This window comes from Rhineura floridana, chromosome 1 (genome assembly GCF_030035675.1).
Source record: "Rhineura floridana isolate rRhiFlo1 chromosome 1, rRhiFlo1.hap2, whole genome shotgun sequence".
Classification (NCBI taxonomy): Eukaryota; Metazoa; Chordata; class Lepidosauria; order Squamata; family Rhineuridae; genus Rhineura; species Rhineura floridana.
Window position 1 is genome coordinate 130,452,556 of NC_084480.1, and position 144,179 is coordinate 130,596,734.

General features: G+C 42.2%; 3 protein-coding genes and 1 long non-coding RNA gene across 11 annotated transcripts; 2 read left to right on the forward strand and 2 right to left on the reverse strand.

The window, feature by feature from the left end:
• Positions 1-12,317: 12,317 nt before the first annotated feature.
• LOC133380538 (uncharacterized) lies at positions 12,318-15,785 on the reverse strand. Its single transcript, XR_009761465.1, has 3 exons — positions 15,622-15,785; positions 14,204-14,274; positions 12,318-12,443 (listed from the first exon to the last, which is right to left on the reverse strand). It is a non-coding gene; the product is annotated as an uncharacterized LOC133380538 (long non-coding RNA).
• A 4,900-nt stretch (positions 15,786-20,685) lies between these two features.
• On the reverse strand, positions 20,686-102,526 carry ECPAS (Ecm29 proteasome adaptor and scaffold). Of its 8 annotated transcripts, none has more exons than XM_061632105.1 (51): positions 102,378-102,526; positions 101,749-101,793; positions 96,775-96,905; positions 96,289-96,405; positions 95,097-95,215; positions 94,233-94,382; positions 90,790-90,961; positions 89,951-90,090; positions 87,791-87,872; positions 86,106-86,225; positions 85,524-85,609; positions 84,884-84,962; positions 83,426-83,475; positions 82,364-82,430; positions 82,150-82,272; positions 79,954-80,057; positions 76,273-76,396; positions 74,438-74,518; positions 69,995-70,214; positions 69,148-69,240; positions 67,721-67,812; positions 66,922-67,056; positions 63,968-64,133; positions 61,868-62,040; positions 61,342-61,443; positions 58,710-58,833; positions 56,823-56,968; positions 55,690-55,744; positions 53,147-53,261; positions 52,553-52,621; positions 52,027-52,144; positions 51,392-51,559; positions 51,055-51,134; positions 47,629-47,734; positions 45,912-45,959; positions 45,588-45,709; positions 43,338-43,488; positions 39,585-39,650; positions 36,422-36,511; positions 35,723-35,789; positions 34,732-34,823; positions 34,561-34,627; positions 33,122-33,313; positions 32,190-32,398; positions 29,540-29,583; positions 28,071-28,263; positions 27,217-27,361; positions 25,804-25,909; positions 25,060-25,148; positions 22,644-22,715; positions 20,686-20,970 (listed from the first exon to the last, which is right to left on the reverse strand). In XM_061632105.1, the coding sequence occupies exons 1-51, from the start codon at positions 102,397-102,399 to the stop codon at positions 20,831-20,833; spliced, it is 5,667 nt and encodes a 1,888-aa protein (XP_061488089.1). In that variant the 5' UTR covers positions 102,400-102,526; the 3' UTR covers positions 20,686-20,830. The 8 variants fall into 8 exon arrangements, with proteins under 8 accessions (XP_061488089.1, XP_061488063.1, XP_061488052.1 ...); XM_061632079.1 differs by lacking the exon at positions 102,378-102,526 and adding an exon at positions 102,281-102,371; XM_061632068.1 differs by lacking the exon at positions 102,378-102,526 and adding an exon at positions 102,066-102,096.
• A 7,457-nt stretch (positions 102,527-109,983) lies between these two features.
• DNAJC25 (DnaJ heat shock protein family (Hsp40) member C25) lies at positions 109,984-120,556 on the forward strand. The gene is made up of 4 exons (XM_061632137.1): positions 109,984-110,640; positions 117,536-117,688; positions 118,081-118,551; positions 120,253-120,556. The coding sequence occupies exons 1-4, from the start codon at positions 110,305-110,307 to the stop codon at positions 120,373-120,375; spliced, it is 1,083 nt and encodes a 360-aa protein (XP_061488121.1). The 5' UTR covers positions 109,984-110,304; the 3' UTR covers positions 120,376-120,556.
• A 4,500-nt stretch (positions 120,557-125,056) lies between these two features.
• Positions 125,057-137,388, forward strand: GNG10 (G protein subunit gamma 10). The gene is made up of 3 exons (XM_061632150.1): positions 125,057-125,291; positions 134,861-134,992; positions 136,369-137,388. The coding sequence occupies exons 1-2, from the start codon at positions 125,211-125,213 to the stop codon at positions 134,984-134,986; spliced, it is 207 nt and encodes a 68-aa protein (XP_061488134.1). The 5' UTR covers positions 125,057-125,210; the 3' UTR covers positions 134,987-134,992; positions 136,369-137,388.
• The last annotated feature ends 6,791 nt before the right edge of the window (positions 137,389-144,179 follow it).

A 144,179-nucleotide genomic window follows, 5' to 3' on the forward strand; every position in this document is an offset into this window, starting at 1 on the left:
GTGAAAGAAACAAAGGGGGGGCTCACATACTGCCTAGTTTATGTAGATGACATCCTGTACTTTTCCCATGGGGAGGAAGATGAAAGAGAGTTCCATAATAGTCTGAAACAACATGTGGTAACGAAAAGTTTGGGACCTGTAAGTCATTATTTAGGTACAGAGGTCATACGGGGTTCAGACGGGAGTTTCGTGTTAAAACAGGAAGGAAACATAAAACAAATACTAGCAGAATGTGGGATGTCTGAATGTAAGGCAGTAGGGACTCCCATGACAACATCATTTCAACAAGAAACCACAGAGACAGCTTGTGAAAACCCTGCTAGGTACAGACACATCATAGGACAGTTGCAATATCTTGTTAAGGTAACAAGACCTGACATTTGTAATGCTGTTAGCATCTTAAGTCGAAAAGTAGAACAGCCTACTGAGACAGATTGGCAAGGAATAAAACGAGTCCTGAGGTATTTGCAAGGTACTAGCAGTAAAGGTCTAGTGTTGTCCAGCAGTAAACACGGGAGTATGTGCTGCTATGTAGATGCGGATCATGCTGGCGATCCCAGTAGCCGCAAGTCTACTACTGGTGTTGTCATTCTATTATATGGTTCAGTGATTGATTGGTGCAGTAAGAGGCAAACTATAGTGGCTACATCGAGTTCAGAAGCTGAATATATAGCGTTGTCTCTGGTTTGTAACGGACTTACCTGGTTCGACCATCTACTGTTTGAAATTGGAAAAGGCATAGACAAACCAATCAAAATATATGAGGACAATCAGACCTGCATTAAGCTAGCTCAGTCAGAAGCACACACCAAGAGAACCAAGCGTATCAGCATCAAATATCACCATGTCAGAGAAATGATTAAACAAGGGTTTGTGGAATTAACTTATTGTAACACTGCTGATATGCTGGCTGACGTTATGACAAAACCACTAAGTGAAGACAAGTTCTTAAAACTGATAAATCAAGTAGGTATGACAGCGAAAGTGGGATGATGGGAATCATGAAGAATAATTGCTGTAATAAATGTATGTAATAAAAATGATGCTGAGATTGCAATGGAGTAACTGTATTACAAATGATGCTGATGTAAACTGAAGAAAAGAAATGTATCATGTGGAGAAATGTAATTTCAGTGACTGCAAGAAATGTAACTGTAATTGTGATAACAAAAGTTGGAAGAAACATGAAAGATGTAATGTAAATGATAAAGGTTTATGCTATGGAAAAATAGGTGGGGGGTGTTGGCAAAGAAAGAGTGCCTGAATGTATTTTTCCACAGCAGAGTTACAAGGCCAAGAAGCACAGAGTCCGTGCAGATCTCAAGGACAAGTATCCAAGGCAACCAGCTGGCCTTATCTATAAGACTTAGCAGATCTGGCCAGTCGGTGTGGGGGTCGAGGAGTTTGTACAGAGAGAGAGCTTGTGATATATTCTATTGTCAGTAAAGTGACTCTTAAAACTTATTGCTTGTCCGGCTCATTGCTTCAACTGGCATCTAGCCTGTCACTATACTGCATCCTGGGCATCTGCTTGCGCCAGATACAACATCCAACACTACAACCTACTTAGACTGAATGTGTCCAAATTTTGACAAAAATCTGTCATGAAATATGGAAAACTAAACAAAGAAAACCAAAGACTGGAAGCATTCCATATACATCCCAATTCCAAAGAAAAGGGATCCCAGGGAATGCAGTAATTATCAAACTATTGCCTTAATATCCCATGCAAGTAAAGTAATGCTCAAGATTCTACAACAAAGGCTCTTACCATATATGGAGCGAGAAATGCCAGGTGTCCAAGCTGGATTTAGAAAGGGAAGAGGCACCAGAGATCATATCGCAATCACACGTTGGATAATGGAACGGACCAAGGAATTCAGAAGAAAACCACCCTGTGCTATAGATTACAGCAAAGCCTTTGACTGTGCAGATCATGAAAAACTATGGAATGCTTTAAAAGAAATGGGGGTGCCACAGCATCTGATTGTCCTGATGCGCAACCTATACTCTGCACAAGAGGCTACTCTAAGGACAGAACACAGAGAAGCCAATTGGTTCCCCATCGGAAAGGGTGTGAGACAGGGGTGTATTTTGTCACCCTATTTATTTAATTTATATGCAGAACATATCATACGGAAAGCAGGATTGGACCAAGATGAAGTTGGTGTGAAAATTGGAGGGAGAAATATCAATCATTTAAGATATGCAGACGATACCATACTACTAGCAGAAACCAGTAATGATTTGAAACAAATGCTGATGAAAGTTAAAGAGGAAAGCACAAAAGCAGGACTACAGCTGAACATCAAAAAGACTAAAGTAATGACAACAAAAGATTTATGCAACTTTACAGTTGACAATGAGGACGTTGAACTTGTCAAGGATGATCAATACCTTGGCACAGTCATTAACCAAACTGGAGACAATAGTCAAGAAATCAGAAGAAGGCTAGGACTGGGGAGGGCAGCTGTGAGAGAACTAGAAAAGGTCCTCAAATGTAAAGATGTCTCACTGAACACTAAAGTCAGGATCATTCAGACCATGGTATTCTCTATCTCTATGTATGGATGTGAAAGTTGCACAGTGAAAAAAGCGGATAAGAGAAAAATCAACTCATTTGAAATGTGGTGTTGGAGAAGAGCTTTGCAGATACCATGGACTGCGAAAAAACAAATAATTGGGTGTTAGAACAAATTAAACCAGAACTATCACTAGAAGCTAAAATGATGAAACTGAGGTTATCATACTTTGGACACATCATGAGAAGACATGATTCACTAGAAAAGACAATAATGCTGGGAAAAACAGAAGGGAGTAGAAAAAGAGGAAGGCCAAACAAGAGATGGATTGATTCCATAAAGGAAGCCACAGACCTGAACTTAGAAGATATGAACAGGGTGGTTCATGACAGATGCTCTTGGAGATCACTGATTCATAGGGTCGCCATAAGTCGTAGTCGAGTTGGAGGCACAGAACAATATGGACCATTTTACACTCCCCATTAAACCCCCATACCAATTTAGGCTGCAATCGAATACATGTCTAATCAGTAGTAAGCTCCATTGGGTTCAATGGGACTTATTCCCAGGAAAGTGTTATGGGATTGCAGCCTTGTGCTGATTTATATATTACTTTGAATGTTTAAAATCTTCAGAAAATATTCACTTACTAATTGAATATATTGTGTTTTTAAGAAAGAAGATGTTTTCTCATGAAAAGTCAAAGGATAATTGAATTTATAATTAATTGTAGGTTTCTTTTTAGTATAGAAATTATGTTGTATATTTTGTTTTTGTAACTGAAATGCAAAGGTTCCCTGATGATTCTTACTGTGCCAACCAAATATATTATTTCTTTAAGATAAAATTTAATTAAAATACTAATTGGATGTTATTGTAAAACAACATACCTGGAGAAAACTTGTAGTCCAGAATTTTTTGGCATTACAAAACTTACCGTCCACAGTATATGCTGGTTACTGACCATAACTATATATAACTATAACTATAACTATAACTATATATATATATAAATATATATATAACTATATATATATATACTGTCCACAGTACACAGTAACTATATTTTAATTAAACATAATTTGCCCAGGTTTGGGGATATTGTTTCCAATCTCCAGTGCACATCACTGGCCATGCTGGCTACGCTAATGAGAATTGGACTCCAACAACATCTGGAGGGCCATAAATTCCCTATCCCACTGCTTGAGTAAAAAAAAAAGACAAGCAAAAGAAATGTGCCAAACCCTGCGTTTAAAAAAGAAATACTCTGAGCAGGTCTAATTTCTCATTTTAAAAACTAACTTAAATCATAGCACCATTGTGACTACAGAAATGAAATATTTGCTACTCCTGCCCTCATTTATTTATTTATTACATGTATATACCACCTTTCCTCCATGGAACTCAAAGTGATGTGCGTGGGTTCTTCCCTGTTACCACCTGGACCCTTATCTAATGGATGCACAGGGATGAGGGTTCTACACATTCTTTCTAGGCTTATCCCTACCTAGAGTCTTATATGTCAAACGTTATCCTCACCTAAGTGAGTCCTGTTATCAACAGCAGATGACTAGCTAGGTAACCCTAACAAAAGAAATCCTGCCCAAGTTCCTCTTGGGGCTGAGGATGTATCAGGAAATATAATAGGATTCCACAGTGGAAAATCAAAATATAGTTCTTTATTTCTATATTAAGGTCTTGTTCAGACTAGAAATACAAGTAGCTGGCCTCAGCCATTGCAGAAATTCTACATGTATATTTATAGAAAGAATCTGGCCTTACCCAGTAGCTTAATGGTTAAACATCTATATTGCTGGCCTGGCCATAGCCAGGACATAAGATTCTAATAATCATATACCTGGCTCTATCTGACATCACATCGGTTAGATAGGCACATAGCTGGCTTTATCTTATATCACATGGGTTAGATAGGCACACAGCTGGCTTTAACAAGTTTATAACTATTAATCACTAGTTAGTGCTGATAATTGTGAGGCAATTAAACAGTGCTTTAGGATGGCTGGCAAATAATAGTACACTATATCAGTGACTGGCCTCAAGGCAAATACACAGTGCCTTATGTAGGTAAGCATTTATTAATAACAGCTTTATATGCTTCTTATTTGTACAAACAGCCTTATACATTTCACTTGCTTATAAATAATACTCTCTTCAGCCTTAGCCAAAGGGTCTGAAACTTTACATAATATTTTCTTTTTGGCCTCAGCTAAAGGGTCTGAAAACTGAATCTACACCACACGTGGAGATATACATATTTCTTATAATCTTTGCCATGTTAAATACCTGCCAAAGTACAATACAAATATTTTGCTCCAGGAAAAGGAGTGCTCTCACCCTTGTGCATGGATCTATAAAATGAGGCCATTTGCTGGGTTTCTAAGCAACCATTGTCAATGTCAAGCAGCGTCTTTGAAACAGTCACTAAGACTGTCCTCTTCAGCACAGTCCTGAAGAACTGGCCTCGTCATCTTATCTCCAGCCTCTTGGCAATCATTGCTTCAGCAGTCTTTGGCACAGTCACTAGGACTGGCCACAAACAGCTCCATTCTGTTTCTTTCATAGTGTTACGAGGCAGGGCCATGGAGCCTGCTAAACTACAATTCCCACCCCACACCCCCACCTAATGGTATGGCTGGTTATGCTTTCCTACAAGGTTTTGTGCGAAGAGTAACAAGGGCAGAAATTAAGATACAAAACTGAAGCTATGGCATAAATGTTCTGCATAATTGTTATCTTGTCCTTTGGCAAATTTCCCTCACCCACAGTGAATCCCATTGTTTGTAAGGAGCCTTAGTTTTCAGGGTCAGTTAGAGATACACACACACATACACAACATCACCAGACTTTCATACCCTCCTTGGCAGGAGGGGGAGAGAGGAAAAAAGTATTTTAAAACCGAGGCTTGAAGGTAGAAAAAGAGGAGAGGAAGAAAGAGGAAAGGGGGCTGAGGAACATCAGAGCTCCCACACACATGTACTACGCTCTCAAGGAACGCATCAAGGACTGCAGGGACAGAACTGGGGAGACTCTGGGTCTCGGTGCAAAACCTTGAGACCAAGAGATTCCTTCCTGGTTTTGGATCAGAGCTCTTCCACATAGCTTCAGCTGTATTCAACTGCCCACTCCGGGCATAGGATAGGTAATCTCTCTTACCTTTCACCTCTTATAGTAATAGGGTCCTTTGATTTATTTAGTTTAAAGTTATGAATGGGTTAGGGTATTAATGATTAATGCTACCATGCACCCAAGTAATTCTGTAATGCTTTCCTACTCTTTCTCTCAATAAAATCAAGCTTTGCTTTATTTTGGTTTGGACCTGCATTTCTTGGGTTAAATATATACACCATTTAGGCACATTTCAGGGCAAAGCGCTTGTTTTATCCCTAGCAAAAGATCCCCTCCTCTCAAGGAGGTGTGTTTCATGGGACATGAGGGTGGCAAATGCACACACTCAGGTTCCCAAGAGCACATGTCGTAACAATAGGCAATGCTCAAGGCTGCACACAAAGAGGGGGCTTCCCCAAGGTTTGACAAGGCTGGTTCCTGTCAACATCTAGTGGGCAAATATAGTACAAGTGTGGTGTAGTGGTTAAGGTGTTAGACTACGACCTGGGAGACCAGGGTTGGAATCCCCACACAGCCATGAAGCTCACTGGGTGACCTTGGGCCAGTAACTGCCTCTCAGCCTCAGAGAAAGGCAAAGGTAAACCCTCTCTGAATATACTGCTTACCATGAAAACCCTATTCATAGGGTCACCCATAAGTCGGAATTGACTTGAAGGCTGTCCATTTCATTCATTTCATTGTACACTCCCATAAGCTCAACATTTTACATACCATCCCTCCCTGAAATTTCCACACAAATGTTTGTCTTTCCTCTTGGCTGTCTTCCCAGACTTTCTAGCAGCTGTCCTAGACAGCTGTAGAAACAAGAATGGTGGACAGAGAGGGGGGATATCACCCAGTTTTCAGATAGGGGAGAGGAAAACAAAAGAAACTCAACTCTTACAGTAGCTAGGCAGCTGGTACTCTAGCTGATGTTTTTTCAATACAAAATAAATCTTGTCTCCCAACTTTTATACATGTTATTTAACAATGGAGAACTCAAGAGGGCCAAAAAACAAGAAAAGAAAAGCCTATTACACCCTTCTCCATTTTATCCTCACAACAACCCTGAGAGGTAGGTTAGGTTGAGAGACTCTGACTGGCCCAAGGTCACCCAGTGAGCTTCATGGATGAATGGGGATTCAAAGTCCAACACACTAACCATACAGCACATTGGCAAATGTGTTGAACACATTTATTTGGAAATAACCACCAATTTGTCATAGAAATGTGTGATATATTTTTAACAGTAACATTAATAAAATGAGCATCTGTGATCATGCATGTGCCTTGCCAGTTGCCCTCTGACTATGAGATTTTTTAGAAAATAAGAAATATGAAAAGATGCTGCAGTAACCAGAGATATCCCTGGTGAGTCCCAGCATGCTGACATTGGCAGGGGGCTTGTTTACTGCTGGTTCTGTCATCTGACCTTCTCTAAGCTGTCATTTCCCACACACACAAACTTCAGACTTCAGTACTAGCCCTAACTACACAACTGTTGCATGCACACACACACAAACACACACACACTGATATGTGATATCAGCATCATAGACTCAGCAGTAAGTCCTGCAAAGTTCAAGGGGTTTTACTCAGTATTAAAAAGTAGTTTGTAATGTTTAGCTCTTAGGCCTGTAAGTTTTCCTGACTCATGCTTAGGGACAAGGGATAAATTCAATTAAGTTTGCATTTAAAGGTGAACCTACGAAATCTGCACTTTCCAAAACAAGATGTGAACTGAAACGCAACTATCCTTCAAAACTCACACCCAAATTTTACAAGTGAGTTTTCCAGTCAAGTAATGCGTACAAAAATACATATACTAGGGTAGTGTGCACACAAATGCATATATTAGTGAAAATAACATTAAAATGCATTACATTACAGGAAATTGCTTTATAAAAAAGTGTATATTGGGCAAAATTGCAGACAAAAAAGTGTATATTAGGAGAAACTTGTACTAAAATGCTGATGAATTTTCATGAGGATTTTTCAAATAAAAAACCCACCAGTTTCTGTAGAAATGTGGAGAACTGAAGATTGGAAAAACAAGAAATGGAGAGAACTAAAACTAACAGATCCATCCCTAATCCTGATAATACTAGCTCTGCAAGGAGTGGATTTGTTCTGAGGCATAGGGACAAAGGATTAAAACTCCCTACCATGGGTTACATAAACCTTATTCAGAGGGTGGAAAAAGAGACCAGCTCTACTAATCCCAACCTTGTTGCCATTGATTCCACTTCCACACCATCCTTCATTTTACAAGTCCAGGTCATCTGGGCTCAAGGCCTGGGAAGGTAAGGGCCTATATAAACAGAAAGGTTTCTGTTATGAGCACAGAGCACTTACAGAATTGGAAGCAAGAGCACAGCAGCAAGGTTTGCTGCTGCCCTGGTTACTGTGGAACCAAATCCACTTCATCAAGGCAGTGCAACTAGGGTTGCCAGGTCAGAAACATCCCAAACCCTGAGATTCAAGGGCGGGCAGCCCTAGTGAAGTTATTAAGCATGACACATTACACATCAATCACAGTTGCTTGGCGCATACAATTCAAACAAAAACATTTCTCTGACTGGAAATTAAGATAGAAATCTTAGCTAAAAGATGGAGCCTGGGTAGGGAACATTTAATCTAGCCTACTTGCTTCTGGCAAGAAGGGTTTAAGTGCCCTCAGGCAGACCACTCACTAGAAGGCCATTGTAGGAAGAAAGGAGCCTAGTGTTATGGAGATGTTAGATAGGAGCACTCAGGAATAAAGATGGATGCCCCTGAAGGCTGCAATTCTAAACACACTTACTATGGGACTAAGTCCCATAGAACTCAACAGGACTTACTTCTGAGTAGATATGGTTTGGATTGTGCTGTTGGTAAAGCTTGACTAGGGATCCTCTGCAAAGATACCCATATCCAAGCAGGGTTGGCAACCCCCTGCCTGGAACGCCCTACTCATACCTTTTAACATTGCTGCTCCAAATTTCTTTACAGATTTAACCCTTCACTTCAAAAAGAAGTCTGAGAAATGAGTAAGAGTAAGAAGATTCTCTACCCTTTTCTGTCTACCCTGTGGGTTGCTATAAACTTTCTTTGAAAGCTAACCCAATTCCAGTGAATAATAATTGACAGAGAGAAAACACACATGGTTTGGTCTACCTTCACAGGCAGCAGCTTGGGAACAACAACAATTGCAGCCACACTTCGCAGTATATGAATTCTCTTTTACCACTATTGGGCAAGAAACAAACCATCATGCAACCAACAAGGTGCATCATCAGTAGGTTTAAGGGGGTTGAGCTGAGTGCATGGAACCACTGTTTTTTCTTCTATGGATGTAAGGGAGTGAGGTTAAAGGTACATGAAATGCAAATAGAAAAAGAAAAACAAAAGACAGTGGTGGTTTCCTAAATGCAATACCATATCAACCACAAGATTCCCATGAGTAAGGCAGAAAACCCAGCATCTCACGACCAGTCAGGATTCCTAACCAAAAATCAAAACTAAAAAAATCCTGGCAACCAATTAACCAAGGTCACAGGAATCCCCATACAGCACAACCTGACCCAGGGGCTGCAGTTAGTGCAGAATGCTGTGGCACAACTGCTGACATGAGTAAAACCCTATCAGTGCATAATACCTCTGCTCTGAAATCTGCACTGGTTGCTGATTTGTTACTAGGGCAAGATCAAGGTGTGCCTTCCATGTTATGGGTGCCACATAGTACTTGTCTGCTCTTGTAAGAAATCAGTCCTTTAGTGTGGCAACACCTACGCTTGGGAACTCCCTGCCTATTGACACAAGGAAGATGCCTTCATTGTACTAGTTTCAGCACCTGCTAACAACATTTTTGTTTTGGCAAGCCTACCCAGGCATGTAGAAGCTATGAGGCACACTCCCTCTGAATACCGCTTACCATTGACTTGAAGGCAGTCCATTTCCATTTCAACTCATTGTTGGCTTTATTATTTTGAATGTTTTTAAATACCTGTCTTTAACTGTTTTTGCCAATAATTTTATTGTTTTAATTCCTTCTCTAAACTGCTTTCAGATTTTTTTTTACAATAAAGCAGTATATAAATGTTGTAAATAAAATACATAAATACATTTTAGAGTCACTGTGACCCTTGGATCTCTTTCCACTTTTAGGAACGACGGAATCTGCCTTATACCGACTCAGGCCATTTGGTACCATCTAGCTCAGTACTGATGACATGGACTAGCATTGGCTCTCCAAGATTCCAAGCTATAGTCTTTTCCAGAAATTGAATTTTGAACCTTTGCATGCAAAGCATATGCCCTACCACTGAGCTACAACCTTTCCCCTGATTAAAAAAGTATATTTTAAAATTGTTATTTTCAATTCACTAATGAATGCACATCATACCTAGGGCAGATCCACACCATTAATTTAAAGCACATTCAACACACATTTGAAGCACATGAATCACACCAAAGAATCATGGGAACTACAGTTTGTTAAGGATGGTAGGAACTATAACTGTGAGGGGGAAACTACACTTCCCAGGATTTAAGGAAAGTCATGTCCTTTAAATGCAAGTTGGATGTGCTTTAAACGTATTGTGTGAATCTTTTTCATAAGCTTTGCCTGCATGTAAATAGTTTTAATAATTTTTTTAAAATGGAAATGAGCTTTATCGTTTACTGGGTGACCATGGGCTACTCACTATCTCTCAGCCTAATCTGCCCCTCAGGATGAAAACAACAGAGAGGAACTATGACCACCCCAAGGAAGAAGGGTACACTTAAAATGTAGAGGAAATAATGATGTACGACCATAGTGTAAAATCAGATACTTATCGGAACATAGTATGAAGAAATATTTATATAAGCATGACTGTCAAAGGTGTTTATCATTTACACAACTTGTAAAGATATTTACAAAGCAATCCTGTGTTTGTTTACTCAGAAGCAAGTCCCAGTGTATTCAATGGGGCTTAAACAGGGAAGTGTGCACAAAACTGCAACCTCATGTGACAAGGAACTTCACTCACCCAACCCAAAATTCAGAATTGTGCCACTTTAAGCTGTTTTGCAACTTTTACCTTGTTTTTATGGGATTTTAAATGGATGTATTTCTTATTGTGAGCTGCCTTGGTTTCCAATTGGCACCCTACCTCATAGGGTTGGTGGAAAGACTACACACACACACACACACACACACACACACACACACACACACACACACACACACACACACACAGGAGATGTAAAATAGTTTATTGTCAAAACCAGTTGGTCACTGAAGAACATTTTTTAAAAAATCAGTATTAGTTTCCTACATAATAAAAGCAGTGATAGCTAAGTAAGCCCTGCCTAATTGCTTTAAAAATAGGATTGGTGGGAGAGAGAAAAATTTACAACACAAACACAATTCTTTGCTATGTTAATATGTTATGTTAATATGTTAATATGTTAATGTTTATTTATACCCCGCCTTTCGGCCAAACGGCCCTCACTATGTTCACTCAAAAGTCCCATTAATTTACAGCACAATCCTAACCATGTCTATTCCTGAGTTCAATGGAGTTTACTTCTGGTATGTAAGGATTAGCACTGCAGCTTTACCCCCAGAAAAGCAAGTATGGGGTTAAAGCTTCATATAGTTTTCAAAACACTTCCCTCTTCAACAGCCCAGGAAAAATTAAACTTGTTTGACTTCTGCACACAAGAGAGAAAAAGACTGAAAGCTATATACTTACTCAATTTATGAGATTTTCAGATAAGTAGGGGGGAAAGTTTTCTGGCCTTGCAATGGCGTCTAGCTACTGCCTTGTCAATCACAACCCTGACTTCACTTATTGGCTACAAACCTGAAAGGGCAGGATTAGAGTAGTCAGCTATGAGCTCATTTCACAGAAGTTGCAAGGGGGCTCACATTTTGGTGTATATCGCTTGAACCAGACCACCTAGAAACTTAATTTTGTTTTTAAATGAAAATGGAGAGTCTGGAGGTTAAGGTGACTCACCTGAAGACCCAGAGAAGACCCCCAAAATCCAGACTCTCTGGGCAAAACCTGGAGACCTGGCAACCCTAAGTGCAACCCAGATTTTGACTTTGTGGGAACATCTGCCCTCTGATTCCTCTGGTACTAAAGGGCACACTGTCAAGCCTTAAAGGAGTATGGGAAAGTGATGGCTCTTCCCAAATTGATGATCATGCTTGGAATACTATGCAGTCAAGGCCTCTGTTTAAGACTATATTGGCACAAAGGGGGAAGTGCTTAAATTGGTGCACTGATGGCATTTAAAGATGGAAAATCCGTTGCTCATTTCAAGCACATCTCCTGCTGCTTACTGGCGAGTCTGTCAAGATATAGGTTCTTACCTACATATGTGGTGGGGTTGCCAAAAGGGGCAAACATTTTGGGCTGCTACATTTTCTGAAGTAGAGGCCATCCTGTCAATTGTTATGTCGCCTGAGCTGACCCTATTGAATTTGTTTGATGAACCCAATGAAGCTCTTAAGAGCAAAGAACTTTCCAGTCACCTACTGATAGCAGTAAGGGCTGCCATAGCCTCTGCTTGCAAGATGCTAGATGGAGTTTCCCTGGATAGGTGGTATAAGCAGGTTGACAGATAGCCCTCGTAGAAAAATTGACACATGCTATTAAGGTCACCAAAGGCAAAGTAAACAAGACAGATACAGGGTTGTTCGGCATGGCTTTATTGTTTATACAAAATATAACTGTGGATAACTAGATGAAAGTTGCACCAATAGTTTTCTTAATTTCTTTCTTGCTTCAGGGATAGTTAGATTATACACACCTTTCACACCTACATAAAGTGAGAACACATTGCTGTTACTGGAAATCTGGATGTAAACATTAAATTTAAAATTTTAATTTAACTCTGTCCCTCTGTGTATATTATTATCATTATCATTGCAATTACTATTATTTTCATTTTTATTTTATTTTATTTTCTATTATTTAATTGTAATGCCAAACTCGATAAAAATAATTAAATAAAAATAATAAAAGGACAGTCTCCCATGGTTTAATTTTTTCTTGCGACATCCTCTCTAAATAGCTGAAAATGAAAAAAAAATGGACTGCCTTCAAGTCGATTCCGACTTATGGCGACCCTATCAATAGGGTTTTCATGGTAAGCGGTATTCACAGATGGGTTATCATTGCCTCCCTCTGAGGCTGAGAGGCAGTGACTGGCCTAAGGTCACCCAGTGAGCTTCATGGCTGTGTGGGGATTCGAACCCTGCTTCCTCCTTTCTCCTGCCCCCCTTTGTCTCCTTTCTACCTGCTTGTTTAGAAAGTAGCAGGGAGATTCTTGTTCCTCACTTTCTGCCACCCTCCTCTGCACTTGAACAAAACGTGATCCAAGTGAGGAGGGAGCAAAAGAGGGAGCAGCGAGTAAGAGGTAGCTGTTCCTAGTGCTGAGGAGTCTTCGGAACCCCTATCCAGGCATTGGTACAAGAAGTGCTTAAGCCTTCTATGCACTTTTCTTTTTCTGCTGCCCATTCACACCCTTCCCCCCCTTCAGATGGGTGCTGACCCTCCAATTGTTTTCCCTCATGGCTCTATCCTACCCCGGCCATTCTTCTTTCCCCAGTTCCACAGGCCCCAAGGCCCACCATCTTTATGGGGATATTTGTATCCCTTAGGAGCATCATCTGTCTGCCCACCTTCCTGCCTGCCACCAAACAGAAGATTTGGAAAGGTGAGTATATTCACCTCTTCAATGTCCTCCTTTTTGTGATCCTGAAGTGGAGCCCATGAAGAGGGAAAAGGCCAAGGATAAAGAACAGGCTAGGAGAAGACACTAGATATGACATGGCTCAATTGGGTAGCTGCCTACAACAGTTACATGGGTGTGTGGTTGCAGGCACAGCCCAGCCCAGCTCAGTCACTTGTTAAATTTCAAGACCTGATCATAATTAGGGGTGGTTGGCCTGGCTTTGTTATGATAAACATTTCTGCCAAAGAGTGCCATTGACCTCTCCATGCACTGGGATGTGGAGCATCAAGTTGTGTGGCTCCAATGGATTACTCCTCCCGGCCTTGCTTCAGTGATAGAAAGAGCCCGCTATCAGACCTGTTTCCCAGTGAGACTGCTCTACCCAGCCTTAGGCCTCAGTGGGTTCAACCTCACTAGGTCTACTGGGATTACAATACTGGCAGGTGTTCTCAGGGCCCTTGTAAATTCAGGCATTCCTATTCACTCTGTGGTGGGTCCCATGCAGGTTCTGCCTGCAGCAGAAACCAGTCAGCCAAGCAGCAGAGTGGGGGAACAATCGCTCCCCAGGAAGTCTGGCACTGAGGGTCCTTGGCAGGGGTCCTCGCCCAGTTAAGCTGGCTCCTTTATTGGAGTTATTGCTGCATGAGCCCAATAAGGAGGCGGCTGAGTTTCTGCTGCAGGGATTGTCTCAGGGCTTCAGGATTCCATTTATCGGTTCTTAGCATTCTGTGGATGTCAGGAACCAGTGTTCCATGTCCAGCTCCGAGCATATAGTCCAGGAAAAGCTAGTTCTTTGAATAGTCATGCCCCCAGGGAGAGAGTTCATGTTTGGTTTTGCTTACTGTGGATCCATGTTTATTTGTTGACAAAGCAGTTTCTTTACAATCCCAGGCAGCTGTCCAGTGTCTCATTCCTTGGTGTGGGAGAAAAATGAGCCAGTGAGCTTCCTGTGCAAGTGGGGATTTGAACATGGGTCTCACCATTCCTAGTTCACCACACTAACCTACATTATATTGGCCCTCATGACTTTGTCCCAATGTCCTTCTCCGTCTTGGATTTTCATTTGATCTGGCACAGAAATAAATGCCTCCCTTTCACCTAAATCAGGCTACCCCAACCAAGTGCCCTCCAGATGTTTTGGCCTATAACTTCCATCATTCCCAAGCACTGGTCATACTGTCTGGAGCTGATGGGAGATGGAATCCAAAACACCTGGAGTGCAAGTCTCCAAACAACTCCCCCAGACACTTATCTAGACAGCTCTGGCATTGAGCGGGGAGGGATATTTGGGGTCATTCTTCAAAATTCTGCTCATTTCCCAGGATTGCTAGAAATTAAATCTCCAAGTGACTTCAATCTCTAAGGGCCAAACTGGATATAACATTGTTCAGGCATAAGGGCCTGCTCTAGATTGGGACCCTAAAGTGCTGGTAGGAGGCTTTGATTCTTTCCCTGCCCTGGGGTCCTGATCTGGCCTGGGTCTTACACACCTGCTATTTGTCCTGGAAAAAAGTTCCCATTTCATCAATCAAAGCCCTGATTCAGATAAAGAGAACTTGCTTTTAAAAATGCATTCATGCCATTTCTTTCTATGTGAGCAATGTTGTATCATGGGCAATGGCCCTTCATATGGGAAATGGGGGAACTACCAACATGTCAAAAACCAGGAGGTCAGCCTCAAAGTAGGGCTGTTCCCAAACCCCTCCTCTGGTATCATTTCACTATCCAACTACCACCCAAAGTAGAAGTTATTATTGTTCAATCAGGGCATCCACAGGGATTTTTCAGGAGTGGGGGAGTAAATTGGAGCTATGCATTCAGTATTGTTGGCCCAATTCTGTGGAACTCCCTTCTGGCTGAGATGAGACAGGCCCCCGTCCTTGCTGAACTTTAGGTGCTTGACAAATATACCTTTCTGTAAGTAGGTTTTCTGTTTTTATTAGTTTTGATTGATTTTATCCACTGCATGTTTTTCATGATCTTACTGTGCACCGCTTAGAAATTTCGGTAATTAAACAGTATATAAGCAGCAAAAATAAATTAGTAAATAAATACCCCAAATAAACAAACATGCCTACCTAGAATCTGATTACATGTCTACCATTTCTGCTAGATCTGGTGACTGAGCAGTGGAGAAGCCTGGGCAGATCTGGTCTCTGAGACACTTATATTCCAGATCTATCCCTCAATTGGTTTTCAGGGGGCAGACCTAGTTTCTGTCAATAGGTAGGCCTGGCATCTGGACAATCTTTCCACTCACCTCTGAAATTCTCAGTTCTTTTCCTGTCTCCCTTCACTTCCTCCAGTCTTTAACTGCACTGCTAATAACCATCAATTCCACAGCCTCCTCCCCATTGTATTCCCTTTTCACTTCCCAAGGGAAAAAAACAGTTTAACAACAGTGGACTACACTTCAGGGTTGTCATACACTACCTTATCCCTTCCTTCAGTAAAACGGGTATAACAACTCTGGGCTACTCTAATCTTCTCTTTGCCTAATTGGTTAAATCTGCTTTCCTCAATGCCAGTGATTGCTGTGATTTCATTCACTGACTAAAATAACTCAAAGTGCAGTCAGGCTAGTTTCTCAGAAAAAAACAAATGAGAGCTATGTCTGCACATTTTACCTCTTATCTCAGGTTCTAGAAATGCTAGAAACATACCCTTTAAAAAAATGAAAGCTGGGAATCTGGGGATTATGGCTCATCTAGGGAGCACCTGGCCCCCTTTCCTGTGGACATACATTTCATTTGTTTAATGTGCTCTTGAAATTCTCAATTCATTTTGCAGGTGAGTCTTTGACGTTGTGTCTGGGGGCCTTTTGTCTTCATTCAAAAGCAAAGCACAGGCTCCCCACTGAAAAAATTTTAGGGCATTGTCAGCTGGGCAAACAACAAGCATCCAAGCCTCATAAAAACTAATGTGTTTGAAAAATCCCACACTGCAAATCTCTAAAAATATATATTTTCCCCTCTCTCTGCAGATGTGACCCGATTTTTTTTAAAAAAATTAAAAAACAGGGAAATTGGGCTAGTAAAAACCAGCCTATCAGTCCAGAAGGAATCACCAGCCCTCACAGCCAACTGAAACATGAGGGGGAACTTTCTTCTGAGTAGGCATGCAGAGGATTGCATAGGACTGTTGAGGAGCACATTTCAGCTTGCTCTTATTCTTTGGAACCAACTGGCTGAACTATTTTTGTAAAATTTCTGTACATATGCTCAGAGGCACTGTCCTCATTTCTACACTGTCAGACGATAATGATAATTATATCCCTCCCTTCTTCCCAAAGGATCCCAGTTTAGAATGCTTAGTGCCCCACAGCCTGAACTGACATTGCCTTCACAAACACACAATGTAAGAAAAGCATCGCTTCGGTATGGTTTGCTTTCCCACACCATTCATATAAAGCTCCTTCCTTTATCTGTGCTGCATGAATACAATGTGCCAGGGAGGGAGGAGACTACAGTTGTGGATGGGAAGCAGAAGAGTAGAAATACACTGGAGAAAAAACTCTGCATATGCTCATAGGCACTGATCTCATTTTACCTCTGCTAGGGAATTAAAGAGTACTTGTGCCTCACAGCCTAATTACCATATCACCATTGTCAAGGCTTGCTCAAACTGCATCCTTTCCTAAAGCCCTATATGACTTGGGATGAGGATATCTGAAATATCGTTTCAGCCCTTATACAGCTACTTGTTCAGTGCGGCCAATGAGGGGCTACCCTTGATGTTGTTCCAGAAGCTACAGCTAGTGCAAAATGCAGCAGCTCATCTGTTCACTGGGTCAGCACATCACCACGTTAGAAGAATTGCAATGGCTGCCCATTAGCTACCAGGCTAAGTTCAAAGAGTTAGTTTCGGTATATAAAGCCCAATACAGCTTAGGACCAGGATACCTGAGATACTGTCTCACTTCTTATATACCCACCCAGTTGATCACTTCACTCTGCAGGTGAGGGCCTCTTGCAGACACCATCTGATCTGGAGGTCCATTCTTCACAACATAGAAAGCAGACCTTGTGGCACCTGCCACTTTGGAATTCCCTCCCTTTCTCTTCCAACATGCCTTTTAAGTAGAGCTCTTTATCCCAGTCAGTCAGCATCTGTAGTAGAATTTTTAAATGTTTTGTTCTGCTGCTTGTGTGTTTGGCACCCTGAGATCCTTTGGGAGGAAGGCCAGGACATGTATTTAATAAATAAATAATGATCTTCACTGACACAGAGGCCAGCTCTCTTCTTACACTTATTTCTAAGTGATGGGAACAGAGGGAGAATATGTCTGGCCTGCAGGAAATAGCCAACAATGGCCTTCACGAGGCAAAGCTTCATGTGCTGCTCCATGTCCAGAGCAGGGAGGGCCAAAACTGGAAGAGTTTCATAGCCCTGTCTCGAGAATGAATGGTAAGAGATAACCAATCTGTGGACCATCCTCTACCAACAGAATTACCAGTTATATCAAAGAAGAGGTCATGCTCTTTTATTTAACTTTACCCTTTATGTGGGGAGGTTTCTTTCGGTCAATCCATTTACATACTTGACATCGAGATACAGAAATTCAATGTAGTGAATTTAATGGAGACCTTTCTTGCAACATTAGAAATCTTTCAACACAAAACAATTTGTAAATTCAGCGGGTGCTATAGTGTCAAATTTACACACTTCAATCCAGGTATACAAAGCAGCATTAAACAGCAGCACAAGAGCCCATATTTGGGCAACAGTGTTTTATAGTGCAATTGTTTTCAGAGGAAAACATAACTCTCCAAAGGCCACTTTTTTCCTATTCAAGTCAACAAATTTAAAAGAGGGATGGGCATCTGACCTCTAAGTCAACTTTTTGCAGGTAGGTTTTTCATAGAGGCACATGTTTGTTTGGTAAGTTCAGAATCTAAATTTAGAAGAAAAAAAGATATTCAGAGAAGCTATTCATTGAACTTGCACATTTCAGGTAGTTATTACTCTTGTTCTTATTCTGGAATTTTAAAGTCTTCAGTACAGTTGATATGAATTTCCATTTGGAAATATTTACTACAGCAGCTGCTCCAAACGCAACTTTTTAGATCCCATCTCGAAATACTGAAGCCCTTGCTGAAGAGTCATATCAGAGACCTAGCACATTGAGTATATGGGTGTCACAGGTTCTAATAAAACACTCAAAACTACTGTTGCAAAAAGAAAAAAAGCAACACTTGACATCTCTGCATAATACAAAAAAAGAAAGAAGCTCCTGCGAGACAAAATGGGCTATTTGTTAAAAGTTATGTAAAGATCTTAAGTCTACAAACATTCAGTTTTACAGATGTGCTTGGCAAACTCAAACTAAACGTAAACAAGCAGCTTTCTGTAACACATTAAAATCTTTTAGACTAGCTTACAGCACCTCATGGCACCTCCTTAGCTGTGGGTGCTAGGTAGAAGACAAAGGCTTTTAACCAGCAGACAAGCGTCTGACAACTCACTCGCACAAGCGCACACACACACCAGTCATAAACTTCCAAGTAAAGTTTTAAGGGCTAGATTGTAACACAGGCCAGCAGTCCTGAAAATGGGGGGGGGGGCATCAGGAGCATGCATCCCACCACTGCTGGCATTTTGCATGTATCTCAAGAGACAGCCATGTGTATTATGCCCCACCACATCTTCAGGATTTCTGGATGGCAGTTAAATGCGAAGCAGCCCTGAAATCCCCTTTCCTGTCAAGCCCATTAAACCTTCCTAAAGAGGTGAGAATATCCTGCATGAGCCCATTTATAAAGGCTGGTTCAAACAACTGGTGCCCTGAGACAATTGCCTCAGAAAGTATGCAGGGCTGCTCCAAGTGTATGAAGTATCTCTGCAAGAGTGCCGTTCATGCAGCTGCCAGAATGTGCATGATCAGAACAAATTGGAAAGGGGCTTATTGCAGCAGCTGCATGTATAGTCACCACATGGAAGGATTTATACAAGTAATGTTTCCAGGTGATCCTGGCTGTGCCATGAGCCCGCTGGTAGCCCTTGAGGGGGCTGCAGGCAATTGTGTGGAGGGTGCCAACTCAACAGGAGCAGAGGACAGTTTCGTACATTACAAAAATCCTACGCTGAAGGCACTTCCTATGTAGGAATTAACATGCTACCTGCATATAGATCCTCATGTGGGACAAATCCTACAAACATCTCAAATGCAAGACGATCACACATGACCATCTGCTAGCGGGTAGCACACCGATTCCTACACAGTACCCTGTTCTGTGTTCTGATGATGAATCTTACAAGTCTTGCTTAAAGTCATGGTGGTGAAGTTATATATAAATTAAACATTTAACTTCACCATTAAGAAACCTGTATTAAAATTGGAGCAAATGTTCTTTTTAAAAAAATGCGTTTGTAACTACAGAAAAAAGGGGCAAGGTAACAGGGCTTTTTAATACAATTGCATTTTCACTCCATGTTAAATGGATGTGATTTCAAGCCCGACGGTGCAGTAAAAATACTTCCTGTAAACCAGAAGATGCTGTGCCTGTTAAGGTTGCTATTTAACTGCATAACCTTAATAAGGTTAAAACTCTTTACAGTTTCCCAAAGCAAGAGAGCGGCTACAAACCTGAGGAAGGGAAGCCTACTATGAAATTTCTCAAAAAAAAACTTTTTTAGACATGAGTTGTGCTACTATTGAGTGTCATGCAAAACAACTTTGGGGAAGAGCAGTGCTCTATCTTGTTTGTTTCAAACTAGCCCTGATATTCACCCTTGTTTCCAGGCAGTGAGTTAAAGTGCTTTCCAGTGTGCATTCTTATCCGGGAAGATCTATACCTTTTAACACAGAAAGGCATGGACTTGCCCAATTTTTCATATTTGCTCCATTTTTACATCAGATGAAGTGACAGTATGTGGACCGGAACAACCAGCACACACCAAGGGGATTCCAAAAGGGAGTCAGGTTAAACCAACAGAAAGGCGGACCTCTTCATATTATTATTAGTTCATTTTGTCCTTCTAACAAGACCCAGAGTCCTTCCAAGAAGTAATGACTCCACATGAAAGGTACATGTCAGACTTTAGGGAAGTCTTTGATCTCCAATGCTCCCATGATCCCTTTGTTAATTCTTACAAGTATCATTTTCATCTATACAGTACAGATTTTGGCTGGTCTAACTTACAAATAAGGTGCTTCTTTCCCTCCTTAATTCACATGCAGATCAGAACAATTTCTCAAAAATTCATTACGTAGTTTGGATTGGGGTTGGGTTTTTTTAATACTCTCAAAGCTTTCATACTAGCCAAACTGCTTGAAATGGTTACAAAAAAGTAGGGGGGAGGGAAGAAGAGAATTAATGGGGAACAGAATTCAAGGTGTTCTTTATTTTAGCCAAGGAATGATGCATGCTACAAAGTCGTCTTTACTTTTCCTCTCCTGTATTCAGAGCTCACTGTGCTCTTCTATTTCTCCTTGCTTTGTTTTGCATGGCACTTGGTTGGTTGTCAGTTCATTCAAGATTTTCTAAGGTTTTCTTTAACAAAGTTGCTTTCTCTTGTAGCTCCGGCCTGCTATCCAGCATCAGGGCTGTTAATGAGCCAGTGAGGAGTTCTCTGCTTTCTGCACTCAGGCTTTCCCACTGTTTCGACTCTACAGAGGGAGAGGGAGCAGAAGAACATTTCATTCCATACACTGCCACTTGGTTTTTCAGCCATAAAAAATGACTCAAAGTGGTTTAGTTTCAGCATAAAATTGTCACTTAAAATACAATAAAAAGCATTAATATGTTCTGGATAACAACAAGTGAGGAGAATGCCCTGGAAACCATCCATTGAACTTCAGATGGCGGGAGATCCTGTCACAGAACCCCTCCAGATGATTTCAAGGATAGCACAGAAATAAACATGGACAAATATGAGAGAAGTGCTCCTTCAGCTGTCCAGAGTCCAGATCACTGAGGGCTTTAAAGGTCAGAAACAGCACTCTGAACTGAGCCTGGAAACTAATGTGTAACCAGTGTAGCTTCCTTCAGGACTGGCGTTACATGGTCCCTTGAGCAGGGCTGTGGAGTCGGAGTTGGAGTCGAAGTCGGAAGCAATTTTGGGAGGAGTCGGTAGAAATGTACCGACTCCGACTTCAAAATAAATTTTGATTGACAAATTTTTTAAAATATAAATTCAAAATGTCAAAGAAGCTTCCCATGAAGTCAGCTGTAGTTGAGCATTTCACCATAACTCAAGACGGAAAACATTTTGTGTGTCAGTGTATGACACAGGACCCAGATGAAGACAAATGCTGTGATGCCAAGATCAGCGCATATTCAGGCAGCGATAAAAATGCTCCTATGAGAGCTTCCAATTTAAAAAGACATTTACAGCCCTTTCCAGGGCTGTGGAGTTGGAAGCAATTTTGGGTGGAGTCGGAGTTGGACAGTAGAAAAATAGAGTCGGAGTCGAAGGTTTGGCGTGCCGACTCCACAGCCCTGCCCTTGAGCCAAGTGCTTCAAGTGTGGGGCTGCCTTCGAAAGGTGTTCAGAACCTGCTGACAGTCCTTAATGCTGCCCTGCGCTCCTTTGGGAGGAAGGGCAGGAAACAAATTCAACAAACAAATAATAAATATTGCTGTGGCTAGGCTAACCCAAGGGTAACCAACATGGTAGATTACAACTCCCATCAGCTGCAGCCAGCATGGCCTACGGTGAGGGCTGATGCTCAGCTTGATATTGAAACAGATACATAGACAATCCAAAGTGTCTCAGCCATGCAAGAAACAGAGACTGTAGGAAAAAACAGACACTCAATTGTACTTCCAACCCTTTATCTTCAAAGGTGTTTGCCAACATATCCCAGACATATTTGGGAAGCCATACGGGATAATGGATGGGAAAGAACACAGGAGTCCAGATGGCAGAACATCTGTATCTCAGCTTCCTTTCCAAAACCTTCCGTTATGTTTCCCCCTTCTATTACCTGCCCCCATAATACTCCTTGCTTTAAGAGGGGGAAAAAAATTTACTTTCAAACATTTAAAAAATTGCTATCCTAAAGCAAATAAAAGCAAGTGTATTTATTCCAAACAACTGGTGTCAATTTTATGTAGTTTGTGCAAAGAAACCGGGCTTCCTCAATAGAGAATAGGAACTAACCTGCCCAAAACCATCCTTTAAACAAAAAACAGAGCAGTATACTCACCCCCATAAATCTCTACCTGTTATTGCTTTTAAAAAACCCAGCCTAGACTAGAGCTAAACTGCAGCATTCTTCAACTGTTTGGATTTAAGAGGTAATCTGGTTAATCAACATGTCCAAAACCATGAAACTTACCTTCAAGTTTTGTAAGCAGTAGTTCTATCACTGACAAGGCTTCCGTCCTTATGGAGGTGTAGCTTCTATTCTCTGAGGGAAGAGATGTTATATTCAAGGGTGAATATAACATTTGAGGAAAATGTAGCTTTATGCCAGAGCACATACAGGCCACATATACCTTTTAACCAGCTCTCAGAATTCAAGCAACGTTGGCTGTTAATTTCTTCTAGACCAATTAAGAACATAAGAAGAGCCTGCTGGATCAGGCCAGTGGCCCATCTAGTCCAGCATCCTGTTCTCACAGTGGCCAACCAGGTGCCTGGGGGAAGCCCGCAAGCAGGACCCGAGTGCAAGAACACTCTCCCCTCCTGAGGCTTCCGCCAACTGGTTTTCAGAAGCATGCTGCCTCTGACTAGGGTGGCAGAGCACAGCCATCATGGCTAGTAGCCACTGATAGCCCTGTCCTCCATAAATTTGTCTAATCTTCTTTTAAAGCCATCCAAGCTGGTGGCCATTACTGCACCTTGTGGGAGCAAATTCCATAGTTTAACTATGTGCTGAGTAAAGAAGTACTTCCTTTTGTCTGTCCTGAATTTTCCAACATTCAGCTTCTTTGAATGTCCACGAGTTCTAGTATTATGAGAGAGGGAGAAGAACTTTTCCCTATCCACTTTCTCAATGCCATGCATAATTTTATACACTTCTATCATGTCTCCTCTGACCCGCCTTTTCTCTAAACTAAAAAGCCCCAAATGCTGCAACCTTTCCTCGTAAGGGAGTCACTCCATCCCCTTGATCATTCTGGCTGCCCTCTTCTGAACCTTTTCCAACTCTATAATATCCTTTTTGAGATGAGGCGACCAGAACTGTACACAGTATTCCAAATGCGGCCGCACCATAGATTTATACAATGGCATTATGATATCGGCTGTTTTATTTTCAATACCTTTCCTAATTATCGCTAGCATGGAATTTGCCTTTTTCACAGCTGCCGCACACTGGGTCGACATTTTCATCGTGCTGTCCACTACAACCCCGAGGTCTCTCTCCTGGTCGGTCACCGCCAGTTCAGACCCCATGAGCGTATATGTGAAATTAAGATTTTTTGCTCCAATATGCATAATTTTACACTTGTTTATATTGAATTGCATTTGCCATTTTTCCGCCCATTCACTCAGTTTGGAGAGGTCTTTTTGGAGTTCTTTGCAATCCGTTTTTGTTTTAACAACCCTGAACAATTTAGTGTCGTCAGCAAACTTGGCCACTTCACTGCTCACTCCTAATTCTAGGTCATTAATGAACAAGTTGAAAAGTACAGGTCCCAATACCGATCCTTGAGGGACAATCTCTGACAGAGATGTATTGTTACTATTGAAAATAATAATACCCCAAACAGCAAAAACAATAATAAAATATTTGCCAGAGATTAACTTTATTCTTTATTCTATTTCTATCCCGCCCACCCTCCCAAAGCAGCTCAGACATAGAGGGGTCAGAGGGCAAATAAGAGCCCCCACATTTATTTATGTAATTTCTAAAGTCCAGTTCATAGAATGACACAGCTGAAGCTAGTCATACAGTAATGGAGGAAAGAGTCACATGTGCTCCTTCCCACCACAAATTTAAGAGCTTTGCTTTTTAATATGAAGTGTTCAAAAATGAGTCTGTTCCCTCTTGCCTCATCTGCAATGCTACAGGACAGAATTCTGATCACATCAAGTTTTCTTCTGGCCCTATAATTCCACATGCAAGTAGGATTGTATTAGGGAGAATGTGGGGTGGGTGAAGCAAGCTCCACCTTCTCTGTTCCCATCACACCCCACAAACATCTGAAGCGGGGAGCCTCTTGTACTCATGGAGGATCCTCACACAATTTAGAACCCAGAGCAGGTCTTTGTTGCAGCTGCGCATTTTAGTCACCTACGCTGAATGCACACAATCCTTTCTCCTCATTCAAAAGCAAGGATAGACTGAGCAAAATCAAGCCTTGCCACACCTGATCTTATGGGTGAAGTGCCTGGATCACCAACATGCTTTAAAAATGCAGTGTGGATGAAGACCCGCATGGATACTTCTGCCATGGAACCAATGATAACGCTCAGGCAGTTGCTATATGAATTAACCCTCAACACCCTTTGCTTATTTAAGGAGATAAATTTTGTGGCTGCAAACAAAGCCTTGGATTACGCTGTAGTTTCAAAATGCCTTCAATTACTAAAATCAGTTAATCCTGATAATCTCTGCTGGTGAGACAGAAACATATATTAACCCTGCATCAGGCTAATAGTTCATTCAGCCCACCCATGAATCTCCAAAAGAGGCTCAACACAGATGGATACAAGTAATTCTAAAAGCACGAAGTACTCCATTCTGTTCCTCTAGTCATCTAAGCTTTAAAATGGGTGGCCTCATACACCACCAAAAAGACACTTACCTAGAGAATGGGTAATAGAGGAACAGGTTTCTAACAGTATTCTTGTCAAAGTCTCAGGATCCGAGTGTTCTGCTTCAAGCAACAGCAACCTATCCAAAGGAAGAACAATGACATTACACCTTGTTGATAATATCAGAACAGTAGCTGCCCAGTTTAGGGCTACAGCAGAAAACTGCAGGAAACATTAGAAACCTCTCTGGAAGAGGAAGGAAATATTTCCCTTTTTAACTTCCTGAACCTAGGGTAGTGGTGAAAACTTCACAGCATGCACTGTTTAGTCCTACCTACAGAGGTCAGTTTGAGCTGAAGCTCATGGCACATATAGATTGCAGAAACAAGATGCACTAACATTAATGCATCTGAACCTGGAGAGAAGGACCATTTACAGATGAACATTTGCAAACTGGCAACTGACCATGGTGTTCACCTTCCAACATTTTGGAAACTGATCCTCTGCACTGCCTCACCAAATTTTCTTATTTATTTACACCCCACTTCAGTAGTATGGATAGTTTTCCATCCTTCCACTTCTCCAAAATTTCTGATAAGGTGCAGAAGCTAACATTCTCTTCACCATTGGGGAGACAGTACAGATGCCACTATTCACCAGGAGACAAGACCTTACAAAACAGAGGCACCATGCACTTCGGGGATTTGACTCAACTGCATAAGAATGCACAAAATGGCACAAGAGGGGGGGAAAAGGCACAGAAGCAGCAGCTCCAGCACCTGCAGTAAAATTACCCTTGAAAGTAAGCCTTCATAGCTTGGAGCACTCCAAGCTGTACTTTCCATGTACTGAGTTTCAGCCGCTCACACATTAGTTTGCACAGCTCTTGTTGATAGCAGCCTGAAAAACACATTTTCAAGAGAATAAAGATAAAGGTAAGACAGAAATCAACATTCCCCATTTCATCCTATTCTTGACACATAATCACCAGGGGGTTCAAAAATCCAGGCGCTCGGTGGCATTGACATCTAAAACATGGACGTGCTGAAAAGGGCAGGAAACATGACAGTTCCTCCTCCTGTTTGAATTACTACATGTGGGACCTGGTTGCCTCCTCCTCTCTTACGTCCCCCTTCACTGATAACCAGACACTCAATGAAGGAACAGTTCCCTAAGTGAGATGCCACCATTTCCAGGTAGGCTTCACACCTGGCAACCTCTCAATTATGCAATAACTGGAAGATAATTGGGGGGGGAGGGGAGGGAGAGAGAGAGAGTAGAATACAACAGTCAAGGCCAGATCTAATTTCTTGTCTGAAACACTTCCACTCCCTCCTCTGAAGCTGCCTCCTATTTTCTGCAAAAAACCTTCCACACACACTTTGCCTATCACCATCCTCTTCATTAAATGTAGATGGGGTCTAAGATTACCCTTGCTCAGATGTTTGCCTGAACACACAAGGGTTAAAGATATATAGAGGGCAAGCTCCCACAATGCCTCCATACGTGTGGACCACTCTCAAATGTTTGTGAATCAAAGATAAAGGTCTGATTCTAACTGTATCCAGCTGAATGTGGTTAAACATAATAAACATGTTCAAAAAAAGAGTTGCACCTTTATTATTACAATGAATAAAAATGTATTATGGATTAATTTAATTTCTATCCCACATGATTCCTCCAAGTCAAACTCTTTTTCCTGTCTACTGTTTTATTTAAATATATATTTTACCCCACCTTTCAACTGGTTAACAAAACTGAAAAGAATCACTCAACAAATAAAGCAACAGAGTGGGCATTCAATAGCCCTACTCAGAGTAGACCCATCAAAATAAATGGACATGACTTAGATCCATTAATTTCAGGGGGTCTACCCTGAGTAGAACCTAGTTGTATACAACCCTCTATGACTACAATGAAATCACTAAATATCATAGAAGTCAGCCTTTAAAAAGAAATGACATTGATTAGAATAAAAATACTCTGAAACGTGACTGTCCTTGGCATTCTTCACTTTCTGATTTTTTGGAGACACTTCTTTTTTTTAAAAAAAAGAAGATAAAAATGCCTCTTGAGTTTCCAGGATCAAACCTTTTATTTAATTATTTTTCTTTCACAAGAGCGTCAAATAAATGAATAAATAAGCAAACAAATACACCTCCAAACAGTTTACATAAAATAGAAAATATTTCTAAGGAACAACCTACATTGTGTTTCTGCATTTGTAGGCCATGCTTTGCCCAAACTCTCAAAGGCACAGAGGAGAGATTCCATCTGGAGCTCCTTTTCATATTCATTCTCGTCCTCATCATTGTCCTGGGGTGAACTGGTTCCCATGTTCTCAGGACAATTCTGCAGCAGCACCACAGGATGGGAGGTTTGGAAGAGAAGAACGTGGGTTAAACTTTTGCACTTCTTTACGCAACATTAGGAGAACCTGCCTAACAGTAAGAGGTGGTCAACAGCAGAACAGACTGCCTTGGAAGGTGGTGGGCACTCTTTCACTGGAAGTAATTAAGAAGAGGCTGGACATCCACCTGTCAGGGATGGTGTAGCTGCCTCCAGCAGTCAAATGATCCTGCACTGAGCAAGGGGTTGGAGCCAAGCAGCTCCAAGGCCTCTTCCAACTTTATGATTCTAATAGTTTGGATATCCCAGATCATGTATTAAAATTACTGTTGTTCAATTTAGTTGTCTCACAGAAGGGCAAAAGATTTAAGATCTTTAGAAGGTAAGTATATGCTAGTTTTTCCCTTGGCAAGTGCTAGTGAGAGAAAGCCAACTGTAGAGACGAGAGTTGAACAGCAAACTAGGAAGTCACCAGTTAAAATCCTGGCTCTTTCACAAACTCAGCAGGTTAGACAAGCCACTACTTCTCAGCTTCAGCCCCCACCTGCAATACGGAGGTAACAGCACTGGCCTATCTTATAGAGCAGTTATAAGGATTGCTGAGAATACATGTGAAGCATTTTGAACCATCTGCAGAGCTTTATAAATGGGGGTGAGCAGTAGTATTCATTTTTAGTGGGGTATTCAAAAGCAAGGGGGACTGAAAATTCACCTTCTTTATTATTGGAAATATGATGTCTGTCAGCTCCTGGAACCGATTTTCCTGCGTGGTCTTCAGCACATCTGCCGTGCACCGGAGAGCCACAATCTTGTACCTGAGATTCTCTTTGCGGCATTCCTTAAGCATAGCCTGAAGAATGTCATCCATACTGGGCTGGTTGTGCACTGGCTTGTGCAACTCTGTGCTGAAAACACCAAGATCAAATAGGATTTGGCCACTATTTGCCCACCTTATTAAGCTCACAGCTCAGGCCGCCCTTGGTTTATTTATTCATTTAGGAAACCTATATGCCTCTCTTCAAACAACATTCTCAGAAACCTTGCATACAACAAAACAAAACAATATGAAAAAGTTGTTATGCCCAATGGCCATGCTCCCATTGGTACATTGTTGCCAACCTAACTTCACGAGCAAGCTTTTAGCTTCCACCTCACACTCCCTTTCTATAAGCAACAGTAACAAAATGATAACCTTTGTAGATATTTTATTGCTTATTTTGATCATTGCTTTATTTTGCATGTTCTAAGTCACTTCAGTGTTTTCAGAAAAACAGCATATAAATGCTTAAAATACCATCAATTTTGTTCTCCTTTCATCTGATAAACTTCTAAGGGCTAACACGTGGCCCTCCAGGTGTTGCTGAACTACAACTCTCAGCCTGTCCAGTGGTCAGAGATGATGATGGGAGTTGTAGTTCAGCAACATCTGGAGGTTAGCCACTTCTGCTCTAAGGCTTTGTTGTTTTCTTTCTTCCCCTCCCTTACACATCAGAAATATATCCACTAATTTCCAACATCTATTCTTGCCTTCTTTGCCAGACCCCTTTCTAACTCCTCACACTTCAAGTATACCAATAGCAAGCTCGTTCTCCAGCTGCCAGTCCTTGTGTAACCAAAAGTGGCATCGTCCACATGGAAGAGGGAGATGTCACTGGGCTTGGGGGATGCCCAAGCTGCAAAAGTACAAAAAAGCCCCCAAATACCACACTTAATTTTGTTGCAAGTCCCACTCATTAAATTTTAATTTTCAAAAGCGTAAAATGATCCCAAGACTTGCCGCACCAACATTTACATGCTTGGGAGAAGCTGTACCTCCAGCTTCAGCAGCAACATTTTACAAACACATAAAACACATACCCTTACATATCTCTTTTTTGGTCTCTCTTCTCTACTTACTACATCTAACCCATTCATCCCTCTTATAAAACAAATCTTGCTATCTTTACCCCCACCCCTTCTACCTAATCCTTGTTTTGTTCCTGCAAGCAGGAACTAGAAATCTCCTAGTTCATCTCCACAAAAAAAGTTCTTGCAATAGACCTAGGCTGAATAGACCCCAGATAACAACTCTTCTGATCCTCTCTATACACAGAGAGGTAGTTTCACCCATTTCAGTATAGGAATAGCACCATTTGCACAATAAAAAAGTTTCAGAACCAGTAAAATGATGGACTTTTTTACCTGCATGAACAGGCGACACTGGCAATAGCTTTCAATAACTCCTCCTACAAGTGTCATCAGAAAACAAGAAAAGAAAAGTATTTTAGCAGGGGATATCTACAGTGTATGTGCGAGGGGAAAATCTTTAAATTCTTAACAAATCTGAGTATTGCAGAAATTGCAGTATCTTTCAAATGTCATGGATCCATGCAACAGCAACATAGATTCCAACACAACTCCAGGCACCAAATCATACAACTAAAAACATGTAAAAGAAAAGCTACTGGCTGCCTCTAGCCTTAAGATTTTTATTTGTCAATGGTTCTTATGAAAATCATATGACTTTTAATATGTCGTTAAACCCTTTTTTAAGATGTCTTGAAAGCTCTTAAAAATGTTTTTAAAGGTGTTTTGTTTTAATGTATTTTAAAGTCTGTTTTTATGATGTTTTTAAGTTTTTTTAGTGCTTTTGTTTGCCACCCTGGGCTCCTGCTGGGAGGAAGGGTGGGATAGAAATCAAATAATAAATAAATAAATAATATGATATGGTTCTATAAGCAAATACAGGACCCAGGGACCATTGTTTTTGAAACAATGTTATAAGTAGGGAAACAACAAAACATATAAAAACATTTAGAAATACATATTTTCAGATAAAATATGTTTAGAAATATGTACTTAAATACATATTTAAATGCAACTTTTCATGTGGATTTTTTAAAGTTGCAGATTAATATGGAAATGGGTCATAATGGACTTACACAGGCAAACACCATGCAAAAGTGACAAAGCCCACAAATACTGATTTGTTCATCCCTAGCTACAAAGTATTTTAAAAGCCTCTACCTTGCATTATCCAATCATTGGCCTTTATACAATTTTGGACAGCCAATCAGATTTGTATGTTTCATACACTAGCATCTTATGGTGAAGAGCAGCAGCAAAAAGCAGGTGGGGGGACAGATTTACCAAAGCAAAATTTAGGTGTAACAATATTTTTAATTTATTTATTTATTTCATTTTTAAACCGCCCATAGCGAATAGCTCTCTGGGCGGTGAACAAAACAAGATTAAAATACAATATTACAATAAAATTACAATAAAATCAGCAACAAGTTAAACGGAAAAAAAAAATTAAATGAAACACATTGAACATTAAAATGCCTGGGAGTATAGCCAGGTCTTAACCTGGCGCCTGAAAGAAAGTACCGAAGGCGCCAGGCGTATCTCCACAGGTAGGCTGTTCCACAGTTCGGGGGCCACCACAGAAAAGGCCCTAGATCTAATAACAATCCTCCGGGCATCCTGATGAGTTGGTACCCGGAGGAGGGCCTTGGATATTGAACGAAGTGAACGGGTAGGTTCATAGCGGGAGAGGCGTTCCACAAGGTATTGTGGTCCCACACCGTGTAAGGCTTTATAGGTCAAAACCAGCACCTTGAATCTGGCTCGGAAACAAATAGGCAGCCAGTGCAGGCGGGCCAAGACAGGTGTTATATGCGCAGACCAGCGGGTCCTCGTTAACAACCTGGCTGCCGCATTTTGCACTAGCTGAAGTTTCCGAACGGTCTTCAAGGGCAGCCCTACGTAGAGCGCATTACAGTAGTCCAGTCTAGAGGTTACCAGAGCGTGAACAACTGAGGCGAGATCGTCACTGTCCAGATAGGGGCGTAGTTGGGCTACTAAGCGAAGATGGTAAAACGCATTCCGTGCCACCGAGGCCACTTGAGCCTCAAGCGACAAGGAAGGGTCAAAAAGGACCCCCAAGCTACGAACCTGTTCCTTCAAGGGGAGTGTAACCCCATCTAGAACAGGATGAACATCCACCATCTGGGCAGGTAAAGAGCTCACCAACAGTGTCTCAGTCTTGTCTGGATTAAGTTTCAGTTTATTAGCTCTCATCCAGTCCATTATCGCGGTTAGGCAACGGTTCAGCACATCAACAGCCTCACCTGAAGAAGGTGAAAAGGAGAAGTAGAGTTGCATGTCATCAGCGTACTGATGGCAACGCACTCCAAAACTCCTGATGACCGCACCCAGAGGCTGCATGTAGATGTTAAAGAGCATGGGGGACAAGACCGACCCCTGAGGGACTCCACAATGGAGAGTCCAGGGTGTCGAGCAATGTTCCCCAAGCACTACCTTCTGGCGACGATCCGCTAAGTAGGAGCAGAGCCACTGCCAAGCAGTGCCCCCAACTCCCAACTCCGCGAGCCTCCCCAGAAGGATACCATGGTCGATGGTCTCAAACGCCGCTGAGAGATCAAGGAGAATCAACAGGGTCACACTCCCCCTGTCCCTCTCCCGACAAAAGTCATCATACAGGGCGACCAAGGCTGTTTCAGTGCCAAAATTTGTCTTTATATGCACTCTTGTTCATTAAATATAATCTTTTTTATTCCCTCATGTTCAATTTTTTTTTAAGCAGTAGGCCCTGCATGGTTTCAATTTAACCCAAACAAACTTACTGACATAGGAATGATGGTACAAAAAAACATCCATTAGATTTGGATGTATGTTGTCCAGCATGAATCAGAATTTCTTTTTGCAATATCCAAATCAAAGACATCATGCAAAAGAATGGATGAAATACAAGTGTTTTGTGATATATTTTCATGCCATTTCTCAACTATGGGACTAACTACCTTCCCCATAGTAATGATGTCTTTACCTTTCCTGTCCATGTTCTCCCAGACAGGCCTTGCAACAGAGCAGTGAGCACCATGCCCAAGTGGGGAGGGACCAAGGAGCCAGTTTGTTTTGCTATAGACGCCATGGCAGCTGCTCCCTGAGCTTTCATCTTCCAAGACTGGGACTGCAAAGCTTTCTGAGTGATTCCTATCAATTCCTCCATATAGAGCCTTATGCCACCATAGGTACCTAGGTTTCAAAACACACAAGATCAGGAAAAAGCAACAAAAGCAAGTTGATGTTAAAATATAGTTTCATGAGAACTCCTTTAATCTTTACTGAGAGATCATCTGGGGAAGCATAGATAATCAAGAGCTCTATTTCAGAGTTCAGAAGGCAAGAACAAGAAACAATACTTTTTTTCAACAGATACATAAAAAACATGATTTTTCTTTCTAATTTCATGGCTAATAAATGATATATGAAATAGTCCCTCTTGAGAACATTTAGTTTGAACCAAGGATTCCCAAAGTGTGGTCCATAATCTTTGTTCAGGTGGTCTCCGGAAGACAGAACTTTGTTCAACACAACAGGCACATGGATTGAATTAAAATATTCATAATGATTTTTAACTTTATTTTATAGCTTCATTTATTTCTCATTGTATTTTACTGTTAGAATGTAAAAAAATACTTTAGGATCTAGCACAGAGCATTACAATTGCTAAACAACAGGCAGAAAAACCATTAAGTGCAAATATCCTTGGGGGAAAAACTAGTATGTTTTTTTAAAAAAGGGTTCTTGCAGACATTGTGGCTTATGAATTCTCCAAGACCAAACAGAGGGCTGAATCCACCTAGCTCACTATTTAATTTATTTACTTTAGGATTTGTATCCTGCCTTTCTATTTCATAATTTAAAAAGTCTCAAGTGGGCTAAAGTAATCAATTATAATTCACTAGATCAACTTACCGGGCACATTTTCCTGCCAGACTTCAGTCCACAGGTTGCCATCCTCCTTCTCTTCTTTTTCTTCTTCAGGAAGCTCATGCATGCCCAGGAAGGCCAGGGGCAAGACATGCTTGGCTTGATTCTTTAGTACATCTGGGCTGTAGCGCCCAATAGCATGGACAGTTAATGCACAGGCCATTTTATAGACTTGTTCTGAAGGAGAAGAACAAAAGTACAGATGTGGCCACCTGCAGCACTTTTTTCTTTCCACTATAGCACTAGTACAAGCCAGGCTCAGTATCGCTGAATCCGCATGTCCAAAGGCCACATACCATGGGGATATAATCTGCCTTCTAATATACTGCAGTGCATTATTCAGTGAATATCCTAAACACCTCATTTAGGAGGCATCAGACATTGAGTTTAAAGTCTGTAAATAAAGAAAAATCCACACCGTACTGGGTTTGTTCCAACAGCCAAAGATCATCTTCACCTTGCTTTTGAGTTGCTAAACAGATTGTGCTGTACAGAAGCAGCCATGATTACTATTGTTTAACTATATAGCAGTTTTCCATCTGCCAAATGATTTATGATCTCCGTTCTCATAAAGAGCTCAGCTCAGGCCATGCAGTAAGTTTACAGCTAAGTAAAGAAACTTCTGAACCCTGGTCTTCCAGGTTCATATCCAAAACCCAATCCAAATTGGTTCTTAAAAAAGGATTTTTAAGTGCAAATATACCAATTCACACAAGAGGTCTGCTCTCAGGGGCACTTCTGAATATAGATGCATGGTGCCAGCAGCAGTTGGCAGGACAGGGTTGCGCCTGGTTTCCCAATGCCAGGCATAGCTGCCACTTACCAAGAGGGGGAGGGGCAAGGAGCTCAGTGCAGTATGGACACAGCAGCCCCAGTCCAACACTCCTGCTGCCGTGCCCACACTACGCTGAGCATCCTGTGCCTTGACCTTACCCCACTTAGTAAGCGGCAGCAACACTCAGCATTGGGAAGCCAGGTGTGCAATATCATCCTGACTGTGCCACCCTGTTGACCACTGCTGCATGCCACTTTTATAGTTACTTTTTTTCAAAAACTCTATCAGAGGAGAAATGAAGAGATAAACAACTTGTGGATGCTGTTTATGAATTTACAACTCCGTCAGAAAAAGGTGCATCTTAATGCAACCATGTTTCTTTTTAAGATGATTTGGGGGCATAGATCAAAAGTAATAGCAGTATCTTATTTGGGTTATATAACAGCCATATGGAAAGCAGCCATGATTTTTTAAAACATGTAATACAAGCTATTCATTCATTGTATTTCACAGAGTATTACAAGATAAGCAATTGCATTCAATCATTCATCACTGTTTTCCCTGTCTTGTGGTATTTATCATTTCATGAACCGTTTAAAACACACACATATATACATATACACCTATCTATCTATTACAAAGCACATACCTTCTTTCTCCATGTACCAGCTGTTCAGCTTCTGTAGCAATTTGTCAGTGCTGCTATCCCGTGAGGTCTTTAGAAAAACAATGAGAAAGGCTTGAATAATTTTGGAACACCTGAACACATAAAACTAGATGTAATAAATATCAAACTGAGGAAGAACCAAACTCCACTCACCCGAACTAGATGTCCCATCGCAAATGCAAAAGTTTTTTGCACCACAGTGTTGCGATCAGTTAGGCCACTCAGCAAAGCACTCATGAGCTTGCCTGTGTAAAAAAAAAAAAAAAAAAACAGGCCAGAATTTATGCTTTGCCAACCAATTCTAATTCTTTATTTGGACAAGGGGCAAACTGAGTTCTGGAACCTTAAACACAGTTCTATTCTTTGTGGGCTAACTCCTTTCCTGGTTAAAATTACCTTTATTTCCACATATGTTATAACTCTTTATGGCAACCCACAGAGCACTTATCTTCTCACTAGTTTCTATTTAAAAGACTTCAGTGCAAAACAGAAATTTCTGACTAGTGCTATATTATAATCCTTTTTCCCAATCACACTTATACATTACTAGTTTGCAACCAATTTTAAATTGGGGAAATTTTATCCACAGAGCAAGGGCTGAAAGACCAGGATAACTCCAGCCACTGAGCCTATTCTACGTAAACCTTTTCCTGTGTTTCAGCCTCTTTAACTCCCTCTCTTGCAAAGCAAATAACAACACAGGCTTAAGCAGATCCCTTCCTTTGGGAGTCTCAGCTGCTCACCGCCATTTCTTTGTCCCTTGGCTCATGCCCCGGGCCGAGCACCTGAAATACATAATAAGGAGGAGGGCTCTGACAAAGCCTCTCTTGCTATTAATGCTGCTGGAAGGAGGACAGATTAAAGACCACAAACTTTGACATTTACATAGCCCAGGAACCCTAAAACAGTCAGGCACCTGATCAGTGTGATACCCAGGCTACCATGCATTTAAAGTAGGAATAGAAATCTCAGAGTTACCAACTATCTAAATCTAAAGTGCCATCTTTGTTAGTTAGTCAAAAGGCTTATTTGAGCACAGACAGCTCGTGTGTATAAAATTAGGAAAAATGCTTCTCACTAAGAGACAAGGAATACAAAACCAACCAGTACTTAAAAGAGAAAAACACGCACATCAAAATCTTACCTGAATATGGTGTCAGGTCTTGGGGACACTGTGTGGTTAGTGATACAATTACACTAGCACAACCACCCTGAGAAGATTGAAAAGTGAAATCCAGTTATGAACTTACTCTACTAGATGAGATTCAGGCTGAATTCACTGGTACTTACTTTGAAGTAAGTATGCATAGGAATGTCATTCATTCTGACAGTTTGTCTTAGTACAGGATCTGCAAGTAACAGCCAGTCCCACACTGCCATTCATTATGATAACAGCATATACAGTTCGACATTTGCCCTACATAGCTGAAACTGTGGAGAATCTATACACAGTGAAAGAGCTGCATTGCACCAATTTCTCTCTCTCAGACTCACTACACACACACACACCCCTTAGAGCAGCCTTTCCCAACCAGTGTGCCTCCAGATGTTGTTGGACCACATTTCCCATCTTTCCTGACCATTGGCAATGCTGGTTGAGGCTGATGGGAGTTGTGGTCCAACAACATCTGGAGGCACACTGGTTGGGAAAGGCTGCCTTACAGCCTGCCTCATATCCACAGATCTTGCCCCACCTGCAGACTCAGGTCATAATCACACTCACTTTTAAGATCACGCAGACAGGCCTATATGCAGATACAATATGTATTTTGTTGGCAATTTAGTTTGTACTTGCCATCTCTGTCCTCCTTGGAAAACACCCTCCCTGAAAGAACAATCATACCTTAGTGCCGATGCCTACTCCACTCCTAGTCAGCTCGCACAGCCTAGGAACCAGTTCACCCAGAACAGAAACATCCAAATACTGTAGGCACTACAGAAAGAAAAAAAGAGGCAAATGACAAAAGACAGAGAAGACTGATACTGTAATAAAAATGCTGTTCGCAATCTGCTTGCTAGCGCATCACTCACTGGAAGACTTAGCTACAAATTAGTAATTCTGCAGTAGACCTGGGTCTGGGAACCTGGATCATTCCTGATGAATTGCAGAACTGTGGAGGAACAGGGGAATTTGTAGGGAAGGAGTAGATGGAAGGTGCTTAAATGTATATTTAGAATCCTAACTAGGGGAAAAGCGGTCCAGGAAAGGGGACTGCAGGGGAAAACGAGCAGGCGGGAGAAGGGTTAAGCACACATGTGCATGTGCACAGAACTACAAATGTACCTTACTCCTGCCACTTTACAGATATGAGGCTCTCCCCCACCCGCAGCTCTGCTCTGCACCTCAAGTGTTTTTGCCTAGCTAGAATCTTTCCTTGAACTTTGTTGCCTCTTGCTTGTTTAGGTGGAGGATAGAAAAGAATGTGCAAGTGTGTGTAGAAACTAGACTACTGTACAAAGGTAAAAGTTACATTTGTTGCTCTACCCACTTTTACTTCTGGTCCCACCTATCCCTGGCATGTGACCACTGGAAGGTTGCCCAGAAGCTAATGTGGCCCTCATTGTGGCTGAAAAAGGTTCCCCACCCCTTCTCTATGCCAAGTGATCAGAATCCCTTAATAGATCATTGCAAGTAAAACTTTATATTACGGAGTGTATCACTTCAAGCTGAATGTATTTCTGAAGGTCAGTCATCTAGAATACCCCTCAAGAGGACAGTAAAGTGCTATAGGCTCTCAAAAATCAGGGTGGAACAAAATCAATGATTTTTTTAACAAAACCAAAACACCCAGATGTTAAAATTTAAATCAGATTTCAAAATGTTCTTAAAACAATTAGTAAAAAAGAGCCTAAGTCAAAGATATTATTATGACTATTCTAATTATATTCTATAAATATGTTAACAGCAGTTTATGGAGATGGGAGATAACATGGACAGTTATTCTGCAGGTGGTGTACATGAAGGGCTTGCACCTCTCTCTCTCTCTCAAAAGACCTTGCCTTTCTCTAAGTGCAAAGACAGAGAAGGTCGATGAACAGAGAATTTGGGGAGATGGAGCAGATCTGCAAAAGGAGATCACTCAGGTGCTAATCCAGCTCTTAATGGCAGTAGCCTCTTCTGCAAGTGTACAGGAGACTTTCTTCCTTTGGACTAATTCATTCTAAATTGAGAAATAGATTGGGAACTGAAAAAGCCGGAAAACCTGTATTCCAGACAATGAATAAGGAAGACAAAGGTGAAGAAGAAGAAAAAGTCTAAGTTAACTGTACCACCCAATATCTCCTCATACTGATTTGGATGAAATTGCCTAAATTTTATTTTTTTTAAAGAACTTCTTACATTTATCTAAAAACTGAAATAGTTAACTATTCAAAAATCCATGTGCATGTTTTGTAAATGTTGTTTGTTGAAGAAGAAAACTAAAGAGAAGAATAAACAATCTTAGTACAATTTAAAAGCCTGCTTGGTGGTGGCAATTCTGGCACATCATGACAAAAATCTCATGATTAATTGAACAGCTGGAGCTGGTTCATCTCCTAATGACTTCACAAGTTAATTCTGCTTTAGTACTGAAATGACTAAATTATCATCCCATTTTTTGATGAAAATTAATCTGAAAACAATTCAGAATAATTGCTTAGGGTATACCTACTTTCTAATGAAACCTACATCTCTGAATATGTATTAAGGTTGTATTAAACAATAATGTACTTCTACCAAAAACTGATGATTAAATAGAATCTTCCTCACTAGTAATTTAAAATATGATTTAAATCATTAAAATTGTGTCCTTCAGAGAAGCAATTTAAATCATCATTTAAATTGATATGATTTAAATCAAATCAACCCTGTCAAAAATCATGGGATGCTCTTTAAGTCTCTCTTATGCCCATGATCATAAACTGAGAGTCCATATCTGAATGACAGCACACATTATTTGCATGCATAAGGTCCCAATTCAGTTCTCTCCATGTCCAGTTTTTTAAAAAACAAACCCCCTCAGCTTGGAAGACTGCAAAAGACCTCTGCCTACAGAGAGCGCTGCTAACTGCAGTAGACAATACTGGTCTAGAGTGAATGGTGTGGGATCATATAACACAGCTTCATACATTCAAAGAGCATTTGCACAAAAAGGGTATGGCATGAATGTTCACATGCCCTCAACAGGCTTTAATAGGGAAAAGACAGCAGCAGCTGCTAGAATGGTAGTAGTTTATCACATCCACTTTTATACAGTGCTTTCTCATTTAGAAATGCTTCATATGCTATTTATATCTACTGATCCATCCATCTATCAAAATGCAGCTGTCACATGCATAGAACAAACATTCAGTTGCCTCCTGTAAGAGCTAGCATCATATGATGATAGACAAGGAAGCATAGCTCAAACACTCCTTTTAAACTCCGCATTCATTCCTATTTGTGCAATTCAACGTATTTAAGTTTGAGCCAGGTCCTCAGCCCTTTGTGACAAAGTCACAATGGCCTTGCTAAGCAAGACTTGGGCCCATGCACTCTAGGGAGGTCCTGGCTGCTGCCATAACTGCAACAACTGTTTCAGCTGTCTGGAAGGTGAAATGGTCCTTCCAGCACTGGGAGCACAGTCAGATGGAAGTTCAATTTTACTGGGTTGAACCAGCAGAGAAAAGCATCTGTACAACACAGATCCACTGGCTCCTCTGAGCAGACCTTGCCCAGCAGAACAGAGACATGGAGAGAAAGAATAGCCACTGTACAGAAGCTCTGCATACTGTCAAAGGGAAGAAGGCCAACAGGGGTTCAATATGTGGTTTTCAGCCCTATCTACCTGACTGCTGAAGTGAGAGCCTATAACAGCAGCTTCAGCTTCCCAAAATGAAATATATATTCATCCCATATTCTGGTATGTCAGAATCAGAAGACTTCCCTTCTATTTTCCGTCCTGACAGTGTTCCCCTTTTCATAACTTTACATGAAGAAGAACTGAGACCTCCTCCCTCTTTGTAAGTGAATGCAAGTTACCTACCATATTGATAGTTTCCATCATGGGGGAGGATTTAGCAGCACTGAGTCTTGCACTATCCATCGCAGCCTGAAGGACACAGAGAAAAACAAAGATGGATACAATCAGAAGCTGGCGTTAGAAAGGCACCAAGAGAAAACAGAAAGTGTAGACAAACAACAGCAAGTCAGAAGGGTTATATTAAAAGTGCCTGGAGAATCAGATGAACAAACATCCTATAAATAGGGGGAGTAAGGAAAAATCAATGGGACTTATATCCCCCGTGTGTGTGTGTGTGTGGTGTGTGTTCACTAAAAGGCAAAAAACCTTGTGGTTTAAGAACATACCTATAGCCCACAGCTATTCTATCAAACTTTACAAAGCAGGGAAATTGGGCAGCTACAGTGAATGCACCAGGGGAGCAGGAGACCTGAACTCCTCTCTGAGATATTGTACTACCCTACAAACCGGTCAAAATGCAAACACCATTTGGGTTGGTCTTTCACAGTCCAATCCACTTCCTGTGTAGCTTGGAAGAATTTGGTAACATGTGCCTCTGAGCATATGGTGAGTGGTGGGAACACTTGCCATCTCCAAAGATAGAGAATTATATTTTTGTATGGTTGCTGGTGTTCTTCTTACTTTGCTTCTTTCCTGTGTTATTAATGTTGCTACAGAGAATCTACACTAGAAAATTTTATTTCCCTCATTATTCATCCCAGAAATCTGTGTCAAATTTATTTTTATTAATTTCAAAGCCTTTTTATTGGTCAGTGTCATATGATGGTGAAGACAGCCTTTTGTGTTTCAAATTGGAGGTTATGTTCTATTTCTATTTTGGGTGCATTAACAGTGGAATTTGGACCTGCAGTTTGATGAAAAATCAGACTGATTCCAATATGTTGCTACTTCAGCAATGACTCTAGCTGCTGGAAAAAAAGAGGATGCATATTTTCAGCCTGCTATGTTTAAACCACTTCATTTAAGGCAAGGTGGGCACAGTTAATTAAAAACATAGAGCACACCTAGCATTTTGCTAGAATATATCTCACCTCCCACTGTTTTATCTTGTGCAAATTGAGACACTCCTGATGTCCACTGGAGACTATTCTGCAGAATAGTCCGTGCCATTATTCCACAATTATGTTTGGAGTTTTTTTAGTGTAAATTTTGCGAAGTGTTGCTGTACACATATTCACAGAAACAGAAACAAAAGAAAATGATTTCCTATAGGAAACGTCACTAAAATTGCAAAGGAAATCAGACATATTTAAAGTGACCATCTGAACTATATCAACTGTCTTAATAATGTTGCTTCCTCCTCCTAAAACAAGATCAGCACAGCACATGTCTTCTTTCTATTATTTGGGCTGATTGCAGGTGTTGCCACCACTCACCATATGCTCGGAGGCACATGTTACCAAATTCTTCCAAGCTACACAGGAAGTGGATTGGACTGTGAAAGACCAACCCAAATGGTGTTTGCATTTTGACCAATTTGTAAGGCAGTACAATATCTCAGAGAGGAGTTCAGGTCTCCTGCTCCCCTGGTGCATTCACTATAGCTACCCAATTTCCCTGATTTTTAAAGTCTGATGGAATAGCTGTGGGCTATAGGTATGTTCTTAAACCGCAAGGTTTTTTTGCCTATTAGTGAATTTCCCTGCTTTTTAATCTGGGGGGTAAGAAATGGGATCCTGTCCAAGTTTGCTGAGAATGGATGGATCCTTCGCATGCTTATTGAGTTCAATGGGATTTACTCCCCTGCAATCATGCTTAGGATAGGTGAAACGGACCACAGAGGATGGGGAGGGGAGGAGGAGGAGGAGGAAGGGGAGGAAATGCAGAGGGGAGGACTAGGAGGGGAGGAGGCAGGATGGAGGGGGAGGAGAAGGACAGGTTTGATCATTTGCATGTTTATTAAATTCAGTGCGATTTACTGCCGTGTAATCATGCTTAGGATAGGTAAAACTGACCAGGGGAGGGAGGGAGGGCTGGAGTGGGCAGGGGAGGAGGAAGGGAGAGGAGAGGAGAGGGGAAAAGCAGGCCTGATCATTTGCATGCTTATTTTCAATGGGATTTACTCCTATGCAATCTTGGTTAGGATAGGAAACACTGACGAGGGGGAGTGGGAAGGAGCATATTGGAGGGGGGCAAAGGAAGGTGGAGGGGAGAGCAGGTTTGATCATTTGCATGCTTATAGAGTTCAATGGTATTTACTTCCGTGCAATCATGTTTAAGATAGGTAAAACTGACCATGGGGAGGAGGAAGGGGAGGAGGGGGAAGGGGAAAGAGGGGATTGGAAGGGGATGGGGGGTGAGGGGCAAAGGAAGGGGATGGGGAGTGAGGGGCAAAGGAAGGGGATGGGGAGTGAGGGGCAAAGGAAGGGGATGGGGAGTGAGGGGCAAAGGAAGGGGGAGGGAAGGGGCAAGAGGAGGGGATAGGAGGAAAGAGAAGGGAGGGTGGGTTTGATCATTTGCATATTTTTTTGAGTTCAGTGGGATTTATTTCTATGCAATCATGTTTGAAAATGAAAATGGACTGCCTTCAAGTCAATCCCCACCTATTGCGACCCTTTGAATAGGGTTTTCATTGTAAACGGTATTCAGAGGTGATTTCATCATTGCCTTCCTCTGAGGCTAAGAGGCAGTGACTGGCCCAAGGTCACCCAGTCAGCTTCATGGCTGTGTGGGGATTCAAACCCTGGTCTCCCAGGTCGTAGTCCAACACTGACCCAGAGAAGGGGCAGGGAGTGGGAGGGGAGGAGATTGGGTGGGTGGGCACCGGGCAGAAGGGAAGCCCCTTTCCTTTCCAAAAGGAAAACATTGTAAACAGAATCATTCTTTTTCAGGCTTTCCCCCACCTTTTTATTCTACAGCAGACACATGTAGCCTCCCACCCAAATTTAAACCAAAGCTTTCCCTGGCCACATCCACACCAGGCCTTTATTTCACTTTGGACAATCATGGCTTCTCTCAAAGAATCCTGGGAAGTGTAGTTAGTGAAGGCTGCTGAGAGTTGCTAGGAGATGCCCTGTTCCCCTCACAGACCTTCAATCAGAGTGGCTGACTGTTAAACCATTGTCTCAGGGGAATAGGAGTCTCTTAGCACCCTTCACAAACTACACTTCCCAGGATTGTTTGAGGGAAGCCATGACTGTCTCATATGAAATCAAAGTCTGGTGTGGGTGTGGCCCCCTGATTAGCTACGCTCAGCAGCTGTGAGGCTTTTAGAACACTGACAGTTGGTTCTTACTGAGCATGCTCCACGTTATCATTGGGTCCCAGCCAAAATTTATTAAATTAATTAAAAATCAGCCAGGCATTTTTTAAACTTTTAAACTGCAGGAGATGAAGGTCAGAGTATGGGGCAACGTCAGTGTTAGGATTACAGGTACTCTGTGAACATGGCTGATTTTTAATGAATTTCAACAGATTATGAGAACAGAGAAAAAAGTCCAAAAGGGCTCTGAGGTTTTTCTCTCTCTTTTTACACTTTGAACTGTCGATTCTCTCTGACTGTTTTGTGTATCGCCATGAAAATTGACAGGGTTGTTAAGCAAGCGTTTCTGAGTTCAGGACTATAAGTTAAGGTTTTGTTTTGAAATGAGCTTATGGGAAGCATCAGAATGGCATGGAGGAGTAATTTCAATTTAACATTGCGGAATGTGAAAAATCCCCGCTGGCTATAGTATACAGCCACTCTCGTGGCTGTATAATATATATATGTATGAGAAACTATAAAGCTTCATCATGCTTCTCAGCAGCTGCACTTACCTTCTCCTGTTCCGTAGCGCGTAGACTCAAGTAATTGAGTACCTGGGGCTCCAGCACACTCAGAGACTCTAACAAAGCTGGGATGAGTTTGGGTGCATGTGGTTTGAGCATGGCCCCAGCACTTTTACTGATCTTCACCAGAGTGTTAATGCTATAGCAAAGGGCACAGGAAATAAGGAAGTTAAGAACTCAGGTGCAACTTGACTCCTTCAGCAGATCTGAATTACAGTAGGGCCTTGCTTCTCGGCGCCCCGCTTTTCAGCAGCCCGCTAATACGTTGCCAGCAGGGCGATCAGCTGGAGCGGGGGCTGGAGCTCTCCGCACTCCAGCTGATCTTGCCGGAAGAGGGGAAGATCAGCTGCAGCACACTCCAGCTGATCTTCTCTTCCGGAGCGATCAGACTCCCACGCTCCAGCACTGATCTCACCGTAGGAGGGGAAGATCAGCTGTAGCACGCTACAGCCGATCATCTTCTCTTCCTGTGTGATCAGACCCCCATGCTACAGCTGATCTTCTCCTCCTCTGGCGCGATCATCGGGTTAAGTTCCAGACTCATGCGCTACAGCTGATCTTCTCCTCCTCCAGGGCGATCAGACCCCAGTGCTACAGCTGATCTTCTCCTCCTCCAGGGCGATCAGACCCCAGTTCTACAGCTGATCTTCTCCTCCTCCAGGGCGATCAGACCCCAGTGCTACAGCTGATCTTCTCCTCCTCCAGGGCGATCAGACCCCAGTGCTACAGCTGATCTTCTCCTCCTCCGGCGCAATCAGCGGGTTAGGTTCCAGACCCCTGCGCTCTAGCTGATCCGCTTTTTGCGGGGGTCTGGAACCTAACCTGCCGTATGAGTGGGGCCCTATTGTATCTTTAAAGAGTTCCAAAAATAAAAATCTCTGCACAAGCAAGAATACCCCAGCTGCATAAGCAATATTGTTCAAGAGTTATGAGACAATATAATATACTGATTAGCCCTTGCTATCTAAAAGGAAACTGTCTAACACAGAAGTAGAATGTTGTCCCAGGAAGCATGTGGACCTTTATTCATCGGCCAGAAGCAGCCAGGTGACTGTAATACCCAGAAGGTGATATTTAATGCTACCCTTACTCACAGGAGACCCACTGAAGTTAATGGATATAACTAACAGAGCAATCCAAATGGTGGGAAGCCATTGGAAAGCCCCGCGGCATCCACTTCCCACTCAGGAGCCACTAGCCCAGCGAATGGGAAGGAAGAAGCCAGCTCCCACAAATTGGCTTCCCAGGGAGTAAGCACTCCCCACAGATGGCCACTGCAATTTTGTTTTGTTTTTTACTGTGTCAGCCTTTTGACTGGTGGAGTCTCTGGGCAGCTCAGGACCCAGGGGAAGGCTCCAAATGCCAGGAGGATCTCGTGCAAGTCCCTCCCATCTCTCTGCCCCCACCATGCCCTGGCAGCTGGAGGCGGCGGGAGCCTGCCAGTGCAGCCAGGGGTGTGTAGCATCCAATCCCCCCCCCAGCCCTGCGGAAAGGTGAGCTGGATTGCACTCTAAGATTCATTAATTTTAATGGGTCTACTCCAAGTAGGACTTTGTTGAATGCCACCCAGAAGTTCTAACTACTCCTACAGACCTCAAGAGAGCCCCTTTCCAACCCTCTCTCAATGCTGCCACTGCCTGCCCACTCACACACACACACTCTCTCTCTCTCCCTCTGACAGCATCAGACTTCTTCTTGGAGGAACAATGCTCCCTGCGGCAGTGATTAAAGAGGAATGGAAGGAAGGGGCTTCTGAGCAGATGGTGCAGCAGCTATTTGAACTCTTACTTAGCAGAGCCACCCAGAGGTTTTTCACCACATACATGGCCTCCTGAACCAACCGGCTGTATAAGCTGTGCTTTGTTAGCTTTGTAATTTATTGAAACAGAGACCCTTAATTTGCATTCCTTTAAGATGCCAGGTAAACCCCCACCTTTTTCACCAGCTTTTAAATGGCTGGTAAGTTACATCCTTTTTATGGTGTTTTTAATTACGCTAGTTATGTAATTTATGAGAATTATTTTAATGTTTTTGTTTATCACACATTGTCTTTATATTATCTTGTTTTGTATGAACCATCCACAGAAATAGACTGGATTGTTTATTGAATCTCAGCTAAGAACATATGGAGGCCGTAAGAAAGGAAGGAATTCTTTGGATGAATATACTCCAAAATATTCAACTGAAAAGGCTTGGTGGGGGGAGAGAGAGGGGAGAATGGGACAACAGGGAACACACCTGAGGGTTCGCACTTCAGTCACTGTATTCATCATTCCTTTATCAAGAAGGCATGGCAACAGTACAGCTATTGTTCTCTGGCCTGCTGCTCCTTTTGAAGGGTCACACATCTTCACACACACCTCAAAACACAAAGAAAGACACTCAGATGTGACCCTCTGTGAGTCCTACTCCTTGAAAGAAAATGCATGCCACTGCAGGGAACGTAAGAAACTCTTTAAACCAAAAACGCACTTGGTCAGACCAAGCGATGTGTTGGGAGGGAAGCATCTGCTGGTCGTCAGTGGAATGACTTTGGTTCATGGAAATGCAATGAAAATTTACCTTACTTAATGTTTTAAGGGCTAACTCTGCTGCCTTTCGTACAGATTCCTGAAAAAGAAAAAAAGGGGAGGGGAGAAAGAGAATTTTGTTTAAGCTTTTCTACGTAACTTAAGACACTATCAATTGTTGTAAACCACCCAGAGAGCTTCGGCTATGGGGCGGTATATAAATGTAATAACTAAATAAAAATAAATATCAGCAACAAAGTAGAAGGATTTCATCCTGATGTTTTGTTCTAACCTCTGTTGCTTGTTTTGGGAGCCAAAATGAACTCCAAAAGCCCACATTATCTGAATCAATATTAGGGATGCCCCATAGAGCAGAAATAAGGAGCTGCATGTAGAGTACACGTTTCACAACCCTGCTCTGCAAAGCATAGACAGATACAGACACACTGCAGCATCAAGCTCACCAAACAACTGTTGAATAGGCAAAAAAATTTTTCACATTCTGTCGGGTAAGAGCAAAGAACCTTTTTTTGCCTGAGTGCCACATTTCCTATTGGCCAACTCTTTGAGAGCCACATGTCAATAGGAGGAATGGCCAAGAAAAAGTGGGTGTGGTCACATACAGCATGTATACATGCATCCACGCACATACACACACACATGCTCCTCCTGCCCCCTCCAGCAATTAGGCTTGGAAAATGATTTTAGCTGCTTTCAGGCCTAATTGCCAAGGGGGGATAATCTTCCTAGAGACTGCAGCTGGAAAAGGAGACTTGACTCTTCCCTCTCTGCAAATGTTACAGTGCCCTCTGAGCAACAATTAGTCGATATAGGGCATTATTGGCCTGGGAGAGGAGGGGTTACAGCACATGGTGAGTAAAGTTACCCCCACATAGCTCCAGCCACCATCACAATTAGATTTAAAAAGAGACTTCCACTGCCTCCAATAGATGTCCCTTTACAAGTCTAATTACAGTGGGAAGGGCAAGAAGGGGATGCTGCAGTCCAGATTGTGAAGCCTCAGGGGCCACATGTGGCCTGCTGGCTAGCAGTTCCCAACCCGATATAGGGTCTGTACCAATATAGGTTTTGAACATTGGTGCCTAAGACTATGTGCTTAATTGCCTCTACCATCTGGTAAGTTTTCCATCCCTCAAAAATGGCAAAACATAATGCTCAGTTTGATGGCTTATTTAGCATACTAGGGTGCTGAATGCCAAAACTGTACCCTAGTCAGGAAATCCACAGCTGGCTCTCCCAAGTTTTTATTTTATTTTTGTACTAAGGAACTGTCTCTAAATCAGACAGTGAAGAACCACTGGGAGAAGGATCTAACCATTCCCTCACCTACAATTTCCCCAATCAAAAGCACACAGTTGCTGTTAGCTTCACAGTGGAAAAATTACAGGTCTCCGTTTTCCCCAGTGGCTCTAACAGCAGCTTGTGTTTAGGGGGATTTAGACCAGGGCAGAAAGTTTTAAGCCCCTCCCTGGTATATTACCCCCGCTGATCAAATTTGATAAACCCCAACCCAATTAAAACATTAAAACATTGAGAGTTCAAATCACAGATCTTCTTACATAATCTATCTGGGATAGTTTGACCCTGGCTTTACCAAACATGTAAAGAATTTTTTAAAAACGCGAGTCAAGGAGCAGGAGGCGAACTGCATTTACTGAAACTACAAAGGAGCTTCAAAAATTAGCCAATTTTCATCTCTTGTTGAGACGGTGGGCAATTTTTACTAGACATGTAAAAAGCTTTAGTACCTTTATGTCATCTTGTACTCTAAAGAGAGTTTCCCATATTTCTGGAAGCTTATGAATAATGTCGTCCAAGGGTCTTCCTCTTAGCAGGTCATTCAGTGCTAGACAGCTATGGCAAGAACTTTATTATACTTCAGTAACACAAAGTTTTGCGAAATCAAAAAATAAAAATAAATTCAGTATCTCAAAACCTATAGATTCCCCCCCCCCAAAAAAAAACTTTCCAGGCAGTAAGACCTACGAGGGCAAGACCTCTAATTTAAGTGGAAAATTGTAATTTAGCCCCCAGATCTCTTCAGATATAATTCTTTCTCGTTTTAGAGCTCCCTTCTCTCTGCACAAGGAGGCTTGAGGATAATTGATGCTTATGACATTATTTTCTTGTTCTGGAACTGAGGTGTTCATCTATGACTGGTGAAATTTAACAGTGTATTGCCCTCCTCCTGCTGCCTCAATTATTGCTAAGGTATATGTTGGCACCAATGTTAACCACAGTTAGGCTAAATCCGGTTCCCCTCTTAACCATGATTTGAAAAGGGCTGAAGTTGATTAGCAAAACCTGGCTAAGTGGGAACCTGGCTAGCTTTAATTGCAGTTAATGTCTGTCCAAGCATATCCTGTAACGCAGAAAGGAAGAAAGGAAGAATTCATTACGAGGAAGAAAAATACAATCTTGTTGTCCATGCCTGTTCTCTTAGCTATGGGTAAGAAATTGGGGATGTCTGCAACAACTCTAATGAGGTGCCATCAATATGAAGATGACACTCAGTTCTACTTCTCTATTCCATCTGAATCAAGAGAGGCAGTTGAGGTGTTGAACCGCTGCTTGGAGGCACTGATGGACTGGATATGGGTCAATATATTGAGGCTGAATCTTAAAAAGATAGAGCTGTTATGTGTTTGAAGTTCTCATGTTCAGGAGGTGGGAAGACGGCCTGCTCTGGATGGGGTTGCTCTTTTCTTGAAGGAGCAGGCCTGGGGCTACTGACTCCTTGATCCAACACTGTCACAGGAGGCTCAGGTGGCCTCAGTGGCTAGGAGTGCCTTTTTCCTGCTTTGGCTGGTTAGCCAGCTTCAGCCCCTTTTTGACAAGAGAAGACTTGGCCACAGTACTCTATGCTCTGGTAACTTCCAGACTGGATTATTGCAATGTGCAATACATGGGGCTGCCCTTGAAGAAGACTCTGAAACTTCATCTGTCCAAAATGCAGCAGCCAGATTACTGGCTGGGGTTCCTTTTAGAACTCATGTAACCCATTTTAAAACAGATGCATTGGTTGCCAGTTGGTTCCCAGGCCCAGTTCAAGGTGCTTATGCTAGTGTTTAAAGTCCTAAATGACTTAGGTCCCAAGTATTTGAAAGACTGCTTTCATTCCTACAGACGTTCTCAGATGTTGAGATTAGAAGAGGGGGTGGCAGCCCAGGAGAGGGCATTCTCTGTGGCAGCCCCAAAGCTGTTGAACTACCTCCCCACCAAGGTGCATCTGGCAACTTCATTGTGCAACTTTCGGCAAATGCTGAAGATCCACTTCTTTACCCTGGCCTTCAACACCAAAGATATATATTTTTAGGATCCACCCTATTTTCTGTGATGTTGTTTAGGTTGTTTTTAAGTGCTTTAATTATGTGTTTTAAAATTGTTGTAATCCACCCTGCGGCCTCTGGGTGAAGGGCAGGGAATTAATAATAATAATAATAATAATAATGGCTATGCTATTTGTCAATTAAAAAACCCTAGACTGGGCTTCTCTAACCTGGTGCTCTACAGATCTTATTGGACTCCCAACTCCCACCAACCCTAACCACTGGCCTTCCTGGCTTGGACTGATAGGAGTTACAGTCCAATAAGATCTGTAGAGCACCAGGTTGGGGAAGGCTACCTAAGACACACAGGTATTTTAGGCACTTTATAGCATCTTAAATTATTTGGCAAAGAACCAGGGATCACTGTGGGTACAATAAGCACCTTTGCACTTTTTTTTCTGACTGCAGCTCCTTACACAGTATCAAATCATACTATTGAGGACATTCCCCAACTTTTGTGAGTGGATTTCTGGCAGCATGCAGGAAGTGGTGTCTGGTGCCCATTTGGACAGGGCAGAAGGCAGGGAGATCAACAGTAGATGGAGCCAGAGTCAGTGACAGACAGAAGCAACTAATTCCAGTTTTGCCCCCCATCCTCCTCCCTGCTGATTTCTACAAGGCCAACACTGAGACTAAGGAGGAAAAAGTTGAATGGCAGTGCCATCCTCCTTGTTTGGGTGCATGTAAGGCAGGCAGGCGGGCAGGGCTGGCTGAGGGCAGTAGGACATTGCCCTGTTTGCCAATAGACCAGCCTCCATTGAATGCAGAGCTGCAGTAGAGACGGAAGCTTCAGAAATCCCAGTGTGACTACTGAAGCCCAAGTGTGGCCCTTACACAAATGTGTGTGTCAGGTGTCTAACTGCATGACATAACATCTTTATTTCATGTTTCACGCAGACAAGGTGGTCATTGGGACAAATCCATCATATATTCCTAGAGTGAATATACCATATAACAAACAAGAGTTGAAACTGCCCACATTTCGTGCCTCCCCTTCACACCCATTAGAGAAAGCATGGCACTTATTAGATGCAAGGAGAGCTCTTAAAGTGTACATCAATAGAACGAACATACTGAGGCAAACAGAGTCTTATTTATTTCTTTTCATTCTAACACCTCAGGAGAAAAAGTAACAGATTCAACATTAGGTAGATGGTAACAGACAAAGAAGACCTGAGTTTTCCATCTTTGGGCACAAGAGGGCAGCATAACCCACCATGCCTCATGTTCATCAGCACTACAGAATCTTGATTTTTTGTATAGTTAAATGGAATAACTAGTCCAGTGTTTCTCAACCGGTGTGCCTCCAGATGTTGTTGGACCACAACTCCCATCAGCCTCAGCCAGCATTGCCAATGGTCAGGAAAGATGGGAATTGCAACAACATCTGGAGGCACACCGGTTGAGAAACACTGAACTAGTCTGTGACATAGGCAAACCCAGTTGATGCTGCTACTCACCCTGAAAATTGTATTTGGAAAGGTCAAAGAGCATACAGCTGGAGTGCCAAGAGAAGAACAAACCTCTTGGGAAGAAAGCAAAAAGGTTTAAGCCCCCTCTCCCCCACATGTGTGGCTCATGAAACTTATGAGAATCCTAACATCTCAGTCTGAAATATGTTTATTCAGAAGTAAGTTTCCCTGATTTCACTTGGGCTTACTTCCAACTATGTTGTGCATGCTTGCTCAAGACTCTCAGCATTTTTTTTAAATCTCTCCCTCATAATTTTCAAGCATAAATAAATGTATATTGAAAATCTAATGCTGGAAAACGCAGGGAGCTCTGCACCTCCCAAAACACCAAACCTTTATTTAAATCATAAAAGACAGTTACAGAAATACATACCTGGACTCTCGGATCCGCCACATGCTGCTGGTCAGGTTGCTTAATAAATCATCAAGGATTTCTTTCATATATTTGTCCACCTGATCGAATGGAAACCAACTGTAAACATTAACAGCCTCCCTGCATCCAAAATTGCTGTGTATAGTACAGGGCAAAGTATGTGCAGGTGTGTGCACCCATTACTTTTAGCAAAATGTTTATTATTTGACTCTCACAAGCCATTTCCTAGGGGATTTCCCCCCCATTTAATAGAATCTCCAGCGATCTAAAACTTGTCACATGTGATTAGCTGTCAGAAGCATCACAATGTGACAGAGAGAAACTTCTGTTCACTTACTGCAGATTTGTCTGTCGCTAGCGCATTCCAAATGCTGGTCATAGCCTGCCGAATCCCAAGATTGGGGTCAAACTGGTATCGATAGAGACGAGGAAGCAGCTGAGGAAGAAAAGGAGCCAGCTGCTCTCCAGCTTTGGTAGCAATCACATTAAAACCAAAAGCTGCTCCCTGAGAAAACAAAGAATAAAAATATTGTTAAAGCTAACTACTTGGGAAGCCCATTTATGTTCATTCATTTCCATAATGGTAGTTAGAAAATATTCAACACTAGCAAAATGTTCATCGTTATTTATTTGGTAAATGTATAAGCCAATCTTTAGTATAAGACTTCCAGGGTGGCTGGAGTGTGGAGTGTGAAAGAGAGAAGGCCTGTGTAGTGCAAGGGATATGGCGCTAAGATGCAGCACATATGCACTCATGAATCTGGATTGCATAGTTTAATCCACTGGGACTGGTGGGCTACCTTGCAACAAGGATGGAACACCTTTTGATCCCTTCTAATTCTACAATCCTGGGCTTCAGATCACAATTCAAAAAGAGGGGACCAAATTCCTTCAAAGTGACCCTGAATGCACACACTATGATGGGTCTGTGTTGTTCTTTCATTCATGCTGCAGTAACCACAAATGAATTACCTTCCGAGAGTTCCACATTGCATGATGATTGGCCAAATTCATGAACTTGTACACCAAGTCTGGCTGATTGAGGTCACTAGCAAGCGAACAAAGCTCCTGGTAAGTAGAAAGACCCTGGCTTGGGAAAACAGAAATGAAAAATTAATGCCACTCTTTAAAATTCTCACAGAAATTATCACAAAATGTGGATGGTGTCAACGCAGCATCCTGGACATTTATTTAAATAACAGCTGTAAAGTTAGGTCAGATCTACAGCAGAGTACTTTTTCAAAACTTTTAATTGGCAAAAATTCCCAGTAAAACTGAACAAACAACCCAAAGTCTTCGGAATTAGTGCATTCATGATTCTAGAAGGAGAAAGAAAGAAAGAAAGAAAGAAAGAAAGAAAGAAAGAAAGAAAGAAAGAAAGAAAGAAAGAAAGAAAGAAAGAAAGAAAGAAAGAAAGAAAGAAAGAAAGAAAGAAAGAAAGATTTTCCAAATGTAAATGCTAGTTAGTCGAAACACTGCAATTAGTCAGTGAACTTACCCATCTGGAGTCTTGCCAAGGCCTGATCCCTGGAACATCACTGTTTCCCCAGTCACTTCATGCTTAACTCTGGAAAGAAAAGTATGCGTTTATAGACAAAACCAAGAACAACTGTAGTGCTAATTGGTATTTCAAAATCTCTCATGTGATATGGGGGGGAAGAGGAAGGAAGGAGAGCACTAGTCCCCCCCACCCCCACATTCCCATCACCCTCAATAAATTGAAGGTGTTAACTTTGCCAGTGGGAAGCCTTTTCTATTCATGCAAGCTTCCCACACAACTGAGATCCTGGTTTTCCAAGTTCTAAATTGCACTGGAAGCATAAGTAGTAAAAATTCCGATTCAGCAGTTATCCCTCCTATGTGTGGAGGTGATGAAGACAAGGGGAAGGATTTAAAAAGCCTACTCACTGGGTGACTGTTGGTGCCAGCAAATAGTTACCCAGATGTGGGCAGAGGGGCTTCAGGCCTTCCTTCCAGAAGTATCACTAAACAACCTATCTTTATGTTTAAGTCATTTATTTTCAAAGTGTCATGTTTTAAACCAGACTACCCTCCCCTACACACATTCCACATATAAGGGGTGCCAAAATACCTTTTCCCGGTCATAAGAGCTTCAACAAGAGTAGTAACCAGCTCCTGTTGATCTTGTTCACTACCAAGTTCGTATATCAAACCAAGGCCTTTAGAAGCAACATCTTGACTGAGTTCTACAAGAAACACAAAACAAATTCATACTAAGAGGGAATAACAATATAATAATAATAATATTAAGAATAAGAATAATATGAATATGTAATGTGCTTATAACCATAAAAATCAGGGCTCTAACACAATAACGAAGTTATAATAAAAGAAGTTTCAAACACATAAAAAGTACAGAACCTATAAAACCAAACAAGAGTTACAAACACCACAACTTTGAACTAGCAGAGACATTCAGGCTGTCAACATGATCCAGGAAATCACATGGGACAATCTAAAGTCTTGCATGGCTTCCTCTTCTTTCCTATGAAATAGAAACATAGCAACTCCCCATTGTGCTTCTGGAGCATTCCACTTTTCATAGAAGATTATGGGAAAGTTTTTGCACATTTGGACTGCATGCAGTCCTAAACTGCCACAGTGCAGGCTGTGCAACAGTTGCATGCACATCATAAGGTCTGGGAAGTTTGTACTGGAGATGACAACACATTAACATCTGGACTGCTAAACACAGAAAAGCAGGGATTATGGGAATGCTGACTCTCCATTTTATTGTGACTGTCTGTTCAGCAGGCCCGGCACCAGCAGACAGCCCTTCTTAGGTTGGGAGGGTGAAGCTCCTTCTCTATGATCCACATCAGCATCTGATCGCAGGGCCCAGCAATCAGACACTGCTGTGGATCATGAAGCAGGAGCTCCACCCTCCCAGGAAACCGTCCCCATGCAGGAAGCATGGGCTTAAATAGGCCTGCCCACTCCACCTATATCACATTCTAGTGAGCTGCACACACATGCCTACCATCACATCCAAGATGGGGGCAGGGCCATCCTTAAGAGGTTGGCACCCCTGCTGCCATCTTGGGTGATGGCAGACATGCATGCACAGTGTGCTAGCATGCTAATTCAGCAACATGGGAGGAATTTCAGCCCGCACTGCCTGCATTGGGAGGGGGTGTTGGGGAGCATGACAACACAGACCCGGGGCAGTCTGGTGCCCAAAGGCCCACTCATGCCTTGTGCTGGCCCTGCTATTCAGCAAGGTATAATCAATGCTAGTAAAAACTTTCATCGCATTTTTGGCTGTGCACATGCTTTGCTCCCTGCCCATCCCACAGTTAACTAGAATTGGTCTTGGTGGTCTGTTAAGGTCTCTGTTTCACACATTGATCCAACAGAAAAGTGTCACCTTATCTATTCCATGGCATTTATTTTCTGAAACCAACATGTCAATAACTGTCTATATTTTTCCTCCTCATAAACTAAAAACAGAGAATTTTGGAAATCGAATAGGTCATCTGATGTGGGGGGGGGGGAGAGAGAAAAACACTATTTAGGATGGCGTTACTTTCTCCATTAACATTCAACAGCTGTTTTACTTCACTGCATTGCTGAATGATAAACATATGTTATTTTTACATGTGACTGAAATAAATATATAGCGCAGAGTTTAAAAATAGCAATTCAAATGATGCTGTACTTGGATCAATATTTGGACCCCCCAAAATATCAAAATTAGAGGATATAACATGAATGTGAATTCCAGTAAAGCTATGCTTTTTAACATCTAATTTCAATATCACACTTTATTTTTTGAACTTATTTTTAAAATTGTGAAGTCATTAACACATCAACTGTATACATGTCTACTCAGAAGTAGTTCTATGGAATACACTCCCAGGTAAATGTGTATACAATTGCAGCCTAATTGCATTATGTCAGCTTTTCTCCATTTACAGTGCCTGATAATGACTTCAGTTTCTGATAAAGTACTGCAAGTTTTTAATTAAATGGCAAAATTGTATAAGAATTAGAATGCCCTCCCCAGGGAGGCCCATCTGGAGCACTCATTACTTTCATTTAGTAAGATTTTTTTTCACAGGTTTTACATGTTTAAAGAGAACTACTAATGTTCACATTATTGTTACTGAAACCATCATGGGCATTACAAAATGCCTATTTCACAGGACTAAGACTGATGATGCTCAGACTCACTCTCTCTCTAAAACAGGCAAAACATCCACAAATACAAAAGCCAACAGGCAAAAACAAGGCAAACAAAACAGACACACCCTACAAAACAAAACTGAGGAGAAAAAGAATAGCAAAACACTCCTTACAAAAAGCAGGCAAAAAAACCCAAAACACCACAGCCAGCCTAGGGCTAACAAGGTTAAAAACAAAACACCAACAAAACAAAAAATGGGTGGGACAGAGCACGGGGGGGCAGCACCAGGGGGGATGCGTGTGTGTGGGGGGCACTGTGATGATGTGGGCACCATGCTGGGGACCCTAGTGTTTAGTCTTCATGCTTTATTTTACAGGGTTTTTTTTTACAAGTGTTATTCTTACAACCTTGTTAGCCACTTTGGGAACATATCATTTGTGTTGAAAGTGTGAGATATAAAATGTAAAAGAAAGAAAAATTCTACTTACCATCACTGTCGGACAGAATGGATACAAATGAAGTTTGTATTTCTTTGAGATGAGACTACAAAAGAAGAGGAGGAAAAAAGAGGAGTTTTATGTTAGACTTATCCTACTACAAGGTCTGAAAAAGCCTTCCCACAAAACAAAATACAAATCTGTGTCCAAAAACCTATCTCCAGATTGAAGAAGGGAAACATATCACAGGGCAGGGAATTCATACACACTTATGAAGTGGTTTATCAGTTACCTTCTTTGCACAGTCAGGGTCTGGGAGAAAGTACACAGGAAACCAAGATTCATTCTCTATGTTACTGTGTTGCCTTCTTGCAAAGTGACAGCTGACCGGGCCCAAAGAGAATACTACCTCAAAGTCAATTTCTATGCTACTGAACGAAAGGAAAATAAACAAACCCCATGAAATGTGAACATGTAAGTGTGAATGTGTACATTTTCCAGTGTAACACATCCATTGTTCACCACTTTGCCAACACAAATCTTCAGTGTTTTAATGATAATGGCTATCAATTTCAATAAGGACCCCAACAAGTAGCCCTTGTATATTCTCAGGAGCTTTGGAAAAGTTACCTATCCATGAAAGCCAAAGGTTGGTATTGCTTATCCTCTTTTGTCCATCCAGGAATTGCACAAGAACAAGCAGAAAACCAGAAGACAGAAAAAGAGGCAAAAGACCCAGCCTGATTCTCATGTCATGCCAAACCATGGCTTAGCACAAACACGTAAGTTATGTGGACTCCCAGAAAAGAGGCCCCAGCCACTTTGCTTCTCCTTGGTAATTCTGCTGCTGTGCCAAGCTAAGCCATAGTTTGGATTAGCATGTCGTTCAAACCCAGGCTCGTGGTTTAGCTCTCTCCAGCCAAACCAAGATTTATCATATGATTTACAGTTTGTGGTTCAGATCACACTAAGCCAAACCATGGCTAAGCTCAGTGTGTAGCACAGCAGAGAATGACGAGGGAGGAGTTAGGTGGCCACAATCTTCTCTCCTGCAAACCACACCATGGCTTGGCTTAGCATGATGCAAGTCAGGCCAATGAGAAAGAACAAATAGAAAGCATGACAAGGGTACAAACTATTAACAAAACAGAGAGAGAGAGAGAGAGACTGATTTCTCTTCGTACCTTAATTTCTTTGTGGGTGCTGAGCTTCTTCACCAGTGACAAAAGCCAGATGCAGGATGCTTGCCTTACATGAGGATTGGGGCTGACAATGTGTTTATGCAAAATGACATCCAAGACCCAGGGGACCACATCATTAACTTTCACATCTATTGTAATTAAACAAATGTAGAGGGGGAGGAAAGATTATTACAAACAAAATAATTTGAAAAACTGAGGTTTGGGCCAGCACATATTGTTTTCAAGTTAGACATTCAGCATTCTGGCCCTTACTGGAGATTTGCCCCAATTCAGATGTCTTCCTGTAAGCTTGTGCTTAGGAAATGCTGCAGCACAGACTTTGAGTACTATAATGGGATCTAAATCATGGCTATGGTGGCTTTCCCCCCACTCAAGCTTCATTGTAAAAAAAATCCCCAAAACAATTACTTGGTTTTTGCCTACACAAATCTTGCAGTGTACAGAAATCAAGAACAAAAATATGTATAAGATTTATCCAATTTTTCTATAATCCAAACTAATTTTTTTCCTAAAAGCTAAATCCAGCATATCTGTGTGCAAGCAGCTGTAGCAACAAGGGGATACAGCTCTTACTGGATTGCTTGAATTCATTTAACTGCAGGGCTGCAGCTCAGTGGTAGAGCATCTGCCTTGCATGCAGAAGGGCTCAGGATCAATACCTGGCATCTCCAGGCAGGGCTGAGACAGATTCCCTGCCTGAAACCCTGGAGAGCCACTGCCAGTCAGTGTAGACAATACTGAGCTAGATGGACCAATAGTATGATTTGGCGGTATATGGCAGTTTCCTTGGTTCCAAAAGCTGTGAGGGAGCATGAGAGGGCCAGGGAGATGGGCATTCTGTGGCCTGCCCACCTTGCCCTTTCCTTACCTTGGGATATTTCCCAGCATGTAAACACCCTCCCCGCAACTGCAACCACGCTCTGCCTGAACCATCCAGGCAGAAGGGCCAGGCATTCTTGAGGTTTGTATGGCCCAGATGGCTGAAGACCCCGCTGGAAGGGCAGAGTGCTTTTGATTATAGCACTGGAATCTGCTACACACGTCACATCTAGCATATCAATGACATGAGCTTCCAGCATGCATAAGCCCTTTTTGAATAAAATCATCTTCTGTTGCCACTTTAAAAAGTATGAATTTTTAACTTGAGCTTTATTTTCATATTTTTGTAAACTGCTTTGAAAGGTTACTAATACCTGAAAGCAGTGTACAAATGTTTGAAATAAATAACCAACCAACCACCCGAGGAATGCTGGGGGAGGGAGGGTAACATGTATGCTTGCCCCCGGGTCTGTGCACTTAAGATAACTTTGCACACTGCCTTACAGGGACAAGGGATGGATTAGATTTTGCCTAGATTTGCAGCTTAAATCTGAAGTTTGGTCAAAAGAGAATTACTCATAAATTTAAACCCAAGCTTAGGTTTAAAACCTTGCTGAGTAAGTTTCAGAATCATATGAAGCAAACTCAGAATAATATGCAGACAAAGGCTAAGTATAATTTTGGAAATCTAGGTATGTTCAGCTGCACATGCTTTCCTCCTGTCAGTCCCATTCAAATACTTGCTTCATGCTCAGATGCTTAAAACTCACCTGGGATTAGGTGAAAAAAGGCCTGTATCCAGCCCTTTACCCTTGTATTATGATGTAATCAAAAAACTCTATAGGGTAGGATACAGGCCTAATCCCAGGTGACTATTACACATCTGAGCATGAATCAAGTATTTGAATGGGATGGGGAGATAAAAGAAACACAGGCAATTAGTTCCCACTGATACTGGTCTGGTACCGAACTCACAAAAAAGTGAAAAAGCACCGTATACACAACTGGTCACTGAAAGATTTTGTAGGTAATCCCCATACCCAAGCCTACCAGCAGGAGGAGTGTACTCTTCTTCAGTTACCATCCATGCATCACGCGCTGCTACAGAGCTGGTTCCTATTGCAGCACTAGTAATAGCTTCACCAACAGTAAACTGCAGTTCAATTTGCTTGGCCTGAGAGACACAACAGGAAGACACTTTCAACTTGGTCATTTGCAAGCCTATCAATTCTCCCTTGGCAAGATACCAATTCTGGCTATTATAGAGAGCAAAGGGAGATATGCACTCTTTGCTTAACTTCATGGATCAGATTTTCAAAACTGCTTTGAGTCATCTCCTCAGCTCATTCCTGTGTTTGGATGTTGACTCCAATAAAACTTAAAATGTTTGTATCATCTGTGAAAAAAATGTCCTGCAAACAGAAAGTTTTCCACCTAGCTAGATTTGCCAAGCAACATCACCCTAGAAAAGGCTTGAATCATTTAAACAAAGACAGAGCAGAGATGAACTGGCTGGCAAAGCTCACTTTTGGTTCCAATGGGAATGGGGAAATAAGAACAGTCATATGGAAGCAAAAATTAACCTGCTGCAAAAAGGAGGAAATTGGTCCCTAGCACCAGTCAGCCAATTTAAGTGAAGTAAGTGACATATTACTCCTGTTACAGGGGACTGGCTTGCAAGAGTACAGGGGAGGATATTACTTCCTTGCTGTTGTTATGTGCCTTCAAGTCAATTAGGACTTATGGCGACCCTATAAATCAGTGACCTCCAAGAGCATCTGTCATGAACCACCCTGTTCAGATCTTGTAAGTTCAGGTCTGTGGCTTCCTTTATGGAATCAATCCATCTCTTGTTTGGCCTTCCTCTTCTTCTACCCACTTCTGTTTTTCCCAGCATTATTGTCTTTTCTAGTGAATCATGTCTTCTCATGATGTGTCCAAAGTATGATAACCTCAGTTTCATCATTTTAGCTTCTAGTGATAGTTCTAGTTTAATTTGTTCTAACACCCAATTATTTGTCTTTTTCACAGTCCATGGTATGTGCAAAGTTCTCCAACACCACATTTCAAATGAGTTGATTTTTCTCTTATCCGCTTTTTTCTAATCTGATCCAAACACATGAAACTAGGCGTAGGAGGAAGGGACTCAGTAAAGTGTTTCCTTTCCAGGGAGGCTCTGCTTCATACTTTCAGGACATGTTTTCAGCAGCCTTGTAAATAAGACCACAAAAGTTACTAGCCTGTAAAAAAAATCTATACTAGCCTGCTTTTCATTCATAAGAGGGGCTGGCAGAGAAGCCTTTGCTTCATGACTAATCCAGCTGAGGAAGTGTGCTGGTGACAGAGGGACAGATTGATCCACACCTTTGCCACCAGCCTACTTGGTTTCTGTGTAGGCCCACAGAAAGGGGGATTGCCTCCTGTGCACCCCCCATCAAAGTGCAACAGGCTGCCAGAAGAGCAATAGAAAGGTCCAGGTCCTCCTGTGCCATCCGGCTTGGCTGGTTCCTATGCTGGGCACAGGACAAGGGGAAGACCTTCCTCTATGCCATGGACACAAAAACACGGGGGGGGGGGGTTAGCACACGCACAGATCGCTCCGCCCCTTCTCTGGCAGCCCACTCACTCACCTGGATACAATTTCGTATTACCCATGATGATCGGGTGAGTGCTTAAACTAAGGCTGGCTACAAAAAAACTGCCCTTATGTAACAGAACAAATCTTCAAAGAAAAAAGAAAAAGAACTACTGGTCCCTCTTAAAACAAGATCACAGATAATTCAGCCACTTGTATCCTTTTCAATGGTCAACTCTAGAGTAATGGGAGTAATATCATAAGAGACCAGGAGCAGACTGTGTGCTTGCGTGCTTCCTCCCCTCACCCTCTTTCCCAATGTTATTTCCATTTGCTATCTTTCACCAAGGCTGAGCATTATAACCACCATCAACCACAGTTAAAGCCAACCAAGATTCTTAATCAGCTTAAAGCCCTACTTGGCCTGGTTGTACTTAATTACTGTTAATGCTGCAGCCGATGAAAGGCTGAACTGTGGGTGGAAGGGAATTCACACTAGAGATGGGGGAATGAAATGCAGTTTGCAGCCTGCTCCTAGTCTGTTAACTCACAATTAAGAGACTGTTCATGTTAAGTCTCCACTGGAAAGGCTATTTTCTAAATGTGGACGGCTGCTCAAATTTAAGCTGACTTTTTGAGAGTTCCTTAGCATTTCCAGAAAGAATGCTCCATTGAAGAACAGCCAATAAGGATAGCAGGTAGAATTACAAATATTTTCTGACATGTTAACACTCTTGAAAGATATAATTTTGTTTACCATATTAAGGTAAACAGAAAGAAAAAGGTAGCAGGCAACAAGGTCAATAAAGAATATTCACAGTCAGAATGACAAGCCATCACATGACCCCAATTTGACAAGCACAAACACTCAATAAGGATGCAGAGATACTGAACACAGTGAGAACTGCTTCCACATCAATATCCACAATCTAAATAGCAGATGTTATTTCATATAAAAAAATTTACATTCAAAATTCACATATATGAAGGCTGGTATGTTACATCAACTTTGAAAAAATGGAACAGAACTGAAGATACTTGGCAAGTTACTAAACACCAATTTTAGCCAATTATTTTCATATTTAAAGAGTAATATTAGAGCATTACCTCTACGGAATCCATTAATCCTTGTAAGAGTAGCTTCTGGTGGGGGAAGTTTCCATCTCCTACTGGAAAGTAACCTAGTGTTTGTGTAGCTCGTTCTTTCATCTAAAAGAAACGAAAAGGAATTTTTAAAAAATGTCTGCCCATGTATAGGTGGGAAAACAAATCTCCTAACCTAAGTAATACATCAAGCTTATAGCACTAGCTGAAAGATCACAAGTTTGGCATAGCACACTGAGTCCAATATGTGCTGTGCCCATACTGTAAAAGGCATGAACCACTAACAGAAATGTGTGTCTGCCACAAGCTGTAGGATTTCCCTATACTACAAGCTTACCGTGAGTGCTCATCTGATCTGCTTCAATTAAAAAATTTAACACAACTTTCCACCCCTTTTCTTTACTGATAATCAGTTTTATAAACTTCAGTCTTTTACCCATAGGGAGAATTGTTTTTTTTCATCTACTTCACATGAGGAAACCTAGAAACAAATATGCATAAAGAAATAATGAACCATTACAAAAATTACCTTATTGGTTTCCTTGCCTGAAGGGATTCTGGCTAGTAAACTTTCAACAAGATGGAGTTTTGTAAATCCAGTGCCTTCATTGGGGATGGGGAGAGGGGCATTCCTCCCTATTTCCCCCAGTGCTGTACAAGCTGCTACTGCCAAAAGTGGGGAGGTACTATCCAAAAAGGAACCTAAGATAAAAACAAACAGGATGACTTTGAATTTCTCCTTTAAAAAAAACCAATTATTCAAAATTTACGGCACCCCAGAAGACAGCAAGACTGCCACTCTTCTGCAATAGGTATCATCAGGAACAAGTCAAAATATTATGCTGGAATAATGCCATATCCATAAAAAGAGTATTACTTCTACTGTGACAGAATCTCTTCTTTATCTAGTATCTTATATCAAAGACGGTCAATTTCCTTATTCTTAGGGGCCACTCCATTCTACAGACAGTGGTCTAGGGTGCACGGGGGCATATTTTGTAACATAAATTAGCTGCCCCAAGGAAGGGAGGCTTCATAACAATACTGGTATTATCTAAAAAGTAAGGGCTATGCAAGTTATGGAACAATGTGCTTGAAAAAAGCTGAGGCATTACATACAAAATCTCAAAGACGAAGTTTCACAGAAGAACTCTTTGATCATTAAAAAAAATCCCTAGCAATGAGAAAACATTATACTATTAAAATTTGATGGAGTAACTAGGGACCAATAAAAATATCCACCACTCAGTTAGCTATGCCAGCCATAAATAATAACCATCATCATACTCTCATATTCAGAAAGGTAACATTACTACATAAAAACAATAAAATTTCATTTTTCAGAATTCTACCAGCTGGAATTGTTTTATGTGAAGTACAGGCATACCCCGCTTAACGTTCGCGCGCTTCGCAGTAACATACTTTTATTGGCATGACGCTGCTGCCATCTAGTGGTGATTGTGTGCAGTACATGTGAAGACAATTGCTTCACTTAAAGTAGATTTTCACTTAAAGTATACTCTCCGGTCCCATTGCGAACGTTAAAGTGGGGTATGCCTGTATATTGGCCTGCTTGCCACCTTATCCTAAGCCAACCCATGGCTTAGCATAGACATGCAAATATGTGGCTTCGGGAGAGACTGCAGTCTCTTTACTTCCCCACAGTTGTGCCTCACTGAACAAAGTCATAGTTTGGCTTAGCATGCCATCTGAAATCAGGCTCATAGTTTAGCTCCAGGAGCCATAAGCCACAGGACAACCATGAACCGTAAACCGCAGGATAAACCTTGCTTACAGGTCATGGTTAATCTGGACAGCAGTAAACCACAAACACGGATTCAGACAACATACTCAGCCAAACCATGGCTTATTTCAGCGCAGCAGCAAAATGACTGGGGAGGAATGAAGTGCCCACAAGCTCCCATATTCATGTTATACCATTGTTTGCCTTAACATAATGTGCAAACCAGGCCCTTGTATAACAAGCTACACAAACTTAGTTTCATATTATGAACTGGTGCCAAAGCACCAAATAACAGTTGTGATTACCAAGTGATGGGTTTCAGATTACTACTGTGCTTTAATAGCTTTGTGGCAAAGCTCCTAGTTTGTTCACACAGCGTGGAATAGGGAGAACACAATGGACTGCCTTCAAGTTGATCCCGACTTATGGTGACCCTATGAATAGGGTTTTCATGGTAAGCGGTATTCAGAGGGGATTTACCATTGCCTCCCTCTGATGCTAGTCCTCTCCAGCTGGCAAGGGCCTGCTCAGCTTGCCACAGCTGCACAAGCCAGCCCCTTCCTTGTCCGCAACTGCCAGCTGGGGGACAACTGGGCTCCTTGAGACTATGTAGCTTGCCCACGGCTACACAGGTGGCAGGGCACGTAACCCCTGAGCCACTCACTGTGGGGGTGATCTTTAGCTGGCCCTTGACACCCAGGAGACACGAGCAGGGGGTTGAGCTCACACACTCTGGACTCCCAGCCAGGCTCTCCTCCCCACTGTGCTATACCAGCTATCCGGGAGAACACAATACAACGAGCTGAGAGAAGTTTCTTTTTCAGATCCAGAAATGGAACCAAATGGATCAAGAGAATAGTCAAAGTATGAAAGGTGTGGACTGACCTATAGTTTCCGTTGTTGACTTTATCAACTGGTCTTGTTCTGGAGCAACAATCGTATTTGGATCTCCTAAGTTATGCAGTTCTACCATCCTAGTTTTTCTCTTTGACAAATACCGTCCTACTGTGAATCCTAGAGCCATCAATGATCCATGTTGCATTTCCAGATTCTGTAGATATAAAGCAACAATCTCAAATGGAAATGCAAATCACTAAAGCAGAGGTTGTCAACCTTCCTGGACCAGAGGGCACATTTCAAATTTTAAGAAAGTACTGGGGGCACCAGTTACGAAATGGCTGCCATAGAGCCATGGCATAACACAAAATTAGAGAGTTGTCATGGAGAAGTTCAGGCCTGGCACCAACAGGCAGCCAGGTTAGGCACTGGCTGAGACCCCTGGCACTGGTGCTGGGCAGCTGTAGCTGCCACTCCACAATCCACGCTAGCATTGGGTGTGCATCCACAACCCGATGCTGACACAGATCACAGAGTGCTAAACACCCTCCCGGGAAACATATCGCCCCCCACCGGCACTGGCTGGCTGTGCAACTTCCTGTGGCGGCACATCAGTGCATACATACTTCCATCACCCAAGGTTGTGGTGGCAGGGGCATCAACACCCCCCCTCCCATTTTGCATGATGGTAGGCGTGCACACACATCATGCTAATCTGCTCACAGGACCGGGCGTATTTAAGGTCCCGGCAGCGGCAGCAGTGTTGCCACCAAGGACCCCTGAAGTCTGATTCCCAAGGACCCGCTGCAATCTGGTGCTGGCTCTGGAGGAGCTTTTCCCTTAATTGTATCATCATACTAGAAAAGGCTTGACCTGCTGAATTTCTGCCTGCCATACAGCTGTTGAAGGAACAAGAACCCTGTGTTTCCCCAATGCCAACCCTAAAACAAAGCCTGGGCTGCCATCCTATACCCACTTACCTGAATGTAAGTCTCATTTAACACAAAAAGACTTACTTCTGAGTAGACATGCATACCATTGTAGTGTTACATTAACTATACAGTGAATGCTTAATTAAGCCCTGGTCTTTAGCTTCTGCAAAGCAGGAAACATGCCAAAGCCACTTTGCAAAGTTTTCACATTTGCCTTTTAAGGGGAGGGGGATTCTTTAACATTCACACATACATATTGTGTAGTGGTATTTGCAGAAAATAACGTCTTCTAGACTCTAGGCCAGTGTTTCTCAACCTTTTTTTATTTTTTTTGTTGCTGGACTACAGTTCCCATAATTCCTGACCATTGGCCATGCTGACTGGGGCTGATGGGAGTTGTAGTCCAGCAACAAAAAAATAAAAAAAAGGTTGAGAAACACTGCTCTAGACACTATCTGATCTCAGGTCAAGCCAGCACCGAAAGATGCATCCTGGTTGACAGAGAAAAAGGAAGGGGAAACTATGAAGATTCCAAGGACGAGAAAAAAAAGACAGAAGCAGGAAAAGTGCACTAAAAGGGAAGGAAAAAACAACAGCTCCTTAGGACCCCAGGGATTCCTATTACCTGGAGTCCAAACAACTCACTTATCAATCACAGCTCTGACTTCACTCATTAGCTAATAACAATGACAGGCAGAAGCAACCAGGCTGGCTCATGTCACATAAATCACTTAGATGGGTACCTGCCTATTTTGTTCCATACCATTCTTTCTAGGAGGGCTAGAGACTCACTTAAGCAAGCAAGCTCAGTTTCTGGGCTACCTGCTGCGAGTGATGGGTTGGTGACCACTGCACTAAAGGATACATACCAGGATTTACAGCACCTTTGCCTTATAAGCATTTTTGCATACAATTAAGTCTATGACCTTCAATAGGTTATCTTACTCATCTAAAATGACATCCCGATTAATTCAACAGCGCTTAAATCTGCATGTATATACACACACGTTTCTGAAAACTGCAGACGGCAGACATTTTAGAAAAGGCACTTCACTCTTACACAAGAAAGAATGCATATTCTAAGATGGAGCCTGATGCAAAACCCACTTCAACTTGGCAAATTAAAAGCCTGCCAAAATAAAACAGCTTCACAAGCTGTCAGAAGGCATAAGAGAGGACATAATCCATACCTCATGGGACTAGCTGATCCATAATATTGGTGTGGCCACTGAAAAAGCCCTATCCCTTGTCCCAACCGACTGTGCTTCCACCAAATATACTCAGATGAAAACTAATTTATCACGTAAGATTTTCTTTCAAATCACATGGCAACCCTAGCTAGGACTGTAACTCTGGTCCTATCTCTAATATTGGAATGGTTAACATTCCAACTAACCTCAACATGGCTAAGAATTCTTCTCCTCTTATTCAAGTTGAAAGGCTTTGGGTGGCATCACAGAAAGTCATTCCGTTAGTGCAAGGACATCTGCCTGTGTAGCAAGGCTTTCTCTCCTCTCCCTGGAGAGTGAGGGAGCATCCAGAACAAATTTGGGAGATTGTGGGGGAATAAGTCCCATTGAGCTCAGTGGGACTTACTTCTGAGTAGAAATCCACAGGATTGCACTGCAAGTATGATTTCAATGGGGTCCATGATAAGTCTATGTATGGAGAACTATGGCTCCAAAATCCTCTTCTGTTTGATTTATACAGGATTTGTCAAAGTTAAAGAAAAAAAGGTCATACAGAAAAATACCTCAAAAATATTCCCTATTTCAAACACAGAACTATAAAGATATTTTACGATATCTGGTATGTAATTAAACAAATGTTAAGAAGGAAGGGTCAGGATGCCTCCTGTTTCTCCAATCACAGCCTGCCCAGTTTCCCCCACCCATGTTTTTTTTCAGATTCTTTTTGCTATTTTAATTATAGACAAACCATTGTTTTCCAAAATATTGATTAATTCAACTTTTTTAGATAAAAAAATCATTTGGGATGTACAGTAGCATTACTGTATTTCACAGTCATTAAAAGTTACAAAGAACAAGAAGGAAGGGCAACTGTGCTTACGTGATTGTCTTTTGCTGTTTTTATCAGGTGCTGAACAGAAGTTTTAAATTCATTTTCTGACACTGTTGACAACACTACTGAATAAAACAAAGCAGCCAGCTCCCGCATTTCTTCCTTATTAGTATTCATAAGGCTCTGAAAAGGTTAAAGGGAATAAAGGGCACATATCAAATATGTACAAAAATTAAATGTTAAATACACTTAACATTTTAATAGCATTTTAGCAGCAAAAACGATGATTCAGTGAGCCAAAGGTTCCATTGAGGGCACTTCTGAATGGCACTTTCCCCAAGTTGTAACTGTAGAAGCGAGCCTGAAAGAACCTCGCACCAACACAATTTCTGCAGGTAAGTTGACCATATCTGCTATGTTATTCCAATACAATGCAGACAGACACAGCGTGGAAAACAGAAGTAATCAGTACAGAACCAAGCCCCAAGAAGCCCTATTCCAATGTTTTAGTTGCTGCAATACTGTCGTACTAACACTGGATCCTTTTGCCTTTGAAAGTCATTTTCTAATACAAACAGCCTAAAAAGAAATTTTCATTTTTTTCATAACCCCTTTTCATTTTCATGCCATACCAATATCCCAATGGCTGACCTTTAAAACGAATCCCCAAGTGATTTACATAGAAGCCTCACCATGAACATATACTGGGCTAGTACAGGTGTGACACAGGCTACATGTTTGCCATTGCCAACAAATCAGAAGGCAAGCTTAGGGAGTGATATTACTGGAGTAAAATGCAACATTTACTGGAAAAAAAACTTGTAATTTCCAGAGGATTTTAACATACCTTTATCCAATCCATTTTGTCTACAAATCTTGCAGCTAATTTTTCAGGATAGACTGAAACCACCTCCAACAGACAGTACATGACTGGCAAACCTACACAGTATTATTTTTTTTTTTAAAAAAAGATATCACATTGATGTTATTCAAGGTCTGAAAATATGCAGAATTGTTTTTGGTATGCTCTTTCCTTTGTTGCCCATAAACAAACATGCCAATAATATTTCAAACTAATTTATAAAGCAACACTAAGATTGTGATTTTCTTTTATAATAGGACTAGGTATATTTTGCAAGTCAAACCATATGGCCAAAGAATATTATCTGACACTGAAGATGTATGCCATCGCATTTGCAAGCATGAGTTTTTAACAATGAGAATTAGTAATTTAGGGCGGAATCCAACTAATGCATCCCATCAGCGCAAGGACATCACTACCAAAAGTAATCCCCCCCCTTCCCCAAGTGTGCCCTCCACAAATCTGCTCCGGAAGATTGCAGGAACCTCTAGAACATGTTGGGGGGCGTGAAGGGGTAGGAATCTAGCAGGAATCTTTGCAGTGACAGGGCCATGACTTTGCCCTACACTGGAATCAGCCTTCACTTAAAAAAAAAAATCAAGGATTTTCAGGATGCAAAATTAAGAGCCAATTACGTTGCCATCCTAGCCCCTTCTGATCTGGGATTAAGACCCACTGCATCCAAAAGGACTTATACTTCCAAGTAAACATGGCTATGGCACTATTAGTCTCCTAAAACTGAGAGCCAAAATTGCCCAACTATGCCATATAACGATATGTCGTCCTGGGCTCTAACTGGGAGTAGGAGTAGGATATAAATCAATCAATCAATCAATAATAACAACTGGCAGAAAGATCAGGTGTGACACAACACATGCACAGCATTTCACCAACAGGACGAAATCCAACATCAGGATGCTCCAAAAACACTTAAGTCATTCTGCCCAATAGCAACACCCCCAGGGGCCCAGCATACTCATCACCAACATTTCACATGCGCTGACAAGTCACTTCTGGTGCTCCTAAATGCTCCAGAAACCTGAAGCAAGCTGCTGAAGCCAAGCCAAATGCTATCACTCATGACATACGCCTCACCCCAGACCAAGCCAAGAGAGGGAAATGCAATCCATGGGCTAAACCAGATTACCAATCTTTGAAGCCCAGAAAATATTGTCATCTCAAGGTCAAACTTCATTTGACTTTGAGGTACCCGTTTTGGAATAAGCAATTGTAACAGCTGAAACTAGTAGACACTTATAGCCAGATAATTCATAAAAATATTGTAAATCATTGGAGAAAATAAAAACAAAACTGATTGGATCTCTTTTACCTCCCTTAAAATAAGACAGAAATCTGAATGCAGCTCTCAAAACTGCATGACAGTTTGGGAAGCGAAACCAACAAGGACTCACCCACACCGAACCCGAAAGGAGGAAAGATGGAAGAATGAGCGGTGCAGCTGCCGAAATCCTGCAATACTGGAAGTGATGCCACTTCCGGTGTCGCTGTGATGAGAGGAAGTGATGTAAGAGGGGGATGGGGAAAGCCCAGAATGCTGGAGGCAATGGAAGGCATGATGAACAGTGAAAATACAAGGAGTCACCACTTGTATGGTTGCGAAGGCATGATTAGAAAATGTTAAAAAAAAAATATGAAGCAGCATGTGCAAGTTGACTCGTGAAAAGAAGTTAGCCACCCCTAGCTCTTTTTCTCTAGGAGTCATTCTCCCCACCCAGCCTATATCTAGCTTAAGGTGACACAACTGTCCTCAAGACACCCTGTGTCCCCAGTAATTTAAAACAAGTTAGGGAAATTAAAGTTATGAATTCCGTAATACATGATGTTGACCAGAACCACAAATGTCTTTTTTAAAGGATGGGGCTGGGTGGAAGCAGAACCATGGAGGATTGGTCTGTAAGTGACTGTTTGCCTTGATAGCTTCCATATACAAAGGTGGTATACCTCTGAATACCAAATCACAGGGACAAGCAACTGGGAAATCCCACCACTTGCATGTCCTACTTATGAGTACCCCAGCTGGCCAACGGAATGCCAGACCACAAGAACATTGTTCTGACAAATGAAAACAATTCGTATGTTCTTAGGAAGTGAATTTCATCATACATGACAAAGTGACTCTCATAAGTCACTGCAGGCATCTTTCGAATGAGCACATTACATGATCATTCATGAGCCTTTTTATCAAGTCAATAACAAGAAGAGCTTTTTCTTTCAGCTCTGCAGACCACTGTTTCTCACCTCCAACACCAGAGAGCAGCTGCTGAAGAAGACTTATGTAGATCTGCACAGGGTTGCTTTCACCACCCTTTGACGAAGAGGATGTTATAACATGTCCAGACAGGAGGTTTCTTATGTAACGGCCAATTGCTGGAGCATGATCTTGCATTTCGGCTAAGCTCTGAGAGGTGGGCACCACACCAGCACTGTGAGCAAGACACATACGAAGGTACAGGACTATCTGAGCAAAAGAAGAAACAAGACAAACAGTTAGAAAGACAGGCCATTAGTCACAAGAAACAACAATCACTATCAGTCAGAAAGTGTTTGATTTCACTTACTCCGCCATGATTCCCAATTTAATAATACGAACTAACATTTCTATAGCGCTTTAAAAAGTTCAAAGCGTTCCACATATATTATCCCAGCCTTGTAAGGCAGGACAGTATAATTATCTCAGGGTTGCAGATCGAGTCTGAGGCTGGCAATGTGGCCTCCCTAAGACCACCTTCTGAGTCCTTAGCTTGAGTCAAGATTTGAATGGTGACTTCCTATCCTTAATTCGGTCTTTTTGCCATCACACTATATCAGCTCTCAAATTTAGGCTAATTTAAACAAAAAAAAAAAAAAAACATGTCAACCTTTGTATTTCAGGAAGAACTGCAACATGCCTAAAAGCTAACTGCTGCAAAATACGGTAAACAGCCTGCAGATCTGTTACAATAAATATGATTCAGGCAAAGTATGTGTACTACTTCCTTCTGCAACAATATGTTAAAGAATGAGCTTAACTACCCAGCTGAATCAATATGATGTGCTTAATTTGGGCTGGATCATGCCCACAGCTGTAGTTTAGGATTTTACACAAACACCGGGGGGGGCAGGGAGACAACAAGGAATGCAGTATTGGGCGCAGAATCCAGCTTCCTAACAATCTCAGCTTTCTTTTCTTTGTTTAAAAAAAGTTAGTTTCTAGTCCCTATGGTTGTAAAATATGTGAGCAATGCCTGAGGAAATCTCAGAACCCAGAAGTGCAGTTATAGAGCTTTTTGCTTCTCCCTATAACTAGTATAAGCCGAATTGTGCAAAATAGTAAAAATAGCAAAAGTTTGGGAAAAGAGAAACATTATGCAAATTTACACAGATAACTTAAGTTGAGCTACAAACTCTTTTTTGCTAACAGAGTTTAGATTATTGTGGTACAGATTTTTCTCCCCTTGATCTTGCCCAATATTTGTAATGACTGCTCTCAGAACTAGATAGAAATCTGTACCACAATAATCTAAACTCTGTTAGCAAAAAAGAGTTTGTAGCTCAACGTTACGTTATATATATTAAACAACCTTTATTTGAAATATCATACATTACAAACCAAGAAAAGGAATAGAAGCAACATCTAAAAATAACATGGCTCTTAACCGGATGGATGAAACGGAATAGAAATACTACTACTAACAATACGAGGAAGGGACTGGATTATAAACAAGAAACATTAAAAAGACCTGGGGGGGGGGTAGAAGGTAAGGGAAAACCGAGTATGTTATATATAAAGGGGAAGTGACAGATACAGATCATGAGAACCAAATAAAGGTATATTTTGTTGGAACTGCCCATCCATGCATTTGCCTATAGGTCATAAAAAGCCACCAGATGGCAGCAAAGTCCATTGGGTCCGCTAAACCTTTAAGCTCCTTAAGGTGATATGTCAGTTTTTCAGAAACAGCAAGGAAAAGAGTCTTTTGGAACCAAGTGTCCAATGAAACAGATGAGACATCTTTCTAACCCTGAGCCACAGTAAATCATGTGACAAAAATGGAAATGAACTACCTTCAAGTCATTCCCGACTTATGGCGACCCCCTATGAAGAGGGTTTTCATGAGGCTGAGAGGCAGTGACTGGCCCAAGGTCACCCAGTGAGCTTCATGGCTATGTGGGGATTCGAACCCTGGTCTCCCAGGTCACCTTAACCACTACACCACACTGGCTCTCATGTAAATCATGTAGCGATTAAGAAATAAACAATTATAAGGTAACTCCAAATTAGAGTCGACAAAAATAATGTAGGTTCCAAAGTGACTTCCCGTCCAATAATTAGACTAATTTCTCTAGTTACCGTACACCAAAATTCAAGAATATATTGACAACTCCAAATCATACGATAATAACTACCCCAGTCCTCACATCCCTGCCAACACAGGGGAGAACCTGATCAAGTAATATGGGTCAATCTCACTGGGGTTAAAAACCACCAGTGAGTGACTTTTAACATGTTCTCCTATACGATGGTGGAGACCAAGCAGAGGGGATGTGAAGACCACATCCTATTCCACCGAGAAGGGTCAATGATCTGCCCCACATCTAACCCCCTAGGCAGCATGAAGAGTTTCAAAGGGAGATAATTGTACATTTACCCAGTCAGGAATAAAACCTGGAAACGATCCCCCTACATGAACACATAAATTCATGTAACAGTTTTTCAAATAGTGTGAGAGGCCTGGAGCCCCATGTCCTAACCTTAGGACATGAATAAAAGAGCTAATTTGGCACGCACATAGCCAATTAATTCTAAATCCCTGCAATCGTTCTATTAGCTGCAGCTCCGAAAGACAGGGGCCCATGAAAAAAGGCCACACAATTGGGATAGGCCAACTTGAGCAAGCAAATCTGAAAGGGCGTCCCTGTCCAAGTCCTGAAAAGTAGAGTAATGAAGTCAAAGGAGGTTGTAAAGAAAGACGTTTACATTGCCATTTACTCCAGAGTCCCAGGGAGCATTTTGTAAATGGCTAGGCAGGCAGCTCCAGGAAGTCCTCAATGTGGGGGAAAGGGGCAAAATATTCAATGGATGGGGGAGGGAATCTCAAGCTAGAGAGTTTTTGAAGTTTCTCTCAGTGCAAAGTGAAAAGATATTGGTAAAACTCAGCTAGTGAATGTAAATACTACTACCCTTCCCATATAAGTCATAAAAGACCACCAGATGGCAGCAAAGTCCATTGGGTCCGCTCTTTACTTTTATTACCTTTGGTATCATAAATAATATTGAAAATATTTGCAGGCTGCTTTCCTACCTAAAAGTAACACAAAGGTGCTTACAAACAACATTAAAACAGTATGAACAAATAATAATAATAATAATAAACTTTATTTCTACCCCGCCCTTTTTCCAATGGGACTCAGAGCGGCTTACAACTAAAAACAACACCTTTAAAACAAACAGAAGTATACAATTAAAAAAGAATTAAACTATGAGAAAAATTAAAACCATAAAACATATGTTAAAAACAGCAGACAATTTAAAATAATAAAATATTAAAATATTTAAAATAATAAAACCATATAATATAGTCACCAATCCTATGACACTTAATCCTGGTCGTTCTCTATCCCAAATGCCGGTTGAAATAAAACAGTCTACTTGTCGCCAGAAGGACAGCAAGGAGGGAGCTAATCGCACCTCACTCGGGAGTTCCACAACCTAGGGGCGGCCACCAAAAAGGCCCTATCTCGTGTCTGCATCATATGTACTTGCGAAGGTGTGGGGTGCACAAGAAGGGCCTCACCTGAAGATCTCAAATCCCGGACAGATTCATGTAGGGAGATACGATCTGTCAAATAACCTGGACCTGAGCCGTATAGGGCTTTGTAGGTCAAAACCAGCACTTTGAATTGTGACCGGAAACAAATTGGCAGCCAGTGGAGCTGTTGTAACAGGGGGGTTGTATGGTCCCTGTAACCAGCCCCGGTTAGCACTCTGGCTGCAGCTCTTTGTACCAATTTAAGTTTCTGAACAGTCCTCAAAGTGATTAAAACTTAATAGAGAGGATCAATAAAATTAATAAAATCAATAAAGCAGCAACAGTAACAGATCACTAAACATCACTAAACAGCCTTGGAGAACTGGAAGGTCTATGTTAAATTTGATATTTACAAAATTAATTTTAAGAAGAAAAAAAAGGAAGATAAAAAAGGAAATAGAAACAAAACACAATGACAAAAACACTGTCAGCTCACATTAAGGATACAATAACCACCAGGATTTCCACCTAAAATTAAACAGTTAAGTCGATATAAGCCCTCCAGATGTCCAAATAGGCATCCACATGAGATTGGAGTTTACAGAAAATATGTTCAAATGTGAAAAAGGCAGCGAGGTCCTCAGACAGTGTGTATATGATCCTTCCAACCTCAGAACAGGAAGGTCTTAACTTGTCTTCTTAAGGATAGAATCAGTCTCTTCCCTCACTCACTGGGAAGGGCATTTGGCAAACAGGATGCCATCACCCAGCTAACAACTCAGTGGGTGAACCCAGAGGAGGCTTCTGATGCAGATCTTAAATTTCAGGCAGGTTCATATGGGAGAAGGCTATAAATTTAGGGCTGTCAGAATGGACACAGAATGTTATTGTAAAGGGTTTTGATGCTAGGAAAAAATAATCAGGTATGAGTTCCTCTACGTGATACACATACCTCTCCAAAAGTAGCTGGGTTGAAAGGCATAACTGTAGTTCCAGTCATATATTTAGCAGGAGTTTTCATTCTGTGAGAAGCCTAAGAGAGAAAAACACAACATATCTGAGAGGAGCTTTATTCAACAACAGTGTACAAATACACCCTAATTGTAGTGCAATTAAAATTAATTGTCTACACTATTTGAGACTGGCATGGATGAAAAACCAGAATCATACCATTTTGGCATGTTTAGTAGTATATAAATTAATTGAAAAATAATCATAATCAATTTAACCTTTCCACTTCTAAGGCTGCTAGAAGCTTTCATTATCCTCAAGATATTCGGTGAAACAGAGAAGCATTAGCCATATGTATAGCAATCCTAGCAAACAGAAGACTTCAGTTCAACATCCTTCACATACTGAAGTCCCACTCAGGTAGATGGCTTCTAGGACTGTTCCAAAGCACTTTGCTTTAAGATGATACATTCACTAACAGGCAAAAAAAGCCTTGCAGTTTAAGAACGTACCTATAGCCAACAGATATTTCTATCAAACTTTAAAAAGCAGGGAAATTGGGCAGCTCTAATGAATACACCAGGGGAGCAGGAGACCTGACCTCCTCTCTGAGATACGTTACTGCCCTACAAATTTGTCAAAATGCAAACATAATTTGGGTTGATCTTTCACAGTCCAATCCACTTCCTGTGTAGCTTGGCAGAATTTGGTAACAGGTGCCTCTGAGCATATGGTGAGTGGTCTTTCTACTGAAGTGCCCCTCCCACAAAGAAACATAAAAATTATGTGTATGTTTGTTTTGATTTGTATACCACTCTTTCATCACAATGGTTTCTAGCAAAGTTCACAACAGAACAATTATAAAATCCATCATCACAGTAAAAGAAAAGCAAACATTTAAAATATTTTGCCTCAGGTGCTCTGTCAAGAGTACCTGCACCAATAAAGCAAGAGTACAGAAAGCATTCTGATAAGCAAAGCCAGACCATTATTCCACAGGCCATTCACATTAAGTCACTGTCCCATATTAGAGCATGATATGAGAGGGAAACATGAATTTATTTATTTTTAAAAAAAGGTAGCAGGGACTGCAACTTTAGGGTGGCTAACATCTACCCCTTGACAACAGAGACAAAAGTTGGAGAGCATAAATGAGACCTGGACTGGAAGGGAATGGATAAGGGCGCACACAGAAATATTGGCAGAACAAAGGCTTAATCCAGGACCAGTCCATGACTAGGCAATTTATATCATTTATGTATTCATTCCACTTTTATACAATCCTTAAACATAATTATAACTATTTATTGCCCACCCTTCACCGATAAAGGTCAGGGTGAGTTACAAAATCTAAAATACAATATTAAAAAGAGCTTAAACAATTTCAATCATAATAGGGTGGGTTCTGAAAACATACATCTCAGGAGCCGAAGGTCAGGGTAAAGAGGTATGTCTTTAGCATCTGCTGAAAATTATATAGCAAAGGGACCAGACGCATCTTTGTAGGTAGGAAGTTCCAACAACTTAGGTGCTGCCACAGAGAAAGCTCTCTCCTGGGCCACCATCCCCTGAACTTCTGAGGGTAATGGAACTACCAAGAAGGCCTCTTCTTTACCCCCTAAAGGCCTTCCCACTGTGGTTCATAGCAATAAGACACAATAAGACACATGGCTAAAGAATCAAAGGCATAAAACTGGTTTTAAAATCAGTCATTAGAAAGGCTTGGATTTGTTTTCTACATGCTTTGGGTGGGAGCAGGGGTGTAGCATTATTATCATTAGACTCTGTACAAATTCTCCCAATGTAATCAGTAAGATTTAAACTGAAGTTCTGTACCTTTTCTTGAATATACTGGACCATTTCTGGGAAGGAAGGCATTTGTTTATCACCACTTTCCTTTTCATTTTTACCAGGAAACATTCTAAGCACCCGTTGTGCTTCTCCATGTACTTCTTCCCGTCTTTCAAAAATTAAGAAAAAAATAGTTTGCACACATATACAGAATTCTCCCATACAGATACTCCTATTTAGCTGAGTTAGACTAGTGGGCATTAGAGACAGGACTTTTTCAGTGGTAGCCCCAAATCTGTGGAAGTCTCCCACAAAGAAAGCATGGATTGCCATGTCGCTTCTGACCTTCAAAAAGGCTTTGAAGACCAAGAAGACTGCTGCTGTCTTTTACACTACTTTATTATTATTATTATTATTATTATTATTATTATTATTATTGTTGTTGTTGTTGTTGTTGATGTTGTTGTTGTTGTTGTTGTTATTATTGATGGCTTTCAAATGCATTGGCATGTCTTTTAAAGGATTTGTTCACTGAAGGTATGTCTGTTTTCTCTTGCAATTTTGATATCTGTTGTTTTCTACTGAGCTGGATTATTGCAATTATTTTTAGGGTGTGCTATGTTCTGTATGGAACCTTGAGGACTCTCTCCTGAAAGGCAACCTAAAAATAAAATACATTTTTTAGGTAAACCAATACAAGTGCAACCGTAAGCTACACCTATTTTGCCAGATCAGAAATGCTCTAACAGGGCAATGTAAGACAAAGGGTAGTATTCAACTGAACAACAGCAATAGTGCAAGGTGCTAACAGGATTCCCCCTGCTCTCTTCCCCCCACATCAACCCCATATCTGCCCTGGAGGATCGGGGAAACCCCCAGAACAGATTAGGGAGTGTACCGGGTGAGGAGAGAGGGAGAATGTCCCATTGCACAAGCAGAAATCCTTGCACTGATGGAATGTTTGCCTTAGCACAATGCTGAACACAACTCAAATTCTCTGAAACCATACCAACTATAAGCCATTGGTTAACCCCCTCATATCAAAAGCCACAACAAAGCACAGCTACATTTTGTTGCCATCCTCTCTTCTTACACTTGCCTATCCCATCCCTTCTCTTTTTATCTCTCCACTGTCAACGTTTAAATGTAAAGCTCCTAGGGGCAGTAGACATTTGTTTTTAGGTTGGCTCTGCATGTCAAGACATGGAAATATATTCAGATTATCTGGTAACACACTTGGATTTTGATGTCGCATAAGCAAGTAAGTACTGAACATGACACACATTTGTCTATGCCAGCTGTGGTGCAAACCATTACAGGACATTGTTGCTTTAGGGAATTCACTGGTACCAGTATATAAGACACAGTAACTCAAGGTTTAGAAGAATTCATTTCTTCCTCTACCTACATTCACTTGTACCCTTCTGTATCCTCAAGTAGTCTTAAAACACAACACTGGTCACTTACCATGAGTAAGTTCCTTCTGGCGTGGGAGACATCCAGAAAACAGACAGTTAAGTCCCTTGTTGCCTAAGACAGGCAGGGCCCTATGACAAAAGTTTTGTATAGATTAACCAGCTCCTGTATCTCTGCCCCAGTTCTGACTGTGTCTGAGCAAGAGACAGAGGAGGCAATAATAGAGAGAAAAAGAAAACACAGCCTCAGGACACTAATAGAATTGCCTCTAAGCAGAGATGATCTTAGTAAATGTTGTTGAGCATGAAGCCAGGCCAAATGGTAGGCTGGTAATGTCACCCCAGTATATGAAGCAGAGAAATTGCCAGTGGGTAAAGGCTATCAAAATGGATCAGCGAGGTCCTTTGCTTGAAAATGGACCATTGTATGTATCAACAGTCTTTGTACACTGCCACGTAGGGGCAGAATGCACAGTTCAGGCAGTTTGGTGGAGAATCAGCAGCCTGTATACGTTTATGATAGTGCAGAGTAGATAACGTTGCAAGAGCCAGCAGCAGTATTGGAGTCAATAGATTACACTGTGAGGGCTGATTAACAGGTTTGGTGTGGTCAGCTACGGCCCTGGTAATAGAAACCCCCCCCCTTTGGCACTGTAACTGACTAGACAGTAAAAACAGGAAGGGAGAGGCAAACAAAATGGCGCCCGCAGAAAGGGCGGGAAAATAAGCCAATCAGAAAAACTGGGGGCGATAAAGGAGCAATGGCGGCACTTAAGAAAAAGCCTCAAAGGCGAACTCTGGGACCGCGAGGGCGAGAGATTCTGATAGCGGCACAGCAAACGAGGTGAAAAAGAGCCACAGCCGCAGGCTCTAGATCTGCCGTGAAAAAAGTAAGGGGCGGCGATACTGCGGGCAGCAGCCGCAAGCTCTCAGTTAATTCTAGGTGGCTTGCTGAGGGAGGGAGAACCGCAGCCGCGGTCTCCCGTAACGTCACTGAGCTTCAGGAGGCAAAAGGAATCCATAGGCACAGGCTCCGTATGTAGGCAAGCCAAAAAAGTCAGGAACAAATGCGGCGGAGTGGGCCAGGAAGCCACGATCGCAAGCTCCTGATTAGAGCTGCGTCAGCCGCCAGAGAGCAAAAGGAGCTGCAGCCGCGGTCTCCCTGAGAGCCGTTAGGCAATTTACTGGGGGAAAAACGAAAGGAGCCGCAGCCGCGGTCTCCCTGAGAGCCGTTAGGCAATTTACTGGGGAAAAAACGAAAGGAGCCGCAGCCGCGGTCTCCCTGAGAGCCGTTAGGCAATTTACTGGGGGAAAAAAAAGAAACGAAAGGAGCCGCAGCTGCGTTCTCCCTGAGAGCCGTTAGGCAATTTACTGGGGAAAAAACGAGGTAAGGGGAAACCCCCCCCTGGACGAAAATCAAATACGAGGAAACAAAACAGTTGAGACAGAGCAGAGGGAAGAGAAGGTACAGACTAGACACACGAACCTCCCACTCCGTCACAAAAATACAGAAAAAACTTATCTAAAGCTACGCTGTCAAGAATTACAAACTTGTTCGATACGAAGGCAAGAATGAACTGGAGAGTGGGAGGGGCCTGATGCCCCTAGTCTTGACTTCAAAAAACATTCTTGCCTTCGGACGACAGGTGGAGCTACAACTGCATTGATGGCCGGCCTCATATGGAAAAAGGTTAGCTATCCCCGGTCTAGGATCTGATTGACAAACAAATCCTAGATGAAGCATGAGAAAGACAGAGGCTGTGAAGACTGCACTCAGAGAGAGGGCCTCAGCTTCATCAGCTTTTTTGAGGGCTGAATCTAAGCACCTCTCTCCCAAATCTTTAACCTCTAACCTTAGGGGCCCAGACACAAGAGCCATCACTGGGGTGTCCACTAGTGAAACCTTGAAGAGATCTGATGGATGTGTAAAAACCTTTGTGCCACTCCTGTAATCTTCTTACCATGAAGATGGGCGACCTGTTCTGCTTTAATAACATATTTAAAAGAACACAGGAACAAGGCTATAGAAAATTTCAGAAATACAAAAGCTAGAAAACTGATCGAAACAGAAGAACTAAAGCAACTGTTCTGTTCCTAGGTGAGGCAGAGAAGGAACTGGTTGGGGACACAGCAGCTGGTCAATCTTTACAAACCATTGTTGTGTGATCCTGCTTGTCCTAGGATGTTTTCTAGATGCCTCCTGCATGCCAACCAAAAAAGATGATTATGCCCTGGAAGCATCCCACTTACTGCAACAGTAAATGTCTATGCCATGTTATAGATCTGACCCACAATGCAACATTAAACTTACGGGTCTCCTGCAGCTAAAAGCAGTAAATATCTTGAAGGAATGTGATCTGAAGGGAACACTGTGCTGGCAAACTTTACAGCCACCTGGCGTACTTGGACTTGAGGCTAAAAAAAAGAAAGATCAAAGTTGTTTTAAAACACAGGCACTTATATGAAATAAAAAAAACTGAAACAGAAAGGCAACAATAGGAAAAACACCCCGGGGAAGCAGAGTTACGTGCATTCCCAATATTTAAAGATGCCACAAACTGCCATTTCTTCAGCTCCTAATTTCCTTTTGCCCAGTAAATTTTTTAGCAGCCAGCAAACAAAGTATGTATCACCAAAGGTGGTGGAATAAAATGTGTAGCACAGGAAAGCATCTCGTGTCTAGGATAAAGATAGATAAATTGTATGGTCTTGTGATTACTTCCAATCTTTATGATTCTATACAAATTTCCATATTTTATATCCAGTTCTTTGGAATACATGGAACCACACTGACACCTACAGTACACTGAGTTTATTTCTCATGCATAGTCAAGTCTAAATAATTCAGCTTGTACAAGAAAGTTAAAACCCCTAAATTTCTGTCACGGTTACTTATTGTTGTGTTCAGTTTTGAAGGGGAAACATAAATAGTTAAAAATGTTAAGGCCCCGTTCAAAGTAATGGTAATGAGGATTATTAACAGGCAAACCTTGTAATTACTCTGCAGCCTTCACCTGCCTCAGAACTGGATTTGAAAACTTTCTCACAAATGTTACAACAAATAAAGATTTTGGACATTTCTAAACACACTACAGGCAACTCTAGAGGCCACCCCTCTCGTCCTCAAATCTGCTCTGAAGGGTTTGGGGAATCCCCAGAACAGATTTTGGGGGCACACAGGGGGAGAACATTCTGAACATTCACTTTAGTATTTCACTAAATACAACCCTATTTAAAATCTATGTGCAGCCTTCCTCACCTGTGCAGTTCCTGGCCTTGTGCATCTCTCTCTCTCTTTCTCTCTCACACACAATCTTCCTCTCCTTCTTACACACGTACTTCTCATACCTATGGGGATTCTCTCTTACAACCTTTTGTTCCAAAGCCGACTTCCTCTATCCTTCCTTTTCTAATGTACAGACAAGATCAATCAATGATAGCCTGTGCTCCCTATCATATCAACAACTCACTCAGTGACATTCAAGAGGCCTTCTGATCACGTAGCTCCTCTAGGACAGGCAGGCAGCCAAGATCACCACAAAATATTTTAGTGGTTTGTAATATAAATGCTTGTTGGTGCTTCATTTCTAACACTTTAAAAAAAACATACTATAGAATTATCTGCAAATTAGTCCATTTTGGCAAGAGGTGCTAAGCCTAATTTATCTTTTTATGTGACACCTTCTACCAGCCCCCCCCCCAAACTCATGGTAGCTTGTTCCAGTGCTGGTCCCCAAGTCATTTGCAGACCTGAACGACACCATTCCTCTGAGGCCGGCAGCAAAACTGCTGTCCCTACAGCTCCAGAGAGGAGGGTGGAAACACCAGCTGGGCAGACAGGTCCATCACCTTGGATAGTTTTTGCACCCTAGCCTTTCCATTAGTAGAGTGGGCTGCAAAGGGGGGACTGGGTGCCCTCAAGGGAATTCGAGATTAGGCTGGACACACTCTCCCAGGATCCTCTCTGAAAGGATCTCTCTCTCCTTCACTACAAGCAAAACTATGTAAGGCCTCTCCTAGGCGCAGGAGACAGAGTCTACAAGATGACCGGCAGAGGGAGCTAGGCAGGAAGGAAATGGGTGGGTTCACCCTCCCACATGCTAGTATACGAGTAGCTTAATTTGCATAGTCCTGTATAGTGAAACAACTGGGAGGGACAACCCATCTGCGGATCCCCTCCTCTGCAGGAAACTATGGTTATTTAGGTCAGACGTTTAGCAAACGCTCAAACCTATATGATCACCTGTTTAACAGAACAACAGGAGCAATCACTCATACACGCCTATATCAGATTGGAGAATATAACTTTGGAGATAAAACCAAAAACCGGTAATGGGGATTCCTTCTATATTTCTTATTTTAAATATTTCATCAAGCAGAAAACATTACACTTTATTAGAAAGACAAGAGAATGAGTTCCATGAACGTAAGTCTTGCCAAGTACAACGGATTTGTGTGTAAAAACTTCAACCCTTCATAGGACATCTCTCTCACTTTGTTAACGTACCTTAATTAGGTTTGAGGCCACAAGCGCCTCCATAAGAGTACGTGGGGCTCCTTCTAAACTGGTGTATGCTCCAACCATCATGGACAAGGCCTCTTGAATAGCAAGCCTGGTATCAGGATCTTCCTGAAATAAGATACATCCTTTAGTAACTAGCATGCACCCCACAAACAAGGAGCATTTTCTGGAAACTTATTTCCATGCATGTATTACTAACCTTAGAAAGAGCTTCAAAAAACTGTTGGACTAATGCCAGGTCCTTGGTGAACAGCTGAGGTATTCGGCTGAAATAGAATGTCAATATTTTAAAAGATCCATTTTTGAGAGTAGAATAAAATATATACATGCCAGTTAAAATCTCTATAAAATTAGGTTACACTGTTCTTTAACCTTGGGTCCCCAGATGTTTTTGGACTACAACTCCCATCATCTTTGGCCATTGGCTAAGCTGGCTGGGATTGATGGGAGTTGTAGTCCAATAACATCTGGGGACCCAAGGTTGAAGAACAGTGCTTTAAAATGTTCAAATCACTTCATGTACACTGCCTCAGTAATTTGTATGAACAATCTTTAAGGCAGCTTGATGTTACTACCCTGTATGACAAATGGAAGCCTGACAAGTGCATCCTATACAAGTGTACTAAAATAAAAGGCACACTGTGTTCAATATAGCTTACTCCCTAGTAATTGTGTTTAGGATTGCAGCATAAAGGCATCTACTGACATAATTCATGTAAGATATGAATCAAAAAAATTCTTGGTTCACACTGCTATGCAACACTAGCTATTAAACAAAGCAGTTAATTTCTGGCATCAATAATCAGAGGCTAAGTCCAAATTGCTTGCCTCTCCTAGCAGAAGTTTATTTTATCTAATAACCACCAGAGATCATCAAAAAGCAGGACTTTATACAAAGAGGTCAATTTTGACAAGATTTTTGAAGGTTAATTTCTATACACACAATTTATTAAGCATGCCATTGCTGGCTTTGCTCTACGATTACTTATTTGGCACAGTTTTAAACTACACAGAGAACAAACTGTCAATTTTATGCCTGTTTTTAAAACAATGGATTATCCCTAATATCCAAGAAGCATCCTCCACACAAATTTACTTTAACAGCTCCAGAGCAGCGAGAAGATCATACCTATTCCAAATTCTACACACCATTACAAATTGCCATGTAGTGTGCTAAGTTAACTTGGTTGCCTACTGGCAGAGTAACAAATTGCTTTGGAAAAATCAACTGACATCTCGTGTTTAAGTGTGTTTCTGTTACCTGGAGAGTTTTCCAACAGCTGAATAGGCCACTGACAACAATTTGGGGTCCTTGAATTATATATAAAAAAAGTCAGTCAGCAGAAAAGTGAGAGTAACAATATACATTCAGGTTTCCATTGTCATTTTCCCCAAATTATTACATTTCATTCTACATCTTCCTTCCCATATTTTTTCTAATTAGACAAAGTTTCAGAGATACAAAAGCTTCAAAAATGCAATAATCATCGAAAGCAAGCCATTTTAGGAGTGCAGATGGGATTGTGTTCTGCACGAAGAGATGAAAAATCACAGCATATGGCAATAAAACTACCTCTAGTTCTTTAATTTGATTTGTCATGAGGAAGAAAAGGAGACTTGGCACATGCAGAACTGCAGATATAATAAGATGCTCTATGACAAGACCTTGAAACAACATGTAGGTTTGAGCAATGTAATTCCAGATACAATCCAGGAATCATTTGCATAATTTGGTCCTATATAAGATAAAGCAAACTTTATTCAAATGTTACAGCCACTTGTAGATCTCTGGTGGTCTCCGAGATAGGAGAAGCAGAGCAGGTAGGTGTAATATATTTCCCTGACTGTGCATAGGAAACTGGGTAGAGTATCAATGTGTTCTGGGGCCTGCACACACACCAAGACATATAATATGGGCTATATACCATATAACAGCTATTAGTGCCAAACCTTTTTGTGGCTTGGAGATTTTGCATCTGCTTTGTCCAGCTCTGAAACTCTCCTGGACAGGAAATTACTACAAAGTATGCCTTGGCTTTGCTGGGACACTCTCATTTGCGCTGATGCATGAATGAGGAGGGTCCGGCCCCCATAGCTGAACACACACTGCGCATTGCAACCACATGGTATTACACATGGGCTAAAATCATGAAGATTTACATTAGTGTAAAGCACATTTATTTTTGCAGTGGAACTGAGTGCACCAAACCATATACAGAGTTGCAGTCAAGTTGTCCTTATCAGTCTATTTGGAAAGTCTAGGAGACAACACCACACCTAATTTCAGGCATATTACTCCCTCTAATAGCAAATTCAGGTGGCGAGTGCCAAAAGAAATGGAGCCAATATGGAGAGAAACAAGAGGGAAATATGACCCTCCTTTAAAATAAACAGCCCAATGAGGACTGAGCATGCTCAGAAGCTGCAGAATGCTTGAATGCCAGAAAACAAACATGGTGTGGTATGGAAAACCAGATTGTCCTATTCTGAGGGAATGCATGGTATAGAACCCTGACCAGGAGCATTCCTATTAGGCAGGAAATACATTGTAACATTGCACTGCAGGTCCCACTTGTTTTCGTTATCCGTGCTAGCTATTGTATGTTTACTATTTCTTTTGAAGCAAATATCAAGTAATTCCCCAGATATTAAAAAATAATGTGCATGTTGACAAATTCCACAACAAATTTTACTCTCTAGAAAGATCTTTTGAACTCACCTCTTTATATTCGTTAATCAGTTTTGTCAGTCCATTCAGAAGCATTGGGCCTAGTGGCTTTATCTTACTGTCGGGGCAACTAAATTCAACACATGAAAGAATAAGGATTTGATGTATTTTTAAAAAATCATTCTTAGCAAGAGATTTCCTTGATATAAAAGAAAATATTGGGCAACTCCTTCCCAAAGGAAGGCTTATCACGTTTTGATGGCCAGTGAAAATCTGGCTATCCAAGAACATTTTTAGATGATAATGCTGTGCTAATGTGGCAGTTTTGGTATCTTTCTGTCACTTTCATTCACTTTTATGATTTAGTGTTCTATATTGTTTTGCTGTGCTTTGGTTTTAGGGTTTCATCCAACTAAACTTTATTCTCCAATTAAATAGTCATAATTTTAATCCAACTATTTCTCTCTCTGTTGTTTTCTTATTGTTATTAAATAAGAAATATTAAAATGGTAATAATAAATCTTTCCTGATGGTATAACACCATTTTGTTCCTCAAGTGAACAAAAACCATGCACGCATAAACCTCCAGCTTACCACTAATTCACCATTCACCATTCATAATTTAACCACAGCTTGCCAACCAAGCTTATGTTTGTGCATATGATGTCATGACTAGTATTAAATTACTTACATTACACAAATATGATGCACAAATTGAAGAGACAAGGTTCTCAGTTTTGCATTGGTATTTGCACCAAAAAGTCCATCATAGACCACCTAGCAGAAAAAAGAGCTCATTAAAAACAATATTGTTTCTAATTCTTTTCTGTAGGCACCATCATTTTTACAAAAGGAGGTATAATTAGGAAGCACATGTTGATGGGACTACATTAAAAAATTCCTCTCACAGTTTTTTGTATCCCACTGAAATTTCACAGCCCATCAAATTTACTGTAATTGTCAATAAAAGTTCATGAAAAACAGGCTCTAAGATAAATTACACTTAAGAACGGTATTCCATATGCTATGCTTCACTGCATCAAGACTTGTTTAGCATAGACATGTTCTCAGTCTGGCATGTGCGCTATAGTGGAAGTACAGAAAACAGCACATCCAGTGCCTTAAAAGGTATAGCATTAGTCTAACTAGCACACTCCATGATGATTCAATAATTGCCACAGCACATGACACAGAGGGACAGTCATAGGCCAAGGGCTTAGAATTGGGTTCTGAGAGGTTGAGAACTAGATTACTGTGAGAGTGAAAACATTACCTGAATATTTGCAGGAAACGTTTCTGCAGCTTGCCTAGAGCGCAGAAGATGAGGGATTATCTTTAATTTAACCCGTGTGCTGACTGGATCACGTTTTAATTCTGGCTTCAGAACTGCTCCCTGTTATAAACAAATATGGGAATAATTAATGCAAATTACATAAAGCAAAAGTGTGAGATACGAATGCAATAAAACTGAGGAATAAAACAATTACTATTTCAAAGGCCTGGACAAATTCTTCACAGATTTTAGTAAAAATCTAAAGAAAATAATTAAGTAAGCGATCCTGGGCATGTTTACTCAGAAGTAATCTGCACAGAGTTAAACAGGACTTACTTCCTAGTAAGCATGTTTAGGATTGCAGCAAAATACCTAAATGGATTTCTAATTATAATAGTTTAAACACTCGTAAGTCTCAATACGAGAAGCTACCATGAAGAATCCTGCTTACAGTAGGGCCCCGCTTCACAGCGCTTTGCTTTACAACGTTCCACTAATATAGCGGTTGTGAATTGTAGAAAGGCCCCGCTTTACAGCACTTGTTCCGCTTTTATGGTGGTTTTTTGCTGCTGGGCGCCATTTTGGTCCATATAAGTCAATGGGATCCGCTTTACAGCGGTTTTCGCTTTACAGCGGGGGTCCAGAATGTAACCCACTGTATGAGCGGGGCCCTACTGTACTTATTAAGCAGACATCTTGTGAACAAACCAATGGACACTACACCAGGGTGATGGAGCTAAAAAGTAAGTATACCGGAGCCCTCCTGGATCAGACCAAAGGGCCATCTAGTCCAGCATTCTGTTTTTTACAGTAGGCGCAGAGAAGCCCACAAGAAGGTTGTGAAGGCAACAGTCCTCCCCACTGTTGCCCCCCCAACTGAAATTCAGTGGCATGCCAACTCTGAACCTGGAAGTTCCATTTAGCTATTGTGGCCAGCAGCTGCTGCTACTTATCTTCCATTAGTTTGTCAAATCCTCTCTGAACCCCACTGAAGTGAAAGGGCAGAATTCCATAAATTAATGATGCCTTGTGTGAAAAAGTATTTTCTATTTCTTGTGTACTGAATATCAAATCCTTTTAAAAGGTCTAAAGTGCAAAATGATCTCATGAGTTCTGACCTTTCCTGAATGAGAATGATGATGTGACAAATACTTTTTTTTTTAAAGGCTATTAATCTTCTTCATGTGACAATGGATGTGGGTTACATAGCACTTCATGTATTTGTATTTGTCTCCGTCCATATGCATACCCTCCTTATGCATACTTCATTAATTAAGTCATCTTTAATGACTTAATTTTGTATCTAGGCAGATACTAACATCTTTTAAAACTCATTTCTCCATTTTGAGGAAAACAAAAGGTACAATTAGATAGCAATTCACTTAAAATGGCTACCCATGGAAGGTTATTAAATGAAAGCAACATTTGCACCCAATTGCAGCTGGCTGCTATAGGCAGAAACAGCCCCCTTGGCATGTTAAATTCTTTCTTCTTCACTGCCAGGTTAGTGAAAGAGAAGAACAGCAGGAACATCAGATAACCCTGAATACCAAAACTGGGCCTGACTCACTATTTCAACAAATAAAAGAACCAAAACTGCACATCTAAAGAGAAAATTATCTTTAGAATAAAAGCAGAATTCACTGAAATAAAAAAAGAACATAGATCCAGGAGAGCAGTCTTACCTCCTTGGTTTTCAGTGGTATGTCCCCAAGGTACACTTTATATAGCTTGTTGATGATGACTGGATTGTTCCAGTCTATTAAACTAAAAGATGTTAAAAAGGATACATATTTGTTAAAGTAGCAGAAGTAATTATGTTTACATTATTCCAAGTGAAATTTGTTAGTTGCCAGAAAAGCATCGCTTTATCTCCCATGCTATATATTTTCAGTATTTTTTTTCTCCATTTCCCCCTCCCCCAGGCCTTCACATCTCTAGTCCCCACCAGGAAAGCAGCAGCTAAATGCATCTCAAGACTATGGCCAGGATCCAAAACTTATTCATTTGGTTTCACATAGATAAGACTTTAGGCTTCTGTTTCTAGAAGATCAGCTCCTAGTGCCATATAGCAAGCCACTTTTGAATCTGAAGGGACCATCAGAGGGGGGGGGAGGGAGAGGGAGAGAAAGAAGCAGCCCCACTCCTGAACCAAGTATGAAATAGGGGTAAGCTACACCAGCATTAATTACCCTGGTGTAAATTATACTAGCTTCCTACAATTTGCATTGCTCTGTTAGTAATTATTTTGTATTTATTTTTAATTCCTCCCATTCCCTCTCCCTCCATTCCTTAGTATGTCTTATTCTGTAACATCCCCAGTAAAAGTTGGTTAGCCCAAAGTAGGACTCTGGATCCTAGAATACACATTTTGATTTGATATAGTAATTGTTCATTAATATATTTTATTTATAACATTTATATTTTTCCTATTGTAACTTTTCAAATGAGTTATAGCATTACCCTCACTACCCCAGTTATCAATTTACAATATTTTAAGTGCGAGAGCATAGGATCCCCTTATCATATGAAGAGAGGTTGTGTTGGAACAATTTAAGCCCTAAAGTCTTTCAAATGCAAAGCTGTGGCCTGCACACAGAGGGAGAGATCCAACCCAGCACAAGCGTGTGTTCATGTGTGCAACAGGGCTTCTCCTTCCTTTCCTCCCCACTGCAGCCCCCTGTGCACCCAAAGTATCTGCTCTCAAGGACTGGGACCCTCTGGAGCAGATTTGGTGGTGCAGGGCATGCTGCACAGAGGGAGAACAGAAACCACAAGTAACATTACCAAACTGATTTCTGTAAAACAAGCAGGCAAGACATTGTTGGATGTTTCCCTGAGAAATTAATTTCTTTTCAGATATGTGCTTTTCCAACCTGTGACAACCAAGAAATACTCTCAAATTCCAACAGCAAAGTGAAAGGAACACCATTACTGAAATGACAGCAAAGTCATAACAGATGCATAATCAATAAGACAGTGGTAAATCTGGGCATTGCACATTTACTTCCAAAAGAAATGACATGATAAAATTCCAGAAACAGTCTTAAATATCAGAAATTGCTATGAGCATTCTTTCCTATGTCAGATGGGTTCTAAAGAGGCTGTGACACTGTTGGCTTAGAGGAGGAAAGGCAATCCTCATCACCTATATATGCAAGGATTTGCTTGGTGCAGAACTATTATATCCATATTCTCCAAGGATGGATAACAAATTTTACATTCCTAGGTGCCAGCATCAAATAACTGCAAGGCTGCCCAGGTTTTAAGAACCTTAGGAGAGACCCTTCTTTTCATCCCACCAACATGTGCAGCACATTTGGCAGAAACTGCAGAAAAAGTGCTCCAGGCTCTAGAACTCCTTAAAAGACACTTGGCTAGCCCCATCTCTGATTACCATCTGCCAGTAGATAAAAACATTTTTAGTTAGGCAGACCCTTGGCTCAGAAGCTGACATGTAAATGTATGGTAACTTGTTTTTTATTGATGTCTTACCTGCCTGGCTTTTAAGATTGTACTTTGTTGCATCTTTTATTGCTGTTGGCTGCCTTGAGCACCATTAGGTGGAAAAGAGAAATACAAGAGAAGGAGCTAAAAGAAGCTCTCATAGTCATATGCCTGGAATTTGTCTAGCCTTATTCTCTTCAAAAAGATAAAAACTGCCCACCTAGAAACAAGGGAGAGGGGTCCTACAATATGACAGCATCAAAAAGTTAGTAAACACCATTGTCTATGCCACTGTAATAAGCAAGATTTTCTAATCAGCAAATGGAAGGATTTTTAATATTTAAGCTTCACTTTCTATTTAAAAAACAATTCTAAGTTTTAAAATTACAAGTCATTACCTTTGCTTGCTTTTGAGTTCAAGATCTGCTGCAGTGGCTACACTGTGACGTGTGTCGCTGGAAGCAATGACCAGGTGTATTACAGCTTCAAGTTCAGGCACCTGCTCAGCTTCAATAAATTTCACAATGCCCAATTTACACTGCCCAGCAATGCCAGGGGTGGGGGGAAAAGAAGGAAAATCAATTAGTCTGATCAGGCACATGGTCCACAAGCGACACTAACTAGGACTGAGATTTTATTTTATTATAACCACAGGATGGTAGAAGCAGATAAAAATTGGCAGCCAGTTCATCATAGGCTATACTATAAGAGCGTTAATGGGGCAAATACCTCACACACACACACACAATAAAATATCCCCAGCCACCATAAAGTATTACTGTTGGCACTGGCAAGGTAGCTGGGACTGGATTTGCAACAGCCAGATGAGTAACAAGGCTTTCTGCAATTCTCATAATAATGCATGTATGGAAGATAGCACTTGACCACTACAAATCTACACTATCCTATATTTGGCCTTCCTATATTTGGACTACATCCAACTAAATTATACTCAAAGGAGACCCATTGATATTTAGTTAGTTCTGTCCCTTAATTTCAATGGGTCTGCTCTGAGTAGGATACAATCTTTTGCATTTTATATTTTATATTGCCACCAGATCACAAGTGGGTCAGGCCTCAAATGTGCATCCCCTTCTATGTCTAAATGTTATAGGAGAGAGTGGGAAGCATGCAATCATATATTTGGCTCCCTTAGCAGCTGAGTTAACATGCATACATTTGGCAACTTTTGCACCACTCTCAGACATACCCTCCCACTGCAATGTGTTTGCTTTACCTGTTCCAACTGTTCAGGTGTCCATGGACTGTCTCCAATTACCCGCCTGGCTGCATAAAAGCTCATCCCTGGAGGAGGCTGAGGGATCCCAGAACCTCCAGAACTACTTGATGAAGAGGAGCCCTGTCCTGTTGGTGTACTCTGGCGACTCTGGGATTCATTCAATACATATCTAGAGGAAGAAAAAGGTCAGGGTGAGCTAGTGGGTGGATCATATGAAGGACAGTACAGACTATGCCAGTAACAAGTTGCTCAGACTGAAGAACCTAGCCAGAGTCAGCAACTTTGTAAGACCTGGGGGAACCCTAGCAGCTCTCTGTGTAACATGATCACTAAACAGCAATCTCTCTAAAGATCTCATCTCAGTAGCCAGTTTTTGCTCTCTTATTTAAACAAAGAGACTTCTTATGGGTAACATAAAATGTTTATTCTGTTACCATATGACCCCACTGCTAATTAGCTCAAAAGCAAGTACAACAAATATAAAAATACAGCAATTCTGTGAAAAATAAATATCACTGTTTTAAATACAACAACAAAGCTTTACTGCATATAGCCATAGGCCTTTGCAAAATACAAAAGGGTTTTACAATAAAAGCAGGGTTAAAACATCAGATAGGTTAAAATAGGCCGGAGTTTAAAAGATGTTATAGGTCTTAATGTGGCTCGCTCGCAGCTTTTTGGCGGCCAGCACAAAATTAGCCACGGAAAGTATTACTTGTTTAGCATTATCACCTAGGAGCTCCACTATCAACGCCCGGGAGCAATTGCCTGGGCGCAAGTGAATATATTGGGCCAAGAATTTCCTTCTGGGATCCTCATATAGCGGGCAGTGTAGCAGGTAGTGTAGCAGGTAATGGGACATGTCTTCTATACAGTTACACCCATAAATGCATCTCCGTTCCTTGGTTGGAATCCCCAAGTATCTCTCATCGAGGAAGGCTGAGGGCATCATTTGGAACCTAAGTTCCGTGAAAGCCCTATGAAGGGCGGCGTATGACAAAACCTCAAAGTAGCGTGATCTGGCGTGATTAACTTTGAATAGGGGGTACCAAGGGGAAAAGGGGGCAACAGCAATAGTTTCCCGATCTTGGCACGCATCATAATCGAAGATCCACTTCCTAAGGCCATGTGGACTAAGGCTTAGGAATTCCCTCATGGATAGATTGTACATCTCCAACTTTACCTGGCACCGGAGGGCCCACCCCCCGTTCTTAAGCTGCTCCGACCAACAAAGTTTACTGAGAGAATGCTCATCCATCCTATATATTCTGAGCCAGTATCTAAAGTAAGCTAGATCGATTCTGGCTGCAAGTGAAGGGAGACCAAGCTCCGCTCTAAGGTGAGCTGCAGGGGCCCCAAGAGGGAGTCCCAATATCTGTCTCATGAACTTATTTTGCAGGGCTTCTATCTTGTGTTTGACAGTTTCCCCCCACAGTTCTGCCCCGTAAAGCATGTGAGCTAAAGTTTTGGCAGCAAAGACCTTAAGCATGGGATTAACAAATTGGCCCCCTCTTGTGTAGAAAAACCTTCTGAGCTGACATAACTATCTGTTGCCTGAGAGTGTAATTGCCTTCATGTGCGGCTTTCATGAGAGTTTCTCACTGAAACACAGTCCCAGGTATTTGAATAGGTGGGCCTGTTCCAATTGGTGCCCGTTAAGGACCCAGTTGGAATTGGGCTTCCTCTTACCAAACACCATAATCTTGGTTTTGGAATGATTGACTGATGCTGCTCCTTGCAGAAAGTGCTGAGCTGGGCTAGCATCCTTTTAAGTCCGATTTTATTCAGGGATAGTAAAACCAGGTCGTCAGCATAAAGCAATAATGGGATCTTACGGTTGCCAGCTGATGGAGGGAAAAAAGAAGGGGAGGCCATCCCAGGAATGGTATCATTAATGTAGAAGTTAAATAAGGGGCCAAAATGCATCCTTGCTTTACTCCTCTCTCCACCTGAATGGCACAAGATAAGGTTTTAAATAAAGCAAGTTAAAAGTTTTCAGACATCAGTGTTTTATTTCAATCAAGGGAAGACTGAGGGAATATTCAGTATGAAAAACAGCAGAGTCAATCAACAAGAGACCAGCAAACCCTTGTTATAAAAGGTATCAGATTCTCTTTAAATATTGTATAATATTTAATCATACACACGTATAACAGAATCTTCCATTTCTCAGGAACCACTTAATATGACAGGTTTTCACTAAAATGGTAACCTGATATTTATTTATTAAATTTCTATCCCACCCTTCCTTCTAAAAGGAGCCCTTATCAGTGTAAATTAAATCTGTATAAATTTACAAATGAATAAAGCAATCATTATGAAGGAAAGCATTTTTGTTCTTAGATTATGTACATGTGTGTCATAGAAGGAACCAACTTGTGCATTACAACTTCCATGGCCTAGCTTATTATTATTGTTGTTGTTGTTTATTAATTATAATTATTATCAACATCACCACCACCCGCCCTTCACCCAGAGGTTTCAGGACGGGTTACAACAATTTTAACATACATCATTAAAAGCAATTAAAACAACCTAAAATCACAGCATCACAAAAAATAGGATGGGTCCTACAAATGTACATCTCAGGTGACAAAGGCCAGGTAGAGAGGAGCAAAGATGTTATGTTCCCAATTGCTTAATTGTGGTGAATGCAATTGTGTGATCCACCATCATCGAGAGCACACATTCCCACCCCTGAAATTAACCACTGTTAACTATTACAGTAAGACAGACAGTGGTTACATTTTGGACTTACCAATACACAATGGTTCAGTGCTACATGAATGAGCCTAGTCTAGCCTCCTCCCAGGCTCACATGCTCCACCCTCTATTAGGAAGTTTTGTTTTCACTTTCCCTTAAATGCAGCTCATATTTTCTTCTAAACTGGGGATGGAAGATTGTGGTCTCACGCTAAATAGTGTCAACAAGCCAGCTTCATAAACCATGGTTTGAAGTTAGCATTTTAAAAAATGGGGAGGAGACTAGGCTCATTCACATAGCTCTAAACCATGATTTAGCATTACATCCAAATGTGGCCACTATCTCTGGTTAGCACTAAACAGGATTCCCCTTAACCCAGGATCAGAAACTATGTCTGAATCAGGCCCAAATACACGCAGTAATTATTTCGTGAGCTTCCGTGAGATGAATGATCTTAAGAATCAGCAGCAACTGATTTGCCCAGCAGTTTATAATTGATGTGAGGTAGAAAATGGGGTCTCAGACATGTTTCAGGCTTTGATCTGGCTCAATATAAGTTATAAAGCCTAGGATGCTTGCTAAGGGTTTTGAGCAGCTAAACCTTCAAGAGAGCAACACTTTAAAAATGAGAGCATTCCTACCCCTCCCTCAAACCCAGGGCCTTTAACAATTTTAACAATACTGGCCACACGCTTCAATGGGAACACAAACATTCCCAACTGCTTACATTACTTACCCATATGGCATAAGGAGAACATCCAGCATAAAATCCAAGAGCAGCTGCACAGTCTTTGGTTTTTCAGCAAGATTAAATGGAGAAGCTGCTTTCAGAGGTTCAACAGGATATTTCATGTGAAAAAGGGTTGGTATTAGAAGGTGCATTAGGCTGAAAAACAATTATATTTACTGCAACTGTGAAACAAGACATCATGAATTATTAGTTTTCACTTGATATCTATGAAACCTATCATTGAGAGGGAAAGCACATTCATGTTCACAAGAAGCAAATGCTGGTAACATTAAGTCTACTTAAAAATTCATCTTTATTTTGGGTTATACGTATCCCAATTGAACATCTTCAAAATTACACCAAAATGAACTAAACCTCATGGTGATTATACCCAAGATTATACTCAGTAGATTATACCCAAGATTATGATTCATCCATATGCGGTAGGAATGTTGCTTGACAAACAAAGCAAGATATTTAAAGTACTGTAAAAGTTCTAGCGCTGGACAGACAGGCTCATTGATCTTGTGATAAGTCGAGTGTGCCTCAGTTAAAGCAAACACCCAAAACTCCCTATCTGTTAAAAGCAATCACATCAAGGAAATAATTCTAGATTAGCCTTCCTAACATATTAGTTTTCTGCAGATAAGATTTTCACACTGGGAAACAGTCAAACCATGTGATGTTCCCTTCTCCAGTGTCTAATCTTGAAGTGGGAAGAAAGGTTGTACCACCTGATTTTCTTCTGAACATGAACTTGCAGCCTTAAATACAATCAGGTCCATTAAAGGACATCCAAGATTTTTTTTTTTAAATGGGCAATTAAAATTCAGACAAGCCAAAAGAAGTTGTATGTTCAGGCCATTATACCTGTCTTGTTGGGGTTGAGGTTTTCCTTCCATTGCAGTAAGGAGAGTGGGAGCCAGCTCACATTGCTTTTCCACAGGTAAACGAGGGTAACCCATTTTAACATATATTATTGTAAAATTCTGCAAGAAGTACAAGATAAATCTTCACAGCACCATTGCAAGGAAATAGCAACATAAGGTATCTTTGTACAGCAATAAGAAACCTGAACAGAAGAATCCCCTTCTTGGCAAATGTCACCAAAATTCCCATATTTGTCAACTAGCCAAGTTCACCAGAAGTTCTACAACCTCATTCACCTTGAGTGAGATTATTAAAATGCATTTTAAATAGGTCTGAATGCAGAAGCCCATTTCCTAACTAAAGTAAGTTGCCAGGAAGACATTACACCAGTGCTCCAGGTACAAGTTAAGGTGCTGGATTTGCTGTTCAAGCCCTTAACGGATAGTGCCTAATATACACAGGAAATTATGTCCTTCCACAATAAACTAGAAAACACCTATGAGCAAGTGTTTTTAAAGAGCAAACACACACACTTGGGAGGCTATCTAATCATTTTCAACTACCCTACTGACTTGTCAAAGCTTAAGCCTCACCCTGAAAATCTTTTTTTAATGTGAGATTAACTTTAGCGATGGAATGGGACAAGCTATAAAAAGAAATGAAAACAGGCAATCATCCAATTATCCAAAATTCTGACAAAAAAAGTTAAGCAAGTCTACAAACATGTAGATATTGTTTAGAAATTTAGGTTATCTAGCTCTTATTAGATACTCTTATATCTCCTATGTCAACAAGAAGGGCTGTAGCTCAGTGGTACAGCACATGCTTTGCATTTAGAATGTCCCCGGTTCAATCCCCAGCATTTCCAGATAGGACTGGGAAAGGCTCCCATCTGATCCCTGAAAGAGCCACTGCTAATCAGTGTAGACAATACTGGACTAGACAGACCAATGGTCTGGCTTGGTTTAAAGCAGCTTCCTAACAAGACTGGGCCCTTCTAATATGTTAAAAGCCATGCATGAAAAACCCTAATAATCTTCATTCAATACATGTTTTTCCCATCAATTCCAATGACATAACTATCTAAGGTTTAAAATGGCAAAATTATATTTATGAGACAACTGGATGCAAATTCTAACTGCGATGAGCCCTCATTTTTCAACAGCTGACATATTTTTAAGAAACCACTTACTGTGACAAAGGACACTGCAGCAGGATCTTGGTACTGAACTAGTAAAGTCTCCACCGGCAGTTGGATTTTGGGACGACTTTTGATACGTTTGTTCAGGTGAACTAACAATTCCATAACCTGAAAGGGGAAAAATAATCCTCCTTGATTTGACCAAACTGGATTTGAATTCCAACATTACAAGTCCAAAATATAATGCGCTGATCTAGACTACCAAGTGAAAATCTATCAAATATGCTATTTACTTCTCATGTAAACCCAAACCCAAAAAATGAACCAAGCCTTTATATTTTCCTGAACTAGAACAGAGCCCTGAACAATATTCAGGTTACCCGCTGAAAATAAAAAGTTTTACTTAAAGAAAAAATCTGACGGTACACTAACTGGCTCCAAGCAGAATAAGTTACAAGTATATAAAACTGACACACAGGAAGATTTTTAATCATTTTGTCTTTGTCTGTCTTCTGTACCCAGACAGCCCATACATACCTTTTTTCGTACTCCTTCCTGCGTACTGGAAAGTTTCAGAAGAACAGGAGGTAGGAATTTGGATATAATATTCTGCAATTGCTCATCTGTTTCTGCATGGCCAAGACGTAAGAAGACACGTTCAAGCTGATCTATGATAAAAAGATGAGAAACAAAGACTAATTCAGAACTAAAAAAAATCTACAACGAACAGCAAGATAGTTACAACCCAACATTACTTATTCACCAATACATTGCCAAGATTGGATTTACTTCAGCAAAACATCTCATACAAACTGGAGGCTTGTATTAAGATATCAACAGTTCTACTGCACCGCTTGTATGGCCATCTTAAAGGGTCACCCACGGTTTTTTAATTATTTGATTTACTTTGTAGCCATCCAGATCTCAAGAGGTCAATGTGATTAACAAAATGTTAAACAAACTTTACTTACACACATCATGGCCTAGTCATACTTATCCACAGATATCAAAAGTTGTAATGAAGAAAAATGTCTTACACTATTTCCAGAAGGCAGGTTTATGTGTATGCATGCACCAGCTGTTTTGAAAAGGCTCACTTACCAGTGGCCCACAGCAGATAGAATACTAGCTTCTTCCAGAACATTGTTTTGGAGCCAGTTTCATCTACAGACATACTCTCATCTTCTTCAGAGTAAGTTCCCTGTTCCCGTCCCTCTATTCACCAGGTTTGTGTGATAGATTTGCTCTGATGGAAGTCACAGTTAAAGTCAAGAAATGGAGAAGTGCATTGCACTAAATAGGAGAAAATGGAGCAAGCATTCATGAGGCTGGCTGCCAGCTTGGTAACTATGGTTTGCTTATTGTTTGTTTGTCTATTTCATTAAATTTATATCCTGTGCTTCCTCCCAAAGGAGCCCAAGGTGGCAAACATATCAGTGATAAAATAAAGAATGGTTTGCAGGGCACCAGTCTCAAGACCTTCTGGTCTTCAGAAAGTAGCCTATATGTTATATAGCTACTATGTCAGCAAACGTGTGTTTAGATATGGAGAAACAAGACAAGGACCAGCCTGGGAGAAAGGGACCCCATATTCCTGGACTGGATTATACTCAGGCAAAAATCTTAAAGGCAAGTAAGAAGGTCCAGGTTTCTAATGCTGCAGCTATTTCCCATTCTCGCTTTCAGCCCCTTAAACTACTGTAACTCCTCTTTCAATAGTTTAAAATAAATGCTCTTCAGATAGGGCAGCCATACAGTACTAGCACAGGATCAATTTTTGCCAACAAATCCATATGACTGGGCTACTCATCACTTTAAAAGATACACCAGTGATTGATGCAAGCCCCCTATACCTTTTCCAAAAACAATAAATTCATATTTTCAGACATGAACTCCAATTTCATTCCTTTTTCAAAATAGCCTGTTCCACTTAGTATGTATATGCACACGTGTGCAGATGTTAGTACGTATCACTTTCTCCAACTCTTTCCAGATTGAGAAGGGGCACCCACATACCAAGAATAATGGTGTAAAAATGCTCAGAGAGATTGTTTTCATGGTAGAATGCCCACATAGTTTCACTATATCATATTCATACACTGAATGCAGAATGGACAGAGCAGTGTGCCTGAGACATGTCAGACCAGATGAATTTCATGACAGATCTAGTCACTGCAAGATTAATCAAGGAATGTTGCCACAAAGAACAGGCCTTTTTCATAACAATTAAAACTAAAGGGCTTGCAACACTAATGCTCTGCAAGATGGACTGGGAAAATGTCTTTCACCCAAAAGTGAGGGCATCTATTTGCAAGAGCAGTATAGATTTTAAACACTCTGATCATAAGTGAGAGTCCACTTTTAAAATACAGCTTATTTTAAAATGCTTCAGGGAGTACTGCGTACTTATCCTTAAAACTTTCCCCTCAAAACCTTGTTAGAAAAGCATGGTTGTCAGCATGGCAAAGCTGAATTTAGTCACCCCTGTCTGTATTATTATTATTTCTACCTAGCTTCTCTGTTTAAAAACACACTGTATTTGAGTGAAGGAGAGAAATGCATGCAGAAGAAGAGGTGACAGGGCTTATTTTGGGGTAATGGACTAGGAACTGTAGCGACTAGAATACAAAGGATGCCTGAATGCTTACTTACAATTTAAGGCCAAAAGAAAGGGATAAAGTAAGGTTCAAGCATGTATTGTATATCCATTTTTCTATCCTGCCATGCAGCCCCACCTGATCCACAGTGGAACATGACATCATTTAAACAAAAGCAATAATAAAACCACATCAACACAGAAAACAACTTCTTCACAATCAAACTGTCGAAAAGCTTGAAAGGCACCAGTGGGAGGCAGGGCTGGCTCTACTATTAGCACGCTTAAGCAGCCCCCACCATGAAAACAACAGTTTTAGGATGCCATTAAAATTATATGTTATTTAGTATACTGTTATATTTTTATCACCAAAGAGGGGTACTGTTTGGATTTTCTGCCTCCAGCACCAAAACATCTTTGAAGCAAGGAAGAGGAGAGTAGCCCCAGGCAACGCAGAATAATATATGGCTGTGGTGGTCTAGAGAAGCCTTTGTGGAAGAAGTGGGTTTTCACAAGGGAAAAAAGTGGGAAGCTGGCTTGACAAGTAAGAGAAAGGAAACCTATTCTAAACATAAGTAACACGGCAAAAAACAAAAAGCCAGGTGTTCGGGTACGACAATGTGGATCAAGAGCAAATGAGCTTCCTGGGACAAATGACCCCTTCTGAGGTTACCTTGGTGAAGGCTGCTTCCAGTGCATGCCTCATTCTTTGTTAAGTTTGAGACTTAATAAATAAATTTTGAAATCTCAGTCACAGATTCATTAGGGCTACAAGCCTAAGCAAACTTAATAGAAAGTAATTTCCAAACGTAATAGGTCTTCCTTCTAAGTAAACACGCTTTGGATCACACTGCATGTGGCCTCAAGCAAGCCATCATCTCTCAAACTAAGCCAATCCATGGTTTAATGTCAACAAGCAAGCATAAATACTTAGAGCAAAAACTACAGTTACTTTGCTCATCCCCTGGTTTTGCTGCTACATTACCTGGAGCTAAGTCAAGGTTTAGGTCAGTGGTATGTGCAAACCAAGGCTCATGGTTTGTCTCCCCCAAACAAATCATGAACAGTCAGCCTACAGCCTATGGCTTGTTTGGAACAAGTCAAACCACGAGCCCAGGTTCACATGTAACACTAAGCCAAACCTGGGCATAGCTCCAGGTAGCATACCAGTGGCAGGACTGGAAGAGGAGCAAAGCAGCCAAAATGTTTGCTCCAAGCACCCACATGGCTTAGTGCTAATGGGCCTCTTCAGTTAGATGCAAACCAGTCCATAGGCTTGTAAAGATCATTGAGATGTGAAATACATGTGTATCAATTACTTTAAGCATTTTAAATGTACAAATAATTTTTGAACAGTCAGTTTCCAAAATCAAGTATTGGCCAAGATAGTTTAAAAAAAATGTTGAAGGTAAACTATAAGACTGAGAAAGTTTACTTATGTCTTCCCAATTGTTCTAGGGAACAGCATAAAAGAAACTGAATACTTCATATTCTAAGCATTTGTATGTGTCATTTTATGTTTCAGCCTTCTGATGTAAGTAGAGCCAAATCATGTAACTTTGAACAAAAGAAAACTGAGGTATGGGGGCAAGGAGGAGACTTACTCAAGATCAGACAGTATGACTTATCCTGAAGGAGGAACTTGAAATCAAGCTTTATTTAGGGAGTGTCCCATCCAAGAACCACAGAAGTTACAGCCCAAACTTATGCATCTTTACTCAGAATTAAGCTATTCCAACTAGTTTAATGGGACTTTCTCCAAAGTCCCATCGCAGCTTCACTAGCACATGTTCCGCAGGAATGAAGTAGGAACATGTGAAAATTGTGGAAGAATAATTTTAATAAGACAAAAAAATGCATTTCCCATCTTGCCCCAGTGCAATAAACTGCAGACATTTCCTGTCACAAAGAATTACTTCCCTTGTATGCCACGCCCCAGCAGAGGCAAGGCCTCAGTCCCTTTAACATGGGGGGGGGCAGACTAAATTTGGAAGGTAATGGGGCGAAGGGAGGGAAAACCAGGCAACACACTTTGGGGCGGAACAAGCTTCCCATACGCAGCGTCTTCTTCCTTCCCAAAGATGTCCACGTCTGAAGGGGGGGAGGGTGAATCTTAGTAGATTATACCCCCCCCAAAAAACCCCTCCACTTCTAGAACGATCTAAGAAATTCATGGAACCGGACGCGAACCCGGAAAAGCAAAGTCATTATTGCCGCTCGGCCTGCACTTTACATAGCAATAGACTAAGGGAAGGAAGAATTAGCTCAGAACCCCCCTACATCCCTACAGCAGCAAGGGAGCTTTGGATTCAACGCTGCCCCACAAGAGCATGTCAGACGATAGCAAACATCCCTCGTTTTTTCGTTCTTACAAAGATTTAAACACCGTTCACAGAAATCTTAAAAATAACCGCAGAGCTTTTAAAAACAGGGAGGAAGAAGAGGCAATGGGTGTCAGGGCATCAGGGCTGAGGAGGCCTCGCTTCGAAAGGAGGACAGCCCGCCCTCTCCGGTCCTGAAGCATTACTTTCAATTTCCTAATATGACTTTGCACAACAGAGGCCTAGACGCCTGGCTCCTCCTCACAACCCCACCACCGCTCATATCCTTTCAGGGCAAAATCCTTTCGCCTTCCCGCCCCTCTTCTCTGCAAAATAACAATCCTCCTCAAAGTGTTCTCAAAAATGAGCAGCGTTTACTCTCTCAAGGCCCACAGCCTCCCTACAGACGTGCCCCTAAAGAAGAGAGGGCCGGACCACTCCCCTAAAGCAGAAAGCCAAGCTTTAGAAGAGAACCCCTGAAAGTAAGGGAGCAGCAGCAGGAGGAATAAAAGCTGTCAACCTTTCCCCTCCCCCCCCCAAAAAAGCCTGCTCCCTATGCCAACAAAAACCCCACAAGCGCAAAGGCTCACTTACTCAGTTCATCCTGGGCAGCATTGGCGGCCGCAGCCATGTTGTCAGCTGGGGAAAGAAGGAGAATGAATCTTAGCCAGTAGCCTCCTCGCTCAGGGGCTGCTGCGTAATAGGGGGGGAGGACGGGGGGTTCGTTCTCCTTTTCCTTAACCCCCTTTTCCTTTTCCTGTTCTCCAGAGAGTGAGCTGCAGGGTGTCGGGGGGGGGTTGGTGGCTGCTATTCTCCTCCCTTCCGTGACTCTCCCCTAAAACACCAACCACCGTGAAGAGACAGCGACTCACTCTCGCTGCGTTGTGCGTCTACTTCACACACATACACACCCTTCTCCCGATCCATCCTCTCTGGCGTTACTTTAGTTTTATATTTAGAAAAAGCTGAGCCATCGTCTCCCCTCCCCCTACTATCTGTTTTCCCCCACATTTTCCTTTGCTGCCTTCAGCCGCTCCACTCCCTGATCCAAGGGAAACTAAGCCAAGAGCTCCACACACAGATAGACTCGGGGTATCAAAATTAAAAGTAGTTAGGCGCAAAACACCTTTCGGGTTTCTATTGTGCGAAATCTTTTCCCCATTCGGATCTTTTCCCATATGCATGCTCGCAAGACGGGAAAGGAAAGCGCTGAAGGAACTGACCTGGCTCCATGCTGACCTCCATGACTGGTGATGTATACTTCCCCTCCCCCCCAAAAAAAATGGGGTGGTGGAGAAAAACGGGTCAGCACTTTAAAAAAAATGAAGAGTTTCTCCCCCTATCTGCGGAAGGTGATTGTAGCAGTCTGAATCATTGCTGCCTCAAGAGGTGTTTGAGTGACGTGTTTCATTGTTTGAGAAAGTGTGAAGGAGCACACACAAGATCCCTAAACACAGATTTGCTTAGCTATTAACCATGTTGTAATACCTGCAGTCAGGATAGTGAACGACTGCTCAAACGAAAGGAGGGATTATTTCCCCACATTTTCAAGACATGTGAATGAATGAAACGGAGTGTGCCTATGAAACTACAGAGTGCAAATTATTCTGTAGTCCTAAAATCTGATTAATAATTATTACTGATATGTATGTGGAGAAAGGTCTTGTATATTTCAAGAAACTCCTGGCTGGTACACAGTGTAGGTCTATGCACTCTGCTTGCTAAAACACATTGTGCAATGCATGCGTGCACCTGCAGGATCTCAGTGATGTCCAGCCAGTTACCCCTCACAAATACAGTTTTACTCTCGCCATAAGGCCACATCCACACCATACATTTAAAGCATTCTTCTTCCACTTTATGAGTCATGGCTCCTCCCCAAGAATCTTTGGGACTGTAATTTGTTAAGGGTCCTAACAACTCACAGCTCCCTTAACAAACTACAGTTCCCAGGATTCTTTGGGGAAAGCCAGAACTCTTAAAGTATGACAGCTATTTATTTGTATGGAAGAAAGTAAAGAGATGTATTCAGAGATCCCATTATGGTGAAATCTAAATCTGTCTACTGCCTGTTGGTGACTCTAGTCACTGAGAATTAATCCTGATCCTGTCACCATAGTCTCTTCAGCTGTCTCTCTAGCCCCATTTTATAATCTGTCCCAATGTCTGCATTTTTGTTTAATTCACTTCTATACACTTTCTGAAAACTTTCTAACCAGAACCAGGGATTAAATAGCTCAAGAGCTACATGACTGTTTAAGACTGTGCTGGTTCACCACAGCTTTAATTAAGTGTCCTGCAACCCTCCTGTTTGTTTCAAAACAGGAACGATGTCTCCCAGGAAAATTCAGCACAGACTTCTCCTTTGACTGTACAGAAACTACTGAATCGGAGATAACTAACAGTGTAAACAGGAACAGAATGCCTACACAGAACAGTGGTGAGTACATGAGTCAGTTGTACAGCCATTCTCATGCAATGTTCTACCAGCACAGATATACTAATACAGACTCAATTCTGAGAGCATAAGAACTGCATGTTCACTATTTCACTGAATAAAAAGTTGTAACTGTTAGCAGGTCATAGACAAAAGTGTCAAGAGTTCCAGAAATGTTAAAACCACAGGAAATTAAAATTGGGGAAAATTGGGGGAGATTAAAAATAGAAAAACATCAAATCTTTGCAATGTTTACTTCATGACAGAATTGTAGGATTTTAGGCATTCAGTATAGCAATACAAAAATAAATCTTTTAATAAGGAATTGAGTGTTCAAGTACAATACCAAACTAATATCATTGGAGCTTTGAGTAATATTATTTCATGATGCATGTTCTTCATCAAGCAGTGGGAAATTCAGCTCCGCTTTTATACTGTATGGGTCCTTTGCAAGAAAGAGCACTGACAATATAACTTCTCATTCGCCTCATATGCCTGGTGGTCAGTTTTGATGGTTGTCTCAGCTAGCAAACTCAGATTCAGTCTTAGCAGACCGTGTTATTCTGGCATGCCAGTTGCTTCTTCACTCTTCATCACTTAATCTAGTCCTGCCCTTCTTGACATAACTGCAGGGGTCAGGAAACGCTCAAGAGGCAGACCTCTACTGCGTATATGAAAATCAAGATAGGTGGGCTTGTATGTCTCAGGAGCTATTGTTTAAATATAATAGTTTTGCACATGTTTTAACCCTGTTATTTACTATTACTCAGTAAAGAGTCTTGTAGCACCTTAAAGACTAACAAATTTATTGTGGCATGCATTTTTGTTGACTACCGTACACTTCATCAGATTCATGAAGTGTTATTCTGAGTTTGCAAGTGTGTCCCATGGCAGGGTGGTGGTGTGGTGTGTAAATAGTGAGATCAGAAGGAAATAAAATGCAGGAAATTACAGACAATGATAATTATGTGATTAATTAATTTGGTGGCCATTCACAACAATAGTTGTCAATAACACAGAGATCCTGGCATTGGTAAGCCAATTAAAACATTTAGTGTGATAAAAAAAATTGCACCTATTGATCCACATCAATATAGTTATATACTCTGTAACTATAAGGGCCCAAAATGTGTCCTAGTCCAGGAATCGGAAACCTGCGGACTACAGATCCCATCATCCCTGGCTGTTGGCCATGCTGGAAGGGACTGCTGGGAGTTGGAGTCTAACAAGATCTAGAGAGCCACATCTCCTATCCTAGCCACAACAGCACTGCTATATTTTGACCTCACTTACTTTGCCCATAATTTTAAATTTTCCCTCTGTTAGCACTCAGACAGCCCCCTTATATCTCTTGCACTACAAATTACTTATGCTATGCCCAGCTGTATCTTCATGTTAGTACAACTAGGGAATCTGAATGTCACGATACCACGGAGCATGCATGATTCACAGGTCCTGGAGGCCTCCAGCATGCTGCACCTGCTGGAGAGCGATGGGTCATGGGTGGCTCCTGAGGAATTGGGGGTTCAAAGGATATGTGGGATAGAGCTGGAAGGGCATAAAGGGTAATTGACAGTTGTGCTCTCTTCTCCACAGCTGGCTGTGAGTACCCACTGAGGCACATTGTATCCCATGGATGTGCCAGGCCACATGGCACACTATAACCCGTCATGCTGTTCCACCTGCATGGTGATCAAATGGGTATTCAGGATGCCCAGATGCAGCCCAGTGCCTCCATCACGTGGGTGGGCGGATGACCTGCTCCTCTGTGCAGGTGGAGAAAGTGGTGGTCCCCAACATGGTGCTGCAGCAGCAGTTGCCCATGGCTGTGGACATTGCACTGTGACAAGACCCAGACCTCCATGGGTCCATGCTGCCATGGAGTTCTTTGGACCCTGATGCTGCTGCCCACTCCTGTTTGCCTCCGTAGCCCCCTCCCATGTCTCCAGTTCCCCTTCCATGCCCCTGCCCATCACACATGTGGTAGCCTGTTGTCCCCAGCCAACGCTGTACCTTACCCACACAGGTCCTCACTACTGCCATGGCTTTCCACTGCTGCCCTTCACTCCCCATCCATACATGCCATAATGGATCCCTTTCCTGGACCACTACAGTGTTTGAACCTCCCCTCGTACTCACTCCTATGCACGGGGCCCCCCCTGTGCACCCCCCATAGTGTTGAACTCCCACTTGTTTGCTGTCTGGTTCCCCCGTCTTGCCCCCCTCCTGGTTGGGGTACCTTGCCAGCAGCGTTGTGTCTGGAAGCCTATCCCAGCCCCCAAATTAGGGTTTCCCGCCTCTCTGCCCATGATCTCCCCTATATGCTCAGCTGGGGGTCTCCTTGCCCTGTGCTGAGCCTGTCTCTTGCAGTGGCCATTTGACTCCAAGTCCGGAGACTGCATTTCTCATCGTGCTGGGTACTGTGCTTTTGCAGAAGGGAATGCTGGGAGTCATGGTCCAACAATGTCTGTTGTGGTTGCTGTGGGAATGCTGCAAGGGGACCCCTAGTGGTAGGAAAGTGTATTCCCACTCTGATCTTGCCTAAAGATACACAAGATGGTTTCAACGGTTCAAGATTTGGTTTTGGTTTTTTAACGGAATACAATTTGTGGCATGCCACGGCTTCTCCGTGGAGGGTGGTGGTGGTCGGGGGTCTCTATCCCAGTGGTGCTATGTCAGAGAGCAGCATGGCCACACTGGTACGTAAGGCAGTGGATTCTTGGCCGCCAGGGGCAGCGGGAGGCACTCACAGCCTGCGAATGTGGCCAGTGGAGATGCAACCTCATCATGGTGACCACTGTGTCCCTTGCAAATGCGCCCAGGGACAGCAAGGGTGCAACTGTTGGTACCGGGAGTGAAGGTAGAGGGTGGTGGTTCCTGAGTGCTGGCACAGCAGCCGAATGTGGATCTCTCCTTCCACCCAGGAGTGGCTCTGTGTCATCTGGCGGTTGTAAGGGCTGTGGTGGCCTGTGTGCCTTTGATCCTGCAAAGCAACAAACCCTGGGGAGAGCTAGTCGTCATGAGTGGAGCGTTCAGTGATTGACATACAAATGTTTTGCTTGTTGGAGCTGCAGCATGTCCCTGCATGCCCCATGAGCCGAGTGTCAGCAATGTGGCCTGGTACTGGGCAGGTGAGGACCAGACCAGCATCAGGAAAGTTTACCACTGCCCTTAGAGCTACATGTGAGGGGATGCAGGTTGTCTCTGTGGTTCTGCAGCTCCCCCCGCCCCTTTCCTGGATGGACCTTCTGGGCGGGCTACATGCCAGCCATGGTTGTTCTGCAGGAATGTTTGGAGGTGTTAGTTGTTGTCTGAATGACTACTATCAGGTGCTTGTTTGAGAGTGAAGCTTAAGAGAGAGGTGTTAGTGATCCCTCCCCTGTGCTGGGAAGATGAACTTTGGTCGAAGTGTCGCCAAGTGCTCAGTGTTTGTGCTCATTCCCTGCAGCCTCTCCACTCAAAAGTTCCTGCATAAGAAGTAGTGAGGAATAGCCCACACTGCGACAGCCATCATGTGAATTGTGTTTAGTGTATGTGGGTTTTATATTTTCCCAGTGTTGTGCGTTTATTTATTTATTTATTGCACTTGTATACCGCCCCATAGCAGAAGCTCTCTGGGCGGTTTACAGCAATCAAAAACATTAAAACAAATATACAATTTAAAACACATATTTTAAAAATAATTTAAAACACAATTTTAAAATTTAAAACAATATAAAAACAATTTATATTGTGCGTTGATTGGCTACAAGGCTCCACTGCCTCCTGAGCACACCCATGCCATGGTGGTGGTGGTCAAAGAGAGTTGGACCATTATTCCCAGATTGAGCCAACCCTATTGTTTCCTATAGGACATGTCTGCTTTGCGCCAGCCCTTGGCAAAGGATCCACCCAGTTTGTGAGGGGGTGAGTTTTAAATGTGGTGAACAGATGTCCCACCACCATGCCCCTTCATCACCCCCAGCATGTTCCTTTATGGAGGGCAGTCTGCCACTGCAGATTGGCAGTGGACAAAATGTCTACTTACCTGGCTGCCCTAGGGCAGATGGATCAGTTTCTGCTAGCATGCGGAGGGGGAAATGTTCAGCAGGCGTGAGCTCCCATTCACTGGCTGGGTGGGCAGTTCCTCTATTCTAACCCCCTACGTCCCAGCAGATCTGGGGTCTGGATTGTACAGTTAGGCTCATTGGACTTAATAGGGCTTACTTCTGGCGTAGACATGCACAGGACCAAACTGTTCCTTTCACCTTCGGATCTAAGATACAATGCAAGCTAATGTACAATGGAGAAGTTATCCACAGCCCACAAAAATAAAACACACACAACTAAAACAAACCTACTTGCTCTGTTCTTTAATGCCATTATGCCTCTGCCCCTACTGATCACACAGAAGTCAGAATTCCTTATTTTCAGTGACTGGAGTGGCAATTTTAAAAAATGCCGTCTCATCATTGAAGTTCATAAAGAAAAATCAGATGTCTACAGTATGCAGTTAAAAAATAAAGGGTCTTCTATTTTTTTGCCCATGTTTACTACCTGACAAGCAATAATCCCCCTCTGCTGAAATTCCGCTGTTTGAAATTAATAGATGGTATCAGATATCAGAAACAATTTATCCACATGCAACTTGCTATATTTTCAGTGCTACAGAGAATGGAAAGATAGGCAGTAATTCCCCCCTCCCCCAAAAGAATTTGTCAGGATGTTTTATAATATAGTCAGTTGTGAAAAATGCCGATTGAGCAGCAAACAATCATTTTGGGCATGGTCCTCCAAATACTGTCCATTTGAAAAAGGGTCTTCTACTCATCTTTCAACTTTTTTAACAGTGGCCTTCCCCCCCCCCATCTCTGCCATTTCAAGCCACCCCGTCATGGTCTTCCACTACAGTATCCTTCACCAAATGGCTAAATGACTGATTCCACTATGCAAAGATGTTTTGTAATCCGGTTAGTGTCCTCTATTTGGCTTCACCATTTTTGCACATCAATCCTCCTTATCGTCACCCATACACTTCAACATTTCACAGATGACAGGCTTTGTAGAATGTAATTGGTATATGATTCTTGTACTAAGGATCACTTTCCAAATCATGCTCTTAACCTCTCGCTACTACAGTACTGGAGGCTCTGCCTTCTATATACCAGGGGTAAAGTTGTCCAGAGGCATGGCTAATAGCACAGTGGGGAGGAGAGCCTGGCTGGGAGTCCAGAGTCTGTGAGAGCAAATCCCCACTCGTGTCTCCTGGGTGTCAAGGGCCAGCTAAAGATCACCCCCACAGTGAGTAGCTCAGGGGTTACGTGCCCTGCCACCTGTGCAGCTGTGAGCAAGCTGCATAGTCCCAAGGAGCCCAGTTGCCCCCCAGCTGGCAGTTGCGGATAAGGAAGGGGCTGGCTTGTGCAGCTGTGGCAAGCTGAGCAGGCCCTCGCCAGCTGGGGAGGACTAGCTCAGAGGCAGGCAATGGTAAACCCGCTCTGAATACCACTTACCATGAAAACCCTGTTCATAGGGTAGCCATAAGTCGGGATCGATTTGAAGGCAGTCCATTTCCATAGTTGTCCAGGGTCGCGGGGGGGGGGGGGGAGCAGGGTCTCAGCAGGGTCCCTATGTCTCCAGAATTCTAACAGCCAATGAGCATGAAAGGGAGTTTGTTAGCCACTGAGAAGAGTCTACTAACATGCTTCCTTGTCATTTCCTGTGGATTGGAGCCAATCAGACTGAAAGGTGAGTCAGCCAGTCTTTTCAGTAGCTATCGCTCTCCCTTTTCATGCTGATTGGTTCCTAGGGTCATCTGTTGTTGTGGGAGAAGGCATTATCATGAAGGGACCCCACACTTCTGAACTTGCCACTACATTACTGCTGAATACTGTAACCGTTCACACTGGAATAGTCTGTCTTCCCCTGGCTTCCATAACTACCTACTGTCAACTCAGATACAATGGTGGAGATAAAGGGAGCAAACATTTGGGCAAGAGTCGTCAAGCGATCATACCGAACGTGTGAAGCAGCCCAAATTGATCCGGAGAACAATCCGCAGAATTATTATAGATTAATTAGTTAGGAGTAACTCTAAGCCAACTCCCCCTCCCCCCCGGCACTGCACACTGAAACCTATTAAGAAGTGAGATAGCGGCAGCCACATCATTTTGTACACGCGTCCTTGACTCTTTCACGGTCGCCCGCAGCCCACTTGGAACCTTTCCGTCTGCCCTCCCCTCGCTTGCCTTAAAATGTTGTCATGTTTCGGCTCACATCTACTCAGGATAAATCCCACCCATTCATCTTCTTCATTGGTCCTTTCTGTTGCCATGCGCCCCCCCCCCGTCCTTACGTAGCCGCGCCTCGTTTTTCGTTCTCTCCTCCCACCTGGCCCTTTACGCGCTGCTTCACGCACTGGCAAACCCACGCGTTCCCCGCTTATTGATTGGCCACTCCTATTCCAATTCTGCCCATTCCTATTCGTCTCCCTCTCTTTCTCTCCCTGACGTTCCACGGCTTGGCAACTTATGCTTCCCAGCCAGCCAGCCAGCCCTCTTGCTTTGTCCACGTCCATGTGTTCTAGCCCCGCCTTGTCTCGTCCCAAGCTCGCGCGAGCAGCAAGTTCGGAGTGGCAAGGATAGCAAGGAGGCGGCAGCGGCGACGTTGTCGTCGTCGTCGTCCGCGTGAGGCCCGCCGGTGGCCCCTCCCGTGAGCGGTGGCCCTGGGCTACGGCCATGGCGTGGGCGAGGCTAGTGCCTGGGGCTACAGACAGTTTGCGATGGCGGGCTGGGAGCTGGCGAAAGCAGTTACTGCTGCTATGGGGCGCCCTATGCTTTTGCCCGCGGCCGGCGGAGGCCCTGGTGGAGGGCTTGTATTGCGGGAAGCTGGTGTGCTACGACGTCCTCGGCGTGAGCCGCGATGCTAGCAAGGCTGAAATCGCCCGCGCGTACCGGCAGTTGGCCCTGCGCTACCACCCAGACCGGCTGCGGGACCCGGACCCGGACGGTAGAGGAGCCGAGAGCGCTCAGGAGAAATTCCTGCTCATCGCCACCGCCTACGAGACCCTCAAGGTGAGAGAGCGGGGCCGGGACCGCCCCCTCCCTCCTCCCGCCCCGACCGGATCCTTCCGGTAAGACATGCACACACACCCTCTTCCCTGTTACCTTTCTCCCAATAATACCGATCTCTTTACGCCTGCCGCCGCCTTGGGAGGATGAAGCAGCTGCCGTGAGGAGGCTTGATAGGAGTGGCTCGCGCCAGAAAGGTTCCGAATAAGAGGGTCCTTCGTGGTGGTTGCTGTGGCCTTCTTAAAAGGGAGAGGGTAATATAAGGAGAACTTTTCTGGATCAGAGCAAAGGTCCATCTAGTCCAGCATCCTACCAGATGCCTCTGGGAAACGCACACATAAAGGCAAAGGTCTTCTCTCGCTGTCACTTCCTGCCTTGCTTCTGGGGCTTGTAGAAACAAAGTTCCTGGGTGACCACTTTTAAGGACTATTAGTCTAGATTGTTTGTCCCCCACCATTTGGTGATAATACTGCCTCCACACAGCAGTTCTATTTAGCTACCAGACTTTCCCAACCTCTGGGTCACTAGATGTTGCTGGACTACAATTCCCATCATTCCTAACCATTGGCCATAATGGCTGGGGCTTGTAGTTCAGCAGTGTCTGGGGACGCAAAAGTTGGGAAGGCTGGTAGCTAAACAAAACTGTGTGTGGAGGTAGTATATCACTAGATGGTGGGGGACAAACAATGGGTGGGTGCTGTTTTCATCATGCTTTTCTTGTGGGCTTCCTACAGGCATTTGGCTGGCCACTGCAGGAAACAGCATGGTCTAATCCAGCAGGGGGGTGTCAAAAGATGTTTGAACAAAAGAGTTAGTCTTGATTTTCTGTGCCTTCAGTATATGACATTGCAGTGTTATGGTCAGAGATAAGTGACAGTCTTGCTGATGATGCATGCTGCCTTTACTGTACCTGCACATACCATCGCTGTAAAGCTGGTCACCATTGCTGTCTTGATATTCCCAACAGGAGATTGAAAATGAGAGAAAAGGGCCTTGCCTGGAGAGATTTCCTGGTAATGAAAAAGAATGTGAAAATTGGAGGTACCTTAAATGGACTCCTTGGCTAATCTATTAAAAGTGTGAGGTGTACATACCCCGTACACTGTTTATACTCCGCCAGTGGACTATTATGCCATCTTGTTTACTGGCTTCAAGCAGTAGTGCTCAGTGATTAGAGAAGTAACCATGGAATTGGAGAAGAACTGTAGCTCAGTGGTAGAACATTTGCCTTGCACGTGGAAAGTCTGAGGCATCTCCAGGTAGATGTGGGAATGTTCCCCCATCTGAGCGATGCTGCTGTTCAGAGTAGACAGTGCTGAGCTAAATGAACCAATGGTCGCATTCAGGCATAAGAATGATTGGATCCAAGGAACCAAATTCCCAAAGTGGCTTTAGACTGTTTTTTCCTCAAACAGACCCTTCAGTTGTATGACAATAGTACTTTGGATTGCAGGAAATATATAGAATGTTCTCTGTATTTCTGAGCTTCAAGGAATACAGCCAATCATCTGTGACATTAGGTGTCTCCTGTTAGTTGGCAGACACATTTTAAAAGCCAAAATTCTGACTTGTTGGCATTTGGATTATGAAGAAATGACTAAGGGTCATGGGAGTGACCCTTAGTTATTTCTTCTATGTGGGTAACATCAGGCTTTGCTGTTCTTTTAAAAATATATATACTGGGGCTTCTGATGGAATGCTGAAGTAAAGACATGTGTATACACAGTTTCTCTAGAGCAGTGATGGGGAACCTGTGACCTTCCAGATGTTGTTGGACCTCAAATCTCATCACCCGTAGCCAACATAGCCAATGATAAGGTCACAGATGCTCCACCTCTGTCCTAGAATGAGATGTTAGAGATGCCCTTCTTCAACAAACTTCTTGTGCTAGTGGAAGCCAGCACAAGGATTCCCACTAGAGCAATGGGACTTCCCCCCCTCCTTCCCACATGCCCTCCCCAAGTCTACTCTAGATGGTTGAGAGAACCCCCAGAACAATGCAGGGGAAGGAAAGGGGAGATTGTTCCATCAGGCAAGCATGATGGAACAATCTCCTTAGCACTACATTGAATGAAAAGTTGGGTTAGGAGCGTTGTTTTCAGAGCCTGGAGGAGCCAGGAACTGATACCATGTTGGTAGTAGCTGAAATATGTTTGTCTGCTACCTTGGGCTTCTGTAGTTTGTGACAAACTGCATTTTGGTAGAACCAGTCTTTGTAAAGAGGTTGAACTCCAGATAGAGCTAGGAGCTTCTCTTCTTGGACTTTTATTTACTTAGATTTATAGCTTGTCCCATTCCAAAGATTTAGTTGAGGGGATGGAGGGATAGCTACAAGTCATGAAGAAATTGTAAGATATATAATAGATTGGATGTAAGTCATAATGGAATTACTAATCTTAATTCGTGTCTGATTTTCTGGACAACAGAAATGTAGATCTCATTGATTTGGATTTTGGTGAGTCATATGAAATAGCTGCACATAGGAAGTACTGTAAAATTAATGTCCACACATGCCTTTTATAAGCCAGAAATAAGTTTAAAAGGAAGAACTCATACACCACACATTACTTTTGAAATGAATATACTAATGACTGGCCAGTCTAAACAATATGTCAGGGATAGGGAACCTTTTTTTTTTGCCCAAGGGCCTTTTGCCTCTGGGCAACCTTCTGGGGACCACATCCCAGTAGTGGACAGGGACAGAGGCAAAAGTGGGTGGGATGACTAATATGAATTTTACCTTTGTACAGTAGGCTAGTTTCTGCTCACACCTCTCTTATCTCCATTCAGACAAGCAAGAGGCATTATCAGAATTCAAGGACACATTCCAGCCAGGAAAAAGCACGCAAGAAGGGTATAAAGCAGGGCTGGTGAGGGATGTTACCTAGGAATGGGATGTGGCCTGCAGGGAGTTGCAAGGGCCAGATAAAGAGGCCTGGAGGGCCATATTCAGCTCCCGGGTCTGAAGTTCTCCATTCTTGTACTAGAGACTGGACTTTCAGATTGGTTGTGGGAGGATAGCCTTGCTTTTTTCACTAGTACCTTGAGTGGTGGTGGATGGGGCAGCAGCTTGGTTGAAGGTTCCAAGATGTTATCCTTTCACATCCATGCTCATTATGCAAGTCATCGTTGCCATAATATGTACAAGCTGGAATAGAGCTTGGCCACATCCCTCATTTGCAATAGGATGGATGCAGAATGACTTGATTCAGAAGACAGATGGGAAGCTGGGACAAGGCACTCAGTGGAGTTGATAGGGAATGATTAGCAGAAGCCAGGTAACTAAAGGAGGCAAGGGGGTTTAAAGTGCCTAAGCCAAAGCTAACTGGACTTAAAAACACCATCCCTCCACTTCCTTATGTCAGTGCACCCTTACACCCACCCAGGTATGGGAGAGGTAAAAACCCTGAGTTGGCAACCTGCTCTCAACATATAAATATGTCAAATTTATTTAACATAACACTAAAAGAGACAACAAGAAGCAGAACATAACATAAAACAGACTCCAATTAGCTGATGCATCTATTGCTGACTTCCCCCATCAGGGAAGAGGAAAGGAACAGCCAACCTACAACTTCCACCCTCCTTTTAAAGGGTCCTCCCTCCCACACTCTCCCAGGCATCTTCTCTCTGAGCCTAATTAAGGCTGCCGACACACCTTGCAAGTAACGAAGAATTGGAGTCACAGCTGTCCTTCAACTGACTAATCAGTTTTACCACTAGCACAAGCTATATAGCCTTTGGGGAAAAGGGAGGGGAAGATCAGAACCCCCCAAACAGTTTAAACCACATGAAAAGGCAAAAGATATTTTTTTCTTTTCCACAGCCCACAGATGTTGAATGTTATGGGTGTCAGAGCATGGGCACAATGAGTTCAGTACAGCCAAGAAGCAGAAATGCTATCACACGTACAGGATATTGGGCCAAAACACCCATCATTATGATAAGTGGGAAGGGAGCTCAATGTTATTGGAAAAGTGGCATACAAATTTTTTTTAAAAAAAAAAACTCCTGTAGGGAAAAGAACAGAACTGCACTTTGGAATGGAACTTGAATTTGGCTCGAGCTGTTGAGAATCCCATCATATTATCGCTGCCTAGCCGCGATAATGGACTGGATGAGAGCTAATAAACTGAGCCTCAATCCTGACAAGACCGAGACGCTGTTGGTGAGCGCCTTCTCTGACCAGATGGTGGATGTTCAACCTGTTCTAGATGGGGTTACACTCCCCCTGAAGGAACTGGTTTGTAGCTTGGGGGTTCTTTTCGATCCACTCCTGTCTCTCGAGGCGCAGGTGGCCTCGGTGGCACGGAATGCGTTCTACCACCTTCGGTTGGTAGCCCAACTACGTCCCTATCTGGAAAGCGACAACCTCGCTTCAGTTGTGCATGCTCTGGTAACCTCTAGATTGGATTACTGCAATGCGCTCTACGTGGGGCTGCCTTTGAAGACAGTTCGGAAACTACAGCTAGTGCAAAATGCAACTGCTAGACTGCTGACGAGGACTAGGCGGTCTGCACATATAACACCTGTTCTGGCTTGTTTGCACTGGCTACCTATTTGTTTCCGGGCTAAATTCAAAGTGCTAGTTTTGACTTATAAAGCCTTACACGGTGCGGGACCACAATACCTGGCGGAACGCCTCTCCCAATATGAACCTACCTGCTCACTACGTTCAACATCTAAGGCCCTCCTCCGAGCTCTGACTCACAGGGAAGCTCGAGGATAGTAACAAGATCTAGGGCCTTTTCAGTGGCTGCCCCCGAATTATGGAACAGTCTTTCTGATGAGGTGCGCCTGGCGCCTACACTTTTATCTTTTATGCGCCAGGTTAAAACCTTTTTATTCTCCCAGGCATTTTAACCTATTTGTGTTTTTAATCTATCTTGGTTATTTACTTGTTTAATACTGTATATTTTACTGTTTTTGTGGTTTTATTGTTTTTTATCCATGTTGTGCACCGCCCTGAGAGCCTTCGGGCTGTGGGCGGTATATAAATCAAACAAAATAAATAATAAATAAATAAATAAATATGCAGCTTTCAGCCTTTTCAGCTGAACAGTGCTATCCTGGGTTCTGCTTCCTGGTTGTGCTGTGACAGAATGCTGGACACTGGCTTTATACATGGCTAGCAAAATATCCATCAGGCAATCTGTAGAAGATAGGTTATGCAAAGTCCCCTGACTGTGTGCTCTTTACACAGACATGTATTACACCTTCCCTATTTATTTAATAAATTTGTGTACCACTTTTCAAGTGAAATTCTTTCCAAACTGGTGTACACGCGTCAGACATACAATAAAAATATCATTATAGATCATATGAAGTATCATGGGATGTCTGTTAGTATCAGTAGGTTTCAAACTGGTTTCTGTGGAATGAGAAGATTATCAATAATCACTAGAGCAGTGATTCCCATACTTTTTGCCCCACAGACCACTTGGTGGACTACTTTACCATTTTTCTGGCCTGTTGTAGCAAATTTAATGCTCTATGTTAGATGTTGTGTGGTTTTTAATTGTGTTTTTATTGCTTCTTGTATTTCTTATATTTTATTGTGGTACAATTTGAATTCTATAGCATAAAATAGAAACAATGAAAACACAATTGAAAATCAATATGACTATCTAATGCGAGTTCCCCATGGACCACCTGAATGAAGCTTGTGGACCACTGGCAGCTCCAGGACCACAGTTTGGGAACCCTTGTATTAAAGTTCACTAACAATGACACCATTATCAGTCTTCCCATGTCTTGCAGTAAGCAGAGTTAAAACAAGCAACTCAAGTCTGCTTCATAAAGTGAAACACAAGAATGAGCTCCTAGCTGTACCTGCACACACGCAGTATGACATACAGGGTTTGGACTTCATATGCTTACATTCATATATTGTGCAGTAAACTATTTATTTATTTATTTTATTCGATTTCTATACCGCCCACAGCCAAAAGGCTCTCAGGGCGGTGCACAACAGGGAATAAAATACAATAGAATCACAAGAAACAGTAAAAACATACATATTAAACAATTAAACAACCTGGTATACAATAAGAGCTAAAAATAGATTAAAATAATAGATTAAAATGCCTGGGAGAATAAAAAGGTTTTAACCTGGCACCGAAAGGATAGAAGTGTAGGCGCCAGGCGCACCTCATCAGGAAGACTGTTCCATAATTCGGGGGCAGCCACTGAAAAGGCCCTAGATCTTGTAACGACCCTCCAAGCTTCTCTGTGGGTCGGAACTCGGAGGAGGGCCTTTGATGTTGAACGTAGTGACCGGGTAGGTTCATATCGGGAGAGGCGTTCCACTAGGTATTGTGGTCCTGCGCCGTGTAAGGCTTTATAAGTCAAAACTAGCACTTTGAATTTAGCCCGGAAACAAATAGGTAGCCAGTACAAACGAGCCAGAACAGGTGTTATATGTGCGGACCGCCTGGTCCTTGTTAACAGTCTAGCTGCTGCGTTTTGCACTATGCATTGTATGTGTGTGTATATCAAGAGAGAGAAGAAATTGGTCCTTACTGTAAAAGAGCAAGTATACCTTGCCTAAGAAGCTTCAATAAATAGTATAGTGTGTTTGCTTATAACTGCTTTGAAAAGAATAGCTTGTCAGTGGTAGTGTGTGTTTCTCCAGAAGCGTGTAACACAGTTTCTTCTGTCTTTGAAGGTAATTTATATAACCAAGTAAAAGCATATTTTTTGCTACTTTTTGTCCTGTTGTATAAATAGTGTTTATCATTTTATGTTTAGGCGTTTAACTTAAAAGTAGCATTGAGCTGGAGATAATTGGCTTAAGTGCATTCAAAAGCAATTGTTTAAAACTGATGTGGTTGTGTTTTTTTAATTCATTGTCATATGGGATATTTCTAAACAAAAGCCTGCCAATCATTGTTTTCAGGATGAAGAAACTCGTAAGGATTATGATTATATGTTGGATCATCCTGAGGAGTATTACAGCCATTACTATCACTATTATAGTAGAAGATTGGCACCCAAGGTAGATGTTAGAATCGTGATTCTAGTCACTGTCTGTGCCATCTCTGTTTTTCAGGTAACTATCTTTGTCTCCTAACTGTTCTGTTATTACCTTCTGACTTTGAAAATACTAAAAGATGAGATATACTGTAGATGGTTTCTTAGAAATGTTTTCCTTTTGTGTAAAAGGCATAGGATCCAGTGCTGTCAGCTCACCATAGTATGTCTGTAAAGAAGATGGCTGGCCTTAATTGCTTTACCTGAACTTATTACCAGCAAAATAAGGGACATATGAAAGGGAAATTTTAAAAAGGAAATAACAATGAATGCACAGCTATGCAAACTGAGAAAACAATAGGACAAGGTTGATATAGTGCATCCTATATATAGCCTGAGTAGCATAGGAAGAGTAAATTTGTTTATGTAGTATTCTCTAAGGCTAATATTGGTTACCATTTTATATTTTAGTTCTTCAGCTGGTGGAGTAGCTACAACGAAGCGATCAACTACCTAGCAACAGTGCCAAAATACCGTATACAAGCCACTGAGATTGCCAGGCAACAAGGGCTACTGAACAGAGCCAAAGAAAAGGGCAAAAACAGGCGGTCCAAGGAAGAAATACGCAAGGAAGATGAGGAAATAATCAAAGATGTAATAAAAAACAAAATTGATATCAAGGGTGGTTATCAGAAACCCCAAATATATGACATTCTCTTATTTCAAATCCTTTTAACACCTTTTTATCTGTGCAAGTACATCGGATGGTATTGTTGGTGGATTTATTGTTTCAATATCAAAGGACAAGAGTATGGTGAAGAAGAGAAGTTGTATATCATACGCAAATACATGAAAATGTCCCAGTCCCAGTTTGACAGTTTGGAAGATCACCAGAAAGAGACTTTCCTTGAACGACAGCTCTGGATAAGAGAGAACTATGAGGTGAGCAATGCTGGTACACAGGAAGTAAAAAGGAACCTATTATATTCTGACTTACTAAATCATGTTTATATAGCTCCTAGGCCAGCCTTTCCCAAGTAGTGGGCCACCAGATGTTGTTGGACCACAACTCCCATCAGTCTCAGCCAGCATTGCCAATGGTCAGGAAAGATGGGAATTGCGGTCCAACAACATCTGGTGGCCCACTAGTTGGGAAAGGCTGCACTAGGCTAAGATGTTTGCTTGTGCAATTCCATATATAGTGTTGGTTCATGCATTATAAGGACACTGCTCGGGATTGTAAGGAGTGATCAGTGTCGCTTACCCAGCTCAGAGACATCAGATTTTTCATATAGAAATTGTCCAAACTTACCCACTAATCGTCTTTCCTTAATGTCTTTGTAGCCCTTCACCAACTTTTATTTATAGCTTGGACTATTGCATAATTACCAGTAAGTATGTCCTATATGTTCATCTCAGTGAACTTCCTCATTATTGCAAAGATACAGGCTGTTACAGGCTGGATGACTTTGTTGTTATTTCTCACTTTTCTAAAAGTGTTTTACTCAAATCAGTTTATAGTACAGATCAATAAAGCAGCCCAGCAAGTGCTAACACACAAAAGCAAAACACATGACAATAAACTACAAAGTTGACAGGAATGTCATCAAAAAACCTGTTCAGTTCAGTCCATCAACAGGTGTTGTACACTACACAAAACAAGGACAAATTAATTTTTCTGAATCTCAGAGGGCCAGAAGTGAAGTTCCCTAGATAGGATGTTACAAACACAGGGCAGCGAGATGGAAAAGACCCTGCTACAGCCAGTTACAGAATACTCTTCTGTAATTTTCTGGAATGGTGTAGCAGAGCCTTGGCAAAAGTGAGTTCATTGTGTGCTCTTAGAGAGCCTTATGCTAGCCTTCAAGCATGAAACCCAACAGTAACTCAGCATAGAAGTTCTGCTGAAGGTGCAGCCAGTTTTAAAGAGCAGTTTTATCTTCCATAATACAGCAATTACCTGTGTTTACATGTCAATCGCAGTTGTTCTTACTATTTTAAAAAACAAATCTACTAGCAATAAACATTTTGATTCAGGATGACATTGACAGTCTCCAGGGAACCAACACCAGCCTCATTCCTTTCAATACCTTCCAAATAGCATTGGGTTGTATCCAAAGTTAGTCTTCCTCATAATAGACTAATTGAAATTAATGGGCACAACTAATTTTAATGGTTGAGTGGAACATAGTTGCGAACAACTCATATGCTGTGTAGAGAACAGCAGGGGCAAACACTGGCTTCACTCTGCAGAGCATGTGAAGGTTTGTAAATATAATCCCAATTTGAATATATTCCAGAATTAGCATATCACTTTAACTATTAGGTAATATATTTTCAAAATACTGAGAGTCAAGGTGACTGTTGAAGTCCACTAAGCTGTATTTCCCCCCACTTACACAGTATCATAGCACTGTAACTTATTCTAGCACACTAGCAGTGCATCCCCCCAACATTCTGATTTTAGAACTCGTTTTTAAACTTATCATGCAGTCCAGAGTTGTTTCATTTGAATGTTGGGCAAGGGAATCTGCATTTTGAGACTGGCCTATCTGCACCAAACCTTAGAATCTCTTTGTGCTTGTTACAACTCAATGAAGACCAACATAGTTGCTTTCAGTTAAATCTTTCCTTCTCTTTTAGCTTTACAAACTAGAGCAAGAGGAAGAGCTGAAGAAAAAGATGGCCATGGACCCTCGATGGAAAAGATATAGACGTTGGATGAGAAATGAAGGACCTGGAAGACTAACTTTTATTGATGATTGACACTTGCTGTAACTAGTACAGTTCAGTGATCATTGGCAAGAAAATTCATACCTAAAGCATTAAGAGTTTAACTGCTGCGTCTCAGCAGTGTTCTAAAACTCAGGAAGTACTCAATCAGGCAGAAAACTAGTAACATTTTGTGATTTTTTTATATATAAAACAATAAAAGCAAATCTGTTAATTGGTCTTTATTTTTTTATTTTGTTCCACTGTTGACCTGGTATTGAATTAAAAATAAGTCTGACATGGATCTCCTTTTATAGCCTTCATGTAAGTGTAGTAATGTAACAAACATGTAGGTAAATCTTGGACGACTTGTCTTTCAAGTTGTCTTTCAAGCTCCAAAGTCCAAAGCTGGTCATGAGGTTTCAGTCTTTTTCTTGTAAAATAATAGGAAGTTGAAGGATTGAAGCCTTATGACAGGTTCCCATGTTTGCCAGCCTGCGGTGGCAAATATGAATTTTCAGTGCTGACATAGCAGTAGAAATGCTATTTTTGGCAGATCTCCCTAGCATTGTAGTAATCAAAATTGCCAGCTGGTTAATCTTTTTCAGCCCAAGGGTTGTACTCATGGTTTACATGTGTATTCACATAGAGAACATCACACATGCAGATATATAACGTGCACACATGCCCTCATGCATGCAATGCAGACATAAAATATCAGCATTTACAGCCCTCCCCCTTATAGCATTGAGGTGAGAGGTTGGCTGCAAACACTACCTTCTATTCTGGCTGCCTCCTTGATAGGATCCCTAAAAGGCAGTCAGGATCTTTCATCTCCCATTATTAGTAAGGATTACACCGCTAAGATCTGAGATAATTCCTTCTCACTATTTAAGAGTATAGGGCAGCGTTTCTACCCACTCTAGTGCTGGAGTGGGGAGAAATGCTTTTTACCCTTCAAGAGCAGACAGCTTTCTCTCTGATCTCACCACTGTGGTGCTTAGTGATGAGAGCAGGAGGTAGTGCTCTGCCTGCTCTTTAGAGACAGCTCTTTAAAGAGCTTTATCCCCTCTTCAGATCATATGGTTTAGATGGTCTCCAAAGCCTCAGCTGGAGGAATACTCCCCAGGAGCTGGTTTGGATGTCATATCAAGCACCAACTGGAAGGTTTCTGGAGCAATTCCCTCAGTCTTGTTGCCGAGTTGTTTTGAGCAGGGCAGTATCATGAAAATCTGGGCTTGTGGTTTGCCTCCAAGCAAACCATAAGGTATAAACCCAAGAAGAAACCTTTGTTACAGGTTGTCTGGAATGAGACAAAACACAACCACAGATCTGGATGCTAAGCCACACCATGATTTAACTCACAGAGTGGGACTGGAGGAGCAAAGCAACTGTAATCTCTCCAGAAGCCTGCACATTTGCCCTAAGCCATTGTGTGACTTGGTGTTATGCATGTACCAGCTCACTGGAGGATCCATCACTCATACTGCGCAGATTCCTCAGCATAAGAGTAGCCTAGGTAAATTCACACTTTACCTATTGCAGCTTCCCCTGTTTAATGTTTACATGTATTGAAAAGGCTCTATTTGTGACAGCTAAAGCATGAAGGATGTTTCAGATGGCCTGTATAATTTGATGGTTGTAGTAATTCACATGAAAAGTGGCAATCTGCTTTCAAAAGTTGTAGGCTGAGAAGATGAATAAGAGGAAATTTGGAAAATGGAACAGTTTTGCTAGCGGGACCTGAAACAAAATGTCATGTATCCTCACCTCCCAACACAAGTGCTCCTCTTCATGGCCAGCCAGCCAGCTAGTCATTCTATTATTTATTCTATTTCCATCTTGCCCTTCCTCCCAAAGAAGCCCAGGGCATTCAACAACATAGCAGCAAAACAGTACAATTAAACATAGGTAAAAACATTTTAAAATGTTAACATTCTAGGCATCTTAAAACTAGCATATCTTCACAGCTAATAATTTCAGGGTTGCCAGGATCAATGTATTTCAGCCACCAAATGCTTGGCTAAACAGGATTTTTTTTTACATTTCTCCTGGATGTTAATAATCAGGGAAACAGACCGACTTTACTAGGGAGGGCACTCCACAAACAGGCTACTACCACCAAGAAGGCCAAGTCACCTGTCAGTAACAACTGGGAAGCACCCAGCAGTGGCTTCACCAGTAGGCCTTCCTGTTGATCATAGGTTCAGAGATGGTTGATATTGGAGAAGGCAATGCTTTAAGTACTCGAGTCCCAAGCTGTTCACGGCTTTGTACACTAGTTCTCACACTTTGAATTGTGCCTGGTAGCTCACAAGCAGCCAGTGCAGCACTTTCAGAACTAATGACGCATGGCCTCATCAGGCAGTCGCACTCGTCAACCTAACAGCAACATTCTGCATTAACTGCAGCTTCCTAAGCATCTTCAATGGCAGCCTCATGTAGGGGGGAGGTCATTAGAGCATAGACACTGAGGCCAGGCTATTTTCTATGCATGCACACCGGCAAATGTACTAAGATACTATAAAGTAAAAAGCTTCCTTTGCTGAGCTTCCCTTCTTGGTTGACATATGAAGACTAGGATACCTGAAAGACCATCTTACCCCTTATATACCCAGCCAATCACTGCGCTCTGCAGGTGAGGGCCTCCTGCAGATACCATCTTATCAGGAGGTTTGTTCTGCACAATATAGGAAATGGACCTTTAGTGTAGCAGCACATACCCTGTGGAATTCCCTCCCTTTGAATATTAGGCAGGCGCAATCTCTGCTATCTTTTCGGCGCCTTTTGAAGACTTTCCTCTTCCAACAAGCCTTTTAAGTTGAGACCTATCCCAGTCCGCGTCTGTTAGAATTGCTTTTAATATGTCTTTTAATATCTTTAACCCTTTTTTAAAAGACATTTTAAAGTTTTTTTAAAATGTTTTTAACATTTTGTTTTAATGTATTTTAAGGTCTTTTTATGATGTTTTAAAGTGTTTTTAGTGTTTCTGTTTGCCGCCCTGGGCTCCTGCTGGAAGGAAGGGCGGGGTATAAATAAAATAATAAAATAAATAAATAAAATAAAGGGGAGGGTGTTAGCTACTGAAAAGAATCTTCTCAGTGGCTGACTCACCTGCTTTCACTCTGACTGGCCCCAAACAGCAAGAAAGGTCACTGAAGACATAGGGACCCTACCCCACCCAAATAAGGGATCTAAGACCCCCTGCGACTCTGGACCACTACACTCCTGCTCCTAGCCATCAAGGCTTTCTGTGACAAAGCTGGATCCAGGAGTATCCCAGGCTGAACACCTGCTACTTCAAAAGGAATGCAACTCCATCCAGGGCAAGCAATTGGCCCATTTCTTGGACCTAGAACTACTTAGCCACACGGGCTCTGTTTTGTCAGGATTCAAGCTCAGTTCATTTTCCCTTGTCAAGCTCACCACTGCATCCAGGCACTGGTGCAGGACCTGCAAGGCCTCTCCTGATTCAAGTGTTATGGAAAAACAATGTGAATGTCTGATGGCACCCTGCCCCAAATCTCCTACTGACTGCTCCCCATGTGCTTCATATAGATGTTAATTAACACTGTGGATGAAACAGTGCCTTGAGGCACTCCATAGCATAACTACCAGGCGACCGATAAGCACTCTTCCAACGCCATTCTCTGGCCTTGACCAAGTAGGTAGGACCAGAACCAGTGTAACACAGTGCCCCAATACCCATCCCACAAAGCCAGCCCAGAAGGATACCATGATCAATGGTATCAAAACCTACTGAGAGACTGAGAAGCAGGGTCAAGGCTGCACCCCCACTTACCTTAAACAACTTCTTTGTGATGTAGTCCTGTACATGTCTTCTCTTAAGTAAGTCTCATATTAGACAGCCAGTGTCATGTAATGGTAAGAGTGTTGGGCTATGACCTGAAAGAACAGTTTGAATCCCCCTCACTCAGCCATGAAGCTTATTGGGTGATCTTGGGCCACTCACTCTCTCTCAGCTGAACCTCCCACACAGGGTTGTTGTGAGGAAAAAATAGGAAGAGAATCATGTTTGCACACCACCTTGACCTCCTTGGAAGAAAGGTGGGATATAAATGTAATAAATAAATAAATAAAATTGTGTTCAAAGGAACTTATGCCCTGGTGAGTATACCATTGCAACCTCAATGGGATTTGGCTTTCATGCGTACTGTATTGCTGGGTCAGATGTGACCCGCCTTCCCTCTGCACATTTTTTTCTGCGGGGGAAGCAAAATAAAACACTGAAAGGGGGGGAAGCAACTTAGCTACGTACAGAGAGAGACAGACAGACAGACAAATATGAAAAGAATCGTGCCTGTACATTTTCCCTCCTATCTCAGGTACTACAAATGCTAGAAATTTAACTTAAAAAATGGAATCTGGACATTATGGTTGGGGGGACTGCCTCACTGGGGACCTCCCCGGACGCCCACGTCCCTTGCCTCAGGCATGTACTTCTCCCCACATCTTTCAGGTATCTCTAGGTTTAAAGCGGCTATAATTCGAAATTTCTCCCCAGAGTCTTCCGGATGAAGAAATGCGGTTGAGTTTTTAGGAGGCCCGGGAATCACTTTGGGGCTCAGGCTGCTGGTTGCCGGGTTTCCTTCAGGCTCATCCTGGGCGGGCCTGTACATTTGGAGACGGCCTCGCGGGTGTCGTTCTGGACCCCCAGGCGCTCTTCGCCGCTGCCAACCGGTCGCTTTGCTTCTCGGTCGGCCAGAGAGGCGCAGAGCCGGCTGGAAAGAGGGGAGGGAGCTAAGGGCGCTGCTGCCTCCTCCCCTTTCGCGCTCATCTCTTGCGTCGCGAGGCGAGCTTCGCCCGGGGCTCGCGCTGGAGGTCCGGTGTCGCGCGCTCCAGAGCCCCGAGGTCGGCCAGCCGCCAGCATGTCTTCCAACTGCAGCCTCAGCACCATGCAGCGCCTGGTGGAGCAGCTGAAGCTGGAGGCGGGCATGGAAAGGATCCGGGTAAGCCAGCCAGGCAGCCAAGCTCGGGTTGCCACGCTTCAAAGGGCGGGAGGGCCAGCAAGAAAACTCCGGGGAGGTGAACATGGTTCGGTTGCTGCTCGCAGTTAGGAGAGAGGAAGAAAGATCGGCCGCCTTTTCCCTTTGTTGCCCCCAGCTGGGCGGCATCCCAAGGCTTCCTTTGTCTTTGTATAGCCGGGAAGGCTTCCCTTAAGAATCCCTTTTCTTGTCTTTTTGTTTTTCGTAGCTGAGCCTATGAGAGGAGGGGACTCGCTGGACGCAAATTAGGGTCTTCTCTAGAGACTTTATCCTTTTCCAGGAATCTGGATTGCCGCGAGAGATTCTCTTGGCCTGTATCAAAACGCACAAGAAAAGCTGTTTGCTTTTTCAGCGGTCGGCAATAGGCCGTTGCTGGCTCGCTGGCAACCCGGAGAAAGGGGCCGGAGAGGGTCTCTTCTTACAAAAGTGGGGCTTTATTTGACGATCTTGGCTATATTTGTGTATAATAATACAGTACGAGGCCCCTGGGCTTGGTTGAAGGCGGTTACTGCTAAGGGTAACTTGGTTTTTTTAAATTTATTAATAAAAGCTTTATATTTTCCTCTTTTGCGCCTAGTTTTTGATATGGGGGAAATAACTTTGTTAGATCTCTTAATACGAATTGCCGAATGGATTGCTGAATGTGGGTACAACGCTGACGTTCATTGGCATTTGGGTGTTGTTCACTGACCTACTGGTATGCCTTATACTCATTTAAACTTTTGGTATGTTATAAATAAGCTGTTAATTGGCCAACCGCCAATCAGCATTATATTGTAGTGTATTATAATTTGTTTTTGAAAAAAATGGACATTGTATTTAAATTATGTATTCTGTGAAATGCTTTGAGCACAAAATATTTGTGGGAAATGCTGCGTATAAAAGAGCTGACTATGGCTGTAGTCCCCTTTTGTTTTAGGTAACCCTTACCTAGGTAATGTGTGACTGCTGCCTTTTCTAGATTGGAGCAGGCTGTGGACAGGACAAAGACTATATCATGAAGTCTGTATTGTTTAAGGTGGTTCAGGATTTTTCTTTTCTGACAGCAGCTGAGCTTAAGCTCTCTCACCCTGTTTTGGCCGCCTCTCTGGATCCACCTTTTGAAATACCCCTTTGTTCCCAAGGATGAGCCCTTTAGACAGGAGGAACAAGTTACAGCGCTCCTAATTTGTGATCATGGAAGAGGCTCACAATGTTTGTCAACAGGAATGGCCTTTGTGTAAAATCATGAGATCATAGGAAGGTGCCTTGTACAAAGTCAGGCCACTGATCCATCTAGCTCAGTATTGTCCACAGTATTACCCACAGCTCAGTATTGACTGGGAGCGGCATTCCAGGGTTTCAGACATGGGGAGTAGAATTGATTCCAGGTGACCACACAGGCAATCTTTAAAAACTAGAAGAGTTAGTTCATTTTTTTTAAAAAAGGGTTGGGGGAGGAGATATTGATGTACAAATATAGAGGGATTAGGGTTTTTTGCAGTGGGGGCAGCGAGTTACTTTTGTATACTTGCAAGCTTTAAGTGCTTTCACTGTACCTAAAGAAAGATAATGGATTTAAATAATGCTTGATTGTACAGCTCCACTTCTTCCTCTTAACTAAATCCCTTATTTTATGGTGCTTTTTAAAGTCTTTTTAAGATGTGTTGCTACCTGCTGTACAAGTGCGCCAGATGTAAACATCCCTCCTAAGATCCTAAGGACAAGAGCGTAGGGAAGGGCTGTAGGTTGGTGGCAGAGGATCTGCTCTGCATGCAGAAGGTCCCAGCAGAATGTCTCTTGTCTGAAATGCCAGAGAGCCACTGCCAGTCAGTGTGGACAACACTGAGCTACATGGACCAATAGTCTCTCTCAGTATAAGGCTCCTATGTAACAGAGAAGCACATGGAGTTGTGAGAAAAGCACCTCGCTCATTACTTGCAAGCGGTTTTCTGCTTTCCTTAAAAAGTCACGGGGGAAACACTGTCTTCCCCATTTTGCTGGACCTTTTTCTAGCTCCTCCCCTTTGCTACTGAGGTCCATCCCTTGACCACTGAGCAGTGCTCACTGGCTCAACCTACAGATCCGATTCTTTTTCTTTCAAGAGGTAGCAACCCTCCTAATATTTTGTGGCATCACCAAGCTCCTTCTCTTGAATCTCAGGCTTTGGAGACGGGAGAACTGTAGCGCTCATGCCTTTTGAGACTGATCACAGAATAAGGAGACACGGAAGAAAATGTGCCAGTGGGCAGCTTCCAATGTTTAGCTTGAATTGTTGACAATCGAGTGTGGCAGAGTCAAAGTTTAGCTACTCAGCCATGCTATTCGTGGTGCCCGGTGCTGGGCATAGCCTCTATTTCTAGATGTACAAGCTGACATGTAAATGCAGCTGTAATGTCTCTCTCTCTCTCTCTCTCTCTCTCTCTCTCTCTCTCTCTCTCTCTCTCTCTCTCTCTCTCTCTCTCTCTCTCTCTCTGGTTTGGTGACTTACTACTGTACCTTCCATTCAGAGACCTTCGTGCCCGGGGGATACTGAGTTCTCACAACCTCACACTTGAATTGGTCTGGCAGGAAAACATAGGATAAGATAGTCATTTATTTTAAAACAGGCAGCTGGGAAAATGGAACTTTCCCTGCTGGTATTTGCACAGCTAATTGGAGCCAGGAGAATGATGTAGCTGTCTTTTATTGTTATTAATCACTTATATATTATTCATTAACATGAAGTATTCATTGGCCCACTCAACATTCACAATCCCTTCTTGCCTCTGCCATTCCTCCCCTTCTGTTGTTTCTTCCCACTGTCAAACTTCAGATTGTTAACTCCATGGGGCACAGATTTGTCTATGCTCATGCTCCCCATAGGGATCCATGTATACTGAAGCTGCTATATAGATGATGACAACGACACTAATAATAAGCAATTTAGAGCATTTAATACACAGTCTACTTTATAGCCTGTATCTGTGTTTTCACAACAGCCCTGCGAAGTAGACTGCTACTAATTCTGTGTTACAAATGAGACTGAAAGAGAGTAATTTGCCTAAGGGCAGCTGGGGAATTTGTGGCCTCCCATGTTGTTGATTTTTCATTGCTTAAAGAAGATTTCAGTGAAGGTAAGTTGCCGTTGCCATTGCCATGCCATTTCAAGGAAATAGTTTACAACAGAAATGGGAGCCTATGGCACTCCAGATGATGCTAGACTTCAACTCGCATCATCCTTGACCATCAGCCGTGCTGGCTGGGGCTGATGGGAGCTAGAGTTCAACATCTGGAAAGCCACAGAATACCCATCCCTAGTTTATCGCTTTAGAGCTGTCATGGGGGGGAAATGCCCGTGCTTCATCTTTTCCCTTACCCCACCAGTTCTGATTTCCTTTACTGTAGAAGACACCTAGAGCCAAATGTAATGAGAGTTCCTTGATTGTTTCAGTTCGAAGCAGCCATGGAACTCTGAATCAGGTTTGGGGAACAGGGTCGTGGGAGGGAACCTTTCTCCTTCCCCTGGCTAATTCCCAGGCCTAATCCCCTACCCAGGTTGCCATATGCCATGCTAGGCCCCAATTGTGCGGCCAAAAATGGGTCACCTGGCATCAGGTGATTGACAGGTGGACTGCCCTGTGTGGGAGATAATGATCTGGCCTACTGGCCAGTTCCTCATCCCTTTGCTAGAGAAACCATGCAAGTAGGTGGGTCAAACAGCAGTTTTGGAGGGGCAATTTTGATTGGAAAAGGATTAAGCACCCCCTCCTGCAGTGCCACTCCCAAGATCCAACATATTCCTCCCCAGCAGCTGCTTTGAACTAAAAACAAACAAAAATGACCACACAGATCACCTGGTATCTTGTCCAGTGTAACCATCAGCTGTTGCCACCCTTTAAAGCTTTGCCGTGCTGCGGACAATATTTACTGTGTGGCTCAAATGCATTCTTTTGTAATTCACTCTTGAATATATCCAACTGGTCGGTTGCATCTTTCTGAACACTCAGCATGATCATTTAAATACCAAAATGCAAGAGCTGTTTTATTGTTTAATATTTTTTTAAAAATAAACATTTTTTAAAAGATAAATACATGGTTGCAATTTTGAAGAGAATTTAGCATGCTTATACTTTTATAACCAGATATACTAGTGAACCTGAGAAATAGTGAAACTGGGGTATCAGTGGTCTGAAACACTGGGGTATCAGTGGTCTGAAACACTGGGGTGGGACCGCCCCCTTCTCTATATGGTGCCCCACTCTCAGTATTGCCCAGTCTGATAGTCTTAAATTCAGTGAGAATTTGTGCTTCATTTCTAGGTGTTGTGGCACCTATAGTTCCATGGGCAAGTGTGTGATAGAAAGGCACCAACCTGAGATTTCTAAATCTAGACGTTGGGGGGGAAGGGCAGGGAGCCCCCTTCCTGCAACCACATCACCATGGGTAACACCATAGAAATCCTTTTTACCTAGATTTCTCTGCCTCAAGTGACCTCTCCCTTGCCATTCTACCCAGTAACTGCCACGCTAGGAAGAGTTTGGATGATGGAAGTATGACCTGGGTCATTTTTTGGATTCTGGTCAAATTCATGTCATTGTAGCTAATGAAGAAATGGAAGGACATTTCCTTAGAGCTGTAGAATGCAATATAAATAATGCAGAAGATCCCCATTAATTTTTGTTATGTGAGGCCACAGACAATGACTATAAAACACCACTACCTGCACCTCAACCGGCACCTGAAGAAAGTGGGATGCAATGAAATCTGCCCATGCCTTATTTTATTGCTTTTTTAAAAAAATTACAATTTTAACTATTTACTATATTTCATTTATTTTAATGTAAAGCAAATTCAAAGCTTTGGAACTAATGCAGGAGTATAGAGTGGCAGGATTTTGTGAGAGAATACTGCCACAGTATATTCAACTCCCCACTGCGTATTTCCAAAGCTTTGCATTTGCTTTCTATTCAGATTAATTCCATTCAATATCTGTGCAACATTCAACCAAGGCTCAGGCTACAGAGCAGTAAAATAATTTGCTAATCAACGGACCTTACCACTCTCTCTTCTTCTGCTGTCTTTTTGCAATGAAAATATGCCTAGCTGCTAGGAGAGTTACAGGTCTTAAAGGTTATTAATTTATTTTTTCATCATGCTCCATTTATTCTCATCGTATCACCTGTTCCTAAGTCAGCACCACTCAGGCCTGTCTGTTGTCCTAGTAAAAAGCTACAGCACCTATTATTCATGGAGCGATGCACAGGAAGCGGGAATGAATTCCTCTCATCGGTAGGGAGGGTGATTGCATCGGGCATTTTGTTCCCAAGCTGCACAAGGATGGACTTAGGCCTGGTCAACAACAACATTTTAAGAGGGGGTTATATATTGCATGGAATTGAGCAAGGGCTGAAGAGCCAAAAACATTGGCTCTGCCCACATAAGAAGTGCCTGCTGGATCACGCCCATGGCCCATCCAGTCCAGTATTCCGTCCGCACTTTGGCCATCCAGATGCCTGTGGGAAACTCCAGAGCAGGACCTGAGCCCAAGAGCACTCTCCTCACTTGCGATTCCCAGCACACCATCTCTGACAATGAAGTTAGAGCATAGCCATCTATCAACTGCTGAGCAAAAGCATAGGAAAGGAGTTCTTTGATCTTTTCCTTTCCAGGGTGAACAGCAACAGGCATTAAGTGCTTAAGAGGAGATGTTATATGTCAGAGAGTCTTTTAAAGGCCACTTTGCCAATGTCTAGTGTGACAGGCTCTGTGCTGTCATTGTATTATTTACATAGGATGGCAGGGGAAGACAAGTTCTCTGCCTCGAGGAACTTACTGTCTAAATTTTGACAGCGTGGGAGATGAGAAAGGGAGAGGTGCGAGGTACGCTACATCAGCAAATTGGAAAGGTGAGACAGACAACATAAAACCCTGCATTCACTCATTTGGGACTAGCTTCCATGTGGGTCCTCCAGAATCTCAGTGACCATTCAGTGAAATGCGAGTGAAACAATTTATGTAACTTTGCAAAGAAATGGTGCTTGTATTTGCTTCAGTCCTGTTCCCATTTATTTTCTCCCCTTTTTTGTGTCCATTAGATTATAAGGATTGTAGTCAACTAAGTCTATGCAGAGTAGATGCACTGAAATTAAGGAACTGAAGCTAGCCATGTCTGTTAACTTCCATGAGTCTACTCTGAGTAGGACTAGCATTGCATATTATAAGCCTCTGGGCAGGGATTGTGTTACTTTTTAATCTTTATGTCGCACCGAGAAAACTTTAGGCACGTTCTAAGTAAATAATATGTTTTACTGTGCACAGTGAAATGAATGGGAGTTGCACAAGAGCCCTGTCTTGCCCTTGCACAACTTTCATTCATTTCAGCAGAGCTTGTCCAGGAGAATTTGCCATTCGATTGTGCCTCAGTGTAATAAGGGATGGATGTGAGCCAATATACTCTTGTGTAGGGGTTCCCAAAGTGTGGTCCATGAGCTTCATTCAGGGAGTCCACAGCTACATAGCAACATGTGCGTGAAGAATGTGGTGTGAGTGTGTGCGCGCGCACGCGCAAAGAGTGGCAGGCGCAGCAGCTGTGTCTGTGTGTAAAGGCGAGTGAGCATGGCTGCTGCTCTGTTCTTCAAACCTAGTGGCCGCCCCAGACGTGACCAGGGTGTGTGTGGGGGAGGAGGTGCTGACTTCCTCAGAGGAATAAAACCGCGATTGGCAGCAAGACAAGGGAAGGTCCCAAGTGGGAAAAAAGAGGATGACAAGGCCTGTGAAAGAAGCAGAGAGTCAGTAAGCAGGAATGAAGGAAGCAGCAAGAAAAAGAAGCTGCAGCTAAGGGAGAGCACTCTCAAATCCAAAGAAAGAAGCAGGATGGACACCAAAGCCACCCTAAGACTCATCAAACTGACAAATGTTACACAGAACACTGAAGAACTTTAACAGGCGTATGAGTCACTCTCAAATATACATATTGATTTTTAATTATATTTTTATTGCTTCTTTTATTTCTTACTGTATTTTATTGTATTTAAATTTGAATTCCATATAATTTTTAAAAAATACTTTAGGATCTAGCACGGGACATTACAATTGCAGAACAACAGGCCTAACCAAGACCCTCAACAATTTTCAAGTGGTCTTGGGGGGGGATTGAGGAACCACTGCTATAGTGGTAACATCGTCTCAACAGCAGACTGACCCATGTCCTGAAGGGAAGTATTAACACAGACAGGTGGACTCAAGTCTTCCATATTGGGACCAGAGAGAAGTTAATAGATCCTGCCCTTGTGCCTTCCATCTCGTCCCCCACCCCAAATCTGGCTGTCCACCAATAAACTAATGAAAGCAGTGGGACCCTTTGATCCTCAACACAACATTCTGCCTAGTTCTGTTTGCTAACATAAATATGAAAGAACAACCATTTTTTAAAAAAAGAATGTAAGGACCAATATTCATTCCCAGCCAGAAGCTATTGCTGTAGTTTTGAAGTGTTGGTACTGCCATATGTACTTCTGAGGAGGGTTGATTTGATTTAAATCAAACCGATTTAAATCAAACCGATTTAAATAATGATTTAAATCGCTTCTCTGAAGGACTCAATTTTAATTATTTAAATCACAGTTGAAATCACTAGTGAAAATTCTATTTAATCATCAGTTTTTAATAGTAGATTATTGTTTAATATAACCTTAATACATATTCAGAGATGTAGTTTTCATTAGAAAGGTAGGTATACACTAAGCAATTATTCTGAATTGTTTTCAGGTTAATTTTCATCAAAAAATGGGATGACAATTTGGTCATATAATAAGCAGAATGAACTTGTGAAGTCATTCAGGAGATGAATCAGCTCCAACTGTTCAATTAATCATGAGATTTTTGTCATGATGTGCCAGAATCTCCACCACCAAGCAGGCTTTTAAATTGTGCTAACAAGATTGTTTATTTTTCTGGTTAGTTTTCTTCAACAAACAACAAACATCATTTACAAAACATATACATGGACTTTTGAATGGTTAACTATTTCAGTTTTTAGATAAGAAGTTTTTAAAGTTCTTTAAAAATAAAATGTAGGCAATTTCAACCAAGTCAACATGGAAACTTAAAATATTGGGTGAGTTCAGTCTCTTCACCTTTGTCTACCTTGTTTATTGTCTGGAAAAGTCAATAAACAAGCTTTCCAGCTTTTTCAGTTCCAAATTTATTTCTCAATTTAGAATGAATTAGTCCAGAGAAAGAAAGAAAATTCTACACCTGCAGAAGAGGCTGTTAAGAGCTGGATTACCACTTCAGTGGTCTCCTCTTGTTCACTTCTACTCCATCTCCCAAAATTCTCTCTCATTGCCCTTCTCTGTCTTTGGACTTAGAGAAAGGCAGAGCCTGCATTTCTTGTACACCACCTGCAGAATAGGACTGTTCAGGATACCTTCCGTCTCCATAAACTGCTGTTAACTTATTCAAAGAATATAATTAGAAGTTGTATAATTAGTGTTCATGATGATATCTTTGACCTAGGCTCTTTTTTACTAATTGTTTTAAGAAAAGTTTGAAATCCAATTTAAATTTTAAAAATTAATTAAAAACAGATTTTTTTTTAAAAAAAATTAAAACATCATTTATTTTTATCAACCCTGCTCTTGAGTCTTCCAGACTTTGGTTCAGATACAGGTTTAGCATTCATATTCAATGACATTGTTAGATTGATTCTTGTTGGCTATGGCTATTTCTATAGTTCTTTCTATTTCCAATGTTCAGGCTGTGGGTGCTGTTGCTTTTATAGCCAAAAAGCCCCACTGATGCAAAAGAGGGGAGGTATCAGCAATCTTGGGGAATCCCCAAAGTTTGCAGAAGTGCAAAATATCATTGAGACGTGGGAGCATAAGAGAAACTGGCTTTTAAATACACACAAACACCCAGTGAGAATTGAGAGTACTCAGTGGGAATGGAATGTTGACTGGTTTTTGAGGGAGGGGGATGAGATGGAAAACTGAGGGGAGGGGGAATAGAATGGAGTGGCTGCATTTTATTGCAGGTCCTACTTGTCAGTGGAAATAGGGCATGGATGATGACTACACGTATCTCTGAATATTGATTGTTGGGGAGAACAGGGAGGGCTATTCATGCCCTCTTTCTCTGCTACCTGGGGGCATCTAGTTGACCTCTGTTGGAAACGGTGCTAAACTAGATGACTAGCAGGGCTCTTATTGCATTTTATTGTTTCGGCAGTTGTTAAAAGTGCAGGAGCTCTGCCAGAAATAAACAAGCTTACTTAGCCTAGGCATTTATGCTAATAGCTGTCACTATATTCCATAAGAATAAAATCCACAGGTAATTTATGCTTTGTACAAGGAAATAATCCTTTAAAACCTGTTGAATGTTGGTTTCCATGGATGAACTTGGAGTTTTGTGACTTCTGTTCTGAAGTGCATCAGCTAATATGAAAAAGAAATGGACTCTTGGATAATAGAAGTGGCTTTGGGAAAACAGGATAATGCTCAGAAATTCTATGGTGACTTCTAAAAAGAAGATTCCTCTGTTAAGTTCTTCTGTTTGTGCTTTCTCTTGTCCAGGTTTCTCAGGCAGCTGCAGAGCTTCAGCAATACTGTATGCAGAATGCTTGCAAAGATGCCTTGCTCATTGGCATTCCTGCTGGAAGCAACCCATTTCGGGAGCCCAGGTCCTGTGCATTGCTCTGAAGACAGGTATGATCCTTGCAGAATCTTGTACCTCTCTTAAGAGCATAGGCCAGGATCTAATGAACCCTGGAGTACATGAAACGAAATATACACGTTTGCGGGCTTCTGTTTCTCAAATAGCAGATACACACACCCTTTGCTGTATTGCAAAATACTTTTGAGTTACATAAGCAATTTTTAATGTGGCACGAGTTGTTGATCAAAGAAGAAAAATTAAAAGTTGCAGTAGGCACACATCCCTTGGGCATAAACCATAAAGGATATCCTTAGAATCTACATTAGGGCCTTACAGCGTTTTACTGTAGTTCTGACAAAGAGCGGATGAGGAAGTAAACCTATTTATAAAATGTATTATTTCAGAGTGCAGGTGGAAGCTCACATAATTCAGATTGGAAAGTGATGGGAAACTGCAGTGGAAAGTTTGGGGTAACATTTGCTTTGATGCAGTGTTGTCTAGCCTCTCCCCAAAGAAATCAGAGTGAATACTCATTAAATAGCTAACTTGTCTAATCTCCCTGCAAACAGATCAGGATGAATGCTCAGTAAGCAAGTTGTCTAGAAGCATCCCTGGACTTCACAAGGAACCAGGACTGGACTTTGCAGGCAGGATTAGGCTTGATCTTTAATGACTGGTCACTAGGGGAAGGGATCAGGTTTAACACTCACCCCACTGATAACCCTGAGCGCAGTGTTAATTTATTTAAAATGAGTGACTGGTTGTTACCTGCTCTTATGATTATGGGGGGAGGAGTAAACTACTGCACTTGGGGATCCTGTTGTTCTGAGGGCAAAGTATACTTTCCATACCTGGCACTGAGGAATCTAGCCCTCCTGCCAGCCCACTTCCAGATGCAGAAATGGCACTTTTACAAATGCCACATAATATTTGTTCCAAACTTGGAAGGATTCAATCCTTCAGTGTGGCAACACCAAGTCTTTGGAACTCCTACCCATTAATATTAGGCAGGCGCCTTCATTTTAGTTTTTGGCACCTGTTAAAACACTTTTTTGTTTCAGCAAGACTACCCAGACATGTAATTTGAACATGTGATTTTATTATGTATAATGGTTTTAAAATTGCTGATGTTATTTATAATTTAAAATGTTATGTAAGCTTGTTTTTAATGTTTGTTTTATTTTAAATATTTTAGATTGCCCTTTGTAAACAACTGAAGAGGTGTTTTTAGTGAAGTAACACATTTAGTTAAATCAAATTATCAATGATATCTCAGGAGGTGCCTGTGCAGACAGAAGTTTTGCACCTCCCTGCAAAGCAAATGTGCAAACCTGCCCATCATAACGATGGTCATTTTTGCTGCTGTAATTATTGACTTGTGAAGATGAAGATGGCCTTTTGATAAAGCTTTTTTTTCATGTTGCAGGGAAGGTTATCGAACAGTTCTGTTCAGACATGAGAGGAAATCCTGGCAGCCTTCCTTTATTCAACAAACACTTCTATGCCCTTACTTTTGTGTGGCCAAAACAGTATCTTTAGATATTTATTAGTCTGCTTGACTGTCTTCATAACTGACTTTTACTAATACCTTTACAAGGCAATTCATAAGAGGCTTTCCTTTCATAATCAAATTGGTCTCCTTTCTACACTTACTCCCCTGATACGTTTACATTTTAGAAACGAAAACTACCAAACATCTTCTTCCTTTGTTAATTGTCCCTTAATGAGATATTCACTAGGTAACTTCTTAGTAACCTTCTTGTGTTTTCTGATGAAAAATACTCACTAGGCATGATGCAGCCAAAGGAAAGTCCTTTTAATGCCACAGGCCTAGGCACATTTGCCCCAGTTGGGCTTCCTTTTGGGTAAATATGCATCGGATCAGGCTCCACATCCCATTAATTTCAATGGGAGACTTTCCAGCATGTTCTTAACTTTTTGAAAGTGGAGACTTAAAAGCGTTCCAGTTTTTAGTAAGAGTGCCCCTCTATTCCATAAGGAAAGACAAGTTTTCATTGTAAAACATTGTTCTTTTGCAATTCCTGAGATCAGTGGGTGATAATTTACAGAAACAGCTGATGCAATCTGTAACACAGATGGAGTTCTTACCACATGTTCACCACAGAAGGTCTAGTCTGTCTTTATGTTTGATTGTGGTTCTACAGAAAACCATTTCTTTAAAATGTCTAAGCTGTAATTCAGCAGCTAATTACAGACAAGAAAACTACACTACACAATATAAATGCTGGCAATTCTGTAGGCCACTTTTTCAAGGCTTGCAGCAATATTGGAACCTGTTCAAATGTCATTTGGAGTGGGGTGCCTTTGATTTTTGTTTATTGAGTACTTTTACACACACAGTTTACTTTTTTAAAAGAATGTTCTGTTTACACACCATTGTTTGTATTAATATATTGGAAGCTTTAGTAAATTTTTCTTTCCCTAATTATTTGGATCACGGTTTGTTATTTGAAAGAAGAAACACTTTTGATAATGAACAGAAATACTTTTGATGGGTGAATTTGCAATGTAAAGAAATCTGATATTCACTGAAGTAATTTATAAAATATGCGTAAGATTGCTTATTTCTCAACTACAGCCCTTAAGGGTGCAGTCCTGTGATTCCTGGGATGTTATCCTAGGATAGGTCACATTTACCCTCCTGACAGAAGAGACAACTCCAACCATGAAGTGGGAGATCAAATGTTGAAGGGTCTCTCTGCAACTAGCTTCTCTAGCGCCCTGTCCCAACCAGTGTTAGAGCTCCAACATTGGTAGGGCCAAAAATGGGACTTTTGGGGGCATTTCAGGAAATGACTTTGATCCAAAGCCAGTGGCCTGAACACCCCTAAACCCAAGTGAGTTGGTCTCACCTGAAAGGTGATTTTCCTAGGTATCATGCCACCACATGAGTTATAGCGCCATCTAGCGTCTGAAGGCACGATGCACATGAGTCAAGACCCAGGCTGCACCTTCCACGCCCACTCCAGTTCATTTGTGATGAGACCAAAGCGAGATATCTGAACAGCAATCATAAACAGGACAGGCAGAACAGCAAGGAAAAGAAGGAGCAGCAACAGGCAGAACACATACCTAACGGTTTTGACTCATGAACCATTATCAACTTGTTGAACGTTAAGTAAACTTAGAACTAAAAAAAGTTATGAAAATTGATACAGTATAATACATCCAGGCAGCCCCCATCAGGGAGGGCCGTGATGGCATGATACCTGCGAAAACTACCTTTCAGGCGAGACCAACAGTCCGTTTTCCCCAGGTAGCATGCCATCACGTGGGATGTACCAAAGCAGTCCTAGTAGAGAGGGACTACACACTGCCTAAACATGAGAAACAACCTGTTGCAGAATACACCTCCTGAAAGAAGTGTTGGCAGAAGCATAACAGTCTATCTTATAATGCCTGATGAATAAATCTGGAGTAGACCATACAGCTGCCCTGCAAATATCTGCAAGAGGTGCATTTGTTGCATAGTGGTAGCTTCAGATCTGGTAGAATGCACCATGATATTGCGAGGCACTGGAAGCTTGAGTGACTCACAGGCCAGGGCAATGCAGGCACGCAACCAACAAAATAAGGTGGATTTTGCCACTCCCTCCCCCCCAGCATTCTTGGATGAAAGGATACAAACAAAGCTTCCATTAGCCTTATGTCCTGGGTGTAGAACAAGTAAATCTTGAGGGCTCTGCAAACATCTAACGAGTGCAAAGCCTTTTCAAGTGAATGAACAAAACAATGGAAGCACAATGTCCTGGTTAGAGTGGAACACAGAGCTTACTTTCGGTCAAAAGGATGGATCAGGGCGTAACATGACTGAGTCCTTGTGAAATACACAGAGATGGTGGGCTGATGACAATGCTCCCAACTCTGATATTCTTCATGCAGAAGTGATGGCCACCAGAAACAGGACCTTGAAGGAAAGCTCTTGCAGAGGCACTGCCCTGAGGTGCTCAAAGGGAGGGTGCTGCAGTGCTTGTAACACCTTCTGTAAACTCCAGGATGGAAAATGGTGACACACTGCTGGAGAAAGGGAAGCAGCTCCCTTCAAAAATCGTTTAACCAGTGGATGCCAGCCTATGGGAGTTCTTGATGGATTAACAGACAGAAATGACGATATAGTAGAAGCTTGATGCCACAAGGTGTTTGTCAGGATCCCACCTCAGGCGCCACCTGCTAGGATCCCGCCTGTGGTGACCACCTTGTCACAGTCCCACCTCAGGATCCTGGTCTTTATTTATTTAGTTATTAAACTTGTATACCACCCCATAGCTGAAGCTCTCTGGGCGGTTTACAATAACAAAAACAAATACAATTTAAAATACATTTTTTAAAAACAATTTAAAACACAATTTAAAAATTTTAAACAATATAGAACACATGATAAAATGCCTGGGAGGAAAGTCTTGACCTGGCGTCAGAATGAGAACAGTGTCGGTGCCAGGCGCACCTTGTCATGAAAATCATTCCATAATTTGGGGGCCACCACTGAGAAGGCCCTCTCCCTTGTTGCCATTCTCCGAGCTTCCCTCGGAGTAGGCACCCAGAGGAGGGCCTTTGATCTTGAACGTAGTGTACGGGTGGGTTTGTATCGGGAGAGGCGTTCCATCAGGTATTGTGGTCCCAAGCCATGTAAGGCTTGGGTCAATAGGTCAATACCAGCACCTTGAATCGAGCTCGGAAACATAAAGGCAGCCAGTGCAAGCGGGCCAGAATCGGTTTTATATGTTTGGAACGTCTGGTCCCTGTTACCAATCTGGCCGCTGCATTTTGCACAAGCTGCAGTTTCCAAACCGTCTTCAAAGGCAGCCCCACGTAGAGTGCATTGCAGTAATCTAATTTAGAGGCTACCAGAGCATGGACAACTGAAGCCAGGTTATCCCTGTCCAGATAGGGACGTAGTTGGGCCACCAACCGAAGTTGGTAGAAGGCACTCTGTGCCACTGAGGCTACCTGAGCCTCAAGTGACAGAGATGGTTCTAGGAGAACCCCCAAGCTACGAACCTGCTCCTTCAGGGGGAGTGCAACCCTATCCAGGACAGGTTGGACATCCACCATCCGGTCAGAAGAACCACCGGCTCTAGCAAAGATCTCTCAAGATCCCATTGCTAGGCAGCACCACCAGACACTCCCTGTAATTCAATATTGCCTTGAGACGGTGCCTTAGTCTCCTCCTGGCCTATTGATACTTTGTGTCTGGGTGCATTTGCAGGCCACAACCCCCCCGTATCTTTGTGCCTATAAAGAATACAGCCCTTGGTTGCTCTGGATACCTGATGATGTTACCCTATCTCTTCACCGCTGCCACCATTGATACCGTTTCCCAACCTTGGTATAAGCCCTGCCCACCCTTCCGGTCTGTGTAAACCCAGCCAAGGATCAGGCGTTAGGTAAACCAAAAAATATTTATTTATATACACAGGGAATAACAATTACTTAAAGGTATAGTTAACAAGTGTATGATTTCATCAGATGTGTTTCTGTTTATGTTTCTAGTTGTCAATAACCTGCCTCACTACCAGCCTAATCCAATCCAACCCACAAAGCCAACTCCAACCTCCCTCAGAACTCCCACCAACCAAACTCTCAACAGCTCTGTCATCTTCTCATTTATACCTTCAGACACTCAAACGCTCAGCCAATCATAATACAACATTCTCCAGCCTTCCAGCCCATGTACTCCCCTCTCTCACTCAGTCCACTTACCATATATACTCTAATAAACGCACTTACCATATTTACAGTAATATATATACAGGGACATCACAGTATTGGGTTTCAATCCCATTTTCAAACCTCTATGAAGGAATTGTAAGACTTATTGGACAGTGACTTTCGAAGGTCAGGGAACATGGGAAGCACACCAGTCGGAAAAGGCAGACCACATACTCTGGTAAATTCAATTCGTCAACGGTCTTCTCAAGGCCAGAATGGTATCAACAACCCCCAGTGGTAGGCCTGTGTGGATCAGCTGTGTCCACTCAAATGCCAAGCCATCAGATTCAGCCAGTTGATCAGTCCCTACGAGAGCTAAGATCCAGTCTCACTTGCAGTCTCCAGGGATCTGCTATTGATAGGGAAAGATCTGAGAACCAAGGACAGTGAGGCCAGTAGAGAGCTAGAAGAACCCTTTTGAGCCCATTTGTGCCAAAGTTTTCTCAGATCCTGCCCAGGAGGGGAACAGGAGAGAAAGCATACAGGAGGCCATCTGGCCAAGGGGTCAGAAGGGCATCTACAGACTTTGCCCATCTCTAGGTACCTTGAGAAGAACCAGGGAAGCTGACAGCTATGACTCGAGACAAACAGATCCATGGTCAGGGTGCCGAAGCGGTGTTGGAGGAGGCGAAACACTGCCAGATGCAGTCTCCACTCCCCTGGAATCACTTGCTGCCTGCTGAGCCAGTCTGCAGTGACGTTCAAAACCCCACTGAGATGTTCTGCCCTTAAGGACAGCAAGCATTTCTTGGCCCAGTCAAAGATCAGGGTGTGCTCCACTTGAAGGGTTTGGGGCCTGGTGCCCTCTTGCTGGTTCAAGTGCAATTTCACACAGGTATTGTCTGTTAGGATCAGCACATGGATCAGATGGAACAATGGCTGGAAATGGCGAAGGGCCAGATGGACCACCCTTAGCTCCAGCCAGTTTATGCTGTGACCTTTCTCTGACATAGTCCAGGTACCTTGAGCAAATTGGAAGTTGCAGTGGGCCCCCAACTGATCAGGCTGGCATCTGTTGTAATTACAGTCCTGTCCGGCTCTCAGAATGGAATATCCTTCTGGAGATTCCAAGCTAAGGACCAGCACCGGAAGGAAGAGTGCAGTGAGGGGACTAGGCGAATTTCCCGATGCATGGAATTGGCAATGTCCAACTGAAATGGCAATAAGGCCCATTGGAGTGATGATGAGCCCAAGGTACGATATGAATGGTGGATACGAACATATCCAGAACCTTCACTAGCAGCATGACGTCTGCCCCCAGATGGCGCATCAGAAGCCATGCCATGTCCCTTATGGTTGCAATCCACTCTGGTGATAGGAAGACCATGGCCAGAGATGTGTCCAGAATGGCTCCCAAGTGTTGTAAATGTTGTGTAGGAGCTAGGTGACTCTTTTCGATGTTGACCAAGAACCTGTTGTCCTTCAGGGCTTCGAGAGTCCGATGAACGTGAATCAAGGTGTGATCCATGGATTCTGCCCAGAGCAGTAGGTCATCCAGATACGGGTAAAAGTGGACCTCCTGGAGACGGAGGTGAGCAACCAGGGTGACCATCACATTTGTGAACACTTTCTGAGCCAACAAGAGCCTGAACGGCACGGCCCAATACTGAAAATGTTGGTGGCCAAACGCAAATCTCAGGAAACATCTGTGGGCAGGGTAGATCGGAACGTGGAGATACGCCTTCTTCGGGTCAATGGAGGCCAGGAAGTCCCCCTCCTGTAGAGCTTCTATGATTGAGGCTAGAGACACTATTTTGAAGGACTGGTATCTCACAAACCTGAGGTCTAATACTGCCCTCCATGACAAATCTTTCTTGGGAACTGCAAACAAGATGGAGTAGACCTCCGCATAAAGTTCAGCCAGTGGTACTGGCTCTATAGCTGCTATCTCGAGGAGGTGTTGAATGGCTTCTTTCATAATCCTCCGCCTCCCCCGAGAATGAGACAAGTGGTAGGAGAAACCTGTTGGGGGGGGTTACCCAGAACTCTATTTTGTAACCATGTGAAAAGAGAGCTCTGACTGAGAAGTCCATTGTCAAATGTAGCCACTGTTCCACATAATGGAATAATCTGCCTCTGATGGGAATGGCATCAGTATTGCCTCCACTGATGAGCTCCCCTTCCAGATGATGAGGACGAGGAACCTAGTCTCCCCTGATGTTGAGAGCAGCTCTGGAAAAGTTGCTTGGGCCAAGGTCCTTTGGAAGATCAAAAATTGTGGTCTTTCCCACCAGGCCATGTTCCTCGAAATGGTGGAGGAGGACGGTATGGGGCAAATCTCCTTGGGATCTACCAGTACCATTTTGAGAGCCTCTTCCCCGAAAAGCATTGTCCCCGAGTATAGTACTGTAGAGAGGTTAACCCTGGCCATGGTGTCTGCATCCCAATGCCGGAGTCAGAGTGTCCTCTATGCTACTACTTCGGCTGCCATAGCCCTTGCTGCAAATTGTGTTGCATCCAGGATGGCATCAACCACAAAGGATGCTGATTTGTGGAGCTTCACAAGAGCCCTTCTGAGTTTGGCGGGATCAGGATTGGGCTTGTCCAAGAGTTCGTTCAACCACAACATGGAAGCTCTAGTAAAAATTGAAGCAGCGCAGGAAGCCGATGGAGTAGGCTGTTGCCTCGTTATTTTTACGGAGTGCAAAGTTCCGTCTCCACTCAGACTGGACAGTGCTCCCTTGAGCTGGGAGTCCCCTTCTTTTGCAAGGAGAGACCTGGTGACCAAACTAGAAATTGGCTTGTCCACTGTCAGAATGTTCAAACAATTCATAAAGTCTGTAGCCATGACATAGTGTTTGTTAGCCAAGGCTCAAAACCATCTAGTGTGCAAAGGGTGAGCCCATTCATCCTAAGCCAGCTTATCGATGGTATCTGGAATGGGAAGAAAATGATCCGCCAACCTGGGAGTTCTCCAAAACCCTGGCACCTTTCACTGGAGGAGGCGTACGTTCAGCCTGCACAGATTGGAGCCACAGGGTTTCCAGTGTTCTGCGAAAGAGTGGTAAGTAGTCAGCTGAATCAAAGAGACAGTAAGAGGTATCCTCCTCAACCTTTGATTCACCACTCCAATCATCTCCTTCAGCCTCGAGAAGAACCAAAGGATCTGGATCTGACACCTCGTCCCCAACTCTGCCTCTGGTAACATCGAAAGGGTTCGGAGAGACCTCTCGACCTTCATCTGAATGGCAGTGATGAATTGTAGTTCTGGGGAAAAGTTGCGTCTGAGCCAGTACTCAAGAGGCTGGCAAGGGCTGGACCTGTGGATTCCCCAGTGGTTGTGCCTGGGAGAATAAGCCCAACAAAACGTCCTTCAGTTGAGAGATGAATTCAGGAGTCAACTGCAACTCCAGCAAGGGTACCTGTGTGCCCATCTGAGGGCCTGTGATTACTGGTTGAGGCAGAGATGTGAAGGATGCATCAGACTGGCCTGTGCCCTAACCGTTGAGGCAGCAAGACTGGCCATGGAAGGAAGGACGGACAGGTCAGAGGCTGAAGGTCCAAGGA

Coding starts and splice junctions, on each gene's coding strand:
- ECPAS (XM_061632079.1), bottom strand. CDS start 102,338: ATGCATATGGGAAAAGATCCGAATGGGGAAAAGATTTCGCACAATAGA. Junction 87,873..89,950: donor GAACTCAAAAGCAAGCAAAG/GTAATGACTTGT, acceptor AACATCTTTTAG/TTTAATAGACTGGAACAATC. Junction 53,262..55,689: donor CATTCTGTCCGACAGTGATG/GTAAGTAGAATT, acceptor TGTTTCTTGTAG/AACTCAGTCAAGATGTTGCT.
- GNG10 (XM_061632150.1), top strand. CDS start 125,211: ATGTCTTCCAACTGCAGCCTCAGCACCATGCAGCGCCTGGTGGAGCAG. Junction 125,292..134,860: donor CGGGCATGGAAAGGATCCGG/GTAAGCCAGCCA, acceptor TCTCTTGTCCAG/GTTTCTCAGGCAGCTGCAGA.
- DNAJC25 (XM_061632137.1), top strand. CDS start 110,305: ATGGCGTGGGCGAGGCTAGTGCCTGGGGCTACAGACAGTTTGCGATGG. Junction 117,689..118,080: donor GTGCCATCTCTGTTTTTCAG/GTAACTATCTTT, acceptor TTTATATTTTAG/TTCTTCAGCTGGTGGAGTAG. Junction 118,552..120,252: donor GGATAAGAGAGAACTATGAG/GTGAGCAATGCT, acceptor CTTCTCTTTTAG/CTTTACAAACTAGAGCAAGA.